Source organism: Urocitellus parryii, unplaced genomic scaffold, assembly GCF_045843805.1.
Source record: "Urocitellus parryii isolate mUroPar1 unplaced genomic scaffold, mUroPar1.hap1 Scaffold_347, whole genome shotgun sequence".
Classification (NCBI taxonomy): Eukaryota; Metazoa; Chordata; class Mammalia; order Rodentia; family Sciuridae; genus Urocitellus; species Urocitellus parryii.
In genome coordinates this window covers 1-144,179 of record NW_027553145.1, presented here as the reverse complement: position 1 = coordinate 144,179, position 144,179 = coordinate 1, and the positions used below count along the sequence as shown (strand labels likewise).

The window sequence follows — 144,179 nt, the reverse complement described above, 5'->3', positions numbered from 1 at the left end:
CTTCTTATAGTTCTGTGAAGATTGTCATTGGAATTTTGATGGGATTTGCATTGAATCTGTACATGCTTCTGGTAGAATGCCATTTTGATAATATTAATTCTGCCTATATAAGAATATGAGAGATTTTTCCATCTTCTAAGGTCTTCCTCAATTATTTTCTTTATTTTTTGAGGGGGGAGGGTGGTACCAGGGATTGAACTCAGGGGAACTCAAGAACTTAGCCACATCCCCAGCCCTATTTTGTATTTTATTTAAAGACAGGGTCTTACTGAGTTGCTTACTGCCTCACTTTTGCTGAGACTGGCTTTGAACTCACAATCCTCCTGCCTCAGCCTCCCAAGCCACCGGGATTACAGGCATGCACCACCGAACCCAGCTATTTTCTTAAGAGTTCTATATTTCTTATTGTAGAGATCCTTCAACACTTTTGTTAGATTTATTTCCAAGTATTTTTGAGACTATTGTGAATAGAATAGTCTTTCTAATTTATTTTTTAGTTGATTCATCATTAGAGTATAGGAATACGATTGATTTACAAGTGTTGATATTGTATCCTGTTACATTACTGAATTCACTTCTGAGTTCTCAAAGTCTCCTGCTGGAGTTATTTGAGTCTTCTAAATATAGTAGTATCATATCATCAGCATACAGAGATAATTTGAATTCTTCTTTTCACATTTGCATTTCTACAGATTCCTTCTCTTGCCTGAGTGCTCTGGCTAGAATTTCAAGGACTATTTTGAAAAGGACTTGTGAAAGTGGGCATACTTGCCTTGTTTCTGTTTTTAGAGGAAGTGATTTCAGTTTTACTCCATTCAGTACAATGTTGGCATTGGGTTTGTCATATATAGCATTTTATTGTTCAGTTAAATTTCTTCTGTCTGTAGTTTTTCAAAATAAATGGGTGCTGTACTTTGTCAAATGGTTTATCTGCAACTATTGATATTATCATGTGATTCTTGTCCTTAAGTCTATTTTTATAGCAAATTACATTTATCAATTTCTGTATGTTGAGCCAAACTTACGTCTCTGAGATAATACCCACTTGATCTTGATGCACTTTTTAATGTTTTTGTCAACATTGTCAAGATTTTCTAGCTTATTGGGATATAAATTTTCAAAATAGATTCTGTGGTGATTTTTCCTTTTTCATCCTGAATTTTTTTTTTGCCTTCTTTCTTTTTGTTAGTGTTTATCAATCTTGTTTATCCTTTCAAAAAACCAATTCTTTCTTATGTTGATCTCTCCGATCTTTTTTTTTTATATTCTCAATTTCATTGATTTCTGCTCTGGTTTTAATTATTTCCTATCTTCTTCTGATTTTGGTATTGGTGTATTTGTTCTTGTTTTTCTATGACCTTGAGATGTAATGTTCGATTATTTATTTGGTATCTTTCTATTATTATACTATATGAGCTCAATGCTATGAACTTAGAGATTTTGATATGTTGTATTACTATTCTCATTTACTTGTAATTTTTTTAAATTTCTCTTCTGATTTCTTCTACTGTGCATTCATCATTCAAATGTGTAGTATTTAATCTCCTGGTGTTAAAGTGGATTTTTTAAAAAAATATTATCATTGATTTCTAACTTCATTCCTTTATGATCTGATAGAATGCAAGGTATTGTCTCTATTTTGCAAAGATTTGCTTTATGACCTAAAACATGGTCTATTTTAGAAAATTTTCCACTTGATGTTAAGAATAAGAAAGTGAAACAAGTCATTGATTGATGAAATATTTCATGGATGACTATTAGTTCCACTTATAAATTTTATTTTTTAATTCTGTAAAATCCTTATTTAGTTTATGTTTGAAGGATCTATACAGTGATGATAAAGGTGTGTTAAAATCACCTAGTATTAGTGTTTTGTTGATATATAATATTGATTTCATTTTTTAAATTAAAAATTTTGTTTGTTGGATGTATGTAGATGCTCTTTTGTTTGGGGGACTAATATTTACAATCATTATGTTTTTGATATGCTCCCTTAAGCAGCATGAAGTGACCTTCTTTTTCTCTTCTGATTTATTATGTCTTAATGTCCACATTATCTGATATGAGAAGAGCTGCCCCTGATTGTTCATGAGTACAGTTTGAATGGTATGTCTTTTTCATCCTTTTACCTTCAGTCTGTGGATGTCTTTGCCTGTAAGTTGAGTCTCTTGGAGACAGCATAATGTTGGGTCCTGCTTTTTAATCCAATCTGCCAACCTGTGTCTTTTTTTTTTTTTTTTTTACATTCCATATTGTACCTTTATTATCATAAAGTTCTTAAGCACTCAATGTGGTTAAGAAATATTTTAGGCCACTGCCAAAGGGGAAGTGAGCTGAGGCTGGAGCGATGGCCCTGGTTTGGTGCCCGCGGCCACCGCCGCCGTCGCCACTAGCACGTCGGGAGCAGCTGCGGCCCCAGCCAGAATGGGGGCCGAAGTCGCGGCTGGAGTGGGAGCGGCGTGTGTGAGTAGCTGAAGTCGCCCGTGTCGCAACACCTCAAACTCAGCCGGAGCGCTTCAGGTGGGGGGAGTGACGGTCGCCCCCTGAGTACTGCCCCCCGCCCCCCGGCCCAGACAGCAGGGCTGGGGTCTCCCAGGCACCTGACTAGCTGCTGTCGCGCCAGGCCCTCCGACCCAGACTCCCTTCAAACTCTATTAAGACCTTGGAACTCAGAAAGGATAAGAACACTGCATAAAGACATAGGGGTAGTCACTGATGGGGACCTTCATTCCCACGCAGATCCACCTCAGGCCAGGATCCCTGCTCCTTTTCCTACAATGCCATTCCCTACACGGCACAAACAACTTGGACGGAAGTTCAAAGCAATGTTTATCTTTAATATGTGGAGGCAAGAGAGATTTCCAAATTACAAAAGTAAGCAACTGCAGTACTCAGAGAAACTTTGGAGGTAGCCTTATCAAACCTTCTAATTTTTCAGAGATTAACATAGGAGCTTAGAGCAGTTAAGGGGTTTTATTCATTGTTGAGTATAGTTATGGACAGGCTAAATATAGTCTTATTTTGTTTAATTTTGTCTTTATGAGGGTTCTTACCTGCAAATATACTTGAGAAGGTTGTAATTCACCACTGGCAAACTCTTCACCTGCTTTGCTAATTCCTTAACACCCTGAGTACAAAGAAGAAGAGAATTAATGTCATCTATGTATTGGTCTTGTTATTAAAGTAAGTAGAAAATAGCAATATTGTTCTTTATTTCAGCACCTATTATCAGTGAAAGAGTCTTTCCTGAAGATGTTCCACTGTTACGGGGAATATTTTAGAAATATTTTCAGAAATGTATAAGTATTTAAAATATTTCCCATAACTGCAGTCAATATAGTACAATAATGTGCCAATCAATCATGACTACATATAGGAAGGTGGTCCAAAAGATTATATCATCCATCTAATGATGGTATGGGCATCTTAGTTTGTATATGTACATGTTAAGGTATTTACACAATGATGAAACATATTAAAGATGTTTCTCAGAACATATCCCCAGTGTTATGTATTATTTGTAGAGAAACAGACTTAAGTGAAGCTCTTTTAACATTTTTAACAGTTGTTCACAATGACTGATGAGTTTTCAACTCATTAGTTGAAAACAAAAAATAGCATTGTTGTAGTGAAGGTCCTTCCCATTTTCACCATGCCTAGAAGGTTGATAAACACATGCCTACTGACTATTCAATCTCTCTGGATTGGTCATGCCTACAGTATATCATTAGTTGCGACACAAAGAGAGTTGGAAAGCCTGATCTTCCTGGAAAGTTCACAAGGGATTAATTTATTCTGTTCTCATGTAGAACTTCCTCTAAAATGTAAATGGCCCTAGAAAAGCCAATTGATAATGCAATCTGATTTCTTCTTCCTGTAAAGGGTCAGTTAGTAAGTATTTTAGGCTTTACAGGACACATGGTCTCTGTTATAACTACCTGAGTATTCTGTTGTTATACAAAAACAGCCACAGTTGATATTATGAAACAACAACAACAAAAATAAAATTGCATTTGTAAAAACAGGCAGCAGTTTTTGACAATTATGGCAAGAGAGTTCAATGGAAGAAAGAAGAGTCTTCAAAAAAATGGTGCTGAGACTATTGGATATCCACATGCAGAAGAATAAAGTTGGCTCCTTTCCCTGCATCATAACATGAGCTCAAAATGGAACAAAGATCTCAGTGTAAGAGTTGAAGTTACAAAATTCTTAGAAGACCATAGAGGAGTAAATATGACTTTTTCTTAAACACAGGCTTCTTAGACATGACACAAAAAGCACAAATGACCAAATAAAAATAAATAAAATACATGAAATACTTCATCAAAATGAAAAAGGTTTTATGCTTTAAAGGACATCATCAGGAAAATGAAGAGATAATAATTTAAATGGGAGAAATATTAGCAAATCATATATCTGATAAGGAACATGATTTAACTATATAAATTCTTACAACTCAAAAATAAGACAAATACAGTTGGTCCTCCATATTCATGGATTCAACCAACTGCAGATTAAAAATGTTAGGAAAAAAATGTATCTGTACTGAACAGTACTGACATTTTTCTTATCACTGTTCCCTAAACAACACAGAATAACAACTATTAGCACAGCATTTACTTTGTACTATGTACTACAAATAATTTAGAGATGATTTAAAGTACACAGGAAGCTATGCCTAGGTTATATGCAAACACTACACCATTTTATGTAAAGGACTTGAACATTCATGGATTTAGGTATCTGCAAGGAGGCCTGGAATCAATCACCTGAGAGACTGGGATGGTTGTAATGCAATTAAAAATAGGAAACTAATCTGAATAGATATTTTTTTCCAAAGAAAGTATATAAATAGCCAATAAACACCATGAAAAAATATTTAGCATCATTAGCCATCAGGAAAACGCCATTCAAACCTCAATGATACACTCCTGACATGTATTAGAATGTCTATGGTCAAAAAGACAGATAATAGTAAGTGATGACAGAGATGTAAAGAGATTGGAATCTGCACACATGCCTGATGGTAATTAAAAATTCACACTCTTTTTGGAAAAAAAATAGAGCTACATATGGACCAGCAATTCTATCTTTAAGGTATATATCCAAATGAAATGAAAACATATTTCCATGCAAACCTTGGCACATAAATGTTCATAGTAGCATTATTGCTAATAGTCAAATAATGGAAATTTAAAAACTGATGAATGAATAAGAAATAGAATACTGTTTGGAAATTTTAAAAATGAAATACTGATAAATGGTACAATGTGAATGAACTTTGAAAAAGACGAAAAAGCCTAGTCACAGAAAACAACATATTGAATGATCTTGTTTATATAAAATGTCCAGCAGAGGCATACCTGTAGGGGAAGAAATTAGATTAGTATTTGCCAAGAGCTGGGGAAAGGGGAATTCACAGAGGCTCTGAGATTTGTTTTAGGGAAATAGAAATTTTGTAAATATTCTAAAATTGAATTTTAGTGCTGGTTGCACAACTCTGAGAATATATAAGTACTGAATTATAAAGTTTAAACCATTGATTTATAGTACGGTAATTACATCTCAATAAAGCTGTTTTTAACAAAAATAGGCAGGAAGTAGGATTTGGTTTATAGGCCATTATTTGAGATACTTTGGAGGTACTCAACAAAGGAGGTTATGAAACAAGGTGCCCGTGTTCTTCTTGGAAGATATGACCTAATGTAGGACCATGAATCAACCCTTTAGGGGAGCCAAGTGCCATAAAGCACTGATTTCATTCATTCAGCCACATTCTTCTTTCTGATCAGACAGGGAACAGAAATGGGACTTGAGTTGTGCATAGAAGGTCTAAATGTGTGTGATGAAGAGAATGGGGGAAATGTCCAAGAATAGGACAAGAGGAAAATTGCAAATTAAATAGTAAAATCACAGACAAAACCTGCATGCCAAAGCTTATTAAAAACAAATGCATCAACTTACCGCTTCCTCTTCCTTGCTGAGCAGCTTGGCACATGACAAGAAATCTTCATACTTAGCATATGGAATAACTGGTTCTGGAAGTTCTCGAAGATACAGTTTAAGGAGTGAGGCCACCGTGTGCACGTCCATGTTGCTATGGAGACAGAAGTTGAAAGGTATTTTAGGGGGTAACTTTATATCATTTAGTTTATTATTATTATTATTATTAGTGTGAAATATATGCCAAGGAGTCCCAATTCTATCTAAGTTTGCAACTGAATTAGTCAATCCAGTTTCCAGGGAGCACACACTTTTGTAATGTCTATTAGACGCCACCAAGGGTGGGAAAGAGAGAGTGACAAGACACTTTCAGACTCCTTCACGTGGTGTGAAAATAGTTGAAAGTTCAAGCATTTTGCTTAGGTGTGTATTTTTTATTTGTTCTTTTTAGATACACATATCAGTAGAGTGAATTTCAGCATATTATACCAATATATAGAATAACTTATTCTAATTAGGATCCCTTTCTTGCAGTTGTACATGATGTGGAGTTCCACTCATTGTGTATTCATATATGAACGTGGGAAAGTTATATCTGATTCATATGTGTATATTGGATGGCAAGCAAAAGTGTTAGCTTTGGAAAACTATGAGAATATATCAGGCCACAAAATATAATACACTTTACAACAAATACCAAATTTATGTTTGTGTATGTTTGTATTCTGTGTTAGAATTCATTACTTCTGAATCCTGACTTCATCTCTCAAAATGTTGAACTCATTTTAGGGAGACATTGGTGATTGGTTCCAGATACTTGAAGCTTAGTATGACACACTTTTTAAGCACAACTCATTATGAAGATGTTGGCTCTCAGCATAATTGCTTGTCTACTATTCTAAAAGAGTTGGGAATTCTTAGATCCCTCTAGAAAGAGAAAGGAAATCCTCTGAAAATAAACAATTACAATTTTAACATATTCTTTACATAACTCATATAATTTATATTTATCCCCTGCAGAACACCAGAGTGGCAGGATAATTTACTGAATGTGAATGTATATATTCTTCTCTGTATTCCCATTCCATGTTAATCCATGAATATGGATAACAGGAAAGAGGGGAACCAAACTGTTTTTGAGTGGGAGTTATTTATTTGGGGGGGGGGGAAGAAGCAGGTTGAATAAGTGAGGCAGGAAATGTGGTAGTGAGTAAATCAGGGGATTCTGTAAGAAGTAAAAGCTTACACCATACTCCCAGTTTCAGGAGTGGGTAAGACCCTGGAAGGCTCTGCCTTTAGGATAGAAGCTGGGATGCAGCACTAGGGAGTACTCTCTTGTCCCAATGGTGATGCCATATGTATGAGCTAGGACAATGTGCCTCTCAGTTCTCAATTTTGAACTCATGGATTGATTTCATCAAGTATTTACTGCGTATCTATTCTGTGTTGGACACTATAGAAAACACAGTGGCTAGGGTCTCAGGAATTAACAAATAAAGGTATTTTTCAAGCCTGCTTATAATTTATAATTTAGGGGGGCAGCAAATATTAAGCCAATGATAATATACTATGTAATTATAGAGTTGTAGTGGGTGGTAAGAAGGAAAACTATAGGATGTTGTTTAATAACAATAGAGGACTAACCAGGCATAGGGTGGGCTTCTCTGAGGAAATGAGGCTTGGACAAAGATTGGAAGGGTGTAGTAGAGTGAACCGAGAGCAGAAGGACGGAGAAGTGCATTACTGCTTAAAGAAAGGAAGGGAAACAGTTTGAAGAGGGAGGCAGCCTTGTGCCCTTAAAGACCTGTTAAAGACTGGGAAATTCAGAGCCTCCAATGGGGGTGGATATGGTTAGAGTGGCAGGGAGCAGCTTCATGAGCCACAGAGCTTTACCTACCTGGGGACAAGCACTGAGGTTTTTTTGTGTGGGTGTTAGAGTCTGTCAGAATAAGCATACCATGAGTGATTTTGAAGATATTAAAATGATGATTTGATCTAATGGGGCATGTTACATTAACTTTATGTTTCTAACAAATAAGTATATTTTAAAAAATTGTCAATGGTAAGGCAATATCAATAAAGAGGTTCTCTTAAAGATTTGTGAATAAAAATCACATCTCAAGGACCTCTTGAAATCTAGGTTCAGGCTTATTAATTTCCAAAAATAATTTCTAATTTTTTTTAAAAAGATGGACCTATAATAGTTTCAGTAGTAAGACAAAAAAAATTCATATATGTTGTTGTTTACTGGTAAAGCTGTCCATTTCACGAGTATCCAAACCTTCTATGTCTCTGTTCCTATATAGTAAAGTGCCTGGCTTGAAAGAGCAGTCACCAGGAGTAACAAAATTGCAGCCTGAGGCAGGAGAGGCAGTGCAATCAAATGTTCCAATAAACTACTTCCACTTTTTGACTTCACTCTAATTCAACCTACTGTCATGACTGGATGGGATCTGTTTTGCCTCTAGATTCAATGACAAAATGTTGCTAAAGTTATAAGAAGGGAGAGAGAAAAATATAAAATCAAAATACAAAATAAGTACATATATATTTCAATATGTTGAGTGTGTTATATATAATTTATATTTCTATATAAACACTATGTTAAATATTTATGAGTAAATGCAATAAAGAAAGAATATAATAAAGAAAAAAAAGGAACATATTTAACAGGAAATCTGTTTTAGAATTTCTTTGACTATTTATTCATTCCATTCACTTTCCTGGAACACACTGTTTTTATGTTAATGTCCTGAATTCCTTCCTCTATTATTTCGCTTCTGAAGAAGGGAAACATTTTGGTGTTGAGAACATTCGAACACTAGGTGGCAAGCTTGCAAAGTTAGACTGTGAGGCCCGGAGAAAATTGTGAAGGATGGAAGGCAGCAGAATCATTCTTCCTCTACCAGCAACGTTCTTAACACCAAAGCTGCAATGATGTTCCAAGAATTAAAACATTGGAGCTATGAATCAAAGTAAGAGAGATGGAGTGGGATGATTATTTTATTCCTTGCCTGAAATAATCCTTTGCCTTAGCTTTTTAATATTATAGTATATATGGCCACAGGTAATTACACCGAAATGAAAATGACATAGAAATAATAAAGAATGATCGTATGTATTTTCTGTCTTCTTTTGTTCCCCCAATTAACGAAGGCTATTCAAGTTTGGTTTAAAGACTTAAAATTTTATGACTTTTGGGGGGGACTTCATTAAACCTAGTTCTTTGTAGAAATAGAGACTTCTGCATTTTTTTCAGCTTTCTCATTTTGGCTTTGTATTTTCCTACTGAATGGAAGGAAACAATTACTTTTGGACGGACTCCAACATGCTTTGCCTCTTCTGATTCATGTCCTGTGGCTCACGTTGGGTCACTCTGCCGTGGCTGCTAATAGGCTACCTAGAGCAATGGGAGACTGGGGTTTCTCTGAAAAAATCTCTTCGTAGGTTTACTCTGTGAGATGACGATCTTCCACATCTAACTCTCCAGCCTGATATCTCTGATTAAAAAGCCACTACTTTGATTCATTGATATTTACTTTACTACATACAACTAATTAACTAGATACCAATGTTTTGTGTTAATAGCCTAATGCACCTTCAATGACATGTTATTTTGCCTCAGAGATATTTATCTAGTCTTTGCCAAAGTGAAGTGAAGTGACTAATTGTGACAAAAGTCTATGTTTAATGGGGAATAAAAATTGTTACCTGGTTAACAACAACAACACCTCTCCACATTCTAGGCCCTCTCTGTGATCCAACCAGTAGATTCTGTAATTAATCCCATTTGAGGCACTTGAACAGGACATCGCACAGATAGGTTCCTTTGGTAGGACTTCAAAACTACTCGGTAATGTAAAATCACTACATAGACTCAAGATTCTTTCACTCACCTGGTAACAGAATTTGCTCAGAAGTTAGGAAAAATAATCATACACTTCATATCCAGTGATAGAAAAGAGAAAGAGAGAGAAGAGAGAGAGCCTCTAAAATGCTCGTTAAAGAAGCTACCAGATGAGGAGGAGCTCTGTAACATATGCTTACTTGATCAACACATGGGAATTGTTTACCCCTCATATTGTTCTTGGACTTTGCTTTTGAAACCTGTTTCCTTGTGTTCACTACTGTTTTCAACCTTGAAGACCTCCGTGAAGCTTCCCATGATTGATCTAATTTAGTTTTCTCATGGGTCATCTTTTGATCCTTCTGGAATCTGTCATTCATTCACTACATAGTTCCTGAACACCTATGGTGAGCACTGCCTCAGGATACCTGGTGGTGGTGGGGGGAATAGATGAACAACAAGAGACCTTTTTTTCCCTCCCTTGAGCTTAGCTTATATCTCTATCTGGTCCCTGTCAACACATTTCCTTATCATGCTCAAGTTTTCAACTTTATAACACTCTCTGTGTAGTCTAACTTTTAATACCCTGCCAGATATGTGATCTTAAGAATATTCTCTGCACTTCCTGGAAACTCGTCGCACTGTTTATAAATCTATGCACAATAGGCTTTTACTAATCTGAATGGGAATAAAAGATCTGAAAACAATCCCTCCTTGCTCATCCTGTAACCCTACTCTTCCTTCCCTAATAAATATACTTATACACGCTGATAAATCCAAATGCCACCATAATTACAAGTATAAAACCACATAGACAAAACCTTGTAACACTTAAGCTTCATAATTAGAAAAGGGAATTTTTCATTCTGGTTACCATGCACAGAACACAGTATAATCAATCCCTTGATTTAACTGAATAGAATGAATTTCCAATGCATTCACATAGGAAGTTATTAAAGATATTGTGGACTTATCGGCAACGAGCACAATAAGAGGAGCTAAGAATTACCTTCAAATTAAGAAAATAATAATGTCATCTCTACCAGGCTCCAGGGAGAACATAAATTAAAATGAAGACATGCAACAGCACTGCCCGGATGAACTCTGCCCCAAAATGTCTTGTTTAAGCAACCTGCTCCACCCCTAAGTTCACCAAAACACAGAAAAGCTAACCCCAAAGTTTAAGCAGCTCTAAACTAAACTAAACTAAATGCCATTTGGAAGAGTCTGCTTCTGTTCAAACTTATTTATTACTTGTCTGTCAAAACTGGTACATTTTTTTTGGCAGTGAAACTTGCATCTTGTTCAAATGTCTCAATTTAGTGAACACTTACATAAGTATCACCACTAAATTATGTACAAAATCAAAAGATTGTTTCACCTCCAGGCCAACTCCTGGAATACATTGAGTTTGTGCTCATTCCAATTCAATTCTCCTGGTTTAAAAATGCTGATGGCAGAGAACTACACAGCTATCTTTTTGTAGACTGAATCATGTTTCTTCCACATCCAAATGTGGAAGCCCTAACTACTAATGTAAAGGTGTTTAGAGACAGAGGCCTTTGGGGGGGGGGGATTAGGTTCTGACAAGGTCATGATAGTGGGGTCCTTGACTGACAGAATTAGTGTCCTTATAAAAAGAGACACTATGAGTTTTCTTTCTCCCTATCCCTTCATGCCCACACTGCAGAAAAATCACATGAGGAGCCAGCAAGAAGGCAGCCACCCGCAAGTCAATAAGAGAGCCTTCACCAGCCCCTAACCATAATGTAACCCCTATCTTAGTTTTAAACTTCCAGAAGTGTGAAAAAATAAATCTTTGTTTTTTAAACAGGGTCTACTGAGTTGCTCAGCATGCTTTTGCTGTGTCTGGCTTTGAACTCCTGATTCTCCTGCCACAGCCTCCCAAGCACCTGGGATTACAGTTGTGCAGGACTGCCTGGCCTGAATTATTTATTGTAATGTAACTAGTTATTGAGGTATCCTTTTTTGTCTTTTAAACTCTAACAAATAGTTCAATGTCATTTTAGAACACTTAACGTTACGAGGGCAAAATTGGTATGAAAAGACAGAATTAAATAATCTATTCTTTACTTTGCTAAACTTGTCCAGAAATATTTCAGCAATAGTAATATTTATAATAACCATTCATAGTACATAGAGTCAATCCAGCTCTGTTGGCAGGCTAAAATCTTTCTTTGGGTTTAAGCCAGAAAACCTAAAGATTTTCTTTTTGAATAATTTTTCTTTAGGGATACACAAAATAGCCTTTATCGAGATGTAGAGCAGTATTTTGCTTTGGGCTTTTATTCAAAGACACTAAGTAAATGCCTAATAAAATCACTGCACCTGTTGCAAAAATATTGTCCAGTATAATGCTCAATTTTTTTGCCCTAAAATTCACCATGGACTAAATGTTTTAATTGATCAGGATCACAGAATTTCATTTGCTGCAATAATGCCTTTTTTTTTAAAAAAAAGGATGAAAATAATGTAACTAGTTATTGAGGTATCCTTTTTTTATTTTATTGCTTAGGTCATTTTAGAATAAAATGAATCAGTAAATGGATGGTTCAAAAGGGCAGATTACTACCAATTGTTCCCCATTAGTGAGTTTCTTCTTTTATCACAATTTTTTTTTTCCTTTTTAGACCACTAAGAATAAGGACAACCTGTAGTCCTAATTTAGGCAAGGCAATTCCACGTGACTAATTCCCGCCAAAACAATGTAATCAGGGTGGTTTCTGCAACTTGTTTTGCTGTCCTTCCTACTATTTGCCAGCTGGTACAAACATATGATGCCTGGTGCCCTGGTAACTATCTGAGACCATACATCACAGACAAACAAGACAGAAATCCATGTCTCTGAGACTTGAAATGCCATACCAGGCTGGCCCAGCAGAACCTCTCTAGAGTTCTACAATATATGGGGGAAAACATCAAGAAATTCCAATATTTTTTTAGTTAAGCTACTGACTTTTTTCCTGTTATGGTACTATTTGATGCTAATGAATATTGATAGATTATTAAATCAGTAGGTTAGAGATGTTGAGAATGAAATAGAAATTTCTATTAGTATTAATTTAAATATAAATGGCATACATGAGTAAAATTTCATTTCAATTCTTTAATGTCAATGTATAAAATATAACACTTCTTGATGATTATAAATTATTTATGTATTTTAAAGTATGTAATAAAATTTCCAGACAATTGATAGAATTTGCTACTTTTGATTATTTAGACAAAACATACTATGGCAATGACTAATAGGCATTGTGCAAATAATCCTAGGTGGGTCCTAAGGTCATTAGAATCAGAGGATATTAAAGAAATTCACAAATTAAGATCAAATTCAGGGAGCATGTAAATATGACAAGGAAGTTCTGTAATTAATATGATCTTAGATGCCTGTATCATGTAATAAATGATGTAACAGAAAGCATGTACTTCTTCATATGCCACCCATTGATGTCTACATTATGAACATCATCACCTGGCAAACCAAACCAATTGAATGAACATTCATGGAGAATCTTATTGGGCTGACCATTCTATCAACAATTTTGGGTCATAAGCATTCTCTATTTTTAAGCACTTTCAAACAGATCTCTTAAGTTGAGCAATAATTTAATCACCAAGAAATTCAATAAACTCCTTGAGGTAAATGATACTTAAAAAATTAAGCCATTAACTACATTGTGCAGCTAAGTGATAAGTGTGACAAGAATAATATACCAATGTATACTTTTATATAAACTACTAATGGTTCATTTTCATTTTTGTTTATATCTCTTTTGAGCAATTGTTCCATACACTAAATTGATACATTTCCTTAGTGTGCTAAGTTTCTTCCTAGAAATGACTTTAATTTTGATTTTATAAATCCCGAGATAAGCAGATCCCTTTCTCAGATCTGTTGTTAAAATCTGCTCATGGCAATGTCAACTAGAATTGATAAAAGGTACAGAATAGAAATGGTTATACTAAAGGTTCTTTTAAAGAGAGCTGATGAATTATCGATGAACATGCCTTTTAAATTTTATGCTCTAAATAAACCTTTATTCTATCCTCTCATTTGTCACCTGGATCAATATTATTTTTAAAGACTTATTTTTAAGGTGTATTACAGATTTAGATCACTATTTGTAAATTCTAACTCAGGTCTGTTGTTCTCTACAAGGATGCACAGCCAATATATTGGACAGGTAAACCTAACGACGGAAATTAGATTAAAGCTTTGGGAACAATAATAGAAGAGAAACTTCTTTCTTCTGTGGTAATACTCAGCTTTGTTTAATCAGTTTTATATACACTTTTATATATGCACTTACTTCCAAAATTTATTTACTCATTGACTTATCCATATAATATCCATTAAGCAGCCACTGCATCAAAGAATTATGCTCAGTAGAGTTAGAAAGATGGTAAAAAGGCATGGGCATCACTTTCAAAATAACACACAATGTACTCAAAAATATAAAGCAAAACAAAAACAACACACATCATAATGGGTACCTTGAGATCAAGGAAGAAGGACAAAGGAAACTAAAAAAAGAGAAGAAGAAAGAAAGAAATATGATTTGGGTATTACCAGCCATGCACTTTCTTGCTAAATAAGAAAACTTAGGAACAGAAAGTTTCAACTCAAAGTCACAAATAAGTTACAGAAAAATAAGTTATCAAAATTTGTTTTACTTTAAAGACATCTCTCTAAATTCCAGTTTCCACCCAATCCTTTGGATTAAAAACTAAGATTGCATAATTTGTCTCTAATTTTAACGTCTTAACTTTCAATTTTAATTGTCTTAAAATTTCAATTTAAGTTAGTATAACATTGATAGAGACTCCAGATGCCTGTCAGGAAAAAATGAAAACACCACAATCTTCTTTGGAGGAAAGTATCTTCATTTTAGATTTCATATTATTACTTCAAATAATGTCTGAATAAATTGTTTTAGAAAAAATCAAAGGCATCAGGTGAAAGAAAATAATACTTCAGATATTAGAACTAGCAGACAGATGACAGAAATAGATTTCAAGAATTCAGATATTAGAAATTTTGACTGCTATTATAAATACCATCCCTATTGAAAAAGTATATATATAAAAGAAATGCGTATATTTTTTAATTGGAAGAAACTAAAAACTACATCATGATAGAGTTGAAAAACAATCAATCAGAAATTCGAGAATTAAAGTTGGTGGAATGAGATGGAGATCATTACCCCAGGTACATGTATGACTGCACATATGGTGCAACTCTACATCATATATGACCAGAGAAATGAAAAGCTGTGTGCCATTTGTGTACAATGAACCAAAATACATTCTGCTATCATTTATAACTAATTAGAAAAAATAAAAATGAAAAGAAATTAAAGAATTAGAAAATATAATGACAAAAGGTAAGAAATTAATGATTAAGTTTACTAGAAACAGATGAAGAATGAATTAGCGAATTGCAATAGGTCAAGATTAATACCTAGAGTACAACAAGAACAAATGAAAAGATGGAAACCCCCAAAGAAAGAATGGAGGAAATGGTGACCGGAAGGCTATGGATTCCGATGGTGAAGATGGTGCAGATCATTTTCCTGCACAGGTCATCAAGCCCAAAGAAGTCAGCATCAGTGTTAGAAGTCAAGTTGGAACTACAAGTAGATTTCTCTACGAGGAGCAACAAAAACTGTACATCTGGGTTTTAGGGGGAGAAGTTATTCTTGATCACTCAGGGTCCTTGGGAGGTTTCAATGATGTTTATTGATACATAAATAGATGATAAAGTTCAAAAAAAAAGAAAAAGTAAAGAAACAAGAATAGAAGAGAAACAAGGAGAAATGGTTTGATGATTTCAAGTATGGTCATACATATAAAGAAATTAGAGCTATCATTCATTTCTGATGGGCATGTAAATTGGTATGATCATTTTGGAAAACATTTTGAGATATCTAGTAGCACAGAAAGATACTTATGAACAAGTTAAGATTGTCTTTTTTTGAGTTATATATAAATATTTATCTAGTATGAAAATATGCATAATTATGTTCTAGAAATTCCACTGCTTGGTTGGGCACAATAGGGAATATTGAGCACCAAAATATATGTCCAAGAATGTTGATAGCAGCATTGTTTGTAATAGCCCAAATATGGATATAACATGAAAGTCCAAATTGTCCATCAGCGTGAGAAAGATAAATTCATTGTTGTACATGGATGCAAGGGAATACTAAATAGTTTTAAATTGACTAGACTAGAACTATACATGAGCATCAGTAAGTTTTTAAAAGAATGACTTGAGTGAAATAAATATCCCCCAAACCACAATTTGATTTCATGTATGTAACATACAAAAACAGGTAAAAATTACAATAGAATTCAAAGCTTTATAGTGGGGACACAAAAAAGAAAATCAAGGCCAGGACTACTCTGGGTAGTCCAGCTCTAGGATGCTGAGGAAAGTCTGATTAGAAAGATGCACAAAAACCTGGGTGTAGTGGCACGCGCCTGTAATCCCAGTGGTTTTGGAGGCTGAGGCAAGAGGATCTCAAGTTCAAAGCCAGACTCAGCAAAAGTGAGGTGCTAAGCAACTCTGTCTCTAAATAAAGTAAAATTCACAGACCCTGTCTCTAAATAAAATACAAAATAGGGCTAGAGATGTGGCTCAGTGGTTGAGTGCCCCTGAGTTAAATTCCTGGTACTATCCCCTCAACCAAAAAATAAAAAATAAAAAAAGATGGACAAGGGACAGTGGCTCTTATGAAATTACAATTCTTTACTTTTTGTCCTGGGCAGCTATTCATTAATTGATGATTCATATTTTCCCTATATGTGTGTTATAATGCAACATAAAAGAAAAACAAGGAAAAATGTGTAAGCTAGAACCAGATAATGAAGGGCATTGAAGTCATGTTAAAGTGTTTATTTTTTTATTTGGCAGAGAACTAGAGTTTTATGGAGGCATAGAATAACAAGAAAGTAATTTCAAAAGTAAAGTGCAGAAGGTATTGAGGCAGGAGGGAGGATTAGGAGCCCTTTGCAGTAGCCTAGATGACAGGAGTTTATGGCCTATGTCTATTTAACATACATTTTCAACATCTAAGTACATAGCTTTGAGTGTTTTACAATATGGGCAGAGGGGAAAAGGGATATTATAAAAGTCTGCTGCTAAAATTCATTTTCCAGCAATTAGTTTCAGAGAGTATTAATAGGACTTGAGTCTAAATTGGTGAAAACTTGTCTGCTGATTAAATGAAAACAAACTGCAGACTACGATCTGCTGATCATGTGCATGACAGACCCTCTAAGCACACGCCTCAGCAACTGGAATAAACGAAGCTTTAACAGAATGTCAGTAGTTTATCAATCTAAGAGCATTAGCATGAGGATTCATAGACCTGCTTGTAGAAAAGTGTGTTTCACTGGTTGATAATTTTTATATTAGCAAGAATTTATTCACATCACTTGTGCGGTTATTGGATAATAACTTCATAATTCTGAATTTGTATTCAGTCACTTAAAAAAATCTCATGCTAATTGCTTAGTTGATTTACAACACTGTTTGCAGCTTGCAAATTTTACAGTTAGTTCCCATATTTTAATAATATGTAATATTGTTTGCTAGTGATAGTTTTATTTAATTTGATTTTTTATAAGATACAAACTACACAATCTTCTGCCAAGACTTTATCAAAGGCTGTTTAAAGGTTTTATTATGCTTGACTTTACAGAATACCAGGATGGCCAGAACTAGAAAGAAGTTACTACAAATTCCTTAAAATTCTGCTCACACACAGCTCAAAGACATTGAAGAGAGAATGAGAATATTTCTTAATGGCTTGTTTAAAAATGTTTTTCCATAAAACATGCTCTCAGCTGAAGGAAGCAAGAGTTGTCTTTATGCATGGTGTGAGTTTCTATTTTGCTTAGGGAATGACACATTCCACTTTGATATATGCAGAATTAATGATCACCATTCTCCTTGGAAAAACCTCATTATCTTTTGTAGAATGTATATGAGTATTAGAAATTTTTATAAGTTCAAAAAGGCTAGAGATATGGAACTTGTTATTAAAGAGACATCAAGACATCAGGATAGGAAAACAAACCTAAGGAACAGCTGGAGAGGAAGGAATAATCCAAGTACAGTAAAGGAGATACCTGAGTTGAATGGAGAGAAGAAAAATGACATAACTATGTACAATGAAACATTTTTAAAAGAATTCTTGCTGAATGATATATGGAAGAACAAATGTTTATAAAACATTGTCCTTACCTTATTTTAAGATAACTTTGCTTATGTATTTTTACCAGAAAATAAGATTCAACTATAAGTGATAGAAATAAAAAAAATAAAAATCAATTCCCAAGCCCATATTTTATATATTATTCCTGATTCCTATTTTGTAAGCAATTATTTAAGTGAACAAATACTTTTACTTTAACAATGGAATATTTAGATATTATTTTCAAAAAATGAGATGATTACATGTTAGTGACTTAGAGGCTAGATAGAGAATGGATAAAACAAAAAAATTTACATGAGAATATGAAGAAAATAGGATACTATAATGGGAATAAAAGGTTAACTAAGAATATAGGTAGCCACAATTACCTAAAACTCATTAGTTCTCAATTGGTTTTCTTTTCTAAAAAAAAATTATTTGTTCTTTTTAGCTATACATGACAGTAGCATGTATTTTGAAGTATGGATTTCTTTAAGATACATTTGAAAATGCACTTTAGGAGACTAAGATCTTATAAACCACATGATTACCACTTATAAACTGAGAAATACTAGATTCTAAGATTGTTTTCTGAATGTAAGTGCTGGATAATATTTTTGGTTTGGTCAAAATGTTCATATATTACTAAATTTAACATGTAAGTGAATCTTACAAGTGCATACCCACATGCAAGAGCTGATTCTGTTCCATAAATATTTGTTAAAGATTAGGTACATTTTACTTTTCAAGTACAGTTATTTCAAGGAAAACTATCAAGAACACATTTTGAGATACAGCATACTGCAGCTGTAAGGAGTGATGGGCTATACCAGATGTCAGACAACTATAAGATAAATAATTGAATAGCTTGGCAACATTTAACTTCATAATGATGATGTTATGTATAAACTCTCTGGTTAATGAAATCATACCCTTGTTAAAATTTTATGAAGGACAGGGATGTTAACAAATTTTCTATCAGGATATAGAAGAATTTAATAAATGTAAACTAAAGTTAATTAAATATTGAAATATAGCAAAAATCCATGTAAATATTAAAAATAAAAGGCATATAAAAATTAAAAATATCTAAGGACTAGTGATTTTTCTATCCAAAACAATATTACTTACAAGAAAAATAGCAAAAATTCAGTATCTTGTTTGATCATTCAAAAGAGCATTACTCAAAAATGGCATAATATTGGCACCAAAACAGTCATGAAGACCAATAATACAGAATAGAAGACACAGAGATTAACTCATATAAATAAAGTTATCTCATACTAGACAAAGTTGCCATAAATATATATTGAAGAAAAGATAGCCTCTTCAACAAATGGTGCTGGGAAAACTGAAAATTCACATGTAATAAAATGAAATTAGATCCCTATCTGTCACCCTGCACAAAACTCAAAGTAAAGCAAGGACCAGAGACCCTGTACCTACTAGTAGAAAAAGTAGGCCCACATGTCCATCATTTTGGCTTAGGAATGAAATTCCTCAACAAGACTTGTAAAGCAGAGGAAGTAAAGTCAAGAATCAATAAATGGGATTTTATTAAACTAAAAAGCTTCTTCACAGAAAAGGAAATAATCAAAACATGAAGAGACAGCCTACAGAATGGGAGAAATATTTGCCAAATGTACTTCAGATAGAGCATTATGGAAGCTAAAAGGATGTATAAAGAACTCAAAAAACTTAACAGTATAAAACAAATAACCCAATCAATAAATGGGCAAATAAACTGAACAGACACTTCACAGAAGAAATATGAATGGTCAACAAATATATCAAAAAATGTTCACCATCACTAGCAATTAGAGAAATGCAAATTAAAACTACATTGAGATTCCATCTCACTCCAGTCAGAATGACAATTATCAAGAATACAAGTAACAATATATGTTGGGGAGAATATAGGGGAAAAGGCACATTCATACATTGCTGGTGGTACTGAAAATTGGTGCAACCATTATGAAAAGCAGTATGGAGTTCCTCAGAAAACATGGAATGGAACCACCATTTCACCTAGTTATCCCACTCCTTTGATATATACCCAAAGGACTTAAAATCAGCATACTAAAGTGATGCAGCCACATCAATGTTCGTAGCAGCTCAATTCGTAACAGCTAAGCTATGTAACCAACCTAGGTGCCCTTTAACAGATGAATGAAGATTCCCTTCAACAGATGAATGGATAAAGAAAATGTAATACATTTACACAATGGAATATTACTCAGCCATAAAGAAGAATGAAATTATGGCATTTGCCAGTAAATTTTATGGAACTCGAGATTATCCTGCTAAATAAAAAAAGCCAATCCCCAAAAAACAAAGGCTGAATGTAATGGAGGGGGAGGAGTTGGAGGCTCACCGTATTGTACAGGAGAGACTGGGCGATATGGAGAGGGGATGAGAATGGAAAGACAGTAGAATGAATTAAAAATGCTTCCTATGTTCATAAATGAATACAGGACCATTGTAACTCTACATCATGTACAACCACAAGAATGGGAAGTTATACTCCATGTGTGTATGATATGTTGAAATACATTCTACTGTCATGTATAACTAAAAAGAATAAACAAAAGAATGCTACTGCCAGCTTACATCAAAAATGTAGCCATGAATAGGATGAACAAAGAGCAAGCATGTCTATCCCAGACACACCTTGTAGTGGGAGTGACAGACACCAAAACAAACAAGCTTTGTATGTATTATGTATGTGGAACAGACATACACATTACTTCACTTGGCTATTGGGCTGTGAAGGAAGATTAGACAAATAAAGAGAACAAGGAATATGTGAGAAAGGGCTGTACCTTCAACTAGGAAGAGCATCGGTAAATACAGCAATGTAGACAGAGGGCAGAGTAAGTACAAATGTACCACGTAAGAGTTTCGGTGATAAGTCCAGGGAGAGAAAAAAATGCTCTTATGGCTGGAACTGAGGGAGCCAGGGTCAGAGTAGGCGATGGGTTTGGGTTGGGAGGAGGTTGTAGAGGGTCCTCAGGCCACTGGGATGACTTTAGTTATAACTTCAGCTGAGAAGGGAAGGCATTGAGATAGGAAGCCAGATGGCTCTGAGAAGAGGAGGCAAATAGCCTGATAAGTTTTAAGTTTTATAGACAATTGTAGTTAGTATTGATAAGAAACTGGAAGAGGCAAAGGATCAATTAGGAGTCTTGGGCAATAAATCTGGAATAAGATGATAATGTTTGTAATGGATTTGATGAGTTAAATCAGACTAAGTATTTTTTGGAGCAGAGCTAAAAGGCTTCTCTGCCATTGGATGCTGTGTTGTAAGTACTTAAAGGAAAGTGATGCAATGCTATTCTGTACTTCCTAGAGAGTCATAGTGGAGGGCTTAGTCATCAGAAGAGGATAGATTTCTCAGGCTGTCCTTGAATGGTTTTTATTTGGAATATGTGTAATGATAATCTCATTATAGGAACTAAAATTCTGAATCAATGAAGTCTTCAAGGTTAGCATTCAATATAGAAGCAAAGCAGTATTTTTAAAATATTGCAGCACTGCATACAAAATTAATACACATTCAAAGTTAATAGAAGAAAGCATGAAAATGTGTACATTCTTCTTTTTCAATATTTGCATGACCACTACTCATAATCATTTACAAGAGAAATAATATTTATTAGAAGAAACAATAAAAATTAAAATCATCGGAATTTTTGAAGCTTAAGTTTTAAAAGACCAAATTTCAATAGCCAACTTTGATGGTAAATTATTTATTTTTACTCTCCTAAAACACCTTTGAGAAATACAAATTAGAATAAAAAGAACTATTTTGTTTATTGCTTATCAGACTGGCAAGGAAGAAAAAGAATGTTAATGTTTATCAGCAGAAGAATAGGCATTATTATATACCACTTATGTGAATTAAAACAGGTAAAACTTTTCCAGAAAACGAATTGACAATAAGAAAGCAAATGCCTTAAAAATGTTCATATTATTTCATCTGGTGATTTTGCAGCTAACAAAAAATCATAAATGAGCCTAAGTTATCTTAGGAAAAAGTTGAAAATAATGTAAGTGCCCAGCAATAGGGGATTATATTTTTAGAAAAGTCTATCTGTATGGCAAACTATTTATAGGATATTAAGTCATCAACCTCAGTGTTTCTAATGCCTGCTTATAGTCATGTTAAGAATTGAGCTACAGGTTATTTTTTTCTTAAACCAAAAGTATTTTTAAGTTGACATTTTATTTTCCTTCATCTTATAGAGGAATCCTTTCATTTGCATTCCAAAAGAGTTCAGTAAATGAAAAATAAAAATGTTAATTTTCAGTTAGAATTCTGGGAATTATACATAATCTTTGATAAATTAATGGATCTTTGAAGCAACTCTAAGAAGTATTCATTATGTAGCTAAAAAAAAAAAAAAAACTGTTGCAAGTCTCTACTACAAACAGTACCTAGTTCCCTTAAAAGTATTCATGTGTATATAACTAAGTGGGAACAAAATGTACAGAACTACCCACAGTATGTGAGTGTTTAACACTTGAAAATAATATCAGTAATAATAATGGCAACAAAACTCCAAAAAAGGACTTAATATGTGCTGTGCACTTTCAAAATATTTTTTCTATATTTATGCCCAATAATCCTATAAATTTTGGACCATAATGATTTTAATTTTTAGAGATAATAAAACAACTTAACTAGTAAGTGATAGAAATAAAAGAATTATGAATAATTTGTTAATTTTTCTCTTCCACATTATTTGAGGTTTTGTCATTTAAGGTAGAATACTTTTCTATAATTCCTACAAATAAGAGAGTCTGAAACATGAAGGAGAAGAAGCCAGGGTTGGAAATCAAATGATTTTAGTTTTCAAGAAAGTAAATAAAGTCATTCAGTGGTAAAAACTAATAAGAGCCAGGAACAGGACCCTGGAAGAAAAGATTCCAGTGGAGGAGGCAGAGGGGATAGAGAGGTAGAAGGGTGTCAGGGTTAGGCCTTCTTGGGAGATGTAAGTAAGGACAGGGTTTCAAGGAGGAGGTTATCAGTGGATTCCAACTGAGATGGGAGGCCCAACTGATAAGTCCTGAAAGCACCCATTTCAGTTGTCTAATAGAACTTGAAGACATTTAGAGCAGTTTCTTTGGAGAATTGAAACTAGAAGCCAAGTTTCCGTGGTTTTATAACAAGGACTTAGATTTTTCACTTGGGCCTGCAAATAACGAATAGGTAACTCAAAGCAATATAAAATACTTGCCATCTCTGCTTCCATTTTTCATCTTTCTCCTTTGTTCTGAGTCACCTTGGATTCCAGGAATAACAAGTCTGATCAATAAACATCTTGATGAGTGGAAAGTACTCCTCACCCCAGGCAATAGCGACTTTCTTATTGCTGACAAGCTCCCACCTGACCAATCTTGAGATAATGATGGGACAGACCATGCATGACCAAGATCACCTGCTTTGCCAGCTGTGTAAGTCCTCCAGCTGTGCACACACCCAAGCTTTGTCCTCATTGTCCTTTCTGCAAAACTTCCAGTCTGTATCAGCCCCTTGGACTAAGGGCAAAGGATGTAAGTACCCTTGTCTTTCTGGTAGAGCCACCTGTTCTGCTTTTTACCATTTCATCAGGGGCCAGACCTGACCTTGGGGACTCCCAGAATTGAGTTTCTGGTTTAGGACTCTGATAACAGAATTGAAGAGTCTGAGACATGTGCTGAGAAAAGAAATAGTAAAGGACTTGGTAAAAGAATTTAAAAAAAAATTTTAAATCTTGAATCTATATTTAGGCTGAAGGATAAAGCACATAAAAATAAATAAACCCTGTACTTTACATATCTCAAAATTCGCTCTTGCACACATTACCTCTTTGAGTTCCTAGAAATCTTTTGCACTGTTATGTTATAAATGAGAGGACTGAAACTTGAGGGTACAGTTGAGAAATACTGTGCTCAAGTCATAAAGCTAGTAAGAAAGACTAGAATTTGAATCTTGTAATTTCTCATGCTAAAGTCTATATTATAAGCCATTAACCTAGACTTCCTTCATCAGGCTATGAGCATGTTGTGTGTATCTGGGAGGGGGACAGAAACTACTTGGTGATAAGAGAGGAAGAACTTTTTTAAACACATGGTGTGTTTGTCTGTCTGTCTGTCTCTGTCTCTGTCTCTCTCTTCCTCTCCCTCTTTCCCCCTACTCTGAAATGACATATAAGAGGAAAGGAGGGGTAAGACAAGATAATACAAATGGAAGAAATGATTTACAGTAGAAGGGGTAGAGAGAGAAAAGGGGAGGGGAGGGGAGGGGAGGGGGGATAGTAGAGAATAGGACAGACAGCAGAATACATCAGACACGAGAAAGGCAATATGTCAATCAATGGAAGGGTAACTGATGTGATACAGCAATCTGTATACGGGGTAAAATTGGGAGTTCATAACCCACTTGAATCAAACTGTGAAATATGATGTATTAAGAACAATGTAATATTTTGAACGACCAACAATAAAAAAAAAAAAGATTACAGCCATGTGTACCTAGGTCTAAGTCCAGGATGATACAGAGATATAGATTAAAAGGCAGAAATAGAATCAGAGAAACACCATAGAGATATTCCTCATTGGCTTCATGGTTATATGACCAGAACTGTCACACAGGGCAGCACTCAGAAGGAACATATCTTACAATAATCAGAGGGTGCCATCTTGATATTCTTAGTGGTTTTGTATTTAAACTTCCATATTTTAAGTGAAGTTCAATGGGACAATGGAGCCTAACTTCCTGGCCTCTTCCTTTCCACTACCTCCTGGGTTGGGTTCTCAGCCAGTTTCTTAATCTCCTGATGCTTTTGTTGGAGCTGGCCTTCCCTGGCCCACCCTCCACACAGGCAATGACTAGGTTCAGTCATGTGAGGGGAGAGATCAGGCAGGGGGGCCTGGGCCTAATCAAAAGGAGTCTTCAGTTTGGGCACAGGTCTCCCAAGGCAACTGGCTCAGCATGAAAGCCACTCCCATTAACATTCCAAGCACACTTTGGTACAACAGTTTAAAGACTGTTAGAAACTGTCTTCCTTCTGTGGGTGTAGGTGGAATTCACATAGAAAGTATAACACCAGATTAAATTTTCTCAGATCTGTCAGATTAGTAGCTAGTGAGTGTCAAAAATCAGGTATGAATTCTTAGTTCCACAAGTCTGAGATCTGTGAGAGTCTGTATTCTCTGAGTACACAACCACTCCTAATCCCCAATGATGCTATTGCATTACCTCAGCAACCTAACACTTGGAAACTTCTCTTTCGTCCTTCCAATTTTGGTGAGTCTGACTTTAATTTGACTCTTTTGGATAGTTTGAGGCACTCTGGTAGATGAATTACAAAACACAAATTGAATAATTGTGATTCCATATATGTCTTAAATGTTTAATTTTTGCTTTTAAAGCTGGCACTGCACAATATTAAAAATGAGTGATAAAATGGTTGCTAGTATGTTGAACTTAAAATTTTCCTTTGCTTAAATGAATAAATAAGAAAAGAAAAACTAGAAAAAAAAAACACATGGTGTGTTTGTCTGTCTGTCTGTCTCTGTCTCTGTCTCTCTCTTCCTCTCCCTCTTTCCCCCTACTCTGAAACTCAAATATTTTTTACATGTAAAATAAAGGTATTTGCACTTTCTTCTCCTTCCAAGCTATGCTGCAATTTTCGTCTGCAATTCTGCCATAAAGATGAACTTAAAGTCAAATCATTTGAAATTTTATCTTAGTTTCCCTTATCTGACCAAAGCACACCCTTCCGAAAATACAGATGCCATAAACCCTCCTCCAAGAGCATTTTCTGCTAACTCTAACAACAAAAGAGACTGCAAACTGAGGCCCGAACCATATCCTTCTCTTTTTGTTAAATTGCAGTATAAATTTTACCTCTGAGTATTCTGCAAGTTACTCATTACTGAGTGACTTCCACATATCTTTTTTTTTTTTTTCTGTGAATCTATTGCTAGTTGATTCACAGGCTCCATACACTGAACCTTCTGTGAGTACAGAAAAAGTTTTTCTCCCAACAGCATACAGTCATTTTCTTGAACAAAGATAGTCTCTTCCCTAAAAGTAACTCTGGAGAGAACAAGGTGCCAAATATTTCGCTAACCCCACTCTACATCCTTTGTGGAAAGTACTCTCACTATTTCAGCCACTGGTGTGGCTGATCTAAGGTTTTAAGAATAAAGTTGCAGGCTTTCTATTTCTAGTGAGCTGAATGCTTTCTGAAGGATGTACCTTTTTCTTTTGATTCTATTATGAAGCACAGTGGGAAACTTGAAAGAAATGATCTCCTGCATAGAGGGCAGCGACAGAAGAGTGGAAAGCAGAAAGGTGCTGATATTTAAAAGCAAGAAACAAATCTGTAGGGATTTACAAAAAAAAAAATATGTGGAGAAATCTAAACTTAAAACTACAAAGGCAATCTTCTGTCTTGCACAAAATGAAAACACACAAAGGATTATTACTAGCAGTGTTATTGAAATTAATGACAAGGTACATAAAAATGACTTCTATACCAGCTTCTATCAGAAGGAATATGAACTGCAGCATCAAATTAATTAGAAGGAAGTTCTTGTAATTCACTTGAAAACATAAAAATGTATGGATTTTTTCCCATGTTATCTTATTGCATAATAAGTCAGAATGCTTCACCTAAAATCTGTCCTAACACTTACTCAACCTATTAGATCCTTCATTGGATGGAGCAAATGTCACTTAGAGTCATTAAAAACAGTGAGTATTGGTCCTATACATTTTTGTATTCCCTAGCACATACTCTAGAAATGTTTCCAAATGTAACATGTGTTTTGAAATGCATCCTGGTTCTTGGGGCTGATGGCCAAGGTCATTCTTAAAATTTTGAAAGGATTCATAAAACAAAGGTGTGATATTTTTTAAACCCTTTGATCACTATTTTATTCTCCTTGACTTTTAAGAAGGTAAAAGACCTTGCTTTCAAATGCTAATCATTTGCTTCTTTATTCCCCACATTGACTTCAAATCATTCAGTCTCAATACAACATTTTCTTGAGTGTTCTATTGACCATAGTCTTAGAGGTTACATTTGCCCCAGAACAACATAGCAGATTGTTATTTTTAATTGAACTGCAGAGTACTTTTTTTTCCATGGAAAAAAAATGTAGTCTGAAATTTCATTTTTCCAATTCAGACATCATGTCAACAGTAATATTTAAGAATAAAAAAGAAAAAAGAAATTTCAAACATCTAAAAGAGAAACCAAAAACTTTTTTTAAAAAAAACAAAGATTATTTGTTCAGGCTGTCATCGCCTAGAGAACTTGAAATTCCTTAACGAAAGATTGAACACACGCTAGAATCACAAATTTAGTACAAGCATAAAGGGATTTTTGTTTCCAGGTTAAAATAATTACTTGGCAGTTTACATGGAGGTGCTGTGAAAGAGCAAATTAAAACCCAAACCTCTTTGTATTCCAACTGATCATTAAAAAACCCAAGGGATGTATTCTGAAAAAGTGTGCATTTGCCTTCCTTTCCTTAACCAACTTTTCCATTTCTGGGACCTCCGTGCAGTATGGTGGTTCTCCCCTTGACTGGCTCTGACCTCCCCAGAGGGAGTTGCATTTTAATAGTAGATGCTGACAGATGAGTAAACTATTCCCAGATTAGATGCTTTTTGGAGGTATCTTTTCTCATTTCAGACCACTCTAGAGTACTATTTAGTGCAATGGACAGTGATTTGATTAATGATCCTCTATTGCTCAAAACTGTTACTGTGCCCTTGAAAGGGTCTAAGTCCTACCTGGGGATTAGTGTTCTCATTGGTAAGGCTGTCATCCAAGATGGGCCTTTCAGGAGGGAGGGACTGGAAAAGCATACAAGGTTATATCAAAATTCATTTCCTTTTGCAAGCCCAAAATTTAATTTTTTACATAATAATTTTAAGGTTGTTTTCTCTATTGATTAGGAAGATTGGGTCTCCAAAGAAGTCACATATTTAGTAAAGATGCTGTTTGACCTTGGCTAAGTAGAAGATCATGATTGGGAAGAGGTGAAATATTGAACATTCATAGCCAAAATGTTCTTGGGCTATCATAGGCCTTATAGGAAAATGATAACTTACTTAACCTTCCTATCTGACCTAACACTTTCCTATTATGTAAACTTTTCAGAATTTATTAAGTTTAGCATATATTAAGCATAGCCTCCAACAACACCAAAGCTAAGAATGCCATAAAATAACATCTGAAACCTATAGAAGAGATTTTCCTGCTTTGGTGAAGCCACCTACCTAATGCCCCCACCCATGTATTTATTGAATGTATTGATTTATGATTTTCTTTGTTCTTTGGTTATAAAAGTTCATATAATGTCTTCTACTTCAGGGCACATCATTCAGGGTATCTTAAACCTGTGTTCTAGGGGCATGTTCACTCATATTTGGCTCAGGTTAAACTATTTCTTAAAAGCAGAATTGTTATTGCACATTGATATAAACAAAGAAAATTTTCTGTGATTTTTTTTTTCATCTGGTTACCCAATGCTAGTTTATGTCAACTATAAAATAGCAACAAGCCCTTGAAGCTCAGATGTGTAGATGAACTTGTGTCTCCTTGATAAAATCCAGGTCTTCTGAGAGTTTGGAGCAATGTTTGAAACACTGACAAAGCAAGGTATGTGGGAGAACCCTACTTTATATAAGTTTGCTTACCTAATATCTGCTGATTATTATGGAACTCCATGATAAATATATACTTTTCACTTATCTTTTTTAAGTCTTGGTACAGTAAGATTCCCCATATGAACTTTTTCTTTTTTTTTAATATCTTTATTTTATTTTTATGTGGTGCTGAGCATCAAACCCAGTTCCTCACACATACTAGCAAGCCACCTCTGAGCTACAACCCCAGCCCTAAACTTTTTCTTAACAAGTCTCTACACCACGTGTGAGCTCTGGGAATTATCTACTTTCTTCTCATTCTTTCCTCAGCCTTGTAAAATTTCTCTTTACATATAGAGGCCTGAATACTCAGCCAACACTCAAGTAGACTTCCATGAAAATTTCTGAAAATATTTTCTTGTATAGTGTTGGGGCTCAAAGTATGGCACTTTGTCATACTGAGTGCTTTGAATTAAAGGAGAACCAAGATCATTCTGATCTTCTCTCTAATATATCCCTGGTCTTGTTCCTCTTTCCCTTCAAAGTACAGTGAGGTAATTTCTCTGAAGTTCCCTTATAAGAGGGAAGAGAAGGAATGCGATTGTCGTGAACTCCCTCCCTGACACCTCATCCACCAGAGAAAAGAAAGGAAATCAAGTCACTCACCCAGCGCCTTTGGCACACTCATTCCTCCCGCAGCCTCTCATCACCTGTTGGCACCTCCCTCCAGAATCCCCAATACCATTGGCTCAACCAGTTAGTTGGAGTTTAAACAGCTCAATGCTGTTTAAACTCCAACTAACTGGTCCTTATTGAGTACCACATTTTATATGGTTCCCAGGCAATTAGTAAACTTACATGCCTTTTCTCCTGCTAATCTGTCTATCAGTTTATTTCATAGATCAAATATTGAACCTTCAGAAGGTAAAAGGAATCCCTTTCACCCCTTTAATAGCCATTTTCTAGAATGTGTCTCCCAAACTACCAACTACCTCAGCATTCTGACTCTCTGATCTCTACTTTTTCTCAATTCAATGAGGCTGACAATTGTTTTGGATCTATGTCTCTGTCTCCATTGTAGAAATTGCCAGCAGAAAAAAAGATGGAGTAATTGTTAGCACACAATGACTGAGCTGGGTGCAAAGCCTTTATTCAGTTGTGGAGTCATGCCACAGGTGGACAACCCATTTTCCTGGTGGAAAATGATCCACTGGCTAATGGGGGAGTCTGTGCTTATATATACTACACTGAGAGGTGACTTAATTATTGACAGAGCGTTATCAGTTTGAGCACTCAGGAAACAGGTTTGTGAGAATTTGAAATGTGTTTTTACTGGGCAATATTTTTACTTGGGGAAGAATGGAGGGTCTGGGGTCAGCATTTAGGGCTTCTCTCTTTCCCTTCAGGGTCCATTGTACTATCACTGGGAAAGAATTTATTTGGGGAAGGATCAATGCTTTGGCTTCTTCCCAGAGAATGACATTCTAGGCTGGAGGGATATCTCCTTCCCAGGGATTTTCTTGTCACTGGACGATATTTGCTTCCTTTCTAGGGATAGTCCTGTCACTAGGAAAGGATGTATTGGGAAAGGATCAATGTTATCAGTGTGTTGCCTTCTTCCTTACTCCCTCTTCTCAGGCCACACTATTTTGAGATTTGTCATTTTCCATATCTTACATTTAGTTTTTTCCAGCCTTTTAAGAATCAAAGTCTATTGGTATCTGTTAACAAATGTCTGAAAATATGTTTCCATATTTTGCTCAGTTTTATAGTTGTTTATCACAGGAATTTATTCACACCAGTCCCTGTTACTGGGAGCAAATTAGACAAAACAAAGATTCAATGCTTATTTTTAGCACATATGTAACTTGAAAAAGTTTTTAATAGCTATAAGTCTCAGCCCATATCAGCAAAATTTAAAACATAACATTGTAGGCTCTAGTAAAAATTATAGATAAGAAAATACCAAGAATAAGATTTATTAGTAAGTTAGCTGGCAAAGTTATCTGTAAGATTCAGTAGCTACTAATTCCTTAATACGTTCCTTTGTAACACTAAAAAGTAAAATCTAGATCAGCAGTATCTCTCCAGTTTTTATAATTTATACTCATGTTTGTTCCTTAGGAATTTTATGGGAAGCTGATATTGTGTTGTTGGGACTATGCTTAAACTATTGCATTGCCAAAAGATAACTTAAAACTTCAAGGTCACCTTAGTATTAGGCTTTCTTTCAGATGAAATGGCACATTGCAGTTATGAAAGTAAGATATAATACAGTTCAGGCTAGAATATTGGAGAAATTATAGAAGCCTATATATCTACTGTTTTTACATTTTTGAACTTGCAAATGACTCTGTCAATCTCTTTCTAAACTTCCAGAGACAAGTAATAAAGCTATTTTTCAGGAGCAAATTATATAATATATCTCTGAAATATTTATTTGTTGTTTAGTGTAAGAAATCAGGTTTCAGCTTCCAAGAGTGAAAAAGTTGGGTCACACACCGTTATCGCATGTGCAATAGCAATACTAACACATGTCAGCATGACGGCTATCATCTTAAAAATTGGTATGATACAATAGAATGGGAAATTGTCAAGCCATTGTCATGCACCAATTCTCAGGATGATTTTATTTAGTCAGCATTGAAGTGAGCATGTATTCCAGTATTGCTATAAATTACATCACTTACATAGGCCATTTTTCCTCAAGTGTGTGTTTATACAAATCACATTTTCTCCTTTTCTTTCACATAAGATAGGTACAATCAGCAGAAGAGACAGAATAAAATACGTATATAATATAAATTCGTGTCTACTGATTACACTCTTTGAACTATAGAAATGAGCACCATTTTACCTAAATTTGAACCTGGAACAGAATTTAACAATGGTATTTTAACTTGTTTATAAATATTAGCTACATTATGCTATGGTAACTTAATATTCACAAATTTCTTATTGAATTGTCTTTAAAGAAGCTCTGAAAAGACAATAAATACCTTGCACACAGAATACTGAAGTTTTCTGTATTTCAATTAATTTACTTCAGATAATAGTCCAGTGTACTTTAGGATATTTCAAATTCTTGATAGAATACCATATTTGTATGATTTTGTGTATATTCTTCATATGGTGGGATATCACTCCCCTTTTATCTGTCTTAGAAATCCCTGCTCATCTTTCAAAACTAATTTAAGTGTTATCCTTGAAGCCTTGTCCACTGTCACACATGTCTTAAATGCTTCTTTCATGTCCTGCCTTAACACTGTACACAACAGGAAATAACATATGTAGCACTTCTGGTGTGACAAGCTTTGCTGGAAATCCTTTGTCCTCTACATGCTCCTTTAATTTTCATAACTGCTCTATAAGGTTATTAATATCATTTTCTATGTTTTATAACTGAAGAAACAGAATTACAGAATGTGATTTGACCTATGTTCATAGGTAGGATATCTGAAGATTTAAACATAGGTGATATAGTTCCAAAGTCTCAGTTCTTTGTTTGAAAACCAGTTTTATTTAGATATAATTCATATAACATACAGCTCACCCATTCAAAGTATATAATTCAATAGCTTGAGTATATTCAAAGATATGTGAAATCCATTTTAGAACATTATTACCCCCAAAAAAGAAATTCTGCTCCCATTAGATGCCATCTCTCAATTATCTAATTTCCACCAGCTCTAAGTGATCACTAATTTCCTTCCTTATAAATTGATCTAGTCTGCACATTCTATATAAACAAAATCATATACTATGTAGTTCACTGTGACTAAACACATTTAAAGGTTTATCCATGTTGTCCCACATTACCAGTGTGTAATTTCAATTTTTTTTTTGCCAAATTAAATTCCATTTTAGGGTAGACCACATTTTATTTATGTTTATCAGTTGATTGACATTTGGGATACTTCCACTTTGAGCTTATCAATAATGCTGCTATGAAAAACACAATGATATCAAAGAGAAAAGTTTTAAAAGTGAAGAAAGTCCTTGATAAATCTGCATTAAAACAAAATGCTCTAGTGACTGTTTATTTAAATTTATTGAGAGGTAATCAATGAAACCTAATCAAATATTAATATAAAATATGCACAGTAATAATAAATCAAGAGTAAATAAAAATAAACAATGCAAGAAAAGATAAAAAATAATGCTGCTATGAACATTTGTGATAGTTTTTGTATGGAAATATGTTTTCATTTTCTTAAGACTTCATTTAGAGTGGAGTTGATAGATCATATGGTAGCACTATGTTTAACCATTAAGGAACTGCCAGACTATGTTCTGGAGCAACTACACCATTTATACATTTCCACTTTCAGGGTACAAAGGCTTCCAAGTTCTCTATATCCTTATCAACACTTTTTATAGCTCCTTTGGGTAACAAGCATCCTAATAGGTTTAAAATGGTAATTCATCATGATTTTGGTTTGCATTTCCATAATGTCAAATGGTGTTTCACATCTTTTCACATGCTTATTATTTATCTTCTTTAGAAATCTGTCCCCCCTCTTTGCCCATATTTATTTATTTTATTTTATTTTTCAGTACTGGGGATTGAATCCAGGGACCCTCTAACATTGAAATACATATCCAGCCCTTTATTTTGAGGCAGGGTCTCATTAAGTTGTCCTGCTGTCTTCAAACTTGGAATCAACCTACTTCAGCTTCATGCGTTTCTGAGATTACAGATGTGTGCCACCATGCCCAGCTCAGATCCTTTACTCATTTTTAACTGGTATCTTTCTTTCTTTTTTTTTTTTTTTGCATTGAATTGTGTTTTAGTCAGCTTCTTTGATGCTGTGACTGCTTTTCTGCTGCAACTAGAACAACTGTAGAGGAAAAAAGGTCATTTGAGGGCTCATGGTTTCTGAGGGCCTGCTGTATTCCTGGGGACTCAAGGTGAGCACAACATCATGGCAGAAAAGTGTGGGAGAGGGAAGCAACTCACATGAAGCATAGAAAAAGATTCCATTTGCCAGATACAAAATATATACCCCAAAGCCATGCCCCCAATGCCTACCTCCTCCAGTAACACTCTACCCACCTTCAATTACCACTTAGTTAATCCCTACCAGGGGATTGATGCACTGATTGGGTTAAGACTCTCACAACCCAATCATTTCACCTCTAAGCTTTCTTGCATTGTCTTATACATGAGCTTTTGGAGGATACCTCACATCTAAACCATAAGAAATTCTAATGGTTCTTTACATATACTAACTACAAATCCCTCATCAGATACATCATTTGCAAATATTTTCAGAGACTTTAAATTTTGCTATTGTTTATTTGTTTAGTTTGGGCAGCTTTGTTCATTTTGCTAGGGAGTATTTTCTGGAACTCCCCACACTGTCATCCTAGAAATAGAACAGTTCCAGGAGCTGTGTTCTTCACCACATGGCTACACTGTCGACTCACATTGCAGTATTATTACAGGGCATTTATCATATTTCATTGTGAATTTTAACTTATTTTCTATATCATCTTCTAGAAATTCCACACCCAGGGTTGTTATTCTTGCTTGGAGCTCTGCATCAAATTTTATGATTAACTCTTCCAAAGCCCTCTTCAGATGTTTCTGTGGGTGCTACAAAAGCTTGCCATCAACTTCTTTCCCATCTCCTTGCTATGAGAATTTGCCCAGTAGAACCACTAGTCAAACTGACTCTCCCAATCACTGATGTTGCCTCATGGTACAAGAGTTTCAAAAAGAATGCTCTGGGTAGTGGAATGAAAATGCTGAAGGTCTTCAGTGGCAAAAACTTGGATGACATCTTTAGCAAAACTTTAAGGCCAATAACATTTCAGGGTGATTACCAGTCGCATTTTTAAAGTTACATATTAAGATATAGAGCTCAATTAAGGCTTGTCTGGAACCAAACACAATTCTCATAATATATGATATAAACCTGTCTGAAATTTTGAAGATCATAATTCAGACCACTTTTTTTTTTGTAGGATTTGGTATAAAAACTCTAGGAAGCACCAATTCCAATGGCAGGACAGTTGCTGTGGTCTAATTAGCAGGTTTCCAAATTGAGGTAACAGTGACTGCACCTAAAACTAATGATTCTGTGGTTTATATTTGCTTGTCTGCCTCAAGGTCCTCCAGATGTTCTTCCACAAAAATCTGAAGTATGATGACGTGATTAATTGTATTTTCATGATCACTCATACTTAGCTTTTTCTTTTTTCCCATTTCCCCATTATACTTTTACTGCAGAGTTCATGATATCTTATATTTAGAAGCATGTGCACCTAGCTACCTGATTAAACATGTTTTCACCCTCTTAAATTCTTAATAATGCTTTGTAGTCAGTTTTCCTCTTTTTCAGATAGAAAGCTGAGATTCAGAATAGCTTCTTAGTTTGTATAAATTCAAGGATCTATCAAGCACAAAAACTTAAAAGTCAAACTTATATCTTTAGACCATTCTTGATATTTTAAATTAAATCTTTCTGTTTTTGTTTTGAGAGCTTGTATTTCATTGGACATATCATGAATATATTAAGCAATTTTTTATTATAAACTGTGTCAAAAGTTTTAGTAGCCTTGATTCTTTTGAAAATAGAAAATAAATCTTAATTCTCTTCATATTTATTACATAGACTAAATATAAAACTAGGAGGCAGATCAAAACTACAGATTCTATAAGACAACAGTTATTTAAAAACATATAGATTCTACATGATTAAATTTCTATTGGTTTTAGGCTTTAATTAATAATATAACGTGGATTTTTTATTGTGGGTAAACAGTCTTGTTGACCAAGTCCTCTTTCCATCTTCCACTCTCCAAGTTGTGTTCTGGGAGACATCTAGGACAGGCATGAAGGTCCTACACAATTGAAGAGATATAGAAGAAGCAGTTTTCCCTGGAGAAATGTTTTCTGCTATCTTTAGACTAGCTATTTATTAGTGACTGTATTAGAGTGATATCAGTTTTCCACAAGAGACACCATGTTTCATGACGGCATTGACCACATCTATTTTGTTTACCTATGCATCCCTAGCAGCTAGCTCATATAGAGAGGAGGATGAATAAATAATGCTGGTTGGATATATAAATGGACAGATGGGAAGCTAAGGAGTCACTGTGGCAATAACTAAATGGCATGGGGAATTTCAGTTGGAATGTTAGGACGTAATTATCGGAGGAGTCTGAGAGGGCAGCAAAGATCCACTCCTATCTCTCTCACTTCTATGAGTGGAGAGAGATAATTCTGGGAGAAGAGGTAAATGTCTTAGAAAACTACAGACCCTGGAGGAGGTTAAGATTTTTCATTCATTTGGTCTTTGAGCGTGGAGTCATGGACCTACTTTAGGTGTTTCTGGAAGCTTGGGGAGTCTGAGAAACCAGGATGTTCTCCAAAGGGAAACAGTAAGAAGCATGTGGCTAAGTACTTGCTTAAACTATAAACAAAATAGGCAAAAAGAGCCCGAAGTATTTCATCTAGATTGTTTAGTTCAGTTCACCAAGATAATTGATTCAGGGACACAGAGTACCTATCCATCTAGAATATCTTTTGCTATCCCTTAGGAAATTTGGACTTGGTCAATGGAAATTAAAGAATTAGGAATCTTAGCATTATATTCTCCAGCTCCATCCATTTACCTGCAAATGCCATGATTTTATTCTCTTTTAATGCTGAATAATATTCCATTGTGTGTATATATATATATAACATTTTCTTTATCCATTGATCTACTGAACGGCATCTAGGTTGGTTAAACAGTTTAGCTATTGTGAATTGTGCTGCTATAAACATTGATGTGGTTGTGTCCCTGTAGTATGCTGTTTTTTAAGTCTTTGGGTATAGACCAAGGAGTGGGATAGCTGTCAAATGGTGTTTCCATTCCTAGTTTTCCAAGGATTCTACATACTGCTTTCCTTATTGGCTACACCAATTTGCAGTCCCACCAGTAATGTATGAATGTGCCTTTTTCCCGCATCCACTCCAATACTTATTGTTGTTTGTATTCTTAATAGCTGCCCTTCTGACTGAAGTGAGATGAAATCTTGTAGTAGTTTTGATTTGCATTTCTCTAATTGCTAGAGATGTTGAACATTTTTTTCATATACTTGTTGATTGATTGTATATCTTCTTCTGAGAAGTGTCTGTTCAGTTCCTTGGCCCATTTATTGTTTGTGGGTTTTGTGTGTGTGTGTGTGTGTGTGTGTGTGTGTGTGTGTGTGTGAGAGAGAGAGAGAGAGAGAGAGAGAGAGAGAGAGAGTTAAGATTTTTGAGTTCTTTATATATCCTAGAGATCAGTGCTCTGTCTGATATGCGTGTGGTAAAAATTTATTCCCAAATTGTAGGCTCTCTATTCACTTCACTGGAAAATATAATGCTAAATGAAGTTAGCCAATCCCCCCAAAACAAACTGAATGTTTTGTCTGATTTAAGAATGCTGATTCATAATGTGGTTGTGGAGGGAGAGCATGGGAGGATTAGATGAACTCTATATAGAACAAAGGGGAGGAAGGGGAAGGCAGGGGGCATAGGGGTAGAAAAGATGGCAGGACAAGATGGATATCATTATCAGTACATGTATGAAGACATGAATGGTATGACTCTACTTTGTGTACAACCACAGATATGAAAATTTGTCCTCTATATATGTAATATGAATTATAATGCATTCTGCTGTCATATATAACAAATTTAAAAAGAACTAGGAATCTTAATACTGTCAGTCTGTGTTCAGCTATTTTTAATTTTCATAATTACTAGTAGAGTTTTATTTTTTCCCCTCCCTTTCCTTCCCTTTTTCTCCCCCACCCCAACACAAATACACACACAGACACCTCTCCTTCTTCAGATTATCAGAATATTCCTATTTGTTCATTCAGTAAAATATTTAAAAAGCTGCTTTTATGTGCCAGCCATTACAAATGAAAACCAAGTTTGTGTTTTATTGGTACTTAGAGTTTAATGGGGGAGTCCAAAATTGTTAAAATTATTAAATATAAGTATAGTAAGAGAGACTTACAAAGAAGTTTGAATAAAAGAACACAGTGAAACGAGAATAAAACTTCTCCCTAGATTCACAAAGCCCATGAATGTCACTTCTGAAATTGGATAATAAAAACTGTGACTTCTGTCTTCTATTTGCTGGAATTCTCTCTAATTTATTTATATATCTTGTCTCTGGACTTTAGCACAATGCTTAGCTTACAATATGTACTTAATAAGTAGTTTTTAAGTCAATGCTAATAATTAGTCTCGCCGGTGCGGGGCCAGCGCTGCCCGTGGCTGGTGCGCGACCCGAGGAATGAACAGGGAGCGGGGCGCCCACGGCCCAGACCCCGCCTCACCCTGCGCCCCGGCCACGCCACCGCCTCCACCATCTCCACCGCCTCCTCCGCCTCCACCGCCTCCACCGCCCTCGCCACCGCCCGGCTCGCGCCGCGCCCCGGAGGCCGCTGGCTACTCCCACCAGCTGCTGCTGCTGCTCCTGCACTGAGCGCCGCCCCGCGCTGCGCCTTGGTCCCCGCCGCGCCGGGCCGCGCACCCCGAGGCGCCGGGCGGGCATGGGTGGCCTCCGCTGATGCCGCCGACGCCGCCGCGCCGCCCTCCCAGGCTGAGTCCCGGGAAGCCCGGCAGCCCGCGGCCCGCGGCCGGCAACGCGCCCCCATGGAAGCGCCGGGGCTGGGCGCGGCGGCCGCGGCGGACCCCGAGCCTCCAGCGGCCGCGGGGCGCACTCCCGACGGGGCGCCCGCGCCCAGCCCCAGCCCCGAGGCGCCCTCGCCGGAGCCGCCCAGCTACTCCCTGCAGGACTTCGACATCCTGGCCACCGTGGGGACGGGAACTTCGGGCGCGTGCACTTGGTGAAGGAGAAGGCTGCTAAGAACTACTTTGCCCTCAAGGTCATGAGCATCCCCGAGGTCATCCGCTTGAAGCAGGAGCAGCATGTTCACAATGAGAAGTCGGTCCTCATGGAGGTCAACCACCCCTTCCTCGTCAAGCTGTTCTGGACGAGCCACGACGACCGCTTCCTCTACATGCTGATGGAGTACGTGCCCGGCGGCGAGCTCTTCGGCTACCTGCGCAACCGCGGCCGCTTCCCCTGCAGCACGGGGCTCTTCTACGCCACCGAGATCCTGTGTGCGCCATTGAGTACCTGCACTGCAGGGACATCCTCTACAGGGACCTGAAGCCGGAGAACATACTCTTGGATCAGGACGGCCACATCAAGCTCACGGACTTCGGGTTCGCCAAGAAGCTAGTGGACAGGACGTGGACCCTCTGCGGGACCCCTGAATACCTCGCCCCTGAAATCATCCAGAGCAAAGGCCACGGGCGGGCCGTGGACTGGTGGGCGCTGGGCATCCTCATCTTCGAAATGGTGGCAGGGTTCCCCCCGTTTTTTGATGACAACCCATTTGGCATCTACCAGAAAATTCTCGCAGGGAGGATAGATTTCCCGAGGTATTTGGATTTCAGCACAAAAGACCTCATTAAGAAATTGCTGGTGGTGGACAGGACCAAGCGCCTGGGCAACATGAAGAACGGCGCCAATGACGTCAAGCAGCACCGGTGGTTCCGCACTGTGGACTGGGACGCTGTCCCCCAGAGGAAGCTGAAGGTGACCCTCTTTTGAACATTCCTTACAGAACGCAATGATCCCAACCTCTGTAAAACCACTCTATTGGTTTGTGGTTGACTATTCCAGATCCCTCACATGAGAGAGAACACAGGGCACTTGTCTTTCCATGCCTGGCTCATGTCCCTTAATAGAATGCCTTCCGGTTCCATGCATTTTCCTGCAAGCGACATCATTCCATTCTTCTTTCTGGCTGCATAATATTCCATTGGGCCTATGTACCGCATTGTCTTTATGCATTCATCCATGGCTGGACGCCTAGGTTGGTTAACAGCTGTATCCACGTCTTCAAGGAGTATCTTAGAGCCAGTGACCTTCCCAGGATGCGGTGAAGCTCCCAGTGTTTCAGTACTAGTTTTTTTTTTGTGGATACCAGGGATTGAATCCAGGGGTGCTTAACCCCTGAGCCCCCTCCCCAGCCCTATTTTATATTTTATTTAGAGACAGGGTCTCCCTGAGCGGCTTAGGGCCTGGCTTTAGTTCCCAGCTGTTCCTGTCCATGAACATTGGAAATCCGACTCTGCTGTCCATGAACATTGGAAACCTGTCCATCTTATTCGTGTCCTTCCCACTTCTATGTAAAATATCAGAAGGGGAAAGGGGAAACGATATCCTCAGTGTCCCCGTGTCCCCTTACCTAACTGTGGCTGACCTCCCGCAGCCCCCCATCATGCCCAAGTTAGGCAGCGATGGCGACACCTGCAACTTTGAGACGTACTCTGAGAACGAGTGCCAGACGACTTCGCCGGTGTCAGAAAAAGACTTGGAAATCTTCAAGAATTTCTGAGGATAGGAACGCACACTTCCGGAAGGAACACATCAGCCTGCCCAGGACCAAGAACTACACCTCCATCGGCCGAAGAAATGCTCTCTTGGTGCGAGGAGGACTTTGCGCACTTACGGACGCCCATCTGTATACAGAGGTCGGGGGACAGTTGAGATTTCACAGACGGGGCAATTATGGAAGCGACTGGAATCTTCTCCTGCGCCGTAGGAAATGGGTTGTGGGGGTTTTTAATCGTAACCTGTTAGCAGCTGTGCTTCTACTGTGCGTTGGGTGGTTTTCTTGGACTCGAGAACTTGCCACCAGACCCGCCGGCTCGTAACCACAGGTTGTGCGTGTGTGCCTGAATGTGTGCGTGCGTGTGTGCCCACGTGTAAGGGCTTCTGCTTGGCCAAGCCTCTTCTTTTCAGCTTTTAAAAATCCTTTGAAAAAGAAATGGATCGCCTCGGAGACAAAGCTCAAGTCTAGGATGGATGCATTTAAAAAAAAAAAAATCCCCTTAATTCCGTCTCTGCATTTTATAGATATTTATGGAGTTTTTCTTCCAAATCGATGGGACTTTCTCTCTGGATGCTTTAGACTTTGGAAATGCAAAATGGAGAGGGGGTGAGGATTGGAGCAGCCGGAGATATGTTAAAATTTTGGAATGCAATCTCGACTTTCTTTTTTTTTTTTTTTTAATGCCTTTGGGGATTGAACCCGCTGTGCCTGAGCTCCACACTCGGCCCCCATCTCTGAACGGTTCATCAGAGAAGGTTCTGGACTTAGAAGATAATGTCTCCTCCTGGCCTTTGCCTCCCAGACTCAATCTATTGATTCATTTAATAATTAATCTGTTAGAAATAAATCAGCCAGCTGTCTGTGTACCTGGAGTGTCCCCTGTGAGCCCAGTAACAAATGGTACCTGGTCACATGAGTCCTGGGGACTCCCTCATTTTTTGTGCCAGGGATTCAACTCAGGGGTGCTAAACCACAGAGCCCCGTCCCCAGCCCTATTTTGCATTTTATTTAGAGACAGGGTCTCCCTGAATGGCTTAGGGCCTCTCTTTGGTTGAGGCTGCCTTTGAACTCACGATCCTCCTGCCTCAGCCTCCCGAGCCTCTGGGATGACAGGTGGGTGCTTCCGCACCTGTCTAGGTTTTTATTTTATTTATTTTTATCCACTCATTTAATACTGGAAAAAAAAAATCCAATGTGCAGGATCAGGGTGACAGGATTCTTCCATGAGATTGCAGTCAGCCCCCCAACGATGCAGAGCAAGTTAGACACTAAGAGGAAATCCAGCAGCAGGGGACACTGTTACTGCCAACGTTGCCAGAAGCCCCCGAGGGGCACGTGCCTTCTCTAAGGACTCGGGTAGAGACCGATGTCGTTGACCCCAATCACGCACACGGAACCACTGCTTCATCTCATCCCCAAAGAGTCGACTCGGTGGGGATTTCTCTTTGCAAAATTTCCCCATAGGCATCCGACCTCATCTGGGTGCCGAGAGTCAAAATAAAACCAGTGCAACTTTGTATCTGCAAAAGGCCCAGGGGAGATGTTGCTTTTTATTTATTTATTTTTTCTTTTATGATTTATGAACTGGCAGCATTTTGTTCAACAGGAAGACCTTCAAAAATAGAGATTTGCAAGAAAAAAAAATAGAGAGATATACTGTCCGGGGGGAGCCCCGTTTCCCCAGGAAGAAATCTCACCTCTTGCCTTCTTGCATGTGCATGGAGAAATTCAGGAAGGAAATAAAAGGATCACAGGGAATTTAACATCCAAATGCCACGGAATCTTGCATCCCTGTCCTGCAAGCAGATGCACAATCACTGGATCATAAATCAATTTTTTGTTGTTGTTGTTTCATTCTGTGCACCTTTGCTACACGGCATCACCCACGTTGCCTGCAACCTTTGGGACCATTTCAACTGTGAAACCGGCTCAGGACTGTTCAGAGTGGACCCCAAGCCTTCACGGCCGAGGCGCCGGGGGGCAACCCACCCAGGACTTGCAGATGCCCCCCCCCCCCGCCCACGTCTGTCAAAGTCACTGGGTTGACAAAGTGCTTTTCCGAGCATGTCCACATTTTTTTCCTGTCGAATTTGCTTTTGCAAAAATCACTGAGTCTTATATGTCCCCCCCGGGACCCTCCTCCCTGAGAACAGGAGGACGCCCTGTGTTGTTGTTTTTAATAAGTTTTCATGTTGTAAACTCTGTTCACCGTGCAGTTCGATCCTTTTGTGGAGGGGTCTGTTATTTAAGTTTAAAAAAAAAAATCACTCTACGACGTGCATTTTAACGGGTGGGATGGGAAGCCCTCCCTCAGGCCGATCTTGTCATTGGATATTAATTTTGTATTTTTGCAATCCTGCACGACTTACAGCTTGAGTCTTTTTTTATGTGTGAGTGTGTGCGCTGTGTCTTGTGCTCTTGCCCACTGCGTAGGTCCTCGGTGCACCCTTTGCAGATCTGGCGAGTGCACCCTGCAGGGCGGTGGGTCCCAGATCTTCCTGAGGAATTCCAAAAGCCTGTTTCTCATCCCGCCAATGCATTGCACAAAGGAAATCACTGTGATTTGTGTGTGTGTAATATATATATATATATATATATATATATATATATATATATATAGGCCCTAGGAAAATTTTACCGCTAATTTATGGAATAATACTATGGATTCCAGGTTTTGTTTAATAATAATAATAATAATAATAATAATAATAATAATAATAATAACTTTGTATCTTTTAAGAAATCTGAAAAAAAATGCTAATAATTATAGAATGTACTATATGATAACATTTTACCTCTTTCAGACCATATGTGAAATTTCATAGGGAAATAAGGCCTGCTGGAAATAATTTCAAGAAGAAACTTATAATGGAGGATTTTAGAAAAAAGACATTACTATAAAATGCTAATTCAGTAGGCAGCTATCTGCTACAGACAAGCAAATAATTCTTCTTATAGTGGTTTGTTTAGAGAGACCAGACATTACTCCCAGCACATAGTTTGGATCTTATTTGGTGTGATATTAAGTCAAGATATGCTATTTTTGTGTATTTCCTACTTTTCCTACATTTTTTGTGTGCTTCCTACTTTTATGCTTCTATGACTGCACACAACAGCTTTAGCTTGAATGGTATTTTTGTTGTTGTTGTTGTAAGTACGGTCCCACTTTTTTCAAATGTTTTCATTTCCTATTATTTCTTTGCTTTTGAAGGTATTTTAAAATTTTTTTTTGGCTTCTTGTCCAGTATTTTTAAAATAATTTTTATTGGTTTTATTTTTTAAATACATGACAGAGGAATGCATCACAATTCTTATTACAATATAGAACATTTTTCATACCTCTGTTTGTATATAAAGCATGTTCACATCAATTCATGTCTTCGTACATGTACTTTGGATAATGATGTCTCTATCACATTCCACCATCCTTGCTAATCCCCTGCCTCCTCCTCCCTTTCCCTCCCATCCCTCTTCTCTGTCTAGAATTCATCTATTCCTCCCATGCTCTGCCTCCCTACCCCACTATGAGTCAGCCTCCTTATATCCAAGAAAACATTCGGCATTTGTTTTTTGGGGATTGGCTAACTTCACTTAGCACTATCTTTTCCAATGCCATCCATTTACCTGCAAATGCCATGATCTTATTCTTTTTTATTGCTGAGTAAAATTCCATTGTGTATATATGCCACATTTTTTTTATCCATTCATGCACTGAAGGGCATCTAGGTTGACTCCACAGAAGAGGATATTCAATCAATCAACAAATACATGCTCATCATCTCTAGCAGTTAGAGAAATGCAAATCAAAACTACTCTAAGATATCATCTTACTCTAGTCAGAATGGCAGCTATTATGCATATAAACAACAATAAGTGTTGGCGAGAATGAGGGGGGAAAGGCACACTCATACATTGCTGGGGGGACTGCAAATTGGTGCAGCCAATAAGGAAAGCAGTATGGAGATTCCTTGGAAATCTGGAAATGAAACCACCATTTGACTCAGCTATCCCTCTCCTCGAACTATACCCAAAGGACTTAAAAACAGCATACTACAGGGACACAGCCACATCAATGTTTATAGCAGCACAATTCACAATAGCTAAACTGTGGAGCCACCTAGATGCCCTTCTTTTCCAGTATTTTTTATTTAACTTTCTAGATATATCTGTTAAGTTAATGTTCTAAACATACCATGGATTATTTAATCTACATTGTTTTTTATCATATGATTCAGAATTATTTTTACACATCACTAATAAAGACAAAAATGCTGACAACTATACTTGCAATTAGCAATTGAAAAATGCATCCTAATTTCAGAGATATTAAAATAGGAAAATTTATTTTTTAATTTATGAATTACAGAAAAATCACTACTACAGCTGTATCATGAACTTCTAATCATTTATTTATACAAAGCTACTGAAACATTTTCATGATAATTTAGGGAAAGAAATATTATATTGTATATTTAATTTAGGAAAATGGCACTCCCTTTTTTCAAAAACATTTTGAGAGCTTCAGAAGATGTCCTGCTTTATGAAATTACCTAAAGTAAGGATCATTGTATCCCATGTACCTGAAGCAACTAGAAGGTTCTCAATTAATACTTCTTAAATGAATTTATGAGTTAAATATATGTATCATTAGAGATAACATGTGTCTGCTTCAAGTCCAACAGGTAAAAGAACTCCTTCCAAATTTAAGTTTATGTTTATCAAGTATTATCCTTCTACATAGCTTTTCATGACTTTCTTTTCACTTGTTACCAATGTCTTTTCATTTTATTTTCATAGATGTTATCATTATATTTATATCGTGATGATGCTTCTAGTAGTTTTGGGGGAGTTACCATGAAAAAAAAATTGAATGACATGATTGGTAATTTGTAGCTATTTTTAGTTTTACCACTCAGGAAATTTAAAGGGAAAAAAAATCTTCATTTGCTTTGTAACAAAGCATTTAGACCCCTGGATAAGAAGTAGAAATCAATTGGCAACCTATGGAAATAAAAGGGTTAGCAAAGTTGCCAAACTCTTGGGTCTTACTTTATACTCATTCTTTCTTTTTCCTTCAATAATTTTTTCTTCATTTCTAATAAACACTTCTGTCACTTTGGTGATGATTAAAAAAATAAAGTTATGTACATGAGATGCCATTCAGAAATATGCTCCTAAGTTACCAATTCAATAGCATGAAATCCTCAGATCTAAATAGTTACACCCTGTTTAATTTAAATGTAACATGAGTTCTCTCTGATGCAGAAGGCAGAGTAATTAAGGACATGGCTTCTGAAACTGGGGTCTCTGAGCTTGAAACTTATCTCTAGCTCTTGTTAGCTAGGTGGGCATGGAAACTTAGTTAACTTTTCAGTGCTGTTTTTGATTATTCTAATGTCCTTATATTGTTTTATAAAGATTAAGTAAATTGACCCATAAAACTTATAATAGATCCTAGGAAATGGAAGTGCTGGTGCTGGTGCTGGTGCTTACCAGTTTCCCCTCCAGATACACTGTGGCCTTCACCACCCTGCTCTGTGTTCTGGAAGCCTAACTAACATTCATGGTCTTCATTACTTAGGTTTGCTTTCTGACTTATGCTTGGATTTGCAATTGGAAAGAGATGGAAAGATTGTAGGAGTGAGTCTGCAGTATCCTCTCTTCCTACATTTTCACTGCCTAGTTGTGATTTTGGCAGTGATGCTCCTCCTCCATTCTCTTCCTGCACCAAATTTCACAGCTACCTTGAGTGGACTCCCTTCCCCAACCCCAATTTAGCTAATGCAAGTCCCTGGTGCTTCACTATACCTATTGTTAATTCCTTTAACTATGTTTACATTTTTTTCCTCAAAATTCTTTCACTTAATTCTCTTCAGTGAAATATTTGAGTATATCAGTTATTTATTGCTAAAGTCATAAACTATAATATAGTATTGAATTATTTGGTTTAAGATATAAATTTGATTGTTTTTCCTCTAATCAATATCATTAACAATGATAAAGGTAGAGATTTAAAGAAAAATCAATTTACTAACTTCTGCGTAATTGATAAAATCATTTTCCTAAAAGATAAAAGGGCTAAGATTTCAGTTATAACCTTTCCTCAGAGGATTTACACCTGGGCCCTTTTCTTTCTCTCTTTGGAAAGTATTGGTAAAATGTCCATGGAATATAAGAGGGTGGTGTTTAGCTGGTCAGATCAAATCCAATATAGAACAAGTCCTAGTTCCAGGGTAGTGTGATTAAGCAATGAAATTTTATTTTACAGTTGCTTAGTGGGTTGAGGGGAGTGTGATTCTGTTTTGGGTGGAGAAAACGTGCAAAGCCATGTAAGTGAGAGCTGAACCTGGAAAGGTGCTTGTAGGAACTAAGAAGGTCAGTACTGGTTTTTGTTACCCTGCAAGAATCAGGAGGCATGCAAGATCATTAAGTATGGATATATATTCCTGTATATTGTGGGAATGTGATAAACGTAAACACCTTTCACTAAACTGGGCACCCAACTGATAAGTTCATCACAGAAGCCTTGGGGAAAGCAGAATGTTTCCATAACTCCACTCACTAGCCACATTCAGGATCTGAGAAGGGCTGAGCTTGTAGGAAACAGAGACCATTTCAAGTCCTGAAGGTGAACCTGGGGTACCGTAAGTATTAACACGGTGTGAAGCACAACCATTTCATGAGGAAAATAGCAATCGTTCTATTCAGTCTGGAAATGAATTGAAAATAATTGGCCCTTTGAAGTTTTCTCAATAAACCTCACTTTCACCTCATTCAGAGTTAAACATTTACAATTCTCAAGGCACATAAAATTCTATAGATACTTCAATTCTCACACTTATCAGAGTAAGAGTGGAGAGAGTATAATGTGTCATTAAGAGAGGGAGTTAAGAAGTCCAGGTCAAGGCCTTCAGGATTTGAATTAAAACTCTTTCTTCCTATCTATATAACCTCTCACATTTTTCTTCACATCCATCTCTGAATGTCTTGGTTTCCTCTTTCATATTCTTGGGATCAGAACAGTCCTGATTTCCAGGGAATATTATGAGAACTGAACAAGGTAATGTATACCAAGGACTTAGCATTGTAGCTAGCACAAAGTAAGCACTTAATAAATCTTATCTACTTCATTGTATATGAATCTGCTTAACAATATCAGATGCACATCTTAAGGATATTATATATTTTATATCCATTATGTATTATTTATTTTATATCCATTACCAAGTTTATTATATAGTAAGCACTAAATATTTGCTTAACAGTTGAGAAAGGTTAATTGACTTAGAAATTTAAAAATTTGTTTTCTTATTGAAAAACAAAGCATATATATTTCCTTTTATTGCAGTTGTTACGGGAGTTTACATGAAAATCACTGGGAGACCATAATGTGCTGCATTTTACATGCCTGTCTTTTTAAAATATTAGCAAATAAGTGCAAATGCATATCTACACCCTTAGGTACCTAGAGAAGCACATTCACACTTAAGTTGTAAGGTATTCATAAAATAATTAGTTACCAATTAATAAAACCTGTATTAAAACAATAACTGAAAATAAATCATAGGTCCCCAAAAAGGGAGACTGGATTACTCATCTGAATTTCCTTTAATAGAGATTATTCACAGATACATTTTTTAAACATTGAAATTAAGTTAGGTCTATTTAATTTGTAAAAAAAGGTTAGCATTGTAAACTTTGATAAAAACACAATTATTATCAACATATCAAAAGACTGCCTCTCCCATTTATTAATTCTATAATTAATTTAGCTTATAGGAGATCCTTTTCAAATTTAAAAATTTATTAGATTTTCTAAACAAAAAAGTGCATATGGGCTATTAGGTTTTGAAAGATACTCTATTAGCAAAAAAGTTAAACATTTTAGAACAGCACGAAGAGTGAATGTCATCATGTTCTGTGGCTGTTTAGGCAGTAGCCATTTGAGTATTTTATAGCTTAAGAACATTTATATTAAAATAATATTTCTATTACTTCATTTTACATCCTTACTAAAAGGATGTAATAATGTATAGAACAATGATAGTAGCTACCATTTACTGATTTTTTAACAACTAAATGGAATTGAACCTGATGTTTCATGTGAATAATCCCATTCACAGAATCAATACATAAGACTCATAAAGACAGAATCATATTTGCTTATTTTATTTGTCCCCAGTAGTCAGCACTGAGCTGATAATACAGCAGATACTCAATAAATGCTTATTAAATAATTAAATGATCTTGTTTTTGAAGTAAGTCTTTATTAGAAAAGGATTTTTTTTAGTTTATTAATGTTTCACCATTACTGAATGTACTACTTTTTATCCACATCTACCTTTGTTCATCCTGGTCATCTTCCCTTATGCATACTACAGTTCCAGTGAGAGAATGCCTCAGGGAAACCTCCACTTTGTGAGTAGAAAATTCTAGAAGGATAAAATTGAGCCTAAAATGTCTAAGAAAGTTCCTGAAAAAGCATCATAATTAAAGAAAAGCCTGCAAAAAAACCTGATCCTGATCTGCATAATTGAAAGTTAGAAACTATAACCATTAAAATATATTAAACAGGTAATCAAGATTTATTAAAAACTCTTAAGACTGTGGAACCAACTAACAAAACATAAATGGAAGGTAAAGGAGCCTCTAGAAGCCAAAATCAAGGCTTAGATAAGACTTACCAGAACAGTTACCACACGTAGAACCACTCCACGCATGTTATTCTCCAGTTTCTTGTCAGTCAGTGACCCATTTAGACCTGTGACAGGATTCCAGCACCCAAGCTGAAAAATAAAATAGCTTCGGTCACTTTTCTGCCTGAAGAATAGTCCAGTTGCCACTGGAGAGACCTTATAGAGAACCCTGTGAGAGCTCTTGGAACAATTAGCATAGAAAGGGGCCTGCTTGGGTTTTCTTTTTTTAACAACAAATAAAACAATCAGAAATGCTATTTCCTGCTTTGAAATATCATCTTGTGGTGTATGACAGTGCCCAGCATGTTTTTGGAGGCTCATGGAGGACATCTGACTTAATGAGGAGTTATATATACATCAATAACTCAGTCACAGTAATGCACTAATTGAAAAAATAATACCGAATATAATTCCAGAATAACATCTACTCTAATATATCAATTACTGCACCAGTTTAATTTTCTCACAGCATTAATACTTTAATTTGATCTGACACTGTTTTTACTTGGAAAAATAACTATTAAAATATTTAGAATGATTTTTATGTTTTTTTAAGAGTACAAATGCTTTTGAGTAATAATATCATGTATATTTTGTTTTTGAAGTATTCACAGTATATAAAGCAACATAATTTGTCTTTTTGTCAGTGCTACCAATTTGTCTGAATATTTTGGTAACAGCTTTTTTTTTTTTTAAGTTGTACTATGGTTCACCGCTCTTTATTCTCCAAATGCTGGCTTAATTTTATACCTTCATGTAGTTATTAACTCTTATAATATGCAAATCTGAGGGCTACTAGTTTAAAATTGACTAACTATATAAATCTCAACAGGATTAAAAATTGACAAGTCTCAATCAGAAATACAGAGAAAAGAAAGAGATGCACACCTTGGGAAGAAATGTCATGATATTAACTCTGATTTCAGCTCCATGAGCCCTCACTTTTGGGAATCTATTCTGCATTTGCATGCTTTTAAAATGTAACAGAGCTCTAGTCATATTTGGAAACTGTTTTTGATTAACTGAATGATTATCAGGACACCTGGTTATTTGTGCTATTTCCTCCTGATGGCTATGATTTATTTTCTTATACTGCATTTTGTTTGTGGTTTCCAAAGTCATCAACATATTGGCAAGTTTCCCTCACAAATAAACCATTTAGGTGCTTCCTGTAAAAACTCAAGTTTCTCTTTGAGTTCCTAAAAGGGATTTAATTAAGAAAACTCAAACATATGCAATATATTGTAAAAGAAGATGACACAATAAAAATAACACAGCCAGCTTTTTCCATATTAAATAATTTAGAAGAGGCTGCTAATTGTTCGTTTCAACTGTAAAAGCACATTAAATTCATAGAATGATATGTCATTCTTAGTTATATAAAAAAAGTCTAATTAGAACTGAGATCCAATTAGCAAATCCAAATGTGTTGAAAGTCTAATTATCAGAGATACTGTAGTCCTTTTGCCAAATTTTGAACTTTATGAAATGTCTTTTGAGCTTCTGTTCTCTTCTGGGGTCGACCAAAGTCTATCATCAATCACATTTCTTATATCCACTTTTTCTACTCACTTCAAGAGGATTAGACCAAATAATATTGGTGGAAAATGTGACACTGGTCACATTAACTGAAGAGATGAATTTTCAATGTACTATCTCCGTATTTTATAATTCCATTACACAACTTTAGGGTTAACAAATAGCCTTTAGATTAGAATATTATTCATGATAAGTATGTCTAAGCTGCCAAAGCAAAAATAGGGGTTTCTTTTCTGTAAGCCCTAGAGTTGTTTTCTAAGTTTGGTGAACCTATTGTCAGTTTACCTAAATAAATGGTATCCATCAGCACCAATGTGACCACAGGATTTTGGTGCTCTGGTCAAATATTTACTATTGGATTAGCAACAAAAGTTGGGAGCAATTTGTTTCAACAGTCCTCTGGACAAACACTTAACACTTTCCAGCTTTTTCTTAATTATGCCCTTGTTTAAATATAATTAAATATGATCAATGTTTTTAAAATTCTAAAGCACTTTTCTTGTTGAAATAACACTAAAAACCAATCTGGAGTAGGTAGAATAGGTAAATATATGTCATCTTCAGACACAGGCAATGACTTGGACATTATTCACACAATATATGAGGCTTCTGCTCACTTTGTTTTTAAATTTTAATATTTGGTTGGACTGTCTTTCTCATACTCTGGTGAGACAGCATTTCTCTCCTGTATAATGAAGATTTTTCACTTTTCTGTAGTCTTCTTTTCGTGTTGTTGCTATCTGACTCTCATATCAATTGTGGCCATCAAGAACTGAGATGTTCAAGGACCAGGATTTAGGGTACAGAATGTTTAGGTTACAGATTCTTGGGAATACTAGATATAAAATATACCTGTTCATCACATCAAAAATGAGGCATAAGCTATCAATAAGAAACTAAGACGACACTTATTTCCTATATCGAGTACTTCTTATAATGTTTACTGAGCCCTTTATACAGGATCTAATTTGGGCCTCTCAATAGCTAATTGAGAAGGTGCATTATTATTTCACAAAGAAACTAAGGTCTCAATTAAGTTCACATAGCTACTAAGAGATGAAGCTAGGTTTTAAACTAGCTCTGTTCAGTGTTTTTTATTGCAGTTTTGCTTTATACAGTATACAAAGTGTGGCAGTTATTTAATATCTGTACTTGTATTAACTTGAAAAACTCTTTGAGGAAGGTAGCAATCTTATCCCATTTTCCAGAGAGGGAGACACAGGTGTTGATCTTTCCATTGTTATCTTTTATCTACTTAGGCAATTAACTAGGCATTGTGTAAAGGAAAGTTGTAGAAAAGTGAAGTGGACAAAAGTTGCTCAAAAATATTTCTGGAACTCTATTTTGTGGAATCAACTTACTAAAAAATAAATTTGGATCATGTTTCATTTGTCCTGAGGCCTGGTGATACCTCTCAAAATGCAGACAAAGATGAAAAAGAAAATAAATAACAGCAACACATAGAGGAAAGGTTGATTGTCTACATCTTTTTGAAGAATTTCTCAAGTTTAAGATTCCTTTCATTTCTGTTCAAACCCTTCATTTCCCTGAGGTTCACTTCAAGATATTCTGATTATAATAACTCCTTCCAATAATAAGCAATAAAAATGAGTTAGGTTCACATAGATTCAAATTGAATTAGCATCTCCAACAGGTAATATTCCTTGTAGCATAGCAAGACTGATAGGCATAGTGCTGAGAAAACCTGGAAGAATTTCACTTAGGTTCAAGTGTGAGGCTTATCTAACAACTTCTTTGGTTTCAGTGTTTGAAATCTCATTAACTTGACTTCTCTGGTTGTGTCAAGGTTGTTTTCTCCTGGTTGTGTTTTTTTGTTTCTATTTACTTTTTTTAAAAAACAATGAAGCCATAGACTAATAAAGATAATGTATACACAATCTCATACTATCTATTCAGCAGAGTGCTTTCTAAATAAAAAATAATAAAAGTCACCCTGCCCATGCATGAGATTTACAAAATGTCCCACTGCTGATGGCAAAACAAGATCCACTATCTTCTATGGTCTGGCAGTCCAGAGAAAATTTAGGAGAGATAAAAAGTAAGAACCAATTCCATATCCTTCCAATCACAGCATATAGAATTCCTATAGTATTTCTGGTTATTGCCTGAAGTCATTTTGAAGGCTTTAAAATGCTTAGTCCTCTAATTATTTCCTTCATTGGAGCTTTGGCAATAATAATCGTGTAGCATTCTGTTAAAATCAATGTAATATCTTGTGTTCAACAAACTGGTTGATGTATTTGCATGAGCCCAGAAGCATGCGCCAAACTGATGATAAAGTTTTATATAGTTACTCTTTTCTCCTCAGTGTTTTTGCTTTTCATTTGCCCATGGTCTGTAAGGGATGACTTTTGACTCTGGAGTTTTACATCACTATTTTTCAGGCTGTGTTAGATGTCAAAAACAGCTGAACTGCTCAACTTTAATTTTACGCTCAATAGTTTGTAGACTTTAATAACAGGAGTCGAGAGAGCTCTTAATTGCATACTGAATGGAATGCCCTGCATTTATTAGCTTGTACTCATATGGAAGAAACGAACCCTAGCTATTAAAGCTCCAGTGGTGGGACTTGAAATGTTTACTACCATAGGGCTACATGCTGCCAGGTGCTGGGTTGCATTTACTTGCTTTCTCAGCCTTTGAACCCAAAGAGGAAATAACAAAATGGTGGGCAAATAGGCTTGAACACCAGCCATTTAGAAATGTGCAAAATTTCTTTGCTAAATACTACTTCTGTAGTGGAAAAGAAAGTGTGTATATATATGTGGCTGGTTGACTCAATACATGTTTTGTAGAGCTAAATTGGAATGTTTTCCACTTTGACATGTGTAGGAATGCAATGTGCCAGTAATCCTTCCAATAATAATTTTCTTTACGGTATTTTCTACCTGTAAAATAGGTTTGATTTGTAAGACTTGCTCCCTAGAGCATATAATCCTACAATTCAATCATTACCATGAAGTAGTAGTCCTTCTTTAGATTATGTGGAATAGCCTTAACACTTGAGTTTCTTTTAGAAGAAAATGTCTTTGAGAAGTCAGAAAAAAACCAAAATGCACACAATTTGACTGCTGATGTTTCCTTGATTTGCTATTGAAAACAAAAGCTTTTATACTGCATAACAAGATGAACTTGTTAACTTATTTCTGTGAATAAATATAAACATTAAAAGCAATATGTGCATATATACATACATAAGCATACATACACATACATTATATATGGAAATAGCTCAATGATGTATTATGAAGACATAGTAAGCACTGCTAGTTATCAACTGGCATTAAACTGATTTAATGATATTCTGCCATTATTAAGTTTTCCATTTTTTATAATTCTACTTGGAATAAAATTACTGTTACATGATACTTAGAGGCAATATATCATAGCAGTTAGCAACTCCAGAAACATTAGAAACTCCACAACCATACTGCTTTGGTTTGAGCATCTACTCTAATGAGGGTGTGCTGTCAGTCTTATTTTCTCACCTCTCAAACTAGAATAGTAAAAAAGAAGAAAAATAATAAAATACAATGGGAATAGTAAAAACAACAGCTTCATAGGGCTGTTGGGAGTATTAACTGATTGAATATATGTCAAGAACTGAGAAGTGTCCTTGGCACATAAAGATTAAAGAAGTATTTGATACTATTATTCTTACACATCAGCATTCATTTGTTCCTTGCTCGGTCTCATTCTCAGAGGTGACTTGGTAATCTCAGTGATGAAGCATGTCTCTAAAGCTGTAGTTCTCAGCTTTGGTTGCATCTTAGAATAGCTTAGAACACTTTTAAAATATCTGATACTTCAGCTAAACTCTAGACATTAAAATAGAAACTCCAGGAGGGGGACTTAGGCTTCAGTATCTTTCAAGCCTTGCTAGGTAATTTCAACCTCCCTCCCAGATTTTTCTAAAGGTTGATCTAACACTCAGGAAATATGATTTATAGTGTTTATTTAAACTTATTGCATAAAGGAATAACTTTTACTGCCTTTATTTGCAAAAGCTGACCAGTGTCACTTTCTCAAGTAATCTAATTTTTGGTTGTTGTTTTAAATAGGATATGAGGCTGAAAATTGTCACTAAAATATGTGACACCAGAATGATGCCTATTTTATCCACTTCCAGATCTTCCACTTTCCTACCCCCAACCCTAGGCCCATACAATTGAAAAGGGCCTTGTGTCTAGGGCTCCTCATGCATTGACACAAATGCCCCAAAGTATATGGACACATCTGACTTTTGACTGGTCCTATAGTGAAAATAGAACCTTAGTGGAGCCAACACTTTCTTTCTAGATTCACAGCAAGTAGAATATACCCTTGATTATTACCATCATTTTAGCAGCTTGTCTTAAATGATAAGTCCCACACCTGGCAGCTCAGCCTTCCTCAGTTCAGCTCAGTTCCTGACATCTCTCATTGAATAATGATGTGCATGTTTATTGAACTACTTCTAACTATTTGTGCCAAGCCATGGATGTTATTTAATTTCCTTTTTTTTCTGTAATCCTATCAGATAAGCACTAAATCATCCTAATTTTAACAAATGTGGAAACCAAAGATTAAAAAAATTAATAGACCCATTGTAGATCATTCAACTAATATGTAACATAACCAGGATTTGACTGTAGTCCAGAAACCATTAGGTTATTCTGACCTCAATCATGAAGACACATTTTCTAGAGAGGAGTAAAACAAGGGGCATGCAGATAGTCATAACAGTTTTTGAAAGTCTGTTTCCCAAATTCAGCCCTATTTCTGCTTTGAGGAACTTCAATTTCCTTATAATAAACTCCTCCTTGTTGGGTGCGGTGATGCACACCTGTAATCCTAGCAGTTCTGAGGCTGAGGCAGAAGGATGTCAAGTTTAAAGCTGGCCTCAGTAATGTAGTGAGGCCCTAAGCAATTCATAAACTAAAATATAAGACCCTCTTAAACTAAAAAATAAAAAGGGACAGATATTACTCAGTTGCTAGGAACCCCTAAAAATCTATGGTACTAGTAAGTAAGTAAGTAAATAAATAAATAAAATAAAACCCCTTCTTCTTTTTCTTCAACTATTCATGTTTGGTTTCTGTCAGAAAACTGTAACAAGTCCATTTAGGGAAAAGGTGCATTTGAAAGTCTGGTCAAAAAATTAGGAATATTGGATTGGATTTGAAGAGACTTACTTTACACATCCAACACAGTCAAATTTTTGAACCTTACTTTCTTCATCTGAAGATAAAGTGGATTGTTAATGAAAACAATTATACGCTCTTCTTTCACACACAACCTATTATTGATTGGGTTTATTTGTGAATATTTTCTTATAATATCAGAAAACCAGTTTCAAACACATATAAGAATTACTGTATTATTATCAGTGAGGACTACTGACACTGACTAAAGGGAAGCTTATAGAGTCATTTGCATTCTCCTATTAGACTATGTGTTCCAGGAAGGTAGAGATCTTTGCTTGTTTTATTTACTGATGGGTATAAAGCTCCTATAATGGTGCCCAGTGTATAGTTCACACACAAAAGATTTGCTAAATGAATGAACGGTCTTGTTTTTCTCAAAGAATATATTAAATTTCAGCAACACATGGTGGAATTTTGTGGTATGAAGGTTTTATCTCAAGGTGAGGGATAGATCAGTTAATCTCATAAAATCCTGGCTAGCTTTGTGACTCGACAGTTGTTTAATATGATTGAATTCATATCAAGAACTATTCCTGTGATGAACAAGACAAGGCTTCTCAAATTTCCTCATCAAAACCTCACTCTAGACAATACAGCTGACAGTTACAATCAGTTTATCTTATGCTGACACTAATATGAGACTTTTGTCTAGGTCGTTGTGTGATTCTTCCTTTGGGGCTCCCTCTTTATCAGATGCCTGCCACTAAACTCAAAATGAAAATTAAGTGCTTTGGGTTCCATTGGTGACTATAAATTACCAAATGATTGTCTATACCTCTGAGCAGTCTTACCAACTTTGAAGATACCAACTTTTATTTCATTGCAGAATATTAAAAACATTTGAACAATTGAGACTACTGTAAATCATGAATTCCTTATTAAGCTTCTTGGAAAATGTTAGCAATACTTTAAAAAAGAGTTTGTCATTTCTTTGTGGATTTCTAATTATTCTTTTTTTTATTAACAATACTAAATATTTCCCACATAGTCATCCATTGGCAACTATCAGCTCTAACAACAGATATCTATTTCCCTCAGAATTTTGAGATTCTTGATGGCTGTATTCATCTTTTCATCCTAAAACTTCCACAAATTTTGTATATAGTGATCAGTCAAAAACTGGTTTTGATTCTATGTATGTATTTCTTTATTCTCAATATGTTGTACTTAGTTCAATCGCTATGTAAGTGGGCTTACCATCCTTTAGACATTTGTGGCTGACATATATAACCACATACCTTTCAAATCTACCTTTTAATCTGCTAGGGAGAAACGGTGGCAACAAACCTCCCACTTTTTTACTACAATCTGTGTTTGGCTTTCCAAAGCCAAGTGTGCAAAACGAAAAGGACTCTATAATAAGCTAGGTGTGATGCGGTCCTAAAATGGCAGTGAGAAAAAGGGCACCCCTTTCAAATATTTTCAAATTTCTTTTTAATCTGTACTGTTATCAATATATTAATGCAGTCAACATCTTGCTTATAAGTTCAATTCTTTTATATTTAAACATATAATATGTCTTATTTATAAAAACAAGAAAAAAGAATAAACATTTAGAGAATAAAGTTTTAATGAAGGTTGTTTATGCTATATGTAATAAAACCTTACTACAAAAACATAATTTCTTCCATAGATTTTCCTGTTTTGGTGACAAACAGATCCTCTATGTAAAGCATACAGATTTCCTAGGACACATTTCCTTAATGAAAATAATCAATACAGGTTTTATCCTCATCTTCCCAATAATAATTTAGATCATAGGTTACTGAGGATGAAATCATTAATCAATCTGGGACCTCTGCACATACTAAGTTATTCGGAGGGTAACAGAGGAAATCTCATAAAGGAAAATTCTGTCCAACTGAGAAGATAAATTTCAGCTGGGACTTTGTGCAAGAAATTATCCCCCCACCGTACCCACCCACACAAAAAGTGTAACCTTTCTCCAAAGTCAGAGCAGATAGAACACCAGATACACATAAGTTTTCAGCTAAAGAATAAAAACAGACTCAGAAGAGACACTTGGCAGCATCAGAATATATGGAATTAAAACTTGGACTCTAGAAGGATGGAAGCCAAGACCATTTTCAATTCACATTACCGAGAAGTAGCTCCAGTTATTTAGGAAAAATCCATTTCAATATCGAATTTAAAATCCTTTTACAGGTGTTTGTGCCTTGTGAACCACAGAGTAAATAAAATGTATGAGCTTTTATTATAATTAAAGTTAAACTTACCCACTGATTCCCTTTACTAAATTAATAACACTCAGGGTAAATGAAGCTAGGCAAAACTGATTAAGTTGTAACAACCATGCAATCCTTAGTAGAGAAACAGATAAGCACCTCCACTTATAGGATGCAGATTTAACAAGGTTGATTTCCCAAGAATATTTACTCAATCATCATAACAGACCTGTCTCTATAATTTCTCCAAACAGTGGATAATATGATCTGATTTTCTTTATGTGGAAATATTTTGGGGGTTCATTGAAACCTAAATTTAATATTAAGAATTACTTTGGTTTGGACTGGGGTTGTGTCTCAGCGGTAGAGTGCTCGCCAAGCATGTGCAAGACCCTGGGTTGGATCCTCAGCACCACATAAAAATAAATAAATAAATAAAGGTATTGTGTCCAACTACAACTAAAAAATAAATATTTTTTTAAAAAAGAATGTCTTTGGTTAAAGGAATAAATATTTTTCAAGTCTAAACAAATTTGTTTTCAAAATGTATACATACATAGAAAATATATACATACACAGAAAATAGGCTTAACACTTTGCCTAAGACACAAATTTAAAGAAAAATATATTTAAAATAGTCATTGTGTCTACCACTTGTGTAGAGTTCACTACATACCTGGAAATTTGCTGAATATTTATGTTCATTCTTTCATTTAATCTTAATCTGAAAGCCCTATGAACTTGAAATTATTAAGTGAACACTTATATTGCAATTCAATTTTATAATTTTTACCTAAAAATTTAAATTAAAACCTATATGGACCAAGATGTAGCTATAGGGTAATTTTAACTTAGATTCTCTTCTTTAAACATAAGCAATCAGAAGATTATCCTTTTCTCCAGACTACTTTTTAAAATGTAAGGTTACTGTGTTAATAAAATGGAATCTGTGGAATTTAAGATTCATTTTTTCTGGCAAAGCTGTTCTCTGATCCAGAGGGAAAGTACTCTTGAAATACCTCAAAATCATCTCAATCCTCAAAAGTGTTATTACAATGTTTTATGCAGTCCAATTAACAGCTGGATTGGACATATTTTGAAATATATTTGAGACAGGAGGGTGAAAAAAGGAAAGAACTATTGTGTGAAGTCTAAATTTATTGAGCTGAACATTATCAGAGAAACATCTGGACAGGTTACCACAGGTGACTAGAGTATTGTGCTAATGAGGGTGACATCAAAGTTTAATAATCATATAAGGTAGTTAAGTTTGGAAAGTGGAAACACTGACCTTCAACCAGAGCTTACTCTCTGAACCTCAGCCAGCCCTCCAAAGCACACAATTAACCTTACAAAGAAAACTCTAGAGGCAGCTGGATTGACCCATCAAAACTCATCATTACTACAGGCAAAACAACTAAAGAGATAAACCTGCTATGACTTAGTGACCAATTACAAAATTTAAAATGCCAATATAAAACTGTTCCAACTCTTTATTATTAAAATTTTCAAATATATATTGAGAACAGAATCATGAACCCAAGTATTCCTTACCTTACTTAAACAATTATCAAGTTATTTTTAACCTCATTTTTACACCTAAACTTTCTTGCCACCACCTTCTCAGATTTACTTTGAATCAAATTCCAGACATCAGACATTATATAATTTTATTTCTAACTATGTATTTTGACAATTATATACTCTGTTAAAACGTTATAATGCCACCTAAAATTTATAATAATTTTAATGACATCAAATATATAGTCAGCATTCAAATTTATTTTACTCAAATTAGGATTTAAATTTCATAAGAGTAATCTGTTCCTTACATCATTTATTTATAGGTTCTCCATTCATCTATTGCTTTTCTCCTTCAATTGATGTGTAGAGAAAAAAGTTATGCATATTTTTCTGTAATCCCATGGTCTAGATGGTGCTGATTAAATCCCTCTGTGTCACTTAACATGATTTTCTTTTGATTGCATTATATATAAATTGTTGAAACTAGCAGACGGACCTAACTCAGTGTAATATTTATCAATAACTTTTTTCTGTGTACTCTATACAGAAGGCACATTTTAAAAAATTGATTAATCTATTTATTTGTTCTAATTTGTTATACATGACAGCAGGATGCATTTCGATTCATAGTATACATATGGAGCACAATTTTTCATTTCTCTGGTTGTACACAAAGTAGAGTCACACCATTCCTGTCTTCATACAATGATGTTCATCTCATTCCACCATTTTTCCTACCCCATGCCCCCTCCATTCCCCTCCCTCCCCTTTGCCCTATCCAAAGTTCCTCCATTCTTCTCATGTTCTCCCGATACCTCCATTATGATCACCATCCCCTTATCAGAGAAAACATTTGGCCTTTGGTTTTGAGGGGTTGGCTTACTTCACTTAGCATGATATTCTCTAACTCCATCCATTTACCTGCAAATGCCTTAATTTGTTTCTTTTAATGCTGAGTTATACTCCATTGTGTATATATACACCACATTTTCTTTAACCATTTATCTACTGAAGGACATTTAGGTTGGTTCCACAATTTAGCTCTTTTAAATTGTATTGACCAATGGTACAGACTAGATGACACAGAGACAAACCTACATAAATACAGTTATCTCATACTAGACAAAGGCACCAAAAACATATATTGGAGAAAAGATAGCCTCTTCAACAAATGGTGCTAGGAAAATTGGAAATCCATATGCATCAAAATGAAATTAAGCCCTATCTCTCACCATGCACAAAACTCAACTCAAAGTGGATCAAGGACCTAGGAATTAAACCAGAGATCCTGTACCTAATAGAAGAAAAAGTAGGTCCAAATCTTCATCATGTTGAATGAGACCCTGACTTCCTTAACAAGACTCCTATAGCACAAGAAATAAAATCAAGAATCAATAAATGAGGTGGATTCAAACTGAAAAGCTTCTTTTCAGCCAAAGAAATAATCAGTGAGGTGAAGAGAAAACCTATAGAACAGGAGCAAATTTTTACCTCATACACATCAGATAGAGCATTAATCTCTAGGATACATAAAAAACTCAAAAATCATAATACCAAAGAAACAAATAACCCAATCAACATATGGGCTAAGGAACTGAACAGATAATTCTCAGAAGAAGATATACAATCAATCAACAAATATATTAAGTAAAAATGTTCAACATCTCTAGCAATTTGAGAAATGCAAATCAAAACTATTCTAAGATTCCATCCCACTCCATCAGAATGGCAGTTATCACGAATAAAAGCAACAATAAATGTTGGTGAGGATGTGGGGAAAAAAGGCACACTCATACATTGCTGGTACGACTCCAAATTGGGGCAACCAATCTGGAAAGCAGTATGGAGATTCCTTAGACAACTTGGAATAGAATCATCATTTGACCCAGCTGTCCCACTCTTCAATTTATACCCAAAGGACTTAAAAACAGCATACTACAGTGATGCAGCCAGAGGCACATTTTTTGGCATTTTATTTCCTAGTAACATGATCATTTGTTGATTATCATTTATAATTGTCATTACTATAATGAATGGTATTCTCCAAATATGTTGAAGGGCTAACCTCCATACCTCAGAATGTAACTATATTTGAAGATAGGATCTTTAAAGAGGTAATTTTGGTTAAGTGAGGTCATATGGATGTGCTCAAATCTAACCAGACTGGTGTAACTAATAGGAACAGGAGATTTGGTCAAAATAGAAGACACCATAGTGTAAAAAAGACCCTTAACAGGTGTCATGAGGGAAGGCAGCCATCTGCAAGCCAAAGAGAGTCCTCCTTTAAAAAAAAAAAAAAAAAAAAAAAAAAAAGCAAATCTGCTGGCACCTTGGTCTTGGATTTCTAGCTTCAGAATGGGGAGAAAATAAATTTCTGTTGTTTTGCCCACCCAAACTACAGTGTTTTGTTATAATATCCTTCACCAACTAATATAATAGATGATGCTAAAATACTGATTCAATTGTTTAAGTCCCTACTCATTTGTGGATGGAAATATTTGAATAAAGGTAAATTTTTTTTCATTATTTGGTTAATCTGATGTACCATTTGTTTACACACACACACACACACACACACACACACACATACACATGAACTGGTACATCACATCAAACAAATTGTGATACAGCATTTCAACCTGTGATTTAAATATATTTGATAGTGCAATAGCAAGTGCTCTGGCTTCCCTTAAAATTAACCCTGGGGAAATGACTGAGGGAAACAGATTCCAAAAAAATTTAACAAAACATTGCTGTGAAAAACTCCTGCAGAGGGAAGGGTGTGCTGAAGTTGTGTGTGGAGTGCGTGGTTGCAGGCTGTGTAAAGGGAAGGAAACAGCAGCAGTGAAAGGATAGGTTACAATTGTGGTTATTTAATTCAGCACTCGTCTCTTTCATAGGCTGCCTTGGAATACCATTCCCTGGGCCTTCCTTCAGAAATCTGATATAGTTAGCCATAGCACTAGTCATGTGTTGGGGTCAGGCAGTGCTAAGAACAGTAGAGCAATACAAAAGTTTTGTTGGGGATATTCAGTTGAACAAAGCAGATGCAAGGCTGACCAGCTTTAGGCATTCACTCCTCCATCCAGATGTCTAGGGTTGGGGTATTGCAACCTAGTTAGTACCATTTCAATCGCTGCTTCTTCCTTAAGAATTTTAACACTTTATTTTTAAGGTTTTGTCAAAGAAGAGTCACTGTGATTTTGTAGTATGTGTTTTTTTTTCTTCCTTGGTGCTTATTCCTTACCTAGCCTGGAAACTAATAAAAAAAGAGAGAGACAAAATGATTAACCTATACATATTCTGAGAAAAGTATATTCCTGATGAATATGAGCCCATAGGCCAAAATCATTATACTTCTGAGGATTTCAAAGAAATCACAACAACCTGGACAACATATTGTTGAGAATGTGAAGGATCTCAGATCTTACCCTGCATTCAAGCTAACAAATTACCTTTTCACAATTTTATGATGTTAGCAGAAGACATGAGATTCCTGGGTTGATACAAACAATAGCCTCATCAACATGGCACTAGTTCCTCAAGTCCCAGTTTCACAGAATGAGACAAAGAGTTCCAACACAAATTAGGGCTTGCTTTACAGGAGAGAAGCCCAGAGTTCAGGGTCTCTATGCCTTTTATAATGGGCAATAAGCTTTCCTGTCCTTTGCTTCTAAAGGAGACATTTATAATATTGGACAGTAAACAAATCTTCTCTTTGCTCTGGAGATCAATATTATTTTTACCTTCCAAGGCTGTTCACTATATAAACAGCCTTGAAAGGATAGTTTAAAATAAAGGCAGTCAGTAATTCAGCTCATAAGAGAAAAAAAAAATATAAGAGGCCCATGGCAAATTGTCTCCCAACACACAGGTAATGTGACACTTCAATTAGAAGAAAAAAAATCGATGCAGAATTTATAAGAGGAATACTTTAGGAGATAAGGAGTTCATTAGCTATATAGGAAACAATTTTTCAAAAAGGAGAAATATCATGTAAGGCATATTATTTATTTATATATTGTCCTTTTTCTATATTTACTATTACATGTTCCTTTCCCAATACATGTTATTTAAGACTTAGAAATGCCTTAGATATAGTGTATATTAAATTGCCAACTGGAATAATTTGTAGTTTCATGTTTAGGCCATAATTACTTATGAGAATTTTAGTTAGAATCAAAATTTCCCTTACAGATACTTTTTATGCTATGTTTGAATTATGAAATATATTTTGTGTCTTCATAATATAGCATACATAATAAATAATAAGCATTGAAAAAATTTATGAACACAAACACTGAGATAAAAAAAAAACATGCTGGTCAATTGTGCACTAAATAAATTATACATATTAGTCCAAACTTATAAGAAAAAAAACTATTAAAATTTACTGGAAAAATAAATGTTTAAGTACAGAATTAATATATGTTTAATGGGTGTTAACTCTTATGTATACACTTTTCACCTTTTTTCATACAGTTGTGAAGAAAGTGTCATAGATATGTACAATATATTATTAGCTAGGCATTTATTCATCACACAGAATGAAACCACCAATTTCTGGTTAAGAAAATATTTAGGAAAGACAGGAAAGGGAATGCCTTTGGGGAGGGCTTCATGGAGGATTTCAACTAATTTCAATCATCAAAGACAGATCAAATATCATACTGTTTTTTTTTGTAGAAGTTAAACAAACAAGATATTGGATGACAAAACTCAAACCACTAGTTAGAACATAAGTATCGATCTGCTATATTTGCACCCCTATAGTTTAGGAAAAGTAGTTTCTTACTGTACTGTTTACTCATACTAGCCAGTTATTTCTTTATAACAGAATGATGACATTAAATGTTATTATGCTTGAAACAACCAGGAGATTGTAAGGATTCCTGCTATTACTGTTTCCTCACGTGTGGTCCATCATTATCCTGCATTGATTCTGAAGTGGTGAAGTGATTTAATCAAAACATGTATAATCTTTGGAACCTGAATGTAAAGAGCTAATATGACATATCATTGACTCCCTGAGGCATAAAGAAAAACACATTTTAAAAATGATATCACTTAAAATGAATTGTCTTCATCTACATGACAACATCTGTTGGAGTTATAATCACCTAACTTGGCAGGGCAATCTACCTGTCTTAAGCATTTAAGTGGAGAGTGACATATAACAGATGTGTGATGGATTTTAAACCAAAAAACGACATGGAAACAACAATTTGCCACTTAAGATAATGCATAATAGTATGAAAATACCCTGATATGTTTCTTGCAGTACAGATAAATCTTTGAAATTCTAGCTCTTGTTTCAAGCATTTTAAAATTTATTTCCTTGCAAATCCTTTTATTATTTTTTTTAAAAAGGTAACTTGTAACATACATTAGCTGACTTCCCAACTAGAATTCCTTATTTAGACTATAGAACAAATTATTTTAATGACTATTTTCCCAGTTCTTCCAAGAATGGTGCATAGCTAATACTGGTCAAGTATCTACTATAGTAGATAAGTTAATTACATACAGTAGATTCTTTAGGTGTTAAGGCTTAGTTCTCTGCATTAGCAAGGATACCAGCACTAACTACCACAGTAAAGATTACTTACAGAAGAATTCATATTCTCTGTGTTAATTCCAATTTCAGGGAAATACATAAGATAGATTGATTAAGAAAAAGGTAGTCTGGAGTGTAAATATACTGGTTGATACTTGACATTTTGCTGGAAAGATAATAAATGGGAATAAAATAATCAGTCTAAAAGATCATATTATATAAAACTAATATATGTTAATATAAGTGGTTACTATATTATAATATGAATAAACGAAATTGGTAAGTCATGTTACTATTTGTCAGTTCACAAAATAAAGGAAGGAGATTTTTCTTCTAGGTTGTTTTGGAAAAAAATTACTCAGGGAAGAAATGTTGTTTAAACCAGAAGAAGACTGTAGATAAGAATGAGAGACAGCAAAACACCAGATTTAAGTGTAATAAATGTTAACAAATTCTGTGGTAAAGAAAGGATTAAGAGACTGTCTATGGTTCCTGTGGGAAAATAAGCTTAGATACAAAAAGCAGAAAAAGATTATAAAGGATTCTGAAAGCTCGGGAGGCTATTTTAAGACTTGAGAGTAGGAAGAGTAGGTCTTTTATTATGAACACCCATGTGTCTACCTCCAAGCTTAATAAGGAACATGATGACTCACTGTAGAGCTTTGGGTAGAGGAGTAAAGTGGAAATCTACACAAAGTATCATTTGCCTATATATTATGCACTTATTCAGAGACTGAGAGTTCTACATATTTCATAATATTTCCATAATTATCTTACAAACTGGGCATTCTAAGGAGGCTCTTAGAAGTTACTATCTCCCTGTGGTCACGCAATTGGTGTATGACATGTATACTATTGTCTTGCACATTAGATCTGTCTTGTTCCAGTTCTTTTAAAGTACACAGCCATGCTGAAAGCAATATTTTTGGAAGAATTTTTTGGAAGCAGAGTAGAAAATGCAATGAAGGGAGGAGACACTAAAGTGAACTGAAAGAGCCCTCCCAGAGATGATAAAGTACCAAGTGAGGAGGAGGAGGAGAAGAAAAAGAAGAAGAAACCATTAGTGAAAGAATTAAAGATGTATAAAATAATGAGAAAAAATAAATATACAATGCCATAATATGAAAGAGAGGAGAACAAATATGGAGGAAACTGTAGTCAGGGTAGTAGAATATGATGAAGAGAGATAATATTAATTTTAAAAGAATTATTATAATTTCCACTATCAGGTGTGTCTACACAGTTCTGTTTAAATGGAAATTTCTCTATCTTTTCAAGTTGAAGATCTAATTCAAAACTAATATCCTGACATGGAACATTTTCTTTGCCCTTCCTTGAAAGGAGGAATCATTCCCGAGATTCTTAACATTTAAGATGTATTGCTATTTTATCATGTTACACTTTATTGTTACCTTGGTCTTTGTTTCCTTGATATTGAACCATGAGGGCTTTGAAGGCAAAGGCCATCTCTTACAATTATATCACAGCATAAAGTGTATATGTATTTTTTAATTATAAAAGAAATACATGCCAATTATGTGTATGTCAATTTATAGAAAAATAGAAAGGAAAGCCCATGTGATGGGATGGGTAGAGCATGTTATTCCAATCTTATGAGAATATATCATTTATTTTTCTTAGTTGGAGTTGTAGCATTTATGGTTGTTTTTGTTGTTGTTTTTAATAACATAGGCTGGTCATTATAATCCCAAACTCTGAAGCCAGAGTGGGACAGTTAAAAATCTTAGCTTGTTCACCAAAGACAAGACTGTGAATATCTGTGACCTCTCCTTAACCACGACAGGGGAAGCACAGTACTCCCTCCCTCATAGTGTCATCATGAAAAGGAAACGTCTTAACGTGTATGGGTGCTACTTAAGTGCTCACTGCTGCTTTGTTCTGGCCATTCTTTGTGCACCTACCCATCCCTGGGCTTGTTGTGATACTTAATCTCTGCCTCAATATTGGACATGTCAATCTCATTCTGAAAGATCATACAATTTGGTCCTCGGACCAGTGATTGATTCAAAGACCAGCAAGTAGTCCAAACAAGGACACCCAGAGCCTTCCCATTCACCCAGTAGATATTTTAGGCAATGATTAGGTTAAAATTATTTCCTTTTTGCTGAAATGACTAGGTATGAACATAATGTTTCAAGTGCTAGTTTTGTCACCTCTAGGTACAATCTGCCTGAGAAGAAAGTTTAAAAAGAGAATAATAGACCTGAGTAGTGGATAAAGGTGGGTAGCTTCTTAAGAGCACTGCTTAAACCCTCAAATTCAACTGTACTCAGTACTTGCTGGCCCTCGGCTTCAGTAAGGCTCTTTTTGGCTTAAATTTTGTATTGTTTTACCTTAAAAAAAAACTAATAGTTTTATTAAATATGATACTTTTAATATTAAGTAAATAAATGTTTTTAAAATTTCATTTTGAGGATTCTGAGCCTTTATGCAATATTTATAATGACACAAGAAATGCTTTTTCTTAATCTTTTTTTTTTTTTTTTGGTGGTACTAGGAATTGAACCCAGGGGTGCTCTACCACTGAGCTACATCCCCAGATGATTTTTATTTCCTGGGGCAGGGTCTTGCTAAGTTGCCAAGATGGTCTCAAACTTGCAATCCTCCCACCCAAGCCTCCTGCATAGTTGGTGTTCACTACTACAATCTGGCAAGAAATGCTTTTTTTGAATCAATAATTCAGTACTTCTTTCTACATTACCATGGGAGATGTTCCATATTGATTTTCTGTTACCAGATATATTTTACTTAACTCATTAACTATATTTGTGATTCTAAGGCAAAATACAGGTAAATCATGTTATTTAAATATATTAACAACTTCAATGAATTTAGTTCATAAAAGGTTTCCAAGCATCTACTGTGTGCCAGGAACTGTGAAAACAACAGGGAATATAAAGATAGAAAAGACCCATAAAAAATCATAGTACAAAACATGATCATCCTATAAAAGATGTCACACAAAGAAAATAATTAAAAATGATAGAATGTAGTAAGCACAGTAATAAAATTATATATAAAGAAATAGGAGGGTAAAGAGTAAGGGTGAGGGAAAATGCAAATAAATGTAATATTTTACTTAGTTTCAATATCTATGCAGAATATTTTGAAGAAAAAAAGAAGGGGGAAAGTGTGCTGATCTCAGAGAAGTACATGAGCAAATATAGCAGTTGTTTTTCAAAGAGCAATGAGCTGTTCTGTTTGATGGGGAAGTGTGTGTGTGTGTGTGTGTGTGTGTGTGTGTGTGTGTGTATGTATGTGTGTGCGGCATGTGCGTGACATAAGGAGTAAGGAGAGGAATGTTAAGTGATAAAACTGCAAAGTTCAACAGTTCATATAAAGTCTTGCATCTTTTTAAATGAAGATTGGTCTTCATTTATGTTTCTGAAAGCTAGACAGATTATTAAGTAGAAGACACAATCAAATTCATGTTTTACAAATGTATGTATCTGATGCTTGTGTAGAAGGTGAATGGCAGGGTCAAAGAATTAGCAACAGAACATCAATTAGAAGGCGATAGCTCTAGAATAAATTATTCGGACTTAATCTAAGGGAATTTCAGTGAAAATGAACAGAAAGTGGAAGCATCTGAGGCCTATTACAGCGAGTCAATAAGCTTAAATGCCAAATTCATGAGCAACTCAAAGATAATGTGAACTGGAACAACAGCTATCGGGATTCTAAATGGGGACAAGATAAATTACATTTTCATGACCCAACTTTTCTAAAATGGGAAATATCTTGATTGTGTTATAGATGCTCTTTGTGTGTTTAAAATAAATTCCCTAAAGCCCTAACAAGAGCATGCTACAGGGACACTGCTACATCGATGTTCATAGCAGCTCAATTCACGATAGCAAGACTGTGGAACCAGCCTAGATGCCCTTCAATAGATGAATGGATAAAAAAAATGTGGCATTTATATACTATGGAGTATTACTCTGCATTAAAAAATGACAAAATCATAGAATTTGGAGGGAAATGGATGGCATTAGAGCAGATTATGCTAAGTGAAGCTAGTCAATCTTTAAAAAACAAATTCCAAATGACTCCTTTGATATAAGGAGAGTGAACAAGGACAGGGTAGGGACGAAGAGCTTGAGAAGAAGATTTACATTAAACAGGGATGAGAGGTGGGAGGGAAAGGGAGTGAGAAGGGAAAGTGCATGGAAATGGAAGGCGATCCTCAGGGTTATAAAAAATGTCATATAAGAGGAAAGGAGGGGTAAGACAAGATAATACAAATGGAAGAAATGATTTACAGTAGAAGGGGTAGAGAGAGAAAAGGGGAGGGGAGGGGAGGCGAGGGGAGGGGAGGGGGGTTAGTAGAGAATAGGACAGACAGCAGAATACATCAGACACTAGAAAGGCAATATGTCAATCAATGGAAGGGAAACTGATGTGATACAGCAATTTGTATACGGGGTAAAAGCGGGAGTTCATAATCCATGTGAATCAACCATGTAATATGATGTATTAAGAACTATGTAATGTTATGAACGACCAATAAAAAAAAAATAAAATAAAAAAAAAAATAAAAAAAAAGAAAGAAAAAGATGGCTGTGAAATCTTAGTCACTTATTGGCTTAGAATTGAGAATAAGAGTTCTTGAATTCTGCACTGCACCATTCATTTGTCTTTTTTATTATTTAAAAATAAACTTTGAAAGCTTTGAATAAAAGAAAAAGATGGCCTTGTATAATGTATATTAATACTTCGAAAGCAGCATAACTAAAGCTGCTTAATATAAAATGTTCTTGTCCTAAGTTGTATCAAGACCATCCAGAGATATCAAAACTTAACCCCTAAAATTGGTAAATGTTACCCTATTTGGAAAAAGGGTCTTGCACATTCAATTAAGTTAAGGATCCTGAGATGAGTGGACTGCCCTGGATTAGATGGGTGTGGTCTAAATCCAATGACAATGGATTTAGAAGAGTGAGGCATATGAGATTGATAGGCAGAAGAGCAGGAGGCAACATGACCATAGAGGCAAAGATTGGGGTGATGCTGCCACAATTTGAAGGGTATGATGGCCACCAGAAGCTCAAGGAAGTAAAAAATGCATATGGCCTCACATTTTGATTTCCAACTTCCAACTCTAGAACTGTTAGTGAACAAATTTCTGCTGTTTTAAACCCATCATGTGGGTTAATTTGTTAAGGCAGCTACAGAAAAACTAATATATTCTGTTTTAATCCTGTTTGGTACCTCCTACAAAACCAAAAATAGTGTACATGTAAGGTTGTCAATTAGTAGGTGCTGAATGAATATGACTAAAACCATTTCACCTTCTGTGTCTGTCTCAGATGGAATTCATCTTCTAAGGTTCCATAAATTTTCAAACTCATTAGAACAAGGCAAGAAGAGGAGTTTTATTTTGTTTTGTTTTCAAACTTCTGATACTTTCTTCCTTTTGCAAGCTTGATCTATAGAAAGACTAATTCTGTTTAATGATTGCGATCATATTATTTTTATTCTAACTGAATGTCTAATAACTCATAGCTGGCTAGCTTTTCCTAAGTATTAAAACACTTACTTTGCAAAAGTTTATTGTTATATTTAACTATATTACATCTGGATATATTAAAATACTTTTTTCTTTTTAAAAAATTATTTTAAGTTTTCTTTAGACTTACTACATTATTGCCATAGTAGAGAATGTAATTACCTCCTCTTCCAAAATTTTATCCCTCTCTTGTTGCCCAATAACTCCTAGAGATTGCCAGGTTTCCATTACATGTCACATGCCTGGTTAAGTAATGGTTATAAATTTAACCATATTCTCTAGTTAAGAATTCGCTATCACTTTCTCATTTTTGATAAAATATAGCTACTAATTGGTCTGACATGGTATTCTTGTCATACTGACATTAATTACTTTACTTTGGTATTTAACTAATGACACCGCATATAATTTCCCTTTGGGATGAAAAGATTGTCTCCTTAAGTAAAATTGTATTGTTTTCTGGGTTTTTCTCTAAAATAAATTATGTCTGCCTATAACTTTTCAGTAATCACTGATGTCTCCTGATAAATTATCTACTCTAATTCAATCAACCTCCTGTTACTCTTTCTCTGACAGATACTACAAACATTAAGTGGTAGCTCAACCTAAGACCCAAATGTATGACATTTAACTGAAGATCTCACTCAATTCATTAGTTCAATGGCATTAATCAACACTGTTCTTTGTATATATTTCGTCCAGCTTACATTTCATTTAACTGTTTTTCAAGCCAGCTCAAATTAATTTTGCAATCAAAGTTTCACATGGCATCGTCTCTGCTACTTTGCTATAAGTCATGATGCATTACATCTTCTCCACTCTGCTCATTTGCTAAGCTGTAAAGCTATCAAAAAAGCAACCAGCTTTGTCTGGCACAATTTACTCTGCATCAAACTGTTTGTTCTGTTTATTTCTCCTGGCTGTGCTTCTTTCTCAAGTTATTTTAAACTGAGGATGTGATAGCATTTTCAGAATAATTTTCATTTTTGTACTTTCTTATTTTAATCAACAAGATTAATTACATTTAAGCAATAGTCACTTTCATTTAAAACATTTCTGGAGTTCTACTGATTGAAAAAAAATATTAAGCATATGGGAAAGAAAAGGGCAACTAAATGTTGAAGATGACATGAATTGGTAGATTATTTTTAAGAGAAACTGGTTCTGAGATTTAATTTCCTCCCCTGATTCTCATGGTCTTCCTCCAAATACCCATTTTAAAAAATCCCCATAGTTGTTGTCAAAGAAAAATAAAACTTAAAGGAAATGTCACAGGCTCCCTAGGCCCAGTTAGAAAAATGTATTTGATAACTACTCCTAAAATTTATATTGATCAATGCTGGAAAGGGTTAAAAGGCATATATTTCATCTGTATATTTCATATTCTACATTTATACCAAGAATAGCACAGTTTAGTAAAAAAAAACAAACTCTACAAATTCCTTTGATTATGTCTAACATTGGGGCATAATAATTATTTTAAATATATACATATATTTTAATAATCATAAATATACTTTAATCTCTCTGTACAATATATTCCCTTTTATTATACCTAGTATCAGGCTGTAAGAGCTTTATGGACCAGAAAAGTAGTAAGTAAGCTGTACTGAACTACATGAGAACTATCTTTATAAATAGCAAAGCTCTTGTCACTACTGGCTGTCTTCCCAGTTTCTCTCTTGCAAAACTATTCAGAGACCACTTCTCAAACAGGAATATAACAAGGTTATGGAAGTGGAGGTGTTTATTTTGCAGTGATTTTTATTTTGGAAGATAGTTATTGTGTGATAAATCATGTAAACAAAGTATTTGGGATAAATGTTCTCTCATAATTATACCATCGAAATTTAGTAAATCTCAGTCCAAAAAACACTTTTACATGGAATGCCTCCTGGGAATGGTAAATTTGATTAAATGCTGAATATATCAATGTGATCTTTAATTATTAATCTGAAAAGGTTAAACTTAACTAAATGGACACTGGGGGAAGTTGAGAATGCTTTATCTTCTTCATCTCTTCATCAAAACAAAGATTTGGCTTGGATAGTTCATACAAACAAAACAAACAAACAAAAAATTCATTATACCCTAAAGAAGTGGGAAATTTACCCTGAAGTCTCAAAGGTAGTTCATATCTCACATAAATATTTGACTTTCATATGACAAAAATGCCATAATATGATCTGATTGGTTCCGTTGAGTAATGCGAATTGAGATGAAACATCAATAGAGAACCAAAAAGAAGACAAGCTAAAAGGAAAGTACAGTACAGGTATAAAAGATGAAATTAAATTTGAAAAAAAAGGAATGAAGGCAATATTTCTGAAGAATAAAAATTAAAATTGGGAGAAAAGTATAAATGACATCAGAAGTAGTGAAGTAGTTACATAAGTGAATTTTTAAAACTCTTGGGATGCAAAGAAAAAAAGAAAGACCAAAGAGAAGAAAATAATGAAAAACATGCCTATGGAAACAGAAATGCAATCTAAGATTTTTAGATCTTTAGGGGAAATAAAAGGAAATTCAATATTTAAAGAAATAACAGAAGAAAATGTTTCTAAGCTAAGAATTTATATTAAAAAGACTAAATCACAGAGAAAATAAAAAATTTAAAAGACTTTTTTTGATCTAAACTGGTGATTATTTTTTAATTCTCAAGTTATAGAATTTTTTATATGCATTTAATACAAATACAGATTATTTGTAAAGAAACAAAAATAGAACAAGTTTCAGATTTTTTAAAAGTGTGGGTTCGTTATTTTTTTCCCTTGCAACAAATGTCAGATGAAAATACATATTTATCTTCAGATTTTTAGGGAAAAAAAGTCCTAATCAGCCATTTTGTTATTCATGAGAAAAGTCATGGGTTAAAAAATTCTTAAATTTCAATGAATAAAAGCCATATTTTTTTCTACTCTATCTTTGTGAAGAAAATTCAGCTGAAATGACTTTAAGATGAATTAAAATTCAAAACTGAAGAAGAGAAAATATAAAAATACAGAAGAATTGGAATTGTAGTTGGAAGCAATTACATATTTAAGATCAGGACTAAAATATTAATATCTTTGCAAAGTGATGCAAAAGAAAAGTCCTTAAAATATTAAATTTTGGATGATTTTATACACATATTCACCCAATTATGTGTATATATAATTATTTTCTACCAATTAATATTTCCTTCCAAAAAATTGGAAGTGATAAAATGAAGAAGAAACAAAAGTGCACCTTAATTTACACTTATGGGAACAAAAATATTGTTTGATTTTGGTTTTTATAATTAAGGTATATTAAATTATGTATATTATGTTAAACCAAGTGAAATATATTTATATATAAAAATAGGATTCAGATATTCTAAGTCACCAAGGTAGGAGTAGATACACTGCAAAAATGAGAATGTAAGTGTACATGCACACACACAACAGTCATGGCAAAATAAGAATGGGACAAAAAAACTCATGATATTGACTTAGGTGCTTTTATTGATATGATTAGATTTGCTTTCTCTGTTTAGGATGCAGAAAGCTGAGAAGAGCATTACTTCCTTCTTAAGAAGAAAAAAAAAAAAGCTCGATAATTTACAAAATCTTAACTACTCTCAACCACATCAGAGAGCTGAAATGGCAAGAAAATCACATGGGCTGCAATGTCAGGAAAGACAAGCTCTTCTAAGGACAGACAGGAACATGAGTGTTGGAGTAGCTGGAGCAGAGCATGAAGGGAACACAAGGTCACCATAAAAGCAAGTCATAAGAGTTCTGTTAATTCTTAAAATAAATTGTCTGCCCTGGTATAGGCTTTCATAAGAGTAAAGAACTTGCACAAGAGTGTAATGTAATGTTTTTATGAGAGTGAAGAACTGTTGAGGTCCACAGCACAAAAGCAGTTTGCACCCAATTAGCAGGCTCTTTTCATGAACCTCACTATGTGTTTACAAGAAAGATGGGAGGTAGAATGAGAGACCACAGAAAAAACTCTGTCAGTGATGCTGACCTAAGAAGAGGAGTGACTTCTATTTTGGGAAAGAACCTCACCCAGATCTTTAATCCTTATATCTCCTATAGAACAAAAGCTATAGACAACTGTGGGAGGGGAAGCAACCTCACAGGGCACATGTAAAAACCTACTGAAAGTGGGGAAAGAATAGAAGAAGAAAAGAATCCCATCTCAGAAGGGGTAAAAATTTCTCAATAGAATAAGAACTAACAGTATTTAAGACAAAGTTTGAATGCCATGCAGAAGAAGGGCAGGAAAAAGTCATACCCTGATTCCAGGGAACACATTGTCTAAACCAAAGAAAGACTGCCCCCCCATCTCTAGCCCTTCACTCAGGTACTAACAAGTGTTGAATAACAAGTAATTATTGTCTATCATTGAGGGAGAGTCATCAGTATAAAGACATAGTCCCACTGAAGCACTGACTCACAAGAAAACCAAATGTTAAGGCATAATTAGAAATTTCTTGTAATGAACCAGTCCCTAACTTAAGCATAATGTTTAAGCACATCCAAAGCTTATGGTATATTCAGTGTAACAAGAAGCAACAAATCAAACTAATATTGACTCTTAACTACACTGATTTAATATCCCATAAAAAATAGGGTAGTCAAAGAGGAGGAATGCCATTTCTGGGCATTACTACATTTTCCCCAGTCTCTACTATCCTTATATAATGTCCAACTTGCATTCAAAAATTATAAGACACATAAAAATTCAAGGAAAAAAACCCACCTCTTATTAGGAGAAAAATCCATCATGAAAGAAGATACAGATAAAATTCAGATATTGGGACTACAAGCTAAGATATTTAAGATAAACATGATTAAAGTGATGGAGACTTTAGAGAAAAATATAGACAACATGTTAAGAACACATTGGAAATTTCAATGGGAGATGGATTCTTGGAATCAAATGGAAATCCTAGAAATAATCATAATCATAGTAAGTGATAAAAATGCCTTCAGTATATTTGACAAAGCAATGAAGATTTAGCAAACATGGGGGTAAATTACCTAATTCACACAATACCAATCAGCATACATCTAAATAAGCAACAGAAAGCACTTGCTAAAAATCTGCTTAGAAGCAAGCTTGGATTCAAATTTCAGTTGTGGTACTTATTAGCTTTGTTTGATCAACTTACATAAATTCCCTATGCCTCAATTTTATCCCTCAGTAAATGGTATAATGAACATATGTCATAGGGTTCTTTTCAAAGCTAAGTGAATTATTGCATGTAAAACATTAAGTGATTATATGTATTCCACTGTAGATATCAGTAAGTATTAAAGCTATTTAATGAAGAATGAAAAAAGGAAAGTATTATACCAAGAGATATATCAGATTAAACAAAATTTGAATAAAAATAATTATATATGGAAAATGGCTTAAAATTATAGTAGAACTATATATATTGAAAAAATACACATATATTAAGTAAAAATCTTAGAAATACAAAAACTAAGAAATAAAATCAAAGAGTAATAGATATTTATATGACATAGAAAAGTGTATCACTTGTCATCTATAACTGATAAAAGAAAAAAATTATATAAAATATTATAGTTAATATAATTATTAATTTTAAAACAAATAAAATATCTCAGAAAATATAGCATGTTTTTTTTTTTATTGTTGGTCGTTCAAAACATTACATAGTTCTTAATACATCATATTTCACAGTTTGATTCAAGTGGGTTATGAACTCCCAATTTTACCCCGCATACAGATTGCTGTATCACATCAGTTACCCTTCCATTGATTGACATATTGCCTTTCTAGTGTCTGATGTGTTCTGCTGTCTGTCCTATTCTCTACTATCCCCCCTCCCCTCCCCTCCCCTTTTCTCTCTCTACCCCTTCTACTGTAAATCATTTCTTCCATTTGAATTATCTTGTCTTACCCCTCCTTTCCTCTTATATGTCATTTTGTATAACCCTGAGGATTGCCTTCCATTTCCATGCGATTTCCCTTCTCACTCCCTTTCCCTCCCACCTCTCATCCCTGTTTAATGTAAATCTTCTTCTCAAGCTCTTCGTCCCTACCGTGTCCTTGTTTACTCCCCTTATATCAAAGGAGTCATTTGGTATTTGTTTTTTAAAGATTGACTAGCTTCACTTAGCATAATCTGCTCTAATGCCATCCATTTCCCTCCAAATTCTATGATTTTGTCATTTTTTAATGCAGAGTAATACTCCATTGTGTATAAATGCCACTTTTTTTATCCATTCATCTATTGAAGGGCATCTAGGCTGATTCCACAATCTTGCTATCGTGAATTGTGCTGCCATGAACATCGATGTAGCAGTGTCCCTGTAGCATGCTCTTATTAGGTCTTTAGGGAATAGACAGAGAAGGGGAATAGCTGGGTCAAATGGTGGTTCCATTCCCAGCTTTCCAAGAAATCTCCATACTGCTTTCCAAATTGGCCGCATCAATTTGCAGTCCCACCAACAATGAACAAGAGTGCCCTTTTCCCCGCATCCTCTCCAGCACTTATTGTTTTTTGACTTCCTAATGGCTGCCAATCTTACTGGAGTGAGATGGTATCTTAGGGTAGTTTTGATTTGCATTTCTCTGACTGCTAGCGATGGTGAGCATTTTTTCATGTACTTATTGATTGATTGTATGTCCTCCTCTGAGAAGTGTCTGTTCAGGTCCTTGGCCCATTTATTGATTGGGTTATTTGATATCTTATTGTCTAATTTTTTGAGTTCTTTGTATATTCTGGTTATTAGGGCTCTATCTGAAGTGTGTGGAGTAAAGATTTGTTCCCAGGATGTAGGCTCCCTGTTTATCTCTCTTATTGTTTCTTTTGCTGAGAAAAAACTTTTTAGTTTGAGTAAGTCCCATTTGTTGATTCTAGTTGTTAACTCTTGTGCTATGGGTGTCCTATTGAGGAATTTGGAGCCCGATCCCACAGTATGTAGATCATAACCAACTTTTTCTTCTATCAGATGCCGTGTCTCTGATTTAATATCAAGCTCCTTGATCCATTTTGAGTTAACTTTTGTGCATGGCGAGAGATAGGGATTCAGATTCATTTTGATGCAAATGGATTTCCAGTTTTCCCAGCACCATTTGTTGAAGATGCTATCCTTCCTCCATTGCATGCTTTTAGACCCTTTATCAAATATAAGATAGTTGTAGTTTTGTGGATTGGTTACTGTGTCCTCTATTCTGTACCATTGGTCCACCCACCTGTTTTGGTACCAGTACCATGCTGTTTTTGTTACTATTGCTCTGTAGTATAGTTTGAAGTCTGGTATCGCTATACCGCCTGATTCACACTTCCTGCTTAGCATTGTTTTTGCTATTCTGGGTCTTTTATTATTCCATATGAATTTCATGATTGTTTTATCTATTTCTACAAGAAATGCTGTTGGGATTTTGATTGGCATTGCATTGAACTTATAGAGAACTTTTGGTAATATCGCCATTTTGATGATGTTAGTTCTGCCTATCCATGAGCAGGGTATATTTTTCCATCTTCTAAGGTCTTCTTCTATATCTTTCTTTAGGGTTCTGTAATTTTCATTGTATAAATCTTTCACCTCTTTTGTTAGGTTGATTCCCAAGTATTTTATTTTTTGGGGGGATATTGTGAATGGAGTAGTTGTCCTCATTTCCGTTTCAGAGGATTTGTCGCTGATATACAGGAATGCCTTTGATTTATGCGTGTTGATCTTATATCCTGCCACTTTGCTGAATTCATTTATTAGCTCTAATAGCTTCTTTGTAGACCCCTTTGGGTCTGCTAGGTATAGAATCATATCATCTGCAAATAGTGATAATTTAAGTTCTTCTTTTCCTATTTTTATGCCTTTAATTTCTTTCATCTGTCTAATTGCTCTGGCCATAAAACATTGACCATATATTAAACAATGAAGCAACTCATATATATTATGAAATTCTGAGCAAGTTACAAAATAAATGGAAGAGTTTAGCTTTTCTGATCACAATATAATAACACTGGGAATTAATATCAGATTTTTTTTAAACTGATAGATTACATAAAGGTCTTTACACAGAAATTATTGACATAAAAGAATATCTCACATATTTAGTAAATAGATATATTGGCACTACATATAAAAATTAATAGGATAAGATCCATCTGATTTCAGATGAATATTCAAGTAATTTGGTAGTATCATTAAATGCAACAAAATTAAAATAAATGAAGTAAGTATTGATTCAAGAAGCCAGAAAGAGTAGTAAAATAAATTCTCTGTAGATTATATATCAACAAAAACAAAAACAAAACAAACAAAAAAATAGTAAAACAAAATAAAACTTTAAAAAAGGAACAAACTAACACACTGTAAATTTTAAAAATGGAACATATAAAGAAATCTCATAACAGATTCTTTTAAATCATTAATTCGGTGCACAAGTTTCATATAACAAGAGTTAAGGATGTGAACAGTATATAAATGTGAACAGTATATAAAAGCACTTTAGGAATTAAATAGTATTACAGTTGGAAAGGAGTTTTGTTTTCAATAAGAAGAGTGTAGGAGTGAAGTTCTGCCTATGAATTTTAAAATCTTCATGAATGGAGTATAAATAAGGTTTATATTGTCACAATTTCCTAAGGCATCTTGAGACAGAATCCTTATACCATTTAAGATTTTAAGAGAATAGGAAATAAGTAATACTTTCAGTGGTGATTTGATTGTATAATTGGGTCCAATTTTTCACACCTCCCTGAATCTATATCCTTTTGTAGTGATTTTCCACACTGACTCTGGTTTTGACTATGTTATTTGCTTAATGAATGAAATTGCTTAATGCAAACACTACTCTATCGGAACCCTAAGACCCCTATGAGAACATGCCTGGATTAGACTGCTGGAGAGATGTGAGAGGCACATGAAAGAGGGATAATTATCTGTGATGAGGGTATTCTAGTTCAGCTTCCTCTCCCGGGAGAAGTAGGCTGACCATAAGCCTAGAGATGAGCTCAATCTGATTCAGATCAGCAGAACCAACCATCAACCATAAACTTCATGAAAATTACACAAGTTTGTTTTTAAACTACTGATTTATTGATGGTCTCTTACATAGCATTATTAAAACATAACTAACTTTCTTCTCAATTACTAAATATAGCCAATATAAAACAGGCATCAAAACTGACAAAATGGCACAAAACAAAAAAATGTTTTGTTCTTCTTATATGAAATGACCATATTTATTTTAGTAACATAGAATCTAACATTAGTTTTTAAAATAATCTGTGGTAACAAATCTTATTAATTCCAAAGATGGTTCATTATTACAACAAATGAAAAGATTTATCTGAGTAGACACTAGAGTAGAATTTTCCAAACTATAATCCAATCTTGTCTTAAAATTTCAATATAAAATTGAAATATAATTTCTTAAAATGTACCAATTTAAAGTAAACCATCAGTATTATGCTGAAGCAATTCTCATTAAAATCAATTTTGCTATTATTTAATATTTTGCCTGTAGTAGTCAATAAAGTTTCATTTTAAAAAATAAAACAAAATAACAAAAGATATCTCTAAAAGGAGCTAGTTATTATTTCTTATTGAGGATATAACTGCCCACCTGGAATATCCAGAAAGTTAGTGCCATTTTTCCCGAAATTCAATCTGAAAATTTGTTGTAAGTCCAATAAAGACACTTAAAATATTTTTGTTAAAATAATTAAATAATCCTGTTATGGTTAAGGTATTAGGGTCTGGAAAGCTAATGTGTGAGACAATGCAAGAAAGTGTAGAGGTAAAATGATTGGCTTATGAGAACTATAACTTAATCAGTGCATTAATGTCTCATAGGAATTAACTGGGTGGTATGTGTAGAGAGGTAGGATATTGCTGGATGGAGTGGTCCCTGGGGTTGTATCCTCGGGGTATTGGAGCTATTTCTTTCCCTCCCCCCACTTTCCTTCCTAGTGATGTCCCCAGCTTCTTTGTTTTCCTCTACCACACACATCTGCCATGATAATCTGCCTTATCTGAGGCACCAAGGAATAAAGTTGGCCATCTATGGACTGAGACCTCTGAACCTGTGATTTCCCAAAATAAACTTTCCTCCTTAAAATTGTTCTTGTCATATCTTTTGGTCACAGCAGCATAAAACCTGACTGAAACAAATTCTAAAATTGTTCTCAAATAAAGATGAATAACAATGAAGACTATTTTGAAATAGAAAAATATATTTGATTTACTCTAACACTGCTATAACCACAATATATTTTTAAGCCTCTATAATAAAACTTTACATTATTCATGTTAAAATAGATCAATAAAACAAAACAACACAAATACAATACTGAAATTTTTATATATGAAAAGGTGGGAAAAAATAAATTAGTCAGTAAATGACATTTGAATAATTAAGTTTTGATAAAACAAAGTTAAGCTTTTTCACACCTATATCATGTTTTAATTGTTTGAAGAAAAATATTTTAATATAAAACTATTCCTATGAAAAATATGGAAGACTATATTTACATAAATTAAGATTTTTTTTACATATGAGAGAAAAAGCCTTAAAGAGAAAGATTAATAGGTTGAATTAAAAAAATTTTGGTAGAACACAAAACATAGGGAAAATTTAAAGACAAATAGAAAATTGGGAATAAATAGCACAATATACATTGCATATTACTTTTAATATAAGGTAATAAAATACATAATAAATAACCAAATGAATTAAATAGAGTAAAACAGTATCATTAATAAACTAATTGCATATTAAATTAATATTAGTATACTTTCTTACTTATTAGATTGGTAAGAACTAAAAATAATAATAATTTGACATGGGGGGGTAGGAAAAGAGACACTGTTATTCTTTGCTAGTGGAAGATATATTGTTAGAATCAATAAGAGATAAAATTGTCATTTGATACCCAAATCTTCAAGTTTAAATATTTAATACCAAATATCTAGATATAAGAATATATTATATAAATAATTTGATTAATAGGTCACATAAAAATATGAATGTACATATTCAAGCCTGTTGTTTGTTAGTGAAAAAAAATGTAATTGACCTGAATACCCTAGGATCCTAAATGTTGTCCTCTTTTAAAAGAAAATATTCAAAGCACACATGTAATTTTTGGCACAAAATGTTAGTGAAATGCTGGGAAGTGAAAAAGTAATTGAAAATTGAAATGAGTGAATGACTGATCACTCAAAAATATGAACAATGGTAGATCAGGAACAATATATGTCAAGGTTTTAGAAACTGAATTTTAGTAATTTTTTATTTGTACAATGTTTATTCATTTACACATACTATTTTCTGATGAAATGCAATTAGAAGCTATTCTTCATATGAGTAAAATGAATATCCAGCATATAAACTACATGAGAGGCAGCTGAAGTTCTCACAACTGTTAAATTTGTTTCCTTAAATACCTTTATGATTAGAAGATTAAGAATGAAAATAAATGAACTAAGAACATTCAATTCAATGACTTAGAAAAAGATCATTGAAGAACATTCCTTAAAAAAATAAACAAAAATAAAAGTAGAAATCAACAAATTAGTACATCTTAAAGTAGTAACTAAAACTAAAATTTATCCTTGGAGGAAAAAATGTCCATCAAAGAACTAAGCAAAAACCATAAAAACAACAAGAAATAAAATTGCTTATTCCAAAATGAAGCTGGAGAGATAGGTCAGGGCCCACATTTTTAAATACTTTATGAATCATATTAAGAAGTTTAAATATGATCTGAATGGCAGAGAGACAACATTGAATTTCTAAAATGTGTTTTGGCAAGAAGGGGCATGAACCCAGCCCATAGGAAATGCTCAATAAATATATACTGAATTAATGGAAGATGTGAAGTCAGAGAGTTTTTGTTTAGCATAAATGTTTCATATGTGTATAATTTTATGTGACTTTTTAAGAAATGATTATATCCACATATATAAATTTCTTTTTGGGTGTGCTATGAAAAATAAATTAGGAGCCCTCCTGGAAGAAAGGATACAGACAAACTCTTGTGATGTTCTGAGCAATGGTTAATGAGGATAGCAGGGGATCTTGAAAGGAAATAAGTTAGAGCTACAGGTAGGAGACTGAATCAATGGAAGTGGGTGGTAATTTCCTAGTTGTGGGTAAGGATAAAAGTGGCAAACCTGAGGTTTGCCAATTTCTGGTGATCAGATGCAGTTGTTTGATCTATTTTGGCCAAGCTCTTGTTGAGTGGAGATGAAATGTGTCACTTAAAACCCTTTTTGATATAGGGTCTTCAAATCTCTCTCATTTAAATTGTTGAAAAGAAAAGAAAATTCTAGATGATGGCCATTCTTTCAGCCTATGTACTGCACAGGGCCATAGGTTCTTTTAATGTTCCTTATTTTAGAGGTGGAGTTTGCTTTTCTATTCTGTGAGTCTAGGATTGAAAGCTTTAGAGAATGAAGCAGAAAAAAATGCTGTGCCAATTTCAAGTTCAGTCTTCAAGGGGACTGATACCTCCCACTTCCTCTGTCTTGGATGTGACCTCTAGGAATCCTGTTGCCCTGCTGTGAGAAACCAAGTCACAGAAACAGCTCCCTTCCAAGCAGATGGTACCAGGGAGGACCCAGCCAATATTCAGCATCAACTGCCAATCATGAAACTGGCCTATGTTGGGCAACATAGGCCAACCAAGGCCTCAGAAGACTATGGCCCCAATGTCCCAAAATCATCTGCAGGAGAAAACCCACCTACTGAGCCCATAAAATGTACAGAATCTTGAAACAATTATGACACTGTCATGTGAAGCCCTTAAGTGCTGAGATGGTTTCTTACACATCAATAAGTAATGAAAACAGTCTACACACTGGATAGCAAATGTTGATGATCAGGAGCAGAAGCTACTCTCCTGAGACTATCTTTATAAAGCATGTTCAAGAAATAAAACTTTGTTGTGGTAAGTCTTTGAGGTTTTCAGGTATTCGTTATAATAGCATGACCTAGTCTATGCTGACTGATGAATGTAAGATACAGTAGAAGAAAAGGTATTACTTTGAAATAAAAAAAAAAATAGTTCCATTTTATATACCCAAAGAGTAACCAGAAAATATGGTAAATATGTATTTACATCTGAAACACAGGAAGTTTAGTGTAACTGTTCTGGTTTAGATTTTAGGTTATCTCCCAATGCTCATGTGTGAGACAATGCAAAAAAATTTTGAGGGCAAAATAATTAAGTTCCGAGAACTTTGACCTAATCAGTGAATTAATCCACTACTGGATTAACTGGGTGGTAACTATAGGCACGTAGTATGTGGCTCCAAGAAGTAGGTCCATGAGGCATGTCTTTGGGCTTTATATTTTGTCCTTGGTGAGCTGAGCACTCTCTGTGCTTCCTGTAGCCATGGGTTCTTTTCTCTGCCATGCCCTTCCACCATGATATTCTGCCCCACTTTGGGTCCAGAACTATGGATTTGGCCATCTATGGAATAAACCTCTGAAACTGTGAGCCCCAAATTAACTTCTTCTCCTCTAAGTTGTTCTTGTCAGGTCTTTTGGTCACATTGATACAAAACCTGAGTAAAGCATTCACTGAAAAAGTCTTTATTTAAAATCTACATATTTACAGATAGATGAATTGTCTACCAATCAAAGATTACATTAACTTTTTGTAAGTCTTGAATTTTGAGCATAAGTAATTGGTATGATTGTATGAAACAATAGTGGTAGAGATTGGTAACATATAAACTTCACCCTCAGGGGACACTCAAAATTTTCAAATCCATTCTTATACAATATTTTTCTTTTTTTCTTTTTATATTTTATATTTTGTCCCTTTCTAGATTCTATCATTCTCAGTGTCATATCAACTGTAGATTTGTTTATCAAGATATAATCTCTAGGATCAGTTTAGTGTCTAAACAGCATAAGATTCTTCAATAAGTGTAGACTATGAATAAATTATGGACATTAAATAGGGACCCTTAAAACAATGAGTTTAACAAGAACAAGTTGGCAAAAAAACAAAACAGAAAACAACTCACTGAAAAAGTCAATGTCATGAGACAGGTAAATCTTGGGAGAAACAGTACCCTCATGTATTAAAATTTCTATCTTCTATTCCTCATAATTGGGAGATGACCATAAATCTTGTAGAATTGATCTAAGGGACAATCATGTTGATAATTGTAAATTGCTTCATACAGAGCTTGGCATATATTGTGTTTATTCAAAACATAAATAACAGCAAAAATTCAACAGTGTGAATTTTGAGTTCTCAAAACAATGCAGTATGTAATCAAAATAGACAGATGAAAACTTTTATACCCGGAAATCATTTTCTTTCTACAGTGAAAGTTACCTTCTTACTTGTCTAAAGAGGAAAGACAAATGGCATTGAGAAGTACTGCTTTCACATAGCCATCTATTAATATCCTTAGCTCCAAGCAGCAGACCTTTCTTTTTCTTATCCCTCTGGATTTAAGTATAATTGAAAAGAAATCTTTGGAATGTTTCTCAACTCCTTTCTTGCTTTAAACTCACTGGAAATTTTCTGAGGTCTCTGTATTAGTCTTCCGTTATCTTATTTTTACACTGTTACTTCCATCATTTTTCATGTTCTCACATTTATAAGGAGCTCCTTGGACAGCTGCATGGATCTCTTTAGATATCACAACACCTTCTTCATCAGCACCATCTGTGGTTGGTATGGCCTAAGTCCAAATTTGACAATCTCCTTTTCCTTTAGTCACATAGGCATGTTATTAATACCTGAACTCATAATATTACTTTCTCTAAGCTTTCCAAAATGTGAGCTTTTACCATCTAGCAATTGCTGCCTTTATGTCCTCCTAATTTTTCTGGCATGTTCTCACTGCAGGATGATGACCACCCTCCACCCCCCACAAGGAACTTGGTATTTTTCCTTCTTCATTAAGTTCCTCTCTGTTGGGAAGGCTAGATCTAATGATAGTCCTCCTGTTAAGATGAGAATTGAACCAAGTATCTAGTTTTGACAGAACATTCTTATAAATGAATTGGTGCAAGTGTCTGATCACCATTATGGTTTACTTCTAAGGCAATTTTATAAGAACAATGAGACTGATTTGAGGCTCACCTGGTTCCCTTACCTACACTCTAGCATGCACCATTTCTATTCTGCTCCCCTGTAAACCTCACTTACTTACTATCACTTTTGTCATGATTCCACATGTAATTCTGCATTACTGGCTGATTTCTGTCTTCTGTTGAGTACAGGGACCTTTGCTGTGCATCTCAAGTTCTGTCAGGGAGATGGAGATTGAGTTTCAGGAAGGCAAGACTACCATCAGAGTATCTATTTAGTCAGGCTTTAATCTGAACATCTCCATTGTACGTTATTTTGACTAATAGTATTTTAAGTAACAATGATAGCCATAAGAACAAAAATGATCTTGCTCTTTTAGGAATATATTTCCTTTGTTTCCTTATTCTTGGATTTTTATGGGGGGAGACATTCTTCTGCCTGTGATTAAAGTATTGCTAAAATAAAATTGTATGCTTCAGGCCAGAGAGCTAGATTTCATCTGCTATTAAGAACACACAACAGGCAGGAGCTTATAGGACCCTGGAACCAGCCTGCCTTGTTTATATCTCAGATGCGCCACTGGCTAGCTGTGTGACTTCTGGGAAGATTACTTAATTTCTTTCTAAGCTTACTTATCCATAAAATGAAAATAATTATAGATTCATATTCTTAGGATTGCCATGAAAATTAAATAGGTTAATACATACGAAGTGCAAGAGCATGCCAGACTTGTGGAGGATTGTCATTATCATTTGACATGAACACCTGGCTTAGAAGGATAGCATATAGGAAAAGAATGACTGCAAGCTTTAAGTCAGGGATGAAGTCCTCCCACTATGGCTACTTATGAACTATATGATCTTAGACTTCACATACGAGCTTCTGTTTTCTGTGAAACGATGATGAAGGCATCTTCATCATCAGATTCATATGGGAACTGGAGGCATAGGGATGAATTTGAAGTATGGTACACATGATAGACACACCTCTCCATTGGGAACTATCAATGCTATTAAGAGTCTTCTTGCCTTCAGGGAGCTTAGGTTAGGTTTGAGAGGCAGCACTACATCATGATCAAATGCTTTGTTTTGAAGTTTGAAAGATTTAGGTTTAAATTCTGTTTATGATTCTTAATAGCTACACAAAGTTGGGCAAGTTACTTAAACTTTCTTTTTTTGGTGGTGGGGGGTGGGGGACGGGGGATTAAATTCAGGGGCACTTGACCACTGAGCTACATTTCTAGCCCTATTTTGTATTTTATGTAGAGACAGGGTCTCAATGAGTTGCTCAGTGCCTTGCTTTTTGCTGAGGCTGGCTTTGAACTTGCCTTCCTGTCTCAGCCTTCCAAGCCACTGGGATTACAGGCGTGCACCACCATGCCCAGCTAAGTCACTTAAACTTTCTGAGTCTCCTGATTCCATCTATAAAGTTGGCATGCATGCAATTGTGAGAATTAAGTGAAATAACCCAAATGAAGAGTTTAATAAAATGCCTCTTAGCATATTACATAGAACATTGTAGTTGATCTCTCCAACATCATTGACTTTACTCCATTATTAACAAACAAATTTCTGAGTTTAATTTGTAGATTTTTCTACAAGGAGAAAATGCACTGATCAACGGACATAAAAATTCTTATCTGTTTTATAGTTGTATTTCTAATTGTAAATAAGTATTTTGGAAGTGGATTGTACATATCAGTCTGGTGTCAATGTTAGAAGTCTCATTTGGTTTCAAAAGGCTGATTGACCTTGTTTGTGACAATTTTCAATCATGGTACCAAAAAGGACTTTATCAGCTTCTGGAATATTTTTACAACAGTTAGTATATTGTTACTCTGTGAGACCCAGTTGTATGCAGAGCTCAATTTCCTAGAAAACTCAACCCCAATTCAGTAATTATTATCAGTGAGAAGAAGGAGTAAAGTATTTCTATGTATAAACATAAATGCATTTCTTACATTTAAAGTAGATAAATGTTAATTAATGTTTAAAGTTATCGTTACTTAAACAGGGTTAGAATTTGATTCCTGGTTCTGCCAATTACAAGAGACTTTACTTACTTTCCTGGTCTTCAAAAGGGACTTCCTATTTCAAATAAAGAGCTGCTATAAAAATTAAATAATAAGATAATGTGACTACAACTATTATACATATGTTGCCTAATAGATAAAAATTAGAATATTTATTCAAATTTCATTTTCAAACCCTCCCTTCCGTATACTATCTGCCTTGCAAACTCTTTCCTGATTACCCTACAAAATGATTCATGAAACTTTAATCCCAATCTGAATCTCATTTTCTTTCTAACCATAGAAAGAATGTGCTGCCTGGTACATTCTGTGATGTTTCTTATATTCTTTATATTTTCTTCCACATCTTCTCTAACAATCTGTGGCAATGTCTTGGAAGGACACTAACAACAGAAGACTGGATATGTGTAATGGACAGATTTTGGTAACTGAACATTCTTTAGGACTCTCATTCCTGAAAAAGTTCTTTTGCAGTGATGGAGGAGAGAAGCCACTGGTGTGCTGGGAGAGGCTAAAGAAAACCACACAGCACTGATTAATGGACATAAAAATTCTTACCTGTTTTATAGTTGTATTTCTAATTGTTAAATAAATATTTTGGAAGTGGATTTGTTCTGCAGGCAGCGGGTGATTGGTTGGGTGTTTTCACAGGACAAGAAACCTTAAATTTTACTAATGTCTCAGTGTGCTATATTTTTCAATCTTTAGGTAATTTTCTGAAATCCCCTGTAGCCTTCCTTAAAGAAAAGGACTCTCCCTTCCTCTGCACAAGATGTAATATGTTTTGAGTGCAATGTGTGGGTCACATGCCCCTGAAACCTGGTCTTCCTTAAGTTGCTACAAATCAGATTATGAATATTATCTCTTCAAACACATTTTTTAAAAAGGGAGCAAAAACCATTTTATATGTTGTCCTACATGCTATTGTCTTATTTATTCCTTTATAATTAATGCATAACCTTAGTCTACTTGTCTTGAGTTTAAGGCATAAAAGGCAGGTTTTATTGTTGTTGAATTAAGACTTTTTTAGTTTTTGTTTCCTGTTTTAAATCAAAGTATTATATTAGAAATTTTAACACTGCTCTGGAACAGAGAAAATTGAGTGCTTATTCTAATCTGTGAGTTCATGATCCAGTGTTATCTGGAAAAGCTATATACCATACATATGTTTCAGTTTTCTTCTTTGTAAAATGAAGGATTACAATTAGGGATCATTTGTGTCTCCTCCATCTTTATTATTCTATTTTTCTAGTATGTGTGAAACTGCTCAATTCTATGAGGATATAAGAAGCCATGTTTTAATATACCTTTTTTCAGCATGCTATCTTTGGGAATAATATTCTTAAAATTTTCTTGAATGGAGAAGGATAAAAAAGAAATATAGGAAGGTTTCAGAAATATAGATTAATCATTTCACTCAAGTCTAGATGGTAAAAGAAAAAATATATGTGGCTTTGTTTTACCTCTTCAGGTCATTCAGTTGAAATAGGGGTTTAGATAGCCCATTTCATAGAAAGCCTCAAATAATGAATGGAATTTATGACAAGCTATACATATGACTTTCATTTCTACTATGCTAGACCTAAGACATTTTTTTTATTTTCATGTAAAATGAAGATATATGTGCAGATGAACATATAATTCATGACAGATTCATACAATTTTCATGTGATAATGAATGCATGTGTAAAAATGTGCCTGTATATATAAAGAAGTATTGGAATTTTCCTTGAATTCTGACAATTAAGTCTCTCCAGGTATACTAACTGCATCTATCAAGAGGTGTGGATGGAATTTGCTCATAGAGATGGTTTTGGCACAAGAGAGAAGAGTATCCAAGCTAATAAACAGATAAATAGCCAGACAAGAGGACAGATCCTGTTTAAATATGATGCTTGCCTGTTATTGTTCATACTGTACATTTTTTTTGTTTAGATTTGATCCTTCAAAATTTTTCCATGAACACCTATTTCTAGGAATAAAATAAGAAATTTACTGCTCTATAAAACCAACCATCTTTTCAGGTCTTTTGCATTTTTACCCCTAGCTAGAGTTGGTCTTTCACCCAGACTGATAAACATCCTGATTATCCCGAATCAAGTTCTACTAGAATGATGAATGCCTCAGTGCCTGTCTGGGTAACAGTCCATGAGAGCCAATGTCCCAGAAATTCTAGACGCACTGCCAACACAGCTCAGGGCCTCATCTGCAGAAGAACAATTTCCAGGAAGGACATTCTATAAGGGGGTGTTTATCCATATTCTAAAGCCTAGGTAAAAGCACAAGCCCAAGACCATTAGTTATGATTTAAACCCTTTGCCTCAGACATTTTCATTAACTGTGTTGACACTAACTATAAATTATTCAGTTTATTTGTGCTTCATTGCACTTCTAATATATAATCATGACTAACAAATTTGAATCCAAATTTAAGAAGCTCATCTTTGCAAACAGATATGTGTCATTTTGAGCTTGGGTTCAAATATATGTTGCTATCTATTTTCTTTAGTATATAGAACATACTTAACCAGATATTATTCTCTATAACATGTGTATGAAATGGGTAATAATTTTTGTTAGCATACCTTGACTCTGTGTTATATCAAATAACTTCAAATTGTTTTATTTGGATAAGATAAACAACACAGTATGGTTGTACTGCATAATGGTGTTTTGTGATGAGAGACCCCCCTATATAAAGGCAGTCGTCCCCTTATGGTTATATTGCTTAGCGATGTGGTAGCAGTCTTTGTGTGAGTACTCTCTGATGTTCGCACAATGAGGAAGTCACTTAATAAATATATTTCTTAGAACACATTCTTGTTGTTAAACAATGCATTATTGTGGACACATGGTTGGAAAATTTTACATGCAAAGTACAAACAACATGCTAATACTCATAAGAAAATACTTCTCTTTTACAGAAATTTTAATCACACTTAGCATTCAATTTTCTGGTTTATGGATTGAAACATTTTACAAGTTTGCAAAGACTCAGATTTATCATAATGTTCTAAATCTCCCAACAACTCTGCTCCCAAAGGTAACTCATATTTAGAATATTCCTCCAAATCATATTTTTTTAAAATTTTAATAAGTATTAATTTTAATTTTAATAATTATTCATTTTCAATAATTTTTAATAATTTTGATTTTAATTTTTAAATCTGTCTAATGCCTAGATAACATTTTATTTTTAAAGAAAGAAGTTATGTAGAGAGTTATTTATGTGCCAGACTTTGAAGTCAGACTGCCTGAGACTAAATCTAGGTCCTTTACTAACTTGATGTCCTTAGGCAAGTCACAAAACTTGTACCTCTGCTTATTCAACTGTAAAATGGGAATAATAAATAGTAACTACATTATAGAGTTACTTAGTAATAAATAATATATAGAAAATGCTTCAAGGACTACCTACCATACACCAAACTTAATAAAATGTTATGTTTACATTATTAATATCTTAGAGGACAGTATTCAAGCTAATTATGAAATATTACAATGAAAATACAAAAGAAATAAGCTTTTTCAATCAGCACTTGGGAAAAAATCTCTGCTCTTCCCACAAATCTAGAAAATAAAATGTATGACAAACATCTCTCATTAGAGCTTTCATCCGTTACTAGAGCTATGATTTTTGTAATAACTATTTCATCTACATGAATGACACACCAAAACATTTTAGTGTTATAAAATTATGTTTTGCCATATTTACAAATAAAATGCATTTGGAGAAGAAAAAGAGTATCAGAATAGTAACCCTGACAGTTGATGACTGACCACTAAGAAAAAATAGTAAAAGATACCTGCATGTTTCAGAACTACAGAAATGATTGATTTTTTTTAAGAAATTAGGATATATTTGAGACAATATAAAATAAATTCACCTTCACATTGTAACATGACAGTAAGACTATTCCTGGTGTAAAAGCAAGTGGAAAGCTAGTTTGGATTCTGAGCAGAGACTAGTGAAGGGCTTTCAAAGTCAGTTTTACTCCAGCCAGCTCAGAAACAGCTGTGCTGAGGGGAAGGAAAGACAAAGACTGCTGCTGGGTTGCCAGCAGTCCTGAAATGACCCCTGCAAGGTATAGGGTAGGAAAACTGGGAGACAAGCACACCAGTGCCATCACCGCAATAAGCTCACAGCAGAGATACTATTTATCAAGACTTAGCAAGACTCCTATGTTTGAATTATTAAACAGTAAAGAGGAATGACAAGTTTGTGACATCCTAACATTTACCCAAGGCTTATCCCAGTCTATTAAAATCTCTCTGACATTGATGTTCTAAAAATCTGTCGAGATGAAATTCACTTAGGAAAGTTCAATTATTTCCAGATTTCAAATTAAACCACACATTGAACATCACAATTTTCAAATGAGCCACGAATGATATTTTGCTCTAAAAGAGAACCAATTTTATGGCCATTAAATTATGGAACAGGCTTTGATGAGAAAACTGGGTTTAATGAGATAACGATGATATGAGGATTTTCCCCAATCTTGTCAAGTTTTCACCCCACACTCATTTATCACGTCTGGGCTATGATTAGAGAGAAGCAAAAAGAATAAAAATAGAGATCAGAAAAGAGGGAGGAAAGATGAATTATGAGACTGAAATGAAGAAATGCTGCTGTAGAGTACTGGGTAAAGAGGGACCAAAAAAATCTCAGCTTCCAGAAGCACTTCAGTCTTGCTCTTTCTCACTTCTGATCATGACCTGTTCTCAAGTATTTAATAATAATGTGAACTTGGGTTCCAAATATAAATTTTATTTGATTTTCTTTATACAACTGCAAACATATTTTGCTCCAAGTAAGCATGTCTCAAAGTTTCAAGGTTGGAATAAATACTAATTTTAAATTAGATGTAAATGGAGAAAAATTATACTAAAATTCATATAGAACCATAAAAAACCCAGGCTATCCAAAGCAATCTTCAGAAACAAACAAAAAACAATGCTAGAAGCATCATAATACCCAATTTCAAAATGTGCTACAAAGCTACACTAATCAAAGCAGCATGGTGTTATTCTAAAAATAGACAAATAGAGTAGAAGAGATATCCTAGAAATAAAGCCATTCATTTACAGGCTATTGGCTTTGACAAATGTGCCAGATCATACTACTGAGGAAGGATAATGTCTTCAAGAAATAGTGTAGGGGCCCAGCATGGTGGCACATGCCTGTTAATCCCAGCAGCTCAGGAAGCTGAGACAGGAGGATCTCAAGTTCAAAGCCAGCTTCAGCAACAGTGAGATGCTAAGCTACCCAGTGAGACCCTGTCTCTAAATAAAATACAAAATAGGGCTGGGGATCTGGCTCTGTGGTTGAGTGTCCCTGAGTTCAATCCCTAGTACTACACGCCCCCCACACACACACACCAAAAAAAAAAAAAAAAAGAAAAGAAAAGAAAAAAAAAGAAATGGTGTAGGGAAAACTGGATACCTATACTCAGAAGAATGAAACTGTACCCTTATCTCACACCAGATATAAAAATCAACTTAAATTGGATATAAAGCTTAAACATAAGACCTAAAAATAGAACTAAAAGAAAACACAGTGGTTACTTCTTGATATTGGTCTGAGAAAGAATCTTTTTAATATGATCCCAAAAGAACATACAACAAAAACAAATTAGAGGGCTGGGGATGTGGCTCAAGTGGTAGGGGGCTCCTCTGGCATGCGTGTGGCCCGGGTTCAATCCTCAGCACCACATACAAACAAAGATGTTGTGTCCACCGAAAACTAAAAAGTAAATATTAAAATTCTCTCTTTCTCTCTCTCTCTCTCAACAACAAATTAGACAAACTGAAAAGCTTCTGTACAGCAAATGAAATAATCACATAGTGACTAGATAACCTAAAAAATAGAAGGTATTTGCAAACCATACATGTAATGAGGAGTTAGTAAGTATCCAACATGCATGATGAACTCTAATAATCCAATAGCAAGAAAACAGCCTTATGGAGAATGGACAAAGACCTAGCAATTCCACTAAGGGTATAAATCCAAAGGAACCACTTTTGAGGTATCACTGTAAAGCAGTGCTGGTGGATGGTCCAGGAGGAGGCATCAAAAACAATTACCTTGTCTCTGCACAGGGAGGAGAGAAAGATCTGCACTTTTATTCTCATTGTGGCCTTATCTAATACTGCTAAGATGCAACCTAAATATTCATTGACTGATTTGTGAAATGTGATATATTTATAAAGGAATATTATTCAGCCTTTAAAAAAAAGGAAAAGCCTTTCATTGGCAATAGTATTACTAAACCTAGAAGACCTCATGCTAAGTGAAACAAGCCAGGCAAAAAAGGACAAATAGTGCATGATCTCACTTATATATGGAAACAGAAAAGAGTGAACTCATAGAAACCAAAAGGAGAAGAGTGGTGGCCAGGGGCTGAGAAAAGGAGAGGTAGAAATGAGGAAATGTCAATTACAGAATATGAGGTTAGTGTTAAATTGGATTAATAAGTTCAAAAGACCTATTTTATAACATGATGGCTATAATTAATAATATGTTACACATTTAAAAATTGCTGATAAAAGATGTTAAATGTTCTCATCACAGTTCGATATAATCATTTCACAATGCATATGTATTGAAACATCATTGTTAATGTTGACAATTTTCCTTAGTCAGTTATCCCTTAATGAAACCCTTTTGAGGTGAGGAGCCATCCATGGCCACAATACAGCATTAAATATTATTTAATTAAAATATTAAATTCAAGATAAATGGGATGTTTTTTCCTATTTACACAATATGGCTATGCCGTACACGTTTCATTCATGTTTAAATCCATAAAATCTTATTTTTATAAAATCTTTGGCCATTTTCTAAAGCTAGGTTTATAAATACCAAAACCATGACAGTGATGGCAATTAACATGGTTCTTTTGGATGTTGAAAATATCTTTTAAGGCTTGTGGGCTGAATATGACATCTAAATTATGGTTGGAAGAAAGGTAGTTTTGCCGTTGCAACAGGAGGATTGTACTTTACCTTTTATCATTACGCTAGACAGGTCTTCGTTTGACATTTCAGGCAATGTTATAATTACTGCTCCAAAAGAAAAACATTGGTTCAAGTATATCAAAAGAGGTGAAAATCAAGTGAGATATTATCAGTCTAAGATGTTGTTAGATCATTATATTACATAGTTTAAATGTTTAAGAATGTCACAAAATCATTATACTATAGATTAATTTCTAGGTTTGCACATTTTTGTAACTCCAATATTTTGCATGTTGAATGATGATCTTAAGTCTGAGTGTTAGCTCAGGTGGCAGGAGGGGTCAGTATACTCATAAAGGCTTGGATACAAGTAGAGCTTGGAGTGTGTAATATAATGTTCTATTTTAAAACTTATAAAGTAATTTTGATGAAGAATTAGAATAAAGGAATCAACGATATGTGAGAGAAAAAGATACACCTGTAGACAAATTGACATGGAAAGGATTTTTAATCCATGAGTGCCAGCTTACCTTTTAAAAATCATTTTCAATCTGAAAGATTCAAAAAGATTATTGGATATCACCTATTTTCCAATGCCTTTTCCTTGAATACCTTGGAAAATAATGAATTCCTTATAAAATATAGAGTTGAATGTGGACAGTAAGTTGAGGGGAAAAAACTATTTTTTTTATCCAGATCAACTCAAAATCCCTCATAAAAACTCATGCAACTTATGAAATTATGTCCCATCTTTCCTTTTTCACAGAAATAATTGAAGAAAAAGAGATCTCAATTTCAAATGGTCAAACATGAATGAAATTCAGAGACTAACCCACATGGGAATAGCCAAATCTACACTGATTCTTAATATCAATTTTTTTTTAAAGAGAGAGTGAGAGAGGAGAGAGAGAGAATTTTTTTAATATTTATTTTTTAGTTCTCGGCGGACACAACATCTTTGTTGGTATGTGGTGCTGAGGATCGAACCCGGGCCACACGCATGCCAGGCAAGCGCGCTACCGCTTGAGCCACATCCCCAGCCCTTAATATCAATTTTTATAATGATTACATTGGAATTTCTAATATGACCTAATAATATGGACACACATATGCACATATGCACACACTTAGGAGGATAACAACTTAAAAACTAGAGAGGCAAGAATTCATTTTACAGACTCCCTTTATTGTCCTAAATATTTATCTTCTCTCATATTCTTGCATTTTACATTCCCTTGTACAGAAATACGATGCTAAAATACCACTGAAAATCTGATGTCTCTTGCACTTAAGCTTCATGAATATTTTACTTGAAACTCTGCCCTCAGGGGCCTTGCATCACTAGAGCATTATACTCTTTTCTTGATGCATAAATTATACTTAAAATGCTCCCAATTTCAAGCAAGGTCAGACTGGAAAATCTGAATACCAAGAGGCTTGACTTAATACAGTTCAAATATAAAAGTATATAAGTTAAGAAACATTATTTGTAAATTGTTTTATTCTATATACCCAGTTATCACCATTCCAAAATAAAATTCATTGCAGTGGTACATTTATATAAAAATGACTCGCTTTAGTCTTTTTCTCTTACATCAAATATTTATCTCATGCTTGTGTCCCAGACAGGAGTCCAGGCAAGGGATTTGCCGATGAGCTGCAGAGGCTTGTTTCCTCCCCTCACCAAACAAATAAATCATTACAAATCATGGAATGCATTCAAGGAAGTGATGGGAAGGAAGGGAGAGTAATAAGAAGTCTTTCATGAGGCTTTAAAACTAAGCCCCAAAGGAACTGGCCCTGGGAAATGTGGAAGAAAGAACAATTTTGGCAGAAAATTAAGCAGAGATAAGAAAGAATTTGGCATATTTGAAGAAAGTGAGCAGTATGGTTTCACCAAACAACTGAGTGCAAATGGCTCCAGGTGAAAGGTCAGGCACGGTTTAGACCATGGATTTATGTACAGGCCTTGGTAAGGAACTGGAAAGTATCATTGAAGATCTTTCAGAAGTGCAGTGACATAATTTGATTTGCAGTACAAGAAACTCTCTTCCATTGCTATGCTGAGGTGAATTATAAGGAGATAGGATGCCACATTCTGCAGCTTGAACCAAGGTAACAGTAGAACAGAAAGAGAGAAGATGCAGGTGATAATTCAGAAGAAAAGAGTAGATCCCAGATGAAATCATTTATTCTACTCAGTGGCAAGAATAAATGCATTAAACATGTTTCAAGATTATATTTAAAGGGAATGAAATACTTCTATTTAAACCATAGAATTACAGAGCCTAAAAACAACATAGACTATATCCAGTCTAACATCTTATTTCATGATATAGGATCCTAAGTTTCTTTTTAAATTATTTTTTCATTTTTTAAATTTAAATTTTATTATAACAAATATACAAGTATATAAAATTGTATGTATTAATGTTGTGCCATGTGCTATTTCAATAAATATACACATTATATAATGTTTAAATCAGTTTAAAAATACCTATTTCCTGAAACATTTTTCTTGATGGTGAACATATTCAAACTCCATTCTTCTTGTTATTTGGAAATACTGTATTCACCTTACTTGCAAGATCACCTAGAACTTCTTAATCCTACACACAGATCAACCTCTCCCCTTCCCACCCTCTCCCCATCCTCTGGGAACCACCATTCTACACTCAGTTTCTAGGAGATCAACTCTGTTAGCTTCTGCTTGGGTGAGATCATGCTGTACTTGTCTTTCTGTGCCTGGCTTTTCCATTTAACATAATGATCTCCAGTGCCACCCATGTTCTCATGAGTGACAGACAGTATTTCACACACAGAAGTCACTACTAGAAGAACTAGAAGCTACTGACAATAATTATTCAAATGGAAATCAATCCTAAAAGTAAGCAAACCGGATGATAGACTTTCACATTAGTAATTGTGGTATTTAGTGAATTTTTGGACACTTTTAATTCTGCTTACTTTTGAAATTAAATTATATGAATTCTGTGCGCTTGGATACTGCTCTTTATTTTCTAAATAATCTGTTTGAAGGATGTTTTGAAAAAAGAAAGTTTCTAGAGTGCTGGTTCAAGATTTTCAACTGCTTTATTATCTCTTTCCTTACTGAGCCTCTGTTAAAATTATTACTAAAGTGTAGAAAAAGCAAAAGTTATATAGGCCCCACAATCTATTCTGAGAAACTCAAGGAGAGGTTTGACAGTTAAAAAGTCCAGGTATAAAGAAAATACAATTTTAAAAAGGAACTAAATACTGGGGTATTGAATAAAAATCAACATAGGCACAGTTAGTACTCCCAACTCTTTCCCCATGCTGCTGCCAGGCATTTAACATTCAGGTACTCTTCCAAAGAGAAATTCCTCCAGGAGCCCTACGTTTTAATTTTCTTTTTCCTAAAACAAACCTTCCATCTTCAGGAACATTGGGTGACCCCGGTTTAACACTCTTCCTTCTCCACCAGTCAGAGCCTGTAGCTACATTACAGTGCAGTGTAGTGTACCACTCTTAAGAAGAACTAGAGTCACCAGATATTAGAGAAAAACAACAACTTGAAGGCAAAAGGGAGATGCTAAAAGCTGAAAATAATTTAAACAAAAAAACAAAGCACACTTAAAACAAATGACCTACAAAACCCCTCTAATTAGTTCTCAGAGTGGTTCAACCATGTGTGACTCCCTAAAACAAAAATGTAAATTAAAATTTGAAAATTAAAGAGAAATAATATAGCAGAAACATTAGGAAGGAACTTTAAAGAATTGAGAAAATTGAATTAGTAGAATGTTTTTTGTTTTAAAATAGTTGTTTTTAGTTGTAAATGACACAATATATTTATTTTAATGTGGTGCTGAGGATCCAATCCAGTGCCTCACCCATGTGAGGCAAGCACTCTAGCACTGAGCTAAAATCCCAGCCCATAGTAGAAAGGTTTTTAAAATGTCTAAGAAAATAAGAGAAAGACACAGTGGGAAGGGAGAGAGAAGACCGAGGAGCAATCTAGAAATACCAGGTTTTCTAATGAGAATTCTAAAAGGAAGAAGAAATGAGAGGAAAACGTTCTTGAAGTTATCAAACTTTAACAGAGTTTCCCAGAGTTTAAGAGTTTTCATGGGATAGAAATGTAAAGTTACATAGCACAAAAACATTAAAACAAAAATTAAAGAGGAAAATTACAGTTAGACAAATCTTCAAGAAACTTCAAATAAACAAACCAAAAATAAATAGGAGACCTTCATTTATGCAGAAAGAAAGAAATAAGATCACAGTTTAGTTTTCTAGAGCTGATGTAACAAAGTACCTTAAACTGAATTTTTGAAAACAATAGAAATATCTCACAGTTTTGGAGCAAGAATTTCAAATTCAAGGTGTTAACAGAGCCATGCTTATTCCTAAACCACTTAGGGAATACTCCCCACTTTGGGTGGTTGGTTGGAAAACTGGTATTCTTGGCTTGTATCTATGCAACCCAAACTCCTTCATCATATGGCATTCTTCCTGGGTGTCCCTGTCTTCACTAGACCATTTTCTTATAAGGACACAAATCATATTGGATTAGGAGCACATTCCTTCCAGGAAGCCTTAAGCTTAATGTAATTAGTTATGGTTTGAGTAGACCCTATTTCCAAATAAGATCACATTTTGAAGCATTATGGGTGAGGACTTCAGCATATCTGTTTTGAGGGAGATACATTTCAACTGATTATAGTCACACAGAATTAAGAATCTGATTGGCATGAAAGCTCTGGTTAGCAACAATCGATGCTAATAACATGAAGCAATGCCTTCAGAGTAAGTGGAACATAATTATCAACTGAGCAGTTATGCTAGATTGATTACCATTTAAGCGTGAGGTAAGAGAAGAACATTTTTTTAGTTGTGTACGAAATCACTTTTCTTCTAATACACTCCTTTTAGGGAAGTAATATATGGATTTTCTTTGGCAAGATGCAGGAAATCTGTCTGGGCTGAACAAACAATATCTCCATCCCCAGAGAGTAATAATGCTTCTCCATTACAAAAATGGATTGATCTAGTAAATGAGGAGTTACATGGAAAATAAAGAAGGAAGTAGAACAAATGTATGATTTTAGAATAAACCAATAAATAACATGAAGTCTATTGTGGTAGGTAAGAAGTTTCATATAATCACTACAGTTGTAAAAATACCACCACAGATTGTACATGGTCATGCCCCCCATTGAACTCAACAAGGACAAATTATCACATGGAACTAAGTACAATCAGCCACAACTGTGTAAGTGTGCAATAGTCATTCTACAAACATTCTTCATTCATTTCTGACTTAGAATCATCCCATAATATATCAAAACTAATTAACTATGATATAAGAAGAATAAATTATAAATTTTGAAATTATAAAAGTAACACATACCTATTAGAGATTAGACCACAAACCTTGAAGGTCCAAAATGTGCTTCTCTTACCTCACACTTGAATGGTAGTCAATTTAGCATAACTTCTCAGTTAATAATCATTTTTTACTTATGCTAAAGAGAAGGGAAAGTTCAAAACTATAGTGTTGAACTTTCCCTTCTCTTTAGCATAAGTATATACAACATCAAACCAAAGTCACTAACAAAGTGGGAAGTGAATAAAAATTAGAATTGCAAATAGACTGTTTAAAAAATAGAACACAAATAACAAGGCATCAAAAGTAGACATTTGGGGAAAAGATCACCTTTTTAACAAATGGTTCTAGGAAAACTGGTTATTCATATGTTGAAAAATAAAACTAGATTCCTATCTTCACCTTTCATAAAAGTCAACTCAGAATGGATTGAGGACCTAAGAATTAGTCCAGAAACTTTGCAAATCCTAGAAAAGAACGCGTAGTCAATACTCCAATATAAACGTGCATGCAAGGATTTCCTCAAAAGGGCTCCTAAAGCTCAGGAAATAATACCAAGAATTAGTTAATAAAATGGCATCAAATTTAAAAGCTTCTGCACAGCAAAGGAAATAATTAAGAATGTGAAGAGAGAGTTTATACAATGGGAGAAAATCTTTGCTCTTCTGATCAAGAATTAATATCCAGAATATAAAAATATTCAAAAAGCTCAACATCAATTAAACAAAATAACCCAATCAATAAATGGAGAAGTGAACTAAATAGATACTCCTTAAAAAAAGAAATACAAATGGCCAATAAATATCTGGGAAAAAGTTCAACATTTTTTAACAATTTTGGAAATGCAAATCGGAACTAAGAGTTCATCTCACTCCAGTTAAAATGGCAGTCATCAAGAATATAAACAATAATAAATACTGGAGAGAATGTGGAGAAAAAGGACCATTTTTTTGAGATTGTGATATTTTGAGATCTGTTGAGATTGTGAAAAAAATTCAACTATGGGAATCAGTATGGAGATTCCTCAAAAGACCATGAATGGAAGCACCATATGACCAAGCTCTACCACTCCTAGGTATCTATCCTAAGAATTAAAAGACAACATACTATAGCAATATATGCATCTCTGTGTTTAAAACAGTAGAATTCATAAGAGCCAAATAAGGAAACCGGCCTAGGTGTCCATCAGCAGAGTAGAGAATAAAGAGAATGTGGTATATATGTACAATGGAGTTTTATGCATCCATATAGAAGAATAAAATTATGTTATCTGCAGGAAATGGATAGAACTTGAAAGCATTATACCAAACAAAATAAGCCAAGCTCAGAAAGCCATATGTTTTCTCTCATATGTGAAAGCTAGAGAGAAAATGGGGATAAAAAGACTGGGGAGTACCATGAAAATAGAATGGAGATCAAAAGAATGGAGGAAAGGGACCAGGGGGAGGGAATAGTGGAGGGAAAAGGGTCATCCTCAGCAGTAAAAAAAAACATCAAATTTAGTGTTATCTTATGAATATGTTACAACAAATCCCACTGTTATGTATAATTATAAATAGACTGTTTAAAAGTGCACAACAGTGAACAAAGGAACACAACGGTCACTAAATATACAAGTACAAGCATCCCTGGGCTTTCTGCACTTGTCCATCTCTCCACTTGGAAATGTCTTTCTCCAAATATTCCGATGGCTTATTCCAATACCTCATTTAGATCTCTACACAAATGTTTGTTCCTCCACAGATTTTGCCTGACCTTTTCATCTCTGTTGTTTAATGTGCTTTGGTTTCTTCACAGTACTTACAAATGCTAAATATTATAGTGCATATTTATCTAGTTTGTCTCTACTAATAGAATGTAAGCTTCTTTAGTGGGTAGTATCTTGCCAGTGCTCTATTTTTTTGTTCCTAGATTAATGCTGACACATAGTAGGTGAGATATCATATATATATATCATATATATGTGACTGAAAATAACTAAATAACTTGGAATAAGATATATTACTTATTCATTAGTGCATAACTAATTACCTCAAGACTCACTGGCTTGAAATAACAACAAGCATTTCATCATGCAATTTTTGCAGGTCAGAAGTTTAGAAGCTTATTTGGGTAGTAGTTCTGGTTCTGACATTGCTCCATTTAAATGGGCTGCATTTAAAGGACTGGAACATCTGATCTAACATGGATTAGTCATATAACTTAGTGACCTTACTCATGAGACTTTTAAATTTAATCACCATTATTAATATTTAAATTTAATATTAGCCATAATTCAAAATGCTTTTTGGTAAAATACTTCAGTTCCTCACCACTTAAATCTGTCTATAGTGTTGCTTGGTTTCCTCACAACATGGTGGCTAGCTTCTCCCAGAAAAAAAAAGTGATTCTAAAAAGTAAGACAAAAGTCACATTGTCCTTTTTTGTTCTAATTTTAAAGCTTACACTCTATTATTTCCTCAATATCCAATTAGTTTAAAAAGAGTTATTGATTAATGAAGGAGAGAACCACACAGAAACCTGAAAATAAAGGGGTTGAGGCATCATACTGGAAATTGGCTACTACAGGGAGAGAAGAAATAACATATATAAGCTAAATGTTCATCTATTAATGCAGGGAATCAGAAGATAGCACATAGAAGTAATACATAAAAAGCAGTGGTTTGCATACTGGTTCACAATATGGAGATAATAGGTGGTGTGAGGTAGCTAACTTGTACAAACTCATGGATAAATTGTTAAGTTTTCAGAAATGTTATAAGAAACATAGCCATTATTAGAAATGGTAACAATATAGCCATTATTAGAAATCAAACTATATAAACTTATAAATATAAAAATTACACTATAAGCAAAGGTGATAAATACTTGAATTTGCTACTCTCAAATTATTCTGGTACATGTTACTATGAGATGTTTCACTGCATCCATAAGATAGAATACTAGATGGTAATGAGCTGTTTCACATCAACTCCCAAACGCATAGGCAGTGATGTCAAGGTGGAAGCCTGAAATCAGTCATGATGAGAATATTTATACCACAGAAATCATCAAATACTACATATCACAGCTTGATTTACAATTTTCTTGATTGTCTAGACGTCAGTAATGAATAAAATAAAACTGAGGAATTACTGTGTTTAAAAACCAGTATCTATTTTGTCAAAAAAAAAATCACATTATTGATGAACAATGAAATTCAGGCATGTTTCATTATCTAACTTTTATCTTACATAGGGAAACAAAAACTGAATTAATATTCATATTTGTTGAAGTAACATGGAGGGCTAATTATTTAACTTATTTGTACTTAATTGCAGATGACAAAATTAAAAATTAAAAACTAAATAGATAAAAGTATTTACTTCTGAGATATGGGATTAATACTGGTACAGGTTAGAGCATGGTATTGTTGCTTTTAATTGTAAACCCTTTTGTATGATTGGATTAGTTTAGACTACAACACACACACACACACACACATATATTTGAATTGAAAACTTTATTTTTAACAAGTTTCTGAGTAATTCACAAAATTCAACTTGAAAGAAATGTTTCAATTTACTTATGAAAAAATCATTTTATATGTTCAGCCACAAGTTGGTAAGATTATTTTCCATAGTAATAATATTCCCTCTCTCTCCTTCTCCCTCTTTCTCTTTACATTTTATGATTACATTTTATGATTCTGCTCTTTTGTTCTGGAATCATTTTTGAAGGATACTTATATAGCAAACAGCTTTGGGAGGAATCATACTATCTTTCTTCAAAGTAATTTTGCTATCCATCATGCTAAAAATAACTTCTCCCTTCATGACAAATACCAGTCACTCTTGATACTTATAAAAGATATGGGTTCCCTAAGTCTGGAGTTCTTCAGCTACAATGTAAATCTGCTAAGCCTTCAGCATTTACTTAGATTTTCTGTCACTTCTATGGAACTGGTAGGGAGTGGTTACAGGGCATAGACGTAAGCATGAATCTTGTGCCACTTTTTATACTAAGAGTAATGAATTCTCTTGTCTCTAACCCAGTAATTTCATGTCTTTTGGCATTATTCATAAAACTGTAAGGCTAACTTTCTGGTTTAAAATGGAGAAAACTCAATTCTTCTTCCTTTAACAATAAGCTTTCTCCCCAAAAGTACATTAAAAAACAACAATTAATAACAAAATAATTTAGTTCCTTTTCCAAATATTTACCTAAGGAAGCATAAATAAATCCCTTTTTCCTATATTTTTCACTATTTCATGGAATATTATAAAGTTATGTGAACTACAATATAAACATATACTGAGATGATTCAAAAGTGTTACTAGTTACTTTAAAATTTTTCATCCACAGGGGATAAATAAAGATTTGAATTGCTTCAACATTTTTGCAGATGTTACATCTTTTGGAAAATATTCACACTAAGGGAGTTACAATTCATTGAACTGAAAAAGATATTAAAGTATAGAAACAAATAGAAATAAAAATGAAAAAAACTAAGCAACTAAACTGAAAAAAAAAGATTTGGATATGAAAAAAAGAAAAACAACTCTACTGACTAATTAAACTATAAAATGATGCCTAAATTCCTCATTGATATTTCAAGGAAAGAGAGGGGTGGAACAGGTATGACCAAGAAATATTTAGAATGAGATATAAAGGGACTGCATAAGCTACCGTGGGGAGTGACAATTGGTACAATCACCTTAGATAAAACACTTTTTTCATTACTAGTTTTGTACTCAAAGGCTATTTTCTTTATAAATTCTTCATTTTAATTATTTTTGAGTTCTTAATCTATTTTCATTTCTTTATTTAAAAAGAAACAAAGTGCACACCTTTTTCTTTTTCTCTTTTTTTTCTATACATCTATTTACACTAGAATCTATGAATAATAGTATTTATCTTTCACTTGTTGAAAAGTAAGGTAAGAATTAAAATTGACTCAAAATTTTTGGATAACTATTTTCTACTTCATTTGGTAGACAGACATCAGTGTGATAAAACTGTCACCTAAACCAATAAGTTCATTCAATATTTTTCAAATATTTGTTAAAACCTGAAATTGGGATAGGTCTAAGTGACAGAAACTTTTATGGTGGTAATAAAATGATCAGAAGCTTCTTCATTCATCACTGACAACTGACTATTTTACAAAAAGGAATGTGATTACTGAAATTGCTCAACAAGTCATTCAGCCAGTAGTACTTTTACCTCCTCTGTGCCCTTAGCTCCACACTATGGGGAGCAGTTTTAGATATTTAATGAATAAATGCTTCAAGAACTCAGAACATAAAATTAATTTCTGCATGTTTCCTACTATATGGTAGATATCAAAATATTATAGTCTACTATTAGAAATTAAGAAGTTACATTTTTGGCCAACTGTTCCCAAGAATATAACATCAATGATAGGATTAAATTATTTGATTTTTCTTTCTGTGCTCTAGTGAGTCTGACATACCTCTCTATTACCTTTGTAAAAATAGATTTTAAAAATATTTTAACTCACTTAAATTATTTGCAAAGGATATAAAGTTTTCTATTCCAATAAAAAAACAACTAAGTATTTTAAAAAGATCTATTTAATGGTCAAATGACAGAAGAGACTGAAATGACCTAAATTTTGATTAGGAAAACACTCAAGAAGTGTGGACTTTTAACCATGAGAATTGGAAACTCTGAATCAGAAATTTCTTGAGAACTGATCTTTTGGAATCTCAAAAGTTTCCCACATTAGCCAAAAAAGAAAAAAGAAAGAAAAATATCTTTCTTTTGTGTTATGTACTAGAACCATGGAGTGCAGGCATGAATAGAAATGAAAGAGTGAAAAAACCTTAACAACCTTTTGAAACTCAGTAAAATTTTGTTCATGATTCAATTTGGCAATTTGCATTTTCCATGTTTCCTACTATTAATATTTAATATTTATTTAATCTAAAAATATGAGAATCTATATATATTATTTTAAAAAATTTATATGGGCCTTGTTTTATCTATACAAACTTTATGTGAAGAAGATAATAAAATAAAAAGATGTACTCTGTATTTTAAATAAGTTTTTAAATTTTATTTTTTAGTTGTAGGTGAACACAATACCTTTATTTTATTTTTATGTGATGCTGAGGATCGAACCCAGTGCATCATGCATGCCAGATGAGCTCTCTACCTCTGAGATGCAACCCCAGACCATGGATTTTAAATAATTTTAAGGTTTTACTGTTTTTGTACTAAATGACATTCTAGGTCGCCTTTAATTATATTCATAACACTTAAGTGTGGCCAGTTGAGTTCTTATACAATATTTTAGACTTATTTTTTTCATTTTCAGATAAATGTATTTTAGAATACTGTAGCTTCAAGTTGACTTTAAATTAGTGTGATGTGCAGACTTTTTTTTTGGTTAAAAAAAGAAATCCCATCTGGACAGAAAATGGTAGAGTGAAGTACTAGTAGCCAGGAAAATACATTTTTTGAAATATAAAATTAAGTTTGCTTGCTGTATAGGGATACACGTAAGATCAAAATTGTATAGACTGATTCCAACAACTTTTAAAGACTTACAAATGAATATATGGCTTGAAATTTAAAATTTATTCCAAAACTGACTTGTCTCAACCTACTCAAGGTTAGTATTCAAATTCATACAATTAGAAGACAGATATTTAAATTGTGTTCGAAGTTTAATTTTGTTAAGCCTCATTGCAGAATGGGAATTAAATTTGGTAGGATGGTACATGAAATACATTTCATAATTTCAGAGAAGTTATTCAGTTTTCTGCTAAGTGTAGAGACCAACTACAGAATAAACTGTTTTTCAAATCAAAATTTGCAAGACAAAGGACAATTGTATTGTGTACTTAAAATTCTAAGACTTAAAGTCAACTAAAATTGATACATGACTTAAATTAGAGCACTGTTAAGGTCACAAAGTCTTATGATGCTAGTACAGAAACAAAATATTTCAAAACAATTTAATGAATATTGAAATTGATTTGCCTCAAAAAAGAAAGCACTCACTACCATGCCTTCTTGTATTTCATGAGGAAAAGTGAATATTAGCAGTAAGATATTAGGTTAATGCGCTACCCTATGCAGCTTCTCTTAAACATCTCTAGAGATAATCACAGGGATAATCACAGCACAAGGAGCAGGAGAGAAACAAGGGAATCAGATTCTGGAGCATAAACCAGTAAAGAATTTACATAGTGAAATTTTTTCATGACAATATCACTTTTCATCACTCTTTAGTCAGGAAGCTTGGTGCAGATAATAAGAAACACATTGGCAATTTATAAAAATTGGGGACGATGTCAGTGGATTTCTTTTGTTTTCACTTATTACTTCATAAATTTATGAGGGTGTTCATTGATATTATATGTAAATATATCCAAGCATCTACTTTAAGGTGGTAGGGAATTCATACCTCTTTTTTTGTTGTCTGTCATATTTGGGGGGAGAAGTATAAACATATAACATCTTTCCCTTTTCTTCTACTACATTTATATGCTTTCTTAAAAAAATTAACAAAAATCATCTGTGAACAGTGTACTTGAAGTGCATTCTTAATCACCAATTTCACAAGCCAAAAGAATGCTTTTACTTTATTAATGTCAGGGAATAGTGGAAACTGTACCATTTCTTTAAAAGTAAAGGATCACCATTATATGCTTATACTGATGCAGGCAAAAAATAGTTTCATCTGCTTCTATCAGTATCTGTAATAGCATTTTTACTAATCATTGGAGAAAATAGCTTTGTTTGTAACAAGGCAGTTTAAAAAGCACCATCACTTATAAAGGTAATCTAAGCTATCTATGTAATTCCTACTTGCTTTATAGTGGAAATACAATGCTTGTGTAGTTACATAGATTTTTCTCTTAAAATACCAGTTAACCATTATTGTTAATAGGAACCAAGTCTATAGTTCTTAACATGATGTAGGTGACAAAGAAAATGCTTTTTTAAAGAAATTAAACTTCACGGAAGACCAAGATAAATTCATTTCACATCAAAGGTAACTATGGAAGGGACTGATCTGCAATTACAGATTTTAGCAATTTTTTGCTATATGAAGGGGAACTTGTCCTTGAGTAAAATAATTTTTCATGGTTGCCTAAAATGGGAGTGTTCTTACAATTAGTTTATAGGGCTGGCACATCTCTAGGTTGGCTTTTTTAATCAAAAAGAAAGTGAAAGATTGGAAAACAGATCATTTTCCCCCTTTTACTACAGTTTTGCTCTAGGCTGCTTTCATGCAATATTCTCTGTTGCATGTTTTCTATTTGACAAATTTAAATAAAATTAGGATCATTCCAGATTGCAATGTCACTTCCCCAAACTTCCTGGGTGGAATGTATCAGAACAAAAGCATCCGTAGTTGTCTGCATTTAACTTACTAGGAATAGGTCTAAGGACGTCGGGGATGAGAATCTCCACCAAAGCCTGGTACATCCCATGGTCACAGTTACACATCCATTTCAGAATAGACTCATGTTTGCACAGAGTTATCAGCTTTGCTTTCGGTAGTCGACTTTCTATTTCACTCAGATTGCTGGTGTGAATAAATGTAGCAAATGAATAGATGGCAAATGAGGATAAAAAAGAAAATGGACTTTAAAAATAGTTTATCAAATATTACTGAGGTTAGAACTATACCACCACTGTACTGGTGCCATATGGCTGGATTTATATATATATATATATATATATATATATATATATATATATATATATATAAAATATTCCCCCAGAGTTGCCTATACACATTAAAATTTTCTGATGGTCTGAAAGGCAGATATGATAGCAATTTCATGAGGATGAAATAGCTCTACTGTAGTCCCCCATATCAATAAAAATGGGAGCTATATGTGTGTGTGTGTATAAATATATATATATACACACACACTGAAACCTCAAGAGAGCAGTTTGTGGTTTATTTCAAGGATGGCCAAAGCATTAATCTATTCACTTTATTTTATCAGTAAGGTTCACAACTGGTATACATATCTCTAATTCATTAGCTGTAACACCTACTCAGTCATGAAAATGAATTGGAAAAGCATATTGATTCTGACCTTGATTCGGTAATAGTAGTGCCATCAGTTGGAGTAGAGGGAGAATAGCGCCAGAATGTTTGCCACAATTTTTCTATCAAGCTAAATTGAAGATTCACAACAACATCCAATATTGCCTATAAAACAAAATGGTATCAGTATTACCTCACAATATTACTTACGGGGTAGGTGAAAGAGCCTAATGAGACTTTATATGGTAAATATCTCATTGGGTTCATAAGTTAACAAATAGTGAAAGTGAATTAAATTTTACCAATGGAAGTAAAGGAAACAAAGTGATTAACTAGAAAATAAAAGGAAAAATAACTCTTGTAAAATTAAGCAGGATAACTTGTATTCCTTCTATAATGGCATCATATCCTAGCCTTGCTTTCACCTTTCTTCTCCATTTTTATGCTTGTTTTTCTTTTCTCCATTTTCTTCCTTATTTTTCTTGTGTTCCTTTACCTGCTGCTTCCTTCTGCCTCTATCTATTCTCAGACCAGGAACAGTATAGCAAATGATCAATTCACATTAGTCCTCTTTGGGCTAAGTGACCACTGGTTATCAAATGGGGCACAAGAGTGTAGAGGTGCTTCTCTATGGAAAATGGAGTTAGGGTTGAATTAACTCTTGTAAGGCCACTGACCAGGATGTTCCTAGCCAGAGAGAGGCTTTAACAAAGTATACAGTCATCAGGCCTTCAGAGGATGGCACCTATCTGGGTAGAAAAGGATACAAGAAGCACCCTCCTTTGGTCACACAATGCCTTCCCTTTAACATCAAAGAATCTAACCCATCTCTGCACACTCCCTGTAGAGAGCAGCTTTAAGACTAACCCCTTTTTATCCCCAGGGTCCTCACCTTCATTTTCTCCTTAATTTTAGTTTCTAGAACCATTTTCCAGATGCATCAAGGAATTTTCCTTTTCTTTATTTTCTTCGTGCTTTTTATTAAATGATGCTAAAATATATTACTTTTTCTATTAACTTTGATGATGACCAGATATAATCTCAGTCTACCATTACAATTAATTTATAAATTAGCTGTTAGATATGAAGCCAAAAGGACACTTATTTATGAAAAGACACACGATTCTGTGAATATTTTGAGCCTTTAAAGACAGAAGTAACTTATATGCATGTATAATGTGGAGTCATCAAAAATTGAGAACCAGAATAGGTAAAAGAGCCCCATCAAGATCTTCAAAATTCACGGAAGGCAGAGAAAATGGGCCAAGTAGAGTCTGTCTGAATATTTTGGGCAAAAAGAACAATAATTTATACTCTAGAATTTAATAATTATAGAATTGTGCTATTTATGTAGAGATAGCCCTATACATGATACACAGAATAGCTGACTTAAAAACCTAAGACTAACTCAAATATTAAAAAAAAAATCTGTTTAGAGTTACTCTTTTGGGAATGAGTAGGGAATGCTGCAAGTAGTTAGTTGGACAATGAAAATGAAGTCAATACATTCCTCAGCAACATTCAAAAATATAAAACTGAGCTTTGAGCAGGGAGTGGCAGCATTTGTCTGTATTCCCAATTACTACGCAGGTTGAGAAAGGAGAATTGCAAGTTCAAGACCACTCTAGGAAATAGCAAGACCACATCTCAAAAAAAAAAGAAAAAAAAGTTAGTAAAAATTAAAACAAGCCCTAAAAATAAAGGACATACAGATGTCCCTTAGCCCAAACAAAAATAAAAACTTTCTCCAAAAGCAAATTATTATAGTTGCTTTCCAAAAATGCAGTTTAGGCATACCAAGAGATATCTCTAAGTGTGAAACAGCTATTAATATTTTACATACCTCTACTATGAGACTGTTGTAAGAACACTATGTATATGTTAAAAGAAAAACATATAGCTGGAGCAAATTGTGTAGAAAATTGTACTTGCTCCTTATATAACAAAACTAGTGACATTTATGAAATCTTTGATAAACAAATTATGAGAATTCCAAATAATAAGCAAAGTAGGCTTATTAGTCTTTCTTTAAAAATATAAACTGTAGGAAATGTGCAATAAAGTAAGGCAAATAAAGGGGTTCAATGCATCTTATATTCAATATATCCTTGAATTAAATAATCTCAAATAACTCTTTTGAAAAGGACTTCAACATCAATCTCATTTGAGGCAGTTTTACAAATGAAGAAAACATTTTATTATTTGTCCACCCACTTTAAGATATAAATTAAAATAATTCATATTCCACTGCCTTAGGGCAAAGGATTATTTACAGGATTGGACATGAGATTTAGGGAGCTGTATTTCAAAAATGTAAAAGTCTGAGAGGAAAAAAATAATTAGAGTATTTCTTTTCTATGTACACCATCCACCCCATGAAAAGTGGCACAGACACTTGTGACTTTGAAATGAATAGGGATTATTTTATGGGCCATCATTTTCCACACAGATTAATTATTATACATGTCGTATCTCTTCATGCAGAGTGTATTTATTCCTGACAATTGGTATGTTCATGAAAATTTTATAATCCAAAGCATATTTTCATCTTATTGGAGGAGTCTCTTACTTAGAATAATCATACTGCAATTCTTTAGGAAGTACTTACTGTATATCTTACTGTATATTTATGCTCAAACTTACATTCTGAATAAATATGAGAAACTTTTTTTAAAAATTCAAACTATATTTTTACAGGCTGGTTGCTTAAAGCAGGGTTCATTTGAGCACAGAGAAACAAAAACTTGTTTAGAAAAAATCTGTACACAAACTTTCATTGAATTTGATGACAGCTGTAGAAAGAATTTTTCCCCATGTATATAAGGATAATCCGGAAATTTTCTCATCTTGGCGAAAGCACAACAGTCAAAGGTAAATGACACTAAGAAATGTTGGGAACTGGTAGGGAACACTGAAGAACATTTCTGGCACATACTCTACTAATAAGGAGAGAATTCACCCTGGTTGTCAATAACTTAGCATCCTTGACGAATACTTCGATTCACCCAAGCAATTCTTATTTCTGGAGTGGGAAAAAAATCTGTGAGTGTTATAAGCTGAAATTTCTTACTGCACATTGCATTGTTAGCAGTCAGGAGGACTATCCTAGGTATTCAACGGATAATCTTCAACTTTTAAGCAAATAACAAATACCCTTGGAATACAGCTATTTAAATTCTAAATAGAATCCTCTTTCAAAAGAAGAAGCACTTAAGAAAACTCTGTAATCCATGATGCCTTCCCTACCAGGTGAGCTGCAGATTTATTAATATGCTGGCATGCAGAGAGCTCACCTTTTAAACTACATCATGTGGGAAGGACAATAGGAACAGGGATCAAAAACACCAAGAGAAACTTAATTGACCACAAAAAAATGAAACAAAATTAGAGCCTCAAGTTCCCTGGAAGGAAAACCTGAAGTGCTTTATTGAGCATTTCTAGAAATCATTTTTAAAAGAAATACACCATGGTGTAAAATTCAAAAGGATAAAGGACACACTAAAAAAATCAGTCTTCTGATTCCCAGTCACTTGGTTTCCTTTATAAAGACAATTACTATTAACATTCTCCTGTTCTTTCTGGAGAGATGTATATATATAAGTTCTCTTTCACTTAAAAGAAAATATGCTACATATAGTATTACACTATGATTTTTCCTTTAACATTAAATCCTGGCACTTGTTCCATTTTAGTATATTTAGAGTTGTCTGTTCTCTGGCTGTACAGTACCAGATTTTTATCTAGTTCCCTATTAGATATAGCCAACCTTTTAAATTAAAAAGAATAATGCAACAAATTCCCTATACACTTGTCTTGTCACCCATATGTAAGTATTTTTGTAGGATAAATACCTAGAAGTGGAATTGCTGCATCAAAGGATTCAGATTAGGATAGGCTTAAGAAATGGAGAATAAAATGTACTCTCACTTTCCTGCATTCCTCACCTCTCCACTCTGAGACAAGAAAGAAGAAAAATGAATTTATTAGTGCTCAAAGAAATGCTCAAAAGAATTAGTACTAACTTCATGTGTACTCTAGGAATAAGCTTGATTATTTTGCTTTAACAAATTTTCTGGCAAAACTTAGTGCATGTTCATACCATGTTTAAAAAGACTTACCTCACAGTGCTCTCGATAAAGACTCTGCAGTGACTTGATATCCTCAAAGGTAGTACCATCTGGCAGAGAAGAGATTTCAACTTCTCCAAACTCTGGAAGTGCTCGAGATGCATCTGTTACCATGACAACATAACAGAAAAAAGCTACTGTGGATGGTGTCAATTACAGATTAATGAGGAAAAATTTCAGAAGACTAAAAAGAAAAAAAAAATTTAGAGGTCAGAGGGCCAAAGAACAAGGACTTTTCAAATTAATATTTTGCAAGCAAAACTTAACAACATGATCAGCACAAAATATAAGAATCGAGGGTACACTCTGAGGAATTTTTAGAAATCAAATTTTCACTCCAGTTATATCAGAAATCCTACAGCCCAGGCCTCTATTAAAAGAAAATATCTCAAGCTTGCTGGTACCAAATTTAGTTATTTTCATTATCATGCTACTTAACTGCACAAAAAATAAATGTAGCCTTAAATTTATTATGTTCAGATAATATAATCAGAAGCCAAGAGAGTTATGAAATACAAAGAAAACCACAAAATAAAGTTAAATTTAACAACATTAATTTGATATAATGGATGATACTATTGTCCTATAACTAAATTATCTCTTGTAACATGAACATGGGATCGGCTGTTGTAGTACAGGATTTTTTGCATTTGATAGGCCTATTCCAACATATATTCCATGATTGGTACTTCGCCCATTATTCTTCTGCATTCAAATGACTGTGAAACTTGCCTCCACACAGAGAATAGGGACATGATTTAGCCTTCCCTTGAGAGGAAGGCATAATTTACATAGTCTCTTTCTGTTCTTTTTTTTTTTTTCATTAGCTCTGGACAATTATCGTAAATACACTTTGGTGCTTGCTTTATCATAAACTCAAATATAAATGTGGCAAGTAAAACTGCAGAACTGTATTTAGTTTTAGCTTTTAGGCAAAATTCAGGACATTATTTTATTATTTTTTGACATTATTTGAAATTAATTGAAAGCTCAAGGGTCCACAAGACTATATCTGAGGACTTTAATTTGGGAAATACTGCCATATTTTCAACTTAAGTAATCATTCCAATTTGAGAGTCTCTTCCAGTTGTCTTTGTTGGAAAGTGCACATGGATACATATATACGCACACACAGGCACATACACACACACTCTCTGACCTATGCAAGTTGATATGTTGTATGAACACTATGCATGCTCATTTCCAGAAGAATTCTGCATTAAATTTAACTGCTACTTTTCTTCTTAGGCTATGGCAGTAATATGTAAAATGTTGTAGTTCTACTTTCTAATTCTTTCAATAACAAGAAACATAGATACTATCTAAAAATTACAAAAATAGAAAGTACTAGGATCAATGTAAAAGAATAAATTTCTTTTTTAAAATTTAATACAATTTTCTTCTAATCTGATACTGTCTGCAAATACAACTTTGTATACAGAAAAAGAGAATTCTTTTTGGTCCTTGAAATAACTACTGCAAGTAAACAAAGCATAATTTTAATAACATAAGCCAATTAATATAAATTCTGGAAAATACTTTTATAGCCTTTAATGGATTATGCATTTCAAAGTCCTACTTTGCTCAAGACTTTTAAAAATAAAGTTCAAATGGGAAAGTAGAGATGAACTAGAACTATATAATGTACATAGTTTCAACACCAAAACAATCTTTCTATGTAATTAACATTTGTAACGGACATTGTACTGGGAGAAAAGACTTATTGTTCTCTTCAAAATCCCAAGAGCAACTAATAGGCAGTACACCTTAACATACCTAAAAACTGTTGATGATGTTGACTTTGGGCAATTACAGTTTGCTCAACAGATGTGCCTGTCTGCTGACCACTTCCTGTGAAACCATCTGCAACCCCATCCACTTTCTGCATAGGCTTGTACCTAAAAATATTAGATGGAAAAAAAATTATTCCTTACTTTTTTGTACTATCCCAAACTCCAAGGCATTCAGTTGTAATCTGTCTTCTTTAATGTCTCATGATAGTTGTAGGAATTTTTTTCCCTTAACAATTTCATAAAGTTAGGATGTAGGCATTTTTTTCTCCAAGAGTGAAAAGAACAAAGGGGGAAGAATAACAGGAAAAGGAACCATGTTTGAAAATCCAGAAATTTACATAATAATGAAAGAATTATGAGGCATTTCTATGGATGGCAGCAGCAGATGTCCAGGCTTCTAGTATTAGTACATATTTTGAAAAGTTTTGGAGGCCAATGGATCAAGTTAGAAACATTTTTAAGACACTGGAACTTGAATTTGAACTAAGATCTAGGAGCCTACTGGGACCTAAAAAATGTTGATGAGTGGCTTTCAACTTATTAGTATTTACAAATATAATCAGTCTACAAATCTCATCATACTGTTTTCATATTTCCTAAAATCTCATATGTATCTCATCACATTCATTTCTCTAGACTCTTATCCACATTTGCAAATACAAAGACTATGTGCATCCTTTTGCAGCAAAATACAAGCAATAATACATCTACAAACCTAGTTTACCAAAATAAAAGAAAAAGTCAGCTACAGCAGTGTATTTATCTTTAGATCTTATTTATATGACCTTATGTACTTTTCATATTGCTAAAATAGAAAAAATGTGCATCAGCAGCAAGCAGAAAAAGAAAAAAAAACTTTTTAGAAGAGAAAAATCATATATAAAACATCTCAGGCAAGTCTTCTAGGACAAGTGTACAAAAAATAAGGAAGCGGCAGCTCTAATTTCTTCTTTTCTCAGATTGTAAGTATTTTTCTTCATTTTAGAAATGAGAGAAAAGAATTTTTAAATAATCTACAATAAACTTATCACCTAGAAATAGCTTCATTCCCATTATCATGTTAGTCCTTCCTTTATTGCTATTTTCAACTGTTTTTATAAACATAAGAACTAGATATTCTCACCACCTACTTAACCCTTATTTAAACCAAAATTCAACTACATCAATAGTGTGAAGTTATTGTAAATATCAGTGCCCCTAACTTGTGATTACTATATACTTAGAGATGTCTGTACTCTGACAACAGGTATGAAATGAATGGATCTGGTGAAACATCGCACAAATATTGCTCAGGCTACTTAGGAAATGATTCAGACTTGCATGTTATCAATTATAACTTAGAAAAATGAAACTTTCATGAAAATTTCAAAGTTTCTCATAGTGATATTGACATTTATTTTTTATGTTACAGTAGCTTACATGCAACTATGGAAAGCAAAGATAAGTCAAAGGATGAGCTGGGTGAAAATGGTACAACTCATCTCATTCTATGGTTATAACTTTAGTGATGACCTCTTCAACAACAAAATATTAGTTGGTACTTTCTAATATAAATATATAAAAATATACTCTTTTATTTATTGGTTCTTTTAGTTATACATGACAGTAAAATCCATTTTGACATAATTCCACAAGCATGGAATATATCTTGTTCTAACTTAGTAATGCAGTACCTCTCTTTCCCTTTCTCTCTCCCCACCATTTGCTCCCTTTCCTCTATTGATATTTCTGTCATTTTACCCATAGTTATTTCTTTTAAGTAATTTCTTGTGGATATACATAATGGAGAGATTCACTGTGGTATTTTTTTATATTTACATAAAGAAGTTATGCCAGACATTTAAACCTACTCTTTTATTGAATAGAAAAATCTTCTGGAAAGCCTTTTTTTCCCCGCCATTCAGGACCATACCAAAAGACAATGGAAGATGTGTTATTATGAAAAATCTAATGTTTTTTCTGCATTTTTTCTTCTTAACACTAACCCTAACCCTAACCCTAACCCTTTGTGAGGCAAGTACTTTGTGTACTTATATAGGGGAACAGTTGCTTAATCATTCTGTTCTAGCAGACTTGAATGACTACATCCTTATTTCATTTAGGGAAGTTTCTTATTCTCATTTTCTTATTCTCACTAACAATATATCTGAAAACTGTTTATGTTTCTTAATTTAAGTTAGTGGAGTTTGGAATTCACAGAGTTTAACCAAAGTAGTTAAAGGAATCTGAATTGTTTACCCCGGAGAAGAGGGAAAAAAAATATTTCCTATAGACTTTAACTTACTAAGTTTAGATGTGAGTTTATAAAGTAATTATGATACTCTGCCCAGCTGTGCTTTATAATGTTCCTTTGCCATATATAGCACCTAGTATTAAAGACATGAAACCAAGGACTAGTGGGAAAAAAAATGTCATATACTCCTCTTAGAATAAGTTTTCAGAGGACAGATGCTATGCCACAATCTACCTGCACACAGTGCTTAGCAAGCCTATAACCTACAAGCAAAATTACCTTCTTCTTTAAGAAGACAGCATTATCATTGTATCATACACAGTGAAAGTGTCTATGAGTAGGAAATATTGTATTTTTAATATGCAGTCAAAATCACAATGAATCACAATTGATGTATGATGATGTTTAATAAGATTGAGTGGGAAGCACTAATTAGAGGTCTACTACATTAAGTGGGAGATGGCAAATGCATCAAGGCCAGCTTACAAGGAAAGAAGGAGATAAATTCACAAATCCAGGAGAAAATGTACAGGTCGGTACTTTAGAAAAGTTCTTACATAGTGGGGATGAAGGGAAACACAGAGAAAATACAGTCAGAGCTGGGAAATGAGTGCTTTTATTATAACCATAAGAATAAGGGTAGAAAGATGAATAGTAGATTGAAAGACAGGCACAGATAATACAGTATGGGTATTTCCTTGGTGGAAGTGCTGTAAAACCGGAAACTTATATTGTGACTCATGCTAGACTCCAGGTACAGAGTTCAAAGAGCTCTAGGAAGAATGGCACCAGCAAGGGCAGGGGGTTGCATTAGTGTGAGCCTGAAAGTATGGAAGAGCTTCTAGGTAATGTTAACTTTTGCTTTTCCTCTTTGTTAAGTAATGAATCATATAGTGGCATATTCAAAGTTTACTGCTTGACACTAGATTAGTGCTTGCAAGAAATCCCCAGAAACCAGAAACATTGGGCAGCAAGGGGCTGGATGTTCATCTGCCTGATTCCATATTTAAGAAAAACATTCTATCTCCTACCATCATCTCAGAGGTTTGGGTCTTCCCAGAAGAGAAGGGAGTTTAACAAGGAGTCAAAAACAACCACATTAAAAATAGGCTAAATAAATACCTATACCTATAAATTAACTATGTAAAATACCTAAAAAATTCAAATACAAAAATTCAAATATCGAGGCTCACTCAAGACCTACCTAATAAAATCTTTGAGAATGGGGCTTAGCAACTGGTATTACATGCTTCTGAGATGTTTTCTAGGCAGAATGCATAGTCCTAGTCCATAGGAGCCTCTTGATCAGGTAAGGAGTCCTTCAGATCAATGTTGTAGAAATATACCCATTAACATTAGAGAAGAGCCAATTTAAAAAACAAAAATTTCATCAGTTTTCTATTTCCCCCAAGAACTAAATTTGAAATACATGATAAATATCTTTAAATGGAGAATGAATGAATGATCAAGATAACTTTTCATTTTATCATGCCATCAGTTAATCTTAACATACTTTTAATGAATTTAACAAATATTTATTGAGCATTTACTATACATAGGGCACTATAAGTTCAGGGTTTTGAAAAGGTTCAGTATAAATGATTTTTTTTCTAAGTTTTTAAATATTCTATTAACATGATAATTCTACATTATTTAATTCTGGTTGAATTTCAACTAAATTTTTAGCAATGAAACAGAACATATATTTTCCTGCCTCTTTGCACTCTTTACAAATCACCATAAATATTAAATTATAAAAACATTCTTTCTATTGAAAACAAACAAACCCCTCTGTGTTGAATTCTTTAAAACCTGAACTTTCAGTATTTAAAAGTATTACCCTTCCTTTACCCCCATTTATTTTACAAATGTATGCTCTTGAGTTATGGTGTGTTCTTGATAATGACCTGCACTGTATCAAAGGAAGAAACAGCTTTGGATTTCAAAATTAGTAAGAGGCAAACGATCATTTTAACAGCTTGCAACTCCATGGGCAATCAGAACTAAAGTTGTTAATGATTAGGAAATGAAAGAAACTGTAATGCTTTAATAGCTGAGTATATGCATGAAACCTGCCACTAACACAGAAAACTTAGAAAATTATTAGGAATCTTCCCCCATGGGGTTACCTATAGCTATTATTTAGGACTTGGACATTTGCAACTCTACTGTAATCATAATATTCTGTCAGAATCTCACAACCAAGGATACTGAAACAGTTCACTGGAAGACAAAGAGTAGTATATGTTTACCATCACATTCAATCAACTGTACCAAGTAGAAGATTTTTCAATAAACTAAATGAAAAAAAAAAACTAAATTTGGAAAGTCCTTTCAAAGCAGATGAAATACACACATGCAAAATATTAACTCCACAGGCAGAGTCATTATTATGTTCATAATATATGAAAGTACATGATCACTGATTTGCATAAATAAGTAAAAATGATGACCTGACAATCAGGGCAAGAGACTACAATTTTCTATGACTAGAAGTTTCTTTTAAACCTCTTTTGAAAAATTGCCCCAGAAAGTCTTTAGATTACCTGATGTATAAAATGAACCAGGTGATATAAACATGAATGAATAAGAAAAAAGTACCACTGTGTGAAGAGATTCATTCTTTCAAAACAGTAACTGACTCTTTGATGCCACACTAAAATATACATTTATATTTATCTAAATGACTTCTAATATCAACCTTGCTGATTAATGATAGAATTCTCTCTCTTCAATTCTTGTTGGTAACTTTCAGAGTATGTATCTCTCTTCATTAGTTCTAGATTTATAATTGAGCAAAGAGAAGAGAAATAATTAAATTTAAATGTATTTCCCTAAAAATACTTTTAGTTGTAGACAGACACAATACCTTTATTTTGTTTATTTAGTTTTTTTATGTGCTGCTGGGGATAGAACCCAGTGCCTCATGCTAGGCAAGTGCTCTACCACTAAGCCACAACCCAAGGCCTTAAATGTATTAACTGCAGAAAGGAAAGGAGATTGAGGCCCAAGGCTAAAATGAAAATGAATGATCCAGAGGAATGGATTATTCATTAATTCAATGAATATTTATAGAGCACTGAAATGCAATGTTGGATGAGGCAGACATGATTCCCTGATCTCATGAATTTCTTTATTGTGTCCTTTTAGTACAGGTAATTTACAGTTAAATATCTAGAAGAATATATTCTTACTACAAATATATATGCATGCCACATTTTTTACCTACAGTTGGCTTGTTATGGTTTAGAAGTGTCCCCCCAAATATTCATGTGTTAGACAATGCAAAAATGTCAGAAGTGATTATAAGAGTTTACAACTTCATCAGTAGATTTATCCACATGATAGATTAATGATTCGAATAGACTACTAGGTGTCAACTATAGCCTGGTGGGGCATGGCTGGAGAAACTAGCTCACTGGGGGTGTATTCTTGGTGAATTATATCTTGTCCCTGGCTCCTCATGCTTGTGTGTTTCCTCTTTCCTCTCTCCCCACTTCCTCCCTCCCTCCCTCCCTCCTTCATATTTGCCATGAGGCGAGCAGTTTTCCTATGCCATGTCCTTCCACCATGATGTTCCATCTCACCTCAGTACAGTATCCTGTGACCTTGGACAGAATCTCTGAAACTGTGAGATCAAAATAAACCTTTAATTCTCTAAGTTGTTTCTGTCAAGTATTTTGGTCATAGCCATGAGAAGCTGAATAACACATGGCTCTTTCTGTTAAACAGATTCCAGAGTGATACCCCTCACCAACTTCTTTATTTGGAGAGTGACAATCTGGCTCTACCTGATGCCAGGACATAGAAATAAATTTAAAAAAAAAAGAAAAAGGTATCTGAATCTTTATCTAGGAAAAAAAATAAATTAGTGAGCTTTTTGCGTGCAGCCCAAATTAAGTGGACCTAGTTTCTTTCTCAGTAAATAGCAATATAATTGCCAAATGAGATCTTACAGATAAAGTGCTTTACTTTGTATGAACTTAAAAGAACATTTTAAGTGTTCAATAAATACTTATCAGGAGAATAAGTTAGTGGTGACTGTTACTATTATTAAACTTTACATGAATTAATAATTTGAAATTACTGAGTTGTGATTATTTACAATTTTCCTGACTTAATAGAAAATATGGTCATTTCATCATGGAGTACCACAGTGCACACTGAACATTTTTAAATGCCAAGATTTCTTATTTGTCTCCAAAGCAAAATGCACAGGCACCAGATCATCTCACTAAAGATGCCTGCCACCCTCATTGCCTAGACCAATTTACTTGCCCTATATGCTTAGCTCTGTGATGATCCCAGGGAACTAGAGGTCTAGAAAATAATTATAAACTATTAAATTAATCAACATTGAAAACCACAAGCATAGAGGTATAAAGAAACAGAAGCCAAACTTGTCTAATTGCCAGGCTGCGTTTTCCTCCAAAGCACCAGAATATTCCTAAAGATTTTTTCTCTAGTACTTATAATAATGATGATAATAATAATAATACTTCCTTTCTCCTTATATATATACAAATATTCATAGACAAAGCAAAAACAGTTTTGCTATAACATCTTTTCACAGGACCTCTCTTGGCTTCCCCTTCAGTGCCACAAAAGTTCTTTCTTTCACAGAATTCAATTCCTGTTAAGAGACCACGCAAGGGCTGGGGATGTGGCTCAAGTGGTAGTGCGCTCGCCTGGCATGCGTGCGACCCAGGTTTGATCCTCAGCACCACATACCAACAAAGATGTTGTGTCCGCCGAGAACTAAAAAATAAATATTAAAAAAAAAATTCTCTCTCTCTCTCTCTCCTCTCTCACTCTCTCTTTAAAAAAAAAAAAAAAGAGACCATGCAAATAGGTAGGAAGTAGCACATTTCCTAACTTAATTGAAATATACTCATTAAAATGTGTTTTCTCCTTCCATTTTATGAAAAAAATATTATATGTTTCTGAATAGATTATATTACCTCTTTGACAAGAGAATTGGGTTCTTATCTAGGTTGTTACATGATTTCAGATGTTATTTTCCCTTATGGACTTCCATTTTCTTATCAAGAGGATGGATTGAGGATTGAGAATTTTAGCTCAGTGGGTAAGGGTTTGCCTACCATGCAGGAGACTCTGGGTTTGATCCCTGGCACCACAAAAAAAAAAAAAAAAGAGAGAGAGAGAGTGGGTTGGACTAGGCCATCTCTTCTTTCAGGTTCTGGCATTTAGAATCCTGTGCCATCTCTTTTAGATGTGATGCACATATTCTAATGCAACTGACAATTGATATATATATTTGTTGAAGAAATGATAAATGCAGTTTAATATTTTGAGAATGGCTACTGGAATCAAACACAGACAAGCACATTGTCAAAAACACTTGGCTTCATTCCACTACTTTAGCTACTAGGGTTTGGAAGAATAACTAAAATATAGTGCCAACATTCTTTATGTACTTCTTTTAAATATTAAAAAGAAACTGGAGCAAACATTTTTTACTTAGTTTGTAGAGCTGAAAATTACTGATCTCATTTTTGTTCTTTGATAACCTAAATTAATGTTGTCTAAATTAGGGAAAGCAAATTAGTCCATTAGTGAATCTCTTTAAGAACTTAAGATTACCTCCTTTAAATGCAAATATTATTTTTATAAGAGATGTTTTCAACAGAAGCTATTAAAATTATACATTCTTTCTCTTCTTGATTACCCATAATGCCATCAATCTGCAAAGCAGTTTTTACATTGTGTCAGACTAGATTGTAGTCTCTAGAATCTTACTCTAAGGGCTTACCGGAGTGCCTGGGTCCATTTGTTCGCCACTGAGTATCAACAAACTACTGTAATGAACAACTCAAAAGTAAGCAGAAGACCCTGTCCACTTATACTTCCTTTGCCAGCTGTCGTATTCCATGGTTGCCTATGAATCAAGTGGGCCTTAATCTGCACCTTTATTTTAAGTAAATGGTTTGAGGATGGATATTTCTTTTCAAGTACATGAAACTACAGACTCTGTGTGACATCTGCTTTTCAGTCAGAAGCACTTTCCATTTATTTCCATACTCATGGCTATGTTCCATGATTTGCGGATAAGTGGAAATTTCCTCTATGATCCTATTAATCTTCAAATAAGATTCTGCATATAAAGGAGCAAAAGATAATATACAACCATATAAAATAATAATAATTACATCTCTAAAAGTACTTTAATACCAAATCCACTAGAAAAATTTACAAATTAAACACCTGAATTTAATTAACAAAATAATAACTGAATATACTTGAATTTTTTCATTATAAGAACACATGAAACGTGACTATATAAGATGGAAGACGTGCCCACATGGATATATTCAATAATCATGAAGTCATTTAAACAATTTGAATATTCTGCCATATTAAATACCAGTACCTGCTATGAAATATTTTAAACCTTTCACATATCACTTGCATTTTAACATAATGTGTAAGTTTCTTCTTATACAAATTTTAATACATTCAATAGAATCATTTCACTTTTGGAATCATCAATTTTTAATTGTTTAAGGCATAAAACAAATGATACAATAAGTTCTTTTTCCATCATTTTAAACAAATATGCTTAACTTCACCCTTACATCCAGATGCAAGGAGAGAAACTATCCAAGTACTTCTACAAAATGAAGTAAATGGGTTCAGTTGAGGCCTACGCAGGTTGTCAGTGAAGAGTCTCCTTCAATGAGACAACTGAAGCTTCCTGCTCGTCTCAATAAAGAAATCTGTGCAATTGACAACGCTAATACAATCATTCATCAAGACAGAATTTCAAGAGCAATCATCTATAATACAAAACTTGCATCATCAAAAACACAAATGAATCAAAAGAGGGTTCAGTACCTAACACTCTTATTTCACAAGAAAGCATATGATATAAGAAATTCAAGTTGGTAGAATTTATTAATATTATTGAGAATTTTATATCACTTCCTAGATACATACATATTGCATCTGTTTCTAAAAGCAATTATGGAGGTTGCAGAGGTTTTCATAGCTCCTTAACTTTGATAGCTCTGGAATCTGTTTCATAGGAGACCTTAGAAACTGTAGCTCAATTAGGTGGAATCCCACCAGCCAAGCCCACACTAACCCCCGGGCTGAGTACGGGATTTCAGACGGGGAAGGAAGCGGTACAGTCCCACCCCCCACAGCGGACACCATCTTGGAAAGCTGAAGTATACACCACCACTCTCTGACAGATTGCAACATCAAAACAGGTGTGTGTCACTCAGCTCACCCCCCCCCACCATCGGGGAATTCACATAAAATCTCTCCTAGGCTTTCCGGGGGAGGGAGTATCAGAGTGAGCCTGCATAAAGACTAGGGGAAAACTAGAGACACTTGACCTTCAACCCCTTCTCCCATCAGCAGCCAAAACGAAACCTGGCTAGCCAGCACTGGGGGAGGGGCAAACAGAAAAAATCAAAGCGATAGAATGCCAGGGATCCCAATAGCCAACAGCAGGACCCTGGAGATCCAGGCCGACTGATTCGCGTGGCCTGCCCCGCAGAGAAGCGATTAATTAGCAAGCAGGGAGAAAAGTGGCTGCGAGTGGGTGGAATCCTGCCAGCCAAGACAGCACTGACCCCCGGGCTGAGTACAGGATTTCAGAGGGGGAAGGAAGCGGTACAGTCCCATCCCCCACAACAGAAAAAAAACAAAAGAGTGCCGGGGTTCCCAATAGTCACCCTCCACACTCAACAAACGGCAGGCCCAGAGTACACTTTGAACTGCCGAGAGCCATCACTCAGGGGAAATCTGGTCTAGCAGGAGAAACCAAGACTAGCAGGAGAAACCAGGAGACTAGAGGCAAGGCCCTCGAGACTGGGTGGCTAGAAACCGCAGGCCTGCCGGCGACAGTTCACCCACTGCCTGCATAACTGGGCCATAGGAGAACGCCGCCCGCAGGCGACCGATCACCGCCCTCGGCCTGTGATACTGCCGCGACCGGGAACTGAAACCAAACAGAGATAGTCCAGTCACACCCCCGATTAGTACACCCCGGCAAGGAGCCTGGGGCCCGCCATAGCAGAGTAGTGTCGTCACTGGAGCTCAGATGTCGGAGGAATTCCTTCCCAGCGGAATCCATGTTAGCAGGCATAGTTTAACAACACAAAGGAGAGACATCAGAGTAATACAGAACCAAAACAAAGCTATAGAAGAGAGCAGAAACACGACAATCAAAAAGAGCTGGAAAGTAACGTGGACAACATGAGAAAACAAGGGAAAAAAGGAGTACAAACAATGCAAGACAACTTAATTCTACAGGAGGACATAGAAACATCAGAAGCAGGGATAAGGAAAGAACTCAAGGCATACCTAACTCAAATGGAAAGGAATATTAGAGAAGACGTGAGACAGCAAGTCCAAGAAATAAAAGTATATTTTGAAAATGAATTAAACAAAAAATTCAAATGGCAAAGAACGAGCTCTACCAGGAGATAGAGATCTTAAAAAAAAATCAAACAATAATCCTAGAATTGCAGGAAACTATAAACCAAATTAAAAACTCAAACGAGAATATTACAAATAGACTTGATCAAGTAGAAGTCAGAACATCAGATAATGAAGACAAGGTTTATCAACTTGAAAAGAGTATAGTCAACACAGAAAAGATGTTTAAATCCCATGAGCAATCTATTCAAGAAATATGGGATGTCATAAAAAAACCAAATTTGAGAGTCATTGGGATAGAAGAAGGCACAGAGATTCAAACCAAAGGAATGGACAGCATATTAAATTAAATCATTGTAGAAAACTTCCCAGAGATGAAAGATAGAATGGATTGCCAAATCCTGGAAGCCTACAGGACCCCAAACATTCAAAACCATAATAGACCAACTCCAAGACACATAATAATGAAGATAGCCAACATACAGAACAAGGAGAGAATATTAAAAGCTACGAGAGAAAAGAGGCAGATTATATTCAGGGGTAAACCAATTAGGTTAACAACTGATTTCTCATCACAGACTTTGAAATCGAGAAGATCCTGGAACAATGTATTTCAAACACTGAAAAATAATGGATTCCAACCAAGAATACTGTATCCAGCAAAATTGAGCTTCAGATTTGACAACGAAATTAAAATCTTTCACGATAAACAAAAGCTAAAAGAATTCGCAGCAAGAAAACCAGCACTGCAAAGTATTTTGAGCAAAATACTACAAGAAGAGGAATTGAAAAATAGTGCCCAAAACCAATAGCAGGAGGTATCTCAGTAAAGGGGGAGGAAAATAACCAAAAAGTAAAACTAGCCAAACTAAAATAAATAAATAAAGAAGCATGACTGGAAGTACAAATCATATCTCAATTGTAACCTTAAATGTTAATGGCCTAAACTCACCAATCAAGAGACATAGGCTAGTAACCTGGATCAAAAAAACAAATCCAACAATATGCTGCCTTCAGGAGACTCATATGATAGGAAAAGACATACACAGGCTGAAGGTAAAAGGTTGGGAAAAATCATACCACTCACATGGCCCTCGGAAGCAAGCAGGAGTGGCCATACTCATATCGAATAAAATCAACTTCAAACCTAAGCTAATCAAGAAGGATAAAGAAGGGCACTATATACTGTTAAAAGGAACCATCCACCAACAAGACATAACAATTATCAATTTGTATTCACCAAACAATGGAGCTGCAACATTCATAAAACAAACCCTCCTCAAGTTCAAGAGTCAAATAGACCACAATACAATAATTATGGGTGACTTCAACACACCGCTCTCGCCATTAGACAGATCCTCCAGACAAAAACTGAATAAAGAAACAATAGAACTCAACAGCACAATCAACAACCTAGACTTAACCGACATATATAGAATATATCAACCATCAACAAGTGGATACACGTTCTTCTCAGCAGTTCATGGATCCTACTCAAAGATAGACCATATATTATGCCATAAGGCAACTCTTAGTAAATATAAAGGCGTGGAGATAATACCATGCACCATATCTGACCATAATGGAATGAAATTGGAAATCAATGATAAAAGAAGGAAGGAAAAACCCTACACCACATGGAAATTGAACAATATGGTATTGAATGATCAATGGGTTACAGAAGACATAAAGGAGGAGATGAAAAAATTCTTAGAGTCAAATGATAATACAGACACAACATACCTGAATCTATGGGACACAATGAAAGCAGTTTTAAGAGGGAAATTCATTTCTTGGAGTTCTTTCCTCAAAAAAAGAAAAAAACAACAAATAAATGAACTCACACTATGCCTCAAAAATCTAGAAAAGGAAGAGCAAAACAACAGCAAATGTAGTAGAAGACAAGAAATAATTAAAATTAGAGCAGAAATCAACGAAATTGAAACAAAAAAAACATTGAAAAAATAGATAAAACTAAAAGTTGGTTCTTTGAAAAAATAAATAAGATAGACAAGCCGTTAGCCATGCTAATGAAAAGAAGAAGAGAGAGAACTCAAATTACTAACATACGGGATGAAAAAGGAAATATCACAACAGACACTACAGAAATACAGAAGATAATTAGAAAGTATTTTGAAACCCTATATTCCAATAAAATAGAAGATAGTGAAGATATCGATAAATTTCTTAAGGCATATGATTTCCCCAGATTGAGACAGGAAGACACACACAATTTAAACAGACCAATAACAAAGGATGAAATAGAAGAAGCCATCAAAAGACTACCAACCAAGAAAAGCCCTGGACCGGATGGGTATACAGTGGAGTGCTACAAAACCTTCAAAGAATAATTAATACCAATACTTTTCAAGCTATTTCAAGAAATAGAAAAAGAAGGAGCTCTTCCAAATTCATTCTATGAGGCCAACATCACTCTGATCCCAAAACCAGACAAAGATACTTCAAAGAAAGAAAACTACAGACCAATATCTCTAATGAACTTGGATGCAAAAATTCTCAATAAAATCCTGGCGAATCGAATACAAAAACATATCAGAAAACTTGTGCACCATGATCAAGTAGGATTCATCCCTGGGATGCAAGGCTGGTTCAATATACGGAAATCAATAAATGCTATTCACCACATCAATAGACTTAAAGACAAGAACCATATGATCATCTCGATAGATGCAGAAAAAGCATTTGACAAAGTACAGCATCCCTTTATGTTCAAAACATTAGAAAAACTAGGGATAACAGGAACTTACCTCAACATTGCTAAACCTCAGGATAGCATCATCCTAAATGGAGAAAAACTGAAGGCATTCCCTCTAAAATCTGGAACAAGACAGGGGTGCCCTCTATCACCACTTCTATTCAATTTAGTTCTCGAAGTACTAGCCAGAGCAATTAGACAGACAAAAGAAATTAAAGGCATAAAAATAGGAAAAGAAGAAATTAAATTATCGCTATTTGCGGATGACATGATAATATACCAAAAGGGTCTACAAAGAAGCTGCTAGAGTTAATAAATGAATTCAGCAAAGTGGCAGGTTATAAAATCAACACGCATAAATCAAAGGCATTCCTGTATATCAGCAACAAAACCTCTGAAATGGAAATAAGGAAAACCACTCCATTCACAATATCCTCAAAGAAAATAAGATACTTGGGAATCAACCTAACAAAAGAGGTGAAAGATTTATACAATGAAAACTACAGAACCCTAAAGAGAGAGGTAGAAGAAGATCTCAGAAGATGGAAAAATGTACCCTGTTCATGGATAGGCAGAACTAACATCATCAAAATGGCGATATTACCCAAAGTTCTCTACAGGTTTAATGCGATGCCAATCAAAATCCCAATGGCATTTCTTGTAGAAATAGGTAAAGCAATCATGAAATTCATATGGAAAAACAAAAGACCCAGAATAGCAAAAGCAATTCTAAGCAGGAAGTGTGAATCTGGAGGTATAGCGATACCAGAGTTCAAACTGTACTACAAAGCAATAGTAACAAAAACAGCATGGTACTGGTACCAAAACAGGCGGGTGGACCAATGGTACAGAATAGAGGACACAGAGACTAATACACAAAGTTACAACTATCTTATATTTGATAAAGGGGCTAAAAACATGCAATGGAGGAAGGATAGCATCTTCAACAAATGGTGCTGGGAAAATTGGAAATCCATATGCAACAAAATGAAATTGAATCCCTTTCTCTCGCCAGCCACAAAAGTTAACTCAAAATGGATCAAGGAGCTAGATATCAAATCAGAGACACTGCGTCTGATAGAAGAAAAAGTTGGCTACGATCTACATATTGTGGGGTCGGGCTCCAAATTCCTTAATAGGACTCCCATAGCCCAAGAGTTAACAACAAGAATAAACAAATGGGACTTACTTAAACTAAAAAGTTTTTTCTCAGCAAGAGAAACAATAAAAGAGGTAAATAGAGAGCCTACATCATGGGAACAAATTTTTACCCCTCACACATCAGATAGAGCCCTAATATCCAGAATGTACAAAGAACTCAAAAAATTAAACAATAAGATAACAAATAATCCAATCAACAAATGGGCCAAGGACCTGAACAGACATTTCTCAGAGGAGGACATACAATCAATCAAAAAGTACATGAAAAAAATCTCACCATCTTTAGCAATCAGAGAAATGCAAATCAAACCCACCCTAAGATACCATCTCACTCCAGTAAGATTGGCAGCCATTATGAAGTCAAACAACAATAAGTGTTGGCGAGGATGTGGGGAAAAGGGTACACTTTTACACTGCTGGTGGGACTGCAAAATGGTGAGGCCAATTTGGAAAGCAGTATGGAGATTCCTGGGAAAGCTGGGAATGGATCCACCATTTGACCCAGCTATCGCCCTTCTTTGACTATTCCCTGAGGACCTTAAAAGAGCGCACTATAGGGATATGGCCACAGCAATGATTATAGCGGCACAATTCACAATAGCTAGACTGTGGAACCAACCTAGATGCCCTTCAATAGATGAATGGATAAAAAAAATGTGGCATCTATATACAATGGAGTATTATGCAGCACTAAGAAATGACAAAATCATAGAATTTGCAGGGAAATGGATGGCATTAGAGCAGATTATGCTAAGTGAAGCTAGCCAAGCCCTAAAAAACAAATGCCAAATGTCTTCTTTGATATAAAGAGAGCAACTAAGAACAGAACAGGAAGGAAGAGCATGAGGAAAAGACTAACAGTAAACAAAGACGAATGGGGGGAGAGCAAGGGAGAGAGAAGGGAAAGCATATGGAAATGGTAGGAGACCTTCAATGATACACAAAATTATAAGAGGTTATGATGGGCAAGGGGGAGGGGAAAAAAGGGGAGAGAATTGAACAACAGCAGAGGAGGCAGAGAGGGAAGATGGGAGGGGAGAGGAGGGGAGGGGGGATAGTAGGGGATAGGAAAGGTAGCAGAATACAACAGTCACTAATATGCCATTATGTAAAAATGTGGGTATGTAACAGATGTGATTCTGCAATCTGTATTTGGGGTAGAAATGGGAGTTCAAAACCCAATTGAGTCAAATGTATGAAAGATGATTTATCATGAGCTCTGTAATGTTTTGAACAATCAATAAAAAAAAAGAAACTGTAGCTCCTACTTGAGTATTTTAGGCTTTTTATAAAAAATGTTCTATGAAAACCTACATTTTCTTGAAAGCTTGGTAGATTACCTTATAGTTAAATCATATGAAGAAGTAGGTTTTAGTTCTCTTAGGTATAATTTAACAAGGTTTTGCTCATAATTATTTTGAGTATGTTACTTTTGAATCAAGCTTTTTTCTTTTTTTTAATTTCACTATAGCCACAATGTGTAATGTTGCTATGCATGAGGGTAGAGATCACATCAGCAAGTAAGAGCTGTAGCTGCTGCTACTAGTAAATAGGAGAAAAATTATTATCCAAGACAATAAGTAACAGTTTATTATAACTCATTCAAACCCTGTCTTCAACTATGTAAGGTACTACTCTATGATTCATTCTGTTAATTGTTTGGACTCCTTCTTAATATATTTCATTGGCTATATTTGAAAAAATAAGAATCCACAATTAAAAACAAAATTGAGAATTTATGAATTAAAAATCTAAAACTCTTGAGATACCTCTTTATAAAGCAAATCTTGAACTGAGTCTGCAGGCTGGAATACACACACTGGAAATTATCACTGTGTTTAAAACCACTTAACAAGTATCCTTACCTCCAGTCTCTTCCCATTAAATATGTCTTGCCCCAAATCAAAAAGTCATCACTCTAGAAAAAATCAAAGTTCAATTGTTTCGCTTCAAAGCCTTAAAAAGCTTCAAAGCTATGTTCTGTACAAAGAACAAACTTATTAGCTTCATATACAACTATATCCCTTAATATATGATCCAAACTGCTTTCTAAACTGCATCTCCCAGTAAGCTATTCTGTCATCTCTTCAATGTTCCTTTTGCAATACCAAACTCACTAAATCATGGGCCATTTACTAAAGACATCAAAGATATTATCCCTAGGTGATTTTGTTTACTTGTTCCTTCTGCCTGAATATTCCTCTTTTTTTTTTCTGACTCTTCTTGGTCTCTCTCTACTGAAGAGCACTTCTCTATGAAATTTCCCAATCCTCACTCTCCAGAGTTTCCTGAAAATTACTTTGTAGTTTATAGTTTCTTGACCAAAGTTGTATTTTAACATGTCTCAGACTGCATTCCTTTTCCCCTCCCGATTTTCCCATACATCTCTACTTTTAATGTTTTAACCTAAGGTAGAAACTGTGTCTTATCCTCTGCATGCAGTGCCTAGCACACAAAAGAGATTCAATGTTTGCTGATTAAATAGATGAAGGCCTACTGTGTGATACATTCTTTTTCTATCAGTGTCTTAGAGTTAGTGCTTCTTACTAAACTAGTATGGATGTGGAGAACTAGCCAAGTCAACTAGATTAATGGATTAGGATTTAAGCAGAGACCTCCTTTTTTTCTACTGAATACTATATGTTAGATTGAAATAAAAAATAATAATTACAGGTATGGCTGAGTGATGCTGGTAAAAGGAGTAAGGTTTCTTTTTTCTTTGTTTTTCTAAATTTTGATATTAGGCACATGGGACTGACTAGAAAGTCCTTGGCTAAGAAACAGAATTATGGGCTTGTGCAAATAAATCATTTCTGGGATTCATCTGTAAAGCAGGGTTGCCAATGCTTTGATTGTCAAAAGGTTATGGGACCAGACTAGACTGAGGTATTTTTCACTCCTAAGATATATTATCCTATTATCCATCCAGTCATCCATTCATGAATGCTTCATATCTCTTATGACTCCAATATCTGCAATTCTATATTAATAAAAGTTGGACTCAAAGAAAGTGTTAAAGTCCCAAACATTCTGCAAGACTTCATACTTAGTCAAAAGGAAAGATATGCAGAACAGCAAATCAGAAGCTCATAATAATGAAACAAGTTCTCCTGCTACTATTTGCTTAGGTGTGCTTCTGTGTTTTATGTTTCACTTCCCTGTCTGAATAGTTTTGGAGGATTAGATGTTACACTTAACTTAAAAAGGGCCAAAAGGATGAAAGAATAAATATTTTCTTTAAATGTGAAAAACAGGAACATTAAAATTCTAGAACATTTAAAAGTTATCTTTAGTGAAAGTTTGTCAACAGCAGTCACATTCATATGCACTTAGGTATTTGTTCTGTTCAGAAAAAAGTGACCTAAGCAACTTAGAAATATATAGCTTTGACATATCAGTGATAACTCCAGAGTCTACCTTTGCTTCTGTTGCATGGGTTGTTGTCTCATAGCCATATACTGCATATCTTCTTGCAGACAATTAAGCGGAGAATCTGGCTTGACACGAATTCCATAGTAATGGTACTTGGAGTTTCCTCTTTATAAAAGAACAACATTGGAAACACAAAGTCAAACCAGTATCAACCACAGAGAATGTCCATTTAATTTCACATTTTGAAAAATCAGGTAAAAGCAGCATACTAATCTTATATATTTTTTATTTATCTTTTCCTGATACCTATTATGTTTTTATAGTGAGAACATCTGAAGAATCAAAATAAGATTCTGAGTCAATCAGTTCAAGACCCTAAGATAAGTATTTTGTTTTCAAATTAATATTTTAAATGTAATTTAATGTGGGAAAACAGTTTTGGCCAACAAAAATTCATTAACAGGATAAAGGACTGTACATTAAATATGAATTTGTAAGTGGCAAATTGAGAACAAAGAAAAATTCTACAGACTTGGACAAGTTCAACATTTTTCTCTTTATCATAGGAATGATGAAATAAGATAAATTTATTATAGGATGTTGTAGTGAAACATATTAGTATTTTGAAACTTAAAACAAGATGATATTTTTTATTTTGAAACACATTTTATTAGTCTCTGTTTTTATGAATTTATATCAGTTTTGTAGGCTGAATAAGATATATCACAACAGACATGGGGAAATTTTTCTGTGAAAATGGCAAATTCCCACCTGGAATAAAAATGTCACAATTTCCCCATGTTCATGAGAAAGACCATGTTTGCTATTAGAAATGACAAGTTTTGCTCTGAATGGAATTTGCAAATTCTTGCAAAAATAACATTTTAAATATGTAAATTCTTGCAAAGAGAAAATAGTTTTTCACAAGTCTATATATAGCAAGACATCAGTGCTCTTTCCAATTTTTTCTTTCATTTAGATTTAGAAAAAGAAATGCAAGAGGAATGTGGATTAAATAGTTTTTATAAAAATAGAGTAGAATTTTACTTCCAAGATTAACATATATAATATGAACACTATACATTTGAAGACATTAAAATCATATTACATAAATAATATTGTTAATTTTTTAAAAAGTCATTTGAATGTATGAACTCTTTCAGCAAAATAAAAATGAAAATTTAATGCCTACAAAGTCTAATCACTTGCAGAGATTAGATCTTGCTCTCCAAAGTCCAAAGACAGAGCTAAAAATACAAACAAGAAATACCAAAAACACAATTTGCAGTGTTTTTCATACAAACTGAAGGATAGCAGATAGTATAGGTAAGGATATAGTATAGGTATGGGTAGAAAGCAAGTAGCATAGGTAGGAGTAAAAGGCATTAATCATGGGGAAAATCTAAAAAGTAAAATGATGTTTCTCTTGAAGTATCTAGTTCTTTTTCAGTTTTCTACATATCATCATTTTGCTTGGGTTGGGAGGGAGTGGAAGTTCTTTTTATTCACTGGAAAGGGTTTGGAGAGTGAAGTATATCCATAGTCAGTTTTGCTCAAATTTGATTTGGAGAAGGGATCTAAAAAACAGTACCTTTTATTCACCTTTATTTAAAAATACAGTGATTTCATTTATTTGTTGTTTACTTAGACCCCCAAACTTGAGAAAAGATGTAGTCTGGTTCTAATAATTTCAACAGATAATACTACTGATACATAACATTCCTGGCATAAAGTTCACTTTTTTTCTTTTTAAAAATATCTGATTTGGAGCTGGGGTTGTGGCTCAGTGGTAGAACACTCGCCTCTCACATGTGAGACCCTGGGTTCGATCCTCAGGACCACATAAAAATAAATAAACAAAATAAAGATATTGTGCCCATGTATAACTAAAAAAATTAAAAAAAATATCTGATTTAGTTTGCCTCATGATTTATATTGATTTACTTCTTGGATTAGGAGTAGAAAGTAAATGCCATAGTAGAATGAATCTCTGGGACTTTACCCTACCACTAATACTGTCAATTTTCCTACATTATAGTTATCTCTCTTTATAACACCTCATTTGTTTAAGCCCGTACTCTTGCATAGTATTTATTTTCTCCTCATTCTTCTAGGCTTTGCATTCTAACTCAATTGCAAACATAGAATACAATTTTAAAAGGAACAGGAGACATAATTGTTGGGGATTGGGGGAACATTAGAAGTAAAAGCTGAAATATTGTAAAATGTACTTAGAGAATATGGATTCTACTCATTCACAAACCCAAACAACCCCAATTTTATCCCTTTCTATTATTAAAGATGTTTCAAGGTTTGAATGGAGCCTCAAAATAGGGCCCATTGAAATCCTTTTCAGTAACAAATGTAGCACAACAATACAGCTATTATAATGTTGAATAAAGCCCAGAGTTTCAAAATATTGGCACAGTATATGTAACTACTGAGCTATCAGTTCAGAAATAGAGGGTTAGGTCCCCAAATAATGATTTTCCTCATTTTGGTTTTAAAAAAAATACTAAAGAAACAAAAAGCTTTTTTCAAGGGAATGAAAACTGGTTCCTTTAGTCTGAAGAGATAATCATGTTCTGTAGTTTAAAATATACTACTATTTTGAAGTATAGATAGAAGAAAATATATTTATGCGAGAACTAAACCTCCAACAATCTAAAAGCCATACTATTACTTAAAAGTTGTGTACAATGAATCAAAGAGCTTTCTGCTGTCATGCATAACTGATTAGAACTAATAAAAAATAAATTAAAAAAAACAACATCATGGAATAATTCAGAATTCAAATGCATACAGACCTATAAATCTTATAAAACTGACAAAGTACCAGGGTTCAAGACATACTATCCCAAAATATGTACCTTGGCAGGAGAAAACAGCAGAAACAGGCCATAGAAAGTAGAATGAATTCTCCGTGAAGTGGAACATAAAAACTAGATGACCTTCCCATAAAAATAGGTCATAAGACCTGCTTTGGTATTAATATATAATGAAGTTAATTACTAATGTACTTTTTATTTTACTAAACTCTTTATTTTGGTAAATTCTTTACCAAAAAAAAAAAACCTTTGAGGTTATTATTTATAAGTAATTAAAGGTACATCACCTAAAGTTATACAGTGTAGCATCTCTATGTTGAATATTTTTAAATAATTTCTGTAAGTTTAAAAAGTCAAAACCACCCAAATCCTTCTGCCTAAATATTTGTTTCCATTATGTAGAAATTATGGAAAGACAAAAACAAACTCCACAGTTCTAAGTATTCTTTTCATCATCTTTGATTAGTAAAAATAGTCATTAATTTTCAAATGAAGGAAAACAGAAACTGAAAAGTGCTTATTTACATTATTGGCTTCTATACAATTGAACTATACCACGTTCTAACTTCTACACATGATAATTTCATGATTAAGAGCAGAGAAAACAAATAAATAAAAGGAAAATAAGAGGTAAAATAGGACCTATGTCATCACAGAGGACTTCAAATGCCTATATTTTGCAAATTTACCAAATGACTTTTAATTGCTCCTAGCTTCATGAAATGAAGTGAAAACCCAGCTTTAATTTTTTTCTCTACTCAAATAAGGTTATTATAAAGATAATTAAATATAATTTTGTAAAAATCAGGAGATAGTCTCCTATTTACAATGTCAAACACTAAACCTTCAGTGTTTTTTAAAAAAGTAAGTGACATATTGATTTTTAAAATATCATGTGCAAGTCTTGCATTAACAGTTAATGCTTTTCTTTTTTTCTTTTGGTACCAGGGATGGAACCCAGGGGCACTTAATCACTGAGCTACATTCTCAGCCCATTTAATTTTTTATTTTGAGATAGGGTCTTGCTAAGTTGCTTAGGGCCTCTCTAAATTGCTGAGGCTGGCTTTGTACTTGGTGATCCTCCTACCTCACCCTTCTGAGTCAGTTAATTTCTATGTAGGCTGAAAATCAAATATTCTCAAAGCTTTGCTCACTCAGTGTTTAGGACAGCATATCATTCTGGCTTGGTAGTATTCAGCGACTTTCCTTTTCTTATTCTATATTTTTCCCTTATGTATTCCTGTAATCAAGTACTTTTGCTCAAACAATTCACAAAACTGCTGTAATTTGAAAAGGGGAAGTAAGTTTATGACTTTATTTTTCAGTACTAACCTAGTGCCCAATCTCCTGGTTCGCAGCCCCATAAAAATTGACCTTATTAGTTTTCCAAAAGAGGCAGCATTGACAGGGTCCAGTTTGTGTTCTTGACAGTGTCGAAGGTAGTGGTTATACAGAGTGCTTCTGGGAAGGCTCACTCCTTCTGCTGTCTCATAATTGTCCAACAGCCACTGGAGCTAGTAGAAATAAGACACAGCAAACAGAGAAGTCATACAGTTTGTAAAATTTCTCCAGTCCCCTGCAAACACAATATGCAAAAATACTTGAAAGTTCTTCATTAAATCTAAGAGTAAACTGCTAAAATTCAGAGACTGAAGAGATCTGGCTTTAAAAACCTCCAGAAACAGTGTAAATAGCTGAACATCATTTTTCATCTTAGACAATATCCTTTTCTTCATAGAGTCAAGCATATATAGAGACATACTAGTTTTCCCTGTATTACTTGTAAGAAGACAAATATTTCTTCAGAAAATTCAAACAATCTAGTTAATCAGTCATAAATAAAATTTCTAATTGTTATAGAAAAAAACACATTACTAAGTCTGCTAGCATGGTACCTAATGTGTCTTTCATGTTGGTTTGTTATAATACATGAACAGCAAACTGCTTTGTATGAGGTTTTATATTAAGAGTCTATTCACTTTTAGAAATTATAATTTACTTATCTCAAGGTACCACTAGATAATAAAATAATAACATTTCATAATGGGATTTATTCTGAAAACAGAAAGGACAAAATTCACTCATTCTTTCCCAAAAGGGAAAGAAACTCATGAGACATTGGCAAAGAACTTATATAAAATGAAAAAAAAATTGGTTTTATAATTATGAGTAATTCTATCTCGATGTGTTTTTTCATAATTTTAGAAGGCACATGACAATGACATGTAGTAAAGCAATATTTTCAACCTATAGTTAACATTTTAAAGTTGCATTACCCTGTATTTTTTGAAAATACCTTTAAAGTATAGAATTTAGAATATAGAATTTTTAGAAAATTTTATCCAGTAACATATTATTGCATTCAACTTCAGCAAAATTAAATTTTTCATTTGTTTATTTACTTTCTTACAAAAGGAGAAGTAAAATAGACTTAAAGAATTTTTCTTAAAGTCATACATTTTCTTGATGCTTGAGCACGGTTTCAAACTCAAGTTTCCTAAATACACTAGAATAACAGTTCCACAAAAGCAGCAAATATTTCATATTACTTGTCTCAAAAAAATTTCCATGACATATATAAGAGGTAAAATAAACAATTAATATTTAGAATGAAATATCATTTAAATTAAAATTATGGAAATAAAATAATTCATTTATTTAGCACCAATGACAACCCAAACAATGTGGTAGGCATCCACTGATAAAAAGATGAATTTAATCTCACTTCTTCTGTAGAAATTTAGACTCAAATGTTATAAATGATGAAATGGACATTTAAATAAGTTAAAGCATTTCTCCATTTTGCTTACATATTTTAAGATCTGTGGTTAAAACGAGAACTTGAACTTTCAGATTTTTAAGAAAAAATTATTTTAAGTATTTTCAGTATTGCTTTTAACCATGACAATTAATTGAATTTTTCAGAATCATGTTAATTGCAAATATTGCGCTTATGTAATTAAATGTCATTAAACCCATATTAACTGTTGGCTTAGAAAATGTAGCCACTGAGCTTACAGAGCAGATCACTTTAAAAAATAAAATTTGTATTCTATTCAGAAAGACTTCCAGTTCTCTATGGAACACATATGCATATGAATATGTACACTTAAACATATGTATTAGTTCTGTAATGTATACAACCCTCCAATGTAAAACTCTGAAAAGATTATACAAGATAAATTTTCATGTTTGTATTGACAGAAAAATATTCCAAGTTAAAAAGAATTCTTTTCATATGAATCATCTATAACCATAACATCAACAAATTTTCCAGGGTCATTTAAACATGATTTTTGAGTATTTTGAGGATTTTACATCATGCTTTCTACTTGAAGAGAATAATAAATACATTTTCCATCCAAGTGAAATTTAATTTTGGTATAAGGAATAATGTATGGAACTAATTTAATTTTCTTTTCTAAACTGTTTATCCTACTATTCAAAACATCATTTATTTAATGATAATTTATTATTTCTCCACTGACAGGCAATGTCACCTTTATTCTCTACTATATTCCTATATGCATTTGTCCTATTTCAGTTTTCTAGTCTATTCCATTTGCTGATCTATTACTGTGCCTAGACAATTCTGCTTTAATTATAATTTTATACCTGTTTTCATAAGCAGTTGTCTGTTTCCTCCCTGCTCATTCCCTATTCTTTTTCTTTTTACTAAAGTTTCTCTATTATTCTTATATATTTATTTATAGAAAGAAAAAATATATTGGTATTTTGATTAAGATTATGTTAAAATATCTTCTTATGTAAATTTAGGGAGAGTCAATATTTGATACTGATATTTCTTATCTAAGAATATGGTATGTATTCTAATTACTCAAGTTTCCTTTTGTGTCCCTCAGGAATTTTATTTAGCAGTTAGATTTATACACACATTAATAGTTTATTATCATATACTTTTGTTTTTTTATTGTAAATAAGACCTCTGCTTCTATCAAATTTTTTAAAATTACTGTTTTTTGCATCTTGAAAAGCTGTTGATTTTATCATATACTAATTTTTAACTCAGTCACCTCTCACATTACAGTTTCGTCTGATTCTCTTATGATTTTTATTAGGTACACAATTATATCATCTATAAACTGTAACCTCTTTATTTCCTATTTTTATATTTAATTTCCTTTTCTTGCCTTACTGCATTTGTTCTGTACTTTGGAAAGCACAATTAAATATCACACCGTCCATTCTTATGAGACAGATGGGAAAGTCACTAAAACTTACACCAAGCAAATTTGAAATAAATGTTTAAAATTATTTCTAACAGTCTGTAGCTACATTATAAAACTCTTAACCCATGAAATTTACCACCATCCACAGTTTAAATTAAACACTGTAGCTAGATTTTAAGACGAACCAGATAATTTCCGTAGCCAATAAACAGAACTGGAATTATACATACTGAAAGAGTGGTAATCAAATCATACAGTTTGCAGGATGAACAAATAATGGGTCATGAAGAAATTCCCTCACATTAGAAAAGTGATAACTGGTCATAGGCCTTGTGTTGTATTGTACCCCATTAAATTAGAAGAAACAGTACTGAAACTTTCTGGGTCTAACTTAGAAGCTATTCACAGGCAACAGTCTATTTCATTTTGCCACTAATACATTTCATGTTTTATCTGATTTACCTGATTTTTTCCTAGATATTTCTGGAAATGTTATAATACACCTCTGTTCTGAAATGCCATGTAAGTTAAAATAGCTGAAAAATAAAATTACTTATTACTACATTTGCATTAAAATTACAGGGGAATTCATTGGTTGTACTCAAGAGAGACTGAAGGCCATGTCATTCTGTTTGTCTTACTCTTCTAGTTTATCAAGATTTCTAGGAGAAAAATGTTTTACAGCCTTAACTGTAAAATTACTGTCTCTAGGTCTCATCAGCTTTAAGGCTGGAGCAATGTGAAACTGACTGACAGCTGAATGGAATATAGATGAAATGATGGAGACCACAAATCACTCAAAGTCCCATTTTATTAAGTGCTTTGAAAATCATGTCCTAGAACCTTCAGTCAATTTATGATTTAGTACAAGATGCAGAAGATTTGTACTGTGTCTAAGGAGTTTCATTTGATGGCTCAGATTGCCCTAGAGGAAAAGGGACATAGGAAAAAGGAAATGCTAAGATCATAATAGAGATACATGCTTCTGCTTGAATAAGTGAAGAAGTGTTTTATTCCCTTAATCATTGAGATTGACTAGAACATAAAATTGTTTTTTAAAATAAAAACTATGAATTATGCACAATTTGCATACTACTAACTTAAAAATTATTTTCTTTCAGTAATGCCTATATATATGATAATTCAACAGACACTTTTCATCTCATGTAATTACATTGTTTTTTTAATCTCAATATAGCCCAAACCAATAATCCATCATTATTTTAACACAGTGTTTCTTTTAGTAAGATAGATGAACAACTCAGCTACTTTTCTTTTGGCAAAGGGTGGTATTGGGGATTGAATTCAGTGGCACAGTACCACTGAGTTACATCCCTAGTCCTTGTACTTTTTATTTTCAGACAGGGTCTGTCTAAAGTTGTAAATGCCGGCCTCAAACCTGCCATCCTCCTGCCTCAATCTCTGAAGTTGCTAGGATTACAGTTAATTACAGTCGTGCACCACTGCACCCAGCCCAGCTACTTTTAATATAATCACTTTTTATAAATATAAAGAGTCCTTCAATGTACTGATATGAAAAAACAAACTCCAAATCATGCTGTAAGGTAGGGGGAAAGCAAAATTAAGTATTTTTGCTATAATATATCTGAAAAAATTAAAGGAATTCTGCTTGTATATTCAAAGAATGTTTCTCGAATGATGCTTAAAGAACATGATAACATTGGTTGGTTCTAAGAAATGAAATTAACAAAAAATTTCAAACAAAGCAAATGACCATTGGCACCATATCAGCAAAAAAAAAAAAGAAGAAGGTAAAATGATTTTTCAGGGAACTAAAAACATTCATCCTAGAAAAAGCATTTCCCTATTCCAAATTCATGAGCATATAAACCCAAGGATTAAAAAAATAAAAGTACCTAAAAGTCTGATACAAATTCTTAGCTTTCTATAAATAAGTTAAGCTAAACTTTTACAGCAGATAGACATTCATATTTTCTTCCAAAAACTAAATTATAATATTTTATATTAATGAAAGAAATATGAATATCAATTTCAAAACATTTTCCTTATGCTTCTTATTGAAATCTAATCTTAGCAAAAGCCATTTAACATACATAATTACTAAAAGTAAATAAATGAAGGCGTTAAGATTAGCTTTCATAGCCCAGTCTGAAATGCTTAAAGTAATCTTATTTTATTATTAAAACCCCAAAAACTCCACAAATAAACTCCATTTTATTATAGGAATAGAAACACTACAGGAGGCGCAAATAAAGCTTTTTAAAGCATATTACTAATTATTGTATAGTTTAAGATAAACTATACTATCATGAGCATAAAACAACCAGCTTTCTTCATCCGTATACCTTGAGAAACTGTTTATACATTAAGGTAAACTTTTCTTTGTGGTAGGATATCATTTCTAATAATTCTAAATGAATGTATGTCTGTATAGAAATAGTTTGAATGTAAAAGGGAGTCAACACAATTTTTCTGAGAACCATTGCAAGAAAATTTGTTAGCCAGGAATTGAATAAGAGTGGGCAGTTGCTATTCCCAAGTATCCAAATTTAACTAGTTCCACATCAACTGAATGTATTGACTCTACATTCCACTTACTTCTAAGCTTGTAAGTAATAGTCCAGTTGACTAAAAAATTCCTTGGTATTCACAGGCTACTGGTTCTAGGAACCTCCTCAGACACCAAAAGCTGTAGATTCTCAAGTCCCTTATGTAAAATGGTGTAGCAGTTGTTTAAAACCTATGAGCACCCCCTCCTGTGTATTTTAAATCATGTCTAGATTATTTATTATTTACAATACCCACTTAAATGTAAATGCTATATGAAGAGTTATTACATTATATCATTTAGGGAATAGTGACAAAAAATCTGTACATGTTCAGTACATATACAAGTTTCTTTTTTTTGGATATTTTCTACCTGAGGTTGGTTGAATTCATGGATGTGAAACCTGTAGGTATAAAGAGCTGACTGCATAATTTCCAGTCAGCAATTTTGTCCACAATATAGGATACTACTATGTAGTCAGTTGAATCATTCATGCTATAGGTTATAGGTTGAGCAAGAAGAATAACCAGAAAAACAGTGAACTAAGTATAGTACAGTTTGGCCCAATATTTGGAAAGAAACAGATTGAATCTTGACCAAGTAGTTGCCAAAGATTGTGCTCAAATACACCGTTTTGTGTGGTTCTATGGTAAACAAAAAAGATGAATTCAAGAAAATTCCCTTCAATGAACTGGTAAATTATCACCTACTTAAAAAAAAAAAGTCTTGATTTCTACAAGTTGAAACAAACAAAAATTGACCAATTTTCTAACATTTGGTAAGAAGAGGCTGGTAGAAAATCTTAATTAGGTCCATAGTCCTTATTAAACACTGCTAACTTTACTACTATAATGTGAAGTGCATACTGGGAATCATTTTCTCACTCTGAATCAAACTTATGAAAATCTTCAGATTGAGAGGGGGATCTAAATAAAATACATCCTTTGGTAATAAATGCAAGGTAATACAATAAACACTAGTAGATAAGTATGTACCACCACATGGGATTTGATAAGGTACATTGTGTTTTATTTTCATATAAAAGATATCTTCAATTTTTATACTTTTTGTTAAAAAATAAAAAATATTCTTATTAAAAAGGAAAACAACCCCAAAATCATTTCAGACAGAATTTTCATCATTAAAAAATCAATCTCAAATATGAACATTTTAAAATGTAAATTAATATGTATAATTGATATTATGAATTGATGATTCTTAGAAGAATTTTCAAATATTGCCAATTATATTTAGTAATTTTATGTGTCTAATTTATTGATGAATATAGTAAAAATCACATATCATATTTGTGTATTGGGTAACTGAAGGGGTAATGTTACTTTTCCTGTACTATAGAGAAGACCTTCATCAAAAAATTCTATCCATCTAACTATATATGTACATGTATATATATAAAAATATAAATATATAAACATATATATATGTAGATACATATGTATATGTTTATATATTTGTATTTATATATATATTTTCTCTGTTAATGTTTGCAAATATATTTACATGACTTGGAATATACATCTTAGCTAATTTAGTGATAGAACTAGTCAGTTTAATAAACCTAAATATGGTTGCTGGGGATGTTTAACAAGTAGCTAAAATAAGTGTGAAGGCAAGTGGGAATGGCAAGAGAAGGTAAGGTAGGAAAGGATGGGATACCAACATGAGAGAGGGTAGATGAAAAGAAAAGTGTGAAAGTACACATTTGCCTTGCTTTTCAGTTTTCCTAGGGCCTCAATAAGTGGCAAGTACTTTGATTTGCAGGGAAAATAACTTTCTGGGTGGCCTTCATTAGGAGTGCTATCAAGTACTGGTACCTTTTTTCTCCTTTTCCTTTTGTGGTTATGTTCACATAGTATTTTATAATTTAAAAAAAATACTGTGACTCTTAAAAGCCAGAAGGAAATTAGGAAATAATTTACTTTAAACAACCCCTTATTTTATTGATAGGGGAACTGAGGTCCAGAGAGTCTATGAATTATTAATGGCAATTCTCTTCACTTTCTAATCTATATAAACATACTGGTGTGACCAAAAGGTTTAGAAATACTATATTTAATATCAGTAACAGCACAAGACAAATACACAAAATG

General features: G+C 34.2%; 1 protein-coding gene and 1 pseudogene across 1 annotated transcript; one reads left to right on the top strand and one right to left on the bottom strand.

The window, feature by feature from the left end:
• Nucleotides 1-38,315: 38,315 nt before the first annotated feature.
• Nucleotides 38,316-40,165, top strand: LOC144251979 (cAMP-dependent protein kinase catalytic subunit PRKX-like; annotated as a pseudogene).
• A 1,481-nt stretch (nt 40,166-41,646) lies between these two features.
• LOC144251978 (transcription factor RFX3-like) lies at nt 41,647-136,862 on the bottom strand (the record flags this gene model as incomplete). The annotated part of the gene is made up of 8 exons (XM_077794581.1): nt 41,647-41,681; nt 42,439-42,567; nt 108,081-108,235; nt 108,759-108,874; nt 112,828-112,940; nt 114,613-114,734; nt 132,566-132,685; nt 136,681-136,862. Coding segments are annotated over 8 exons (972 nt in total), but the record flags the coding sequence as incomplete, so codon positions are not given.
• Between the last annotated feature and the right edge of the window lie 7,317 nt (nt 136,863-144,179).